Source organism: Amborella trichopoda, chromosome 1 (genome assembly GCF_054954075.1).
Source record: "Amborella trichopoda isolate Santa Cruz 75 chromosome 1, AtrichopodaSantaCruz75HAP2 v2.0, whole genome shotgun sequence".
Lineage (NCBI taxonomy): Eukaryota > Viridiplantae > Streptophyta > Magnoliopsida > Amborellales > Amborellaceae > Amborella > Amborella trichopoda.
This window is the reverse complement of record NC_142336.1, coordinates 8,337,759-8,457,548: the sequence shown is the minus strand read 5'-3', so window position 1 is coordinate 8,457,548 and position 119,790 is coordinate 8,337,759. Positions and strand designations below refer to the sequence as shown.

The following is a 119,790-nucleotide window of genomic DNA, read 5'->3' as shown; positions in this document are numbered from 1 at the left end:
AGAGTATCAATTCTCCCTCGAATTATTCTTAAGATGATCATGATTCATATCACCAATATTCATGTCATATAGTGTGAAAAATTATCAATACATGATCAAGGAGTTGATCATATTTCTTTGATACTTGCTGATCATAGAAAACAGCAGCAAGTGATTCAAGATTGAGTCATTTTTATACACATGGAACTCAAACTTGAATCAATTGACCACAAGATTCAGGACAATATATTAGATCAATTTTGATCAAATCGCTGAGTTCTAGCTGCTATAAAACTTGTGATTGAATCTCACGCAGCATCGTCTTTCTCAGGTAACTGCCACTAGTGTTGCAGCAGAGGATCATATTGAATAAGATCCTATTGTAACCAATACTCGATGCTGAACAACGCAAATTATTTATCACATCATATTTTATCTCAGCACTCGTACAATTATACAAGACTCATTTATTATACAATCAATAATCACTATTCCCATGCATTGAAAGAGATTCGAGATATTTTGATTCTCGATAGCTCACTCAGGTCCTCATACAGACTGGGCATCATAAACAGGCTGTTTCATTCATATAGTTGCAAAGAAAAAGAAACTTATTCAGCAGCTTGAACCATCAAAGAAGAAAAAGAAACCAACGAGAAACTCTTAACACTTGCTCATGAGATTGGTGGAAAGGTGGGCTAATGCATTTTTGTGGGATGGGTTACAGAGCTGAAAGGTTTCCAAAAAAGGAGAGTATCTCGTCATTCACTTGTTGGGCCTTCTCTTGCTGTATAAAGTGGTGCCCCACAATTATCACGACTTTAAGATTTGGTATGTACTCCTTGAATGTAGCTCCAATAATATAATTCTTTGTGCCCACAGATTGAAACCCAAAGTCTTCATTACCTACTATAAATTTTGTGGGGAAACTGAATTTTTACCCTTATCATGGCACCATAGGATGATAAAAGAAATGATAACGGTCATATTCAATGATCGAATCTCAAGTGATGAAACTCAAATCAAAATTACCAGGACAAGAAATTTTAAAGGTTCCCTTCCCTGAAAACTCTCAAATATATTTTTCATTAAGAGCAACCCTTCCATAAATCCTAGGAGAAATGTACTAAAAACAAATTACCTTCACTAATTTACTTTTCTCTGTCTTGCTACTAAAAGAACAAGGATCAATATCAACGAGGGTTAATATTGAGGACACTATGGGAAACATTAAACAATAAAAGAAGGGGCTGTGATATATTTTTTGGTTGAAATGTAACCATTGTTGACCCATACTCTGAAAACCATGGGCATTTATTGACAGATAAATGAATAAGCCAATCAAAATAAAATATTTCTTTACTTTCTTAAATTCAGATTAGAAAAAAAGAAACTTGGGCCAATGAACAGGGAATCTACCAATATGGATAAATTATGGGCATGACCTTTTTCACTCAAGAGTGAGAGAGCCAGTTTATAAGGGTAAGGCCAAAGGGTCAAAATTTGACGCTTGCCATGGCGCCATAGAACACTCATTGAATATGCTCATTTGATGTAACAGGAATTTGTTTAGAGAGAGAAACAGGAGAGAGTGACAATACAGGGAGACGAGCTTTCTTAGTATTATATTGATCACTATAACAGCAAAAAATTTCACTACTGTATGTACATTTTTTTTTTATCTACCCATTTCTACATATTGAAGGAACAACCATAACAGAAAGCAAGAAGAATAAGCTCATAACAACTAATTTAATAAATAATCCACAGAAAATAAAAGAAAGGAGAAAACCCATGACCATCAAAACAAAATCTTCACAGAAAAATGAAAGTAAATACCTCAAATTACACAGAGAAAAGGACTTTGTACTCAAATGGGGAGAAGCAAGTTTCACAGAGAGGTGCGAGCTTCACAGAGAGCGATCGTCACAGAGAGGTGCAAGCTTCACGGAGAGCGAGCTTGATAGACAGGTGCGAGCTTCACAGAGAGCGCTAGAGTTTTGTTCTTCAACAGCAGATGGCAGATGCCGCTAGGGTTTCGTTTTCATTCACAGATGAAAGGTCCTTAGTCGCTAGGGTTGGAGAAGCCTACAGACCTCAAAATTTTTATTCAACTGCACTTACCGCAAAGGAGTAACGGGTCTGTGAAAAAATAAGTCATTTCCATGAAATATCAATTCCACCTATTTGGGTGGAATCGAGATTTCTAAAATTTTGGCTTAAAATGAGCATTTAGGAATTCCACGGTAACATAAATGTCAATTCTAAGCAAACCAAACACAATTGTCCCCCCCTTTTCCAGGAAAAGAGACTCCTAGAAATCTGAATCCAAATAACCAAACGGGCCCTACAGAAACTTTTATACGATATAACCTGCCAAAATACTAAGATAGTGATGATTCCATGGAGTACAATTTTGTATAAAGGCCCACTTGTTAATAGTGCTTTCGGGAAAGAGAAGATACATGGTAAATCTAAAGAATTTCTACTTTTCCTATGCTGCTCCATGCAAGGATAGCAGCTCTTGTTATTGTAGGCCCTTATAGCATTATAAAAATCAGTAAAATGCCACTTTTGAACCCTCATCTACAATAGGAAATAAGGGAAAAAAAAAAAGATCCCTGTTGCAAATAAACTGTATAAACTAAATTTGTTTATACTAGATTTTACAAATAAACTGTACAAACTAAATTTGTTTATACTAGATTTGAGCAGTGAACCTATTGAGAAATGAATGGCTCAGCAAAAATTTAGATGAATCAATCGAATAAGGAGAAAAACAAAAATAGAGCTAAGAAAATTGCAAAAGTTAAAACTAAGCCATCAGGAAAATCTCAAATGCTAATTAAGGTCAAAACCAAAGAAATGAAAAGAGCCAACGACCATGAGGCAAACTGAGATAGCATCAGTATCATCAAAGGAAAAAACCGAAACTGGTATATGCAAAGTCCTAACCACTAAAACAAACAAGTTATAATCAAGGCACAGAAGCCCAAAGAAAAAGAAAAATAAAAAGAATTTGGAATCTATGAACCCAATGATCAATTGAAATGAGCTAACAGTCTATGCATTAAAATACAGGTAATTATGAGTGAAGTTTGAGTAAAAACGACCGAGAAACTACAGTACATGTCGATTGTGCTACATAAGCAAAAGCTTGACGAGTTGGGTAAAATTAAAACCAATGTTGCTTTATGAAAAATCTACACCCCAAATTGAAAATTCCCATGTTCCATAAACCACAGTACGTCATGAGAGAGAGAACACAAGAGTTATGAGCAAATAACATGAAATAGAGAGAGATAAGCAAGCATCAGGGAAGCCAAGCCACTCCTTTGAACAACTCAACATCCAAAAACCCAAGAATAAGGGAATAGAGAGAGAGAGAGAGAGAGAGAGACCAAAGCCTCAAGTAATCACCCATAGCTAAAAATCCATTCTTTACAAAACCCATATCACAAAACAGATCAATAACAGAAAAACCAATAGAATTCAAACATGAAACTCACTCATAATCAAAAATCTCAATGGGGCAAACATTTACCCTAACAATCGCGACCTGCAAAGCCCTTTTCAATTGAATAGGCCTCAAAAGCTATTGTTGCTCTAATGGTTGTTGCTCTATAGGAACACCCACCTCTGCAATTAGTGGGGTTTCCATGATGACTTCTGTCTCCATGCGTCACTCTCTTGTTCTTCTTCAACTATTGATTCTTCAATTGTAACCATCATTAGAATAGTCCAAAGAGGATTTCCTTGAATTGCAGTTGCAGAGAGAGAGAGAGAACAGTTGGGAGGAACTTGTAAGATTTGATCAATGAAACAACCAAAGAAAACTTGTAAGATTCAATAAATACTGAAAAAAATAATGGGCTGACAAAGGAGACCAAAATAATGCACAAGAGATGGCAGATCCTTTGAGGTCATTTTGCAGCTTCAATTGTTTGGCAGGGTGGAGAGGGTAAGCTTGGTTGGGCTGCAGCAATGATGGAGGGCAAGTAGGAGAGAGAGAGAGAAGAGGCTACCGAAAAAAAGGTAATGGGGCAATGGGCAGCAAGTTCCCCAAGTAAACCAAACTTCTATAAAAATAGTCACATGCAAATTCCAGCGTTTTTCTAGAATATGCATATGACAATTTTGAGGCATTATAAGGATGCGCAAAACCAGGTTATGGAGCCAGCATTTTGCACCAAACGGTTTTTCGCCCTCAAAAACTAGGATAACCAAAACCTGATTTTGCGTATATTGGGAATGGGCCGTAAATGACTATGTTATTGAACAATATATATTCAGGAGTCACTTTTTGAAATTGTGGCTCAAAATGGCAGTTGTGCTAGTACTTCTTGTCAGTGTACATCTATTTCACTGGCTTTAAATGGTTCAGGTCTGAATTCTTGTAAGTTCGTCTGTTCTGATCTTGGTATCAAAGAAAGCAATAATTGATTGTGGAATATAATGCAAGAACACTTGGGGAGGAGCAACCCCTTTCTTGCCCAGATCTTGGAGAGATCAAGGTCCAAGCCATAGTTACCGGGAGCTCCTCCCTTGCTTGGCTATCCCTTGCAGAACCTCGATTCTCTCGATCCCAGAGCGGATCTCATTTGAAACTCAATTTAGTGTTTTCGGCATCTCGCTCCATCTTATAAGGGAACAAGTTCCTTACAATTGAATTTCGCGTTCCTGAACATTACATGATCTAGTTCCCTAGTCTTATGGTTCGCACTCCAGAGTGCATTGGGATCTAGATTCCAAAATAACATAACACAAGCATCGCCATATATGGCATCCAGATCCCACCAATAGGGGATCGCTTTATAGTTTCTTATTTATTTCATAGAAGGACTAAGCCTACATGTTATTGGTTAACAACGCTGGGAGCTACATTTTAAAACCATGGATCCTTATTACCTACACGAGGAACTCGTGTTCTAAGAAAATGGAGCTCGCTCCTATAAAAGCTATTCCTTGCTCCATAATATTTTGGATCACTTACAGTAATGCATTCCTTGAGTTAAGAAACTCAAAAAAATTCCCTTGGGAACTTCGCTTCTTACGTATAGGATCTCGCACCTTTATATAATAATTCTCGATCCTATGTAATAAAGGAGCTTGATCCCCAGTACACATGGACCTCGATCCCGACCTTTGAGGCTGTACAGGCATCGAACCCTTACATAAGGATCTTCAGTATAGCTTCGATCTGCTGATCCCATAAGCATTCCAGGAACCGTACACAACAAGCACTGATAATAATAAGTAAAGAATTATATGTTCAAGTTCTGACTTTTCACTAGATATAATATCCCTTCAGGTATTAACGGTTTATGTTGGGCTTGGTGATATCATCGCACGCACGCGCACACACACACATCTACACATCCCCATACACACACACATATGGAAATTCTATAAGACTTAGAGAAATTTCAGATGAAATTCTATACGACTTAGAGAACACAAGTTAATAGAAAACCAACTCTTTAAGGAAAACTAATAGCCCCTCATAGCTATGGTGTTTTATTACTTGAACACAGTTCGACAAGTAGTGGTCATTCTATTTGAGAGTGTCAGACTTTCTAAGATAGTTCCAATCCTAACTAAAAGAACCACTTGAAGGAAATCATGACTTACTTTAATGTCCTGATGAATGCTGAAAATACAAAATGCTGCATTGGATTAATATAAGATTTAGGTTTGTGTTGGGCATAAAATCAAAGAAAGAAGAAACATCCTTCTCATCCCCATCATCAACAATGTAACTGACTTTCAAGTAGATCAGCTGAAAGAGGTAAGAAATTTCTCAATCATCAAAAACTTTTACATGTCCTCGAAGAACTATACACATGGTGAAGCTCAAATTTACATATCTCTTATTGATAGTTAACAAGCCACATGTGAGCTCGTTATAGTATATAATGAAATCAGTTCCCTTCTTTGTTCTCTTTAAAACATTATTGAGAAGAATTTCACTTTGCAGTCAAGCAACTGGTAGAACATAGTGTGTCACCAATTTTAGTTAGTAAGAAATTATTATCCTTCAACAGTTCCAACTTCAAAAGTAAAAACACCAACTTTTTTAATCTATTATTCATGAGTAGAAGAGAAGAAATAAAAAAGTAATCCACTAAGGAGGGCATTCTACAAACTTTTGGCACGACAGGGGAAAAGAACATCAATAAATTATTATTGCAAAAAGGACATCACATTTGGCATGAGCCAGACATGGTTGCTGATGCATCAGCAAATGAAGGAGTAGCAATTACTGGGTTTTATGTGACCAGGTCTCTGTCCAAAATACAAAAATTTGTGTATATTTTTGTTGCAGACCGTGGCCAGTTTTATATGGCTGGTAATTCAAGGGCTCCATGTAATTCCTTATATTACAAAGTCAACTTCAAAAAAAAAAGAAAAAGAAAGAAAGTTTGGGTGCTTCCTGTACTTTCAAAAGAAACTTGCTCTGATTGCATATGAACGGCAGAGATTTGAGGTGCGGGTCATGATCAACCACATTTGGTCTTACGATGCAACAACAAAGCCGAGAAGCCTTGCTTCATGGTATGCTTCCCTTGTAACATTGACACAAAATATTTTGTTCTAGGGTCCTTTAAAATTAACATATATCAGAAATATGGAACTCAATAACTCATCCTACCTTTTAGTGGACATAGTGATTTTGACCACGGGAGATTAGTTTTGATTTGGCGGGTGTTGAAAACGAAAGGCGCCTCTAGACACTACATCGTCTTGGTGAGAGATATGTATGATGGAACGCTAACTAGTATACGAACAAGAGAGACAAGTGAGTTTTCAGTGACAATAAGTCTACATCAAGGGTCAGTATTGAGCCCCGTACCTCTTTGTCTTAGTTATGGACGACTTAACTGCGTACCTACAGAATGAGGTACAGTGGTGCATGTTGTTCGCAAATGACATAGTTTTGGTTGATGAGACCCGAAACGGCGTTAACACAAAATTAGAACTTGGGAAGGATGCTCTAAAATCCAAAGGTTTTAAAATTAGTCGGACTAAGACAAAGTATATGGAGTGCAAGTTTAGTAATAATAGGAGTATAGACGAGGAAGTAATCAAGATTGACGGCCAACAAGTACAAAAAAGACCACACTTTCGAAATCTTGGTCGATAATCCAGAAAAATAGAGAGATCGACGAAGATGTCGCACACAGAATTAGAGCTGGGTGGGCAAAGTGGACATGTGCAACTGGATTTTTATGTGATCGCCGCATACCAATGAGGCTGAAGGGCAAATTCTATAGGACAATGTGAGACCAGCTTTGCTCTATGGGGCGGAATGTTGGGGCGAACAAAAAACAATATACCCATAGAATGAGTGTAGCGGAGATGAGGATATTGAGATGGCAAGAAGGGATAGAATTTGAAATGAATCTATTCGAGAGAATTTAGGCGTAGCACCAATAGACAATAAAATGAGAAGGAGTAGACTCAGGTGGGCTAGCCATGTGTGGCGCCGACCAAGTACAACAGTTATTAGGAGGTGCGAGTTAGTTCAAGTGGAAGGACTGAAAAGGGCAAGGGGTAGGCCTAAAAGGATGTGGTTGGAAGTAGTCCGAAAAGATATGGGGACTTATGGCCTCACAGACGATCTTTAATAAAGCAGAATGGAGAACCAGGATTCATGTAGCTGACCGCAATTAATTGGGACGGCTAAAATGATGATGATGATGATTTCTTACCAAGGATACAATGGAAATTTTTTTCCCCCAGCCACTGACCATATTGACTGCATAAGCGCAACTCTCTTTGACTGCCAAAAATACACCTCTCTTTGACTGCCAAAAATACACCAGATTTAAGACTCAACAAACACTTAAGATTCATTTTAGGTGCAACGAGAGTACAATATGCAGAGGATTTTTCTTTCTGATACATAACTACTATTACTCAGCAACCTTGTATAAATCAACAAGTGACAGTCCTCCTAGAGACCAAAGACAATCAACATGCCATTATGATTGATCAAAAAAAGAAAAGCAAGGCAAATCATGGGAACCTAAACAAAACAAGGATTTACCCATTCTTTGTGATTATCATATTGTAACCCTTGACATAATCCATGTTAGATAAGAAGGCAAACAAAAAGCACGGACATCAATATTACTGTTTACCCAAGGGCATATGTCCTATGAAATTATTATATACATTTTAGCTTAACGTTAGTCAAAGTAAAACAAGAGTACATTATCAAGTATGTGATATTGGAAACTTTTGTACCTTTCTGCTTATGCCATGCGGCTCATTAACCTCTCCATCAATCCCAGCGATCTCACAGTCTCAAAAAGGAACCACATCAAAAGTAAACCAGTAAGCATTAGTTTCCAGAGTGAGGAATATGCTTCAAATTAATCCATACAGCATCCTTCATATGAAATTATGAAAAATTGAATATAATCAGTTCAGTTTTTCACATTTCAAAGACCAACTACTAGATACAAAATGAACATTTTGACAAAGAAGAAGACTTCCAAGGCTGAAAATGACAGCCTTTGTATTGGATATAAGAATTGCAGCAGGGAATGAGAATGTGAGCAAAAAACCAACAAAAAGCTTCCCAAACATAAAGAGGAGAGAAAATTTCCCACCAACCCTCACATGAAAATCTGAAATTTATAAAGAAAAAAGAGGAAACTAAACCCAAATAAGGCCTGACAAAGAAGGCACACCTGAACCAAGAAAAGAAGATACAAATGAATAGTCCTGGTAAAGACTCATGAGATGATGTTATATTGATAAAAGATGAATTCCTTTTATTGATAATTTGGTTTTGGAGTCCTTTTTCTAGTCATGCCTTAAAAGTCTTAGAAATATGCTGAAATAGGTTTTTGGTCCATCAAAATGAAGAACAAGAAAAGGGAGTTGTCATTTCTTATAAGTAGCAAATATACATAAGACAACCACCTAAATAAGGTGTACCAAAAAGGTTTATGATCTGAAACCATTGACACATGCAGGATGAAGGGTTGTCGCAATGATACAGGCACCCAACTGCGAGAACAAGAGTAACATAACACCATTTTACAAAAAATGCAATAATTTAATAGCCATTTATGGTAGCAGAGTGAGTCTTAAGTAAAAATTCTAGGACTGGAGCCTCATTCCTCTAGACATGGATGTTTTCAGACGTATCAGTTGAAGCATATACCTCAATGAAGCATATTGGCCTGTCTGCAAGAGTAGGAAAAAACCAAGTCTAAGCATAAAAAATGCTCGATCGTTCCTTTCATATGTAAAAATAACTTCTCCCAATCTAAACCGTCTCCATTGCGCAATAGTGCACTACACAAATTATTAGCTATCTAATCTGTAGAAAGAAATCGATAAATATTTTTAACCCAATACAGCATATTTTATTAATCATATTTTTATTAATCCATTCCAACATGTCCAAAAATCAATCCATTGAATGCACAAATTAGAGCAAGCAATCAATCAAACAGAGAAAAAGAATTGAGCAAATGAACAGAAGTTGTTCCAATCCAATTTCATCATAGTGTGAAGTGTCTCAGCAGAAGCACTGATTTTCGAATAAAGAATATACATAATTCATACAATTGATGGAAGACAAATGAGCCAATGTGATTCACCAAATTGCTCACTTCCATCCAAACAAAAGAAGAATGACCAAGAAGCACAACTATGACCACATTACTTTCACAACCTAAGCCCCATGATAGGGAGCACATCTAGCCTTTGTTTTCTTACAGGTATGCACATCTACAATGATCTAGTGTTGTTTCTATCCAAGGGACACACACAGTTCATCCCAACAATTTTAACTTAGCTGGAAAAACTTAAAAGAACTCCAGTATACACATTGAGTATGTCAAGCAATGATCCTTCTGCCAATGGCACAACACCTGATTGTCTGAGGGAAGACGAAGGTTCAAACAAGCTTTGCGACTCATGAAAACCATGATAATCTGTCCAATTGCTAAGCCCTTGCAAAACAAATGTTGCCCTCAAACTTTGATGCCACGAGGATATCATATGTGGTTTCATTGGGTGTCAGGCCCTTGTCAAGCATCTCATCAAGTAATTGAAAAGCCTCTCGCAAATTCCCTTCCCCATAGCACCCCGCAATTAAAGCATTGTATATAATGACATTTGGAGAAAACCCCTTTCGACCCATCTCATCCAAGAATTGTCTCGCATTCTCCATCTCCCCTCTGCTGCAAAGGCCACGAATGAGAACTGTATAAGTGATAGCGTCAGGCATGATATATTGAGAAAGCATCTCCTTATAAAGCTCCAAAGCCAAGATAACATTTCCTTCTTTAAGTAATCCATCAATTAGTGTAGTGTACGTGGCCAAGTCACAAGGAACACCCTCTTCTTTCATCCCTTTATGCAGCTTAAGAGCTGCCTCCATATTACATTCATTTCTATATCCCCCCATTAGGGTATTGTATATGGAAGCATTTGGAGCCAGTCCAACTTCACACATTTCATTGAAAATCTCAATTGCATTATACATATCTCCTCTCTTGCAGAATCCATCAATTAGGGCATTATAAGTTACAAGATCCGATTGTAGACCTCTGCTTCTCATTACATTCCGCACCTTCAAAGCAAGAACAATATTGTCATTCTTGCAAAACCCAGCAATGAAGCTAGTGTAGGTGAAAACACTGGGGGAAACACCATTGTCACACATATGCGTATATGCCTCTAGGGCCGATTTCATGTCATCTTCTTTGATAAAGCCATCAATGATACTGTTATAAGTCAAACAACTAGGGACAAAACCCTCTTTTGCAAACTCCCTAACCATATTGCAAGCCTCTGATGGCCTACCAGACTTGCAAAGTCCATTAATCATAGAATTCCATGTATAGTCATTCGGCAAAATACCCAATCCCACCATCTGATCATACAGCTTCAATGCCCTATCCATTTTCCCTTTCTTAAAGCATCCATCTATCAAGGTGGTGTAAGTTACATCATTAGGTTTTATGCCCTCCTGCTGAGTCATTTGGTTCAAGAGATTAAGTGCCCCTTGTATGTTCCCTTCTCTACAAAGCCCAAACAACAAGGTATTGTAAGAAACAACATCTGGTATGATTCCAAAACTCACCATCTTCTCCCACAGTCCAGAAGCCTCTCTCACTCTACCCTTTTCACATAACCAAAAAATGATAATGTCAAAAGTGAAGACATTAGCTACTTTGCTTTCCACTGCCTCTTCAAAGTACTCTAATGCCTCATTGAACATACCCTTCTTTAGAAACCCCTTAATCATCGAATTGACAGTGAACACATTTGGTGACAACCCTCTCTCTTGCATTTGCCCATAAAGATTGTGAGCCTTCACCATATCTTCATTTCTATAACAACCCTCAATGAGAACTGCAAAGGTAACAATAGTGGGCTCGATTATATTGAACAACTCGAATGCCTCATCCAAATTCCCTTCATTGCAGTACCCCTTAATCAAGCTCGTAGCAGCCACCACATTGAGAGAGAAGCCACTAGAAAGCATCTCATCCTTAAGCCTCAATGCTTCTTCCAAGTTCCCCTCTTTCGAGCACGCCCCAATAGCACAAGTATACGTGATCTCAGAAGGAACCAACCCCAACTTCTTCATCTCTGTCAATAATTCACAGGCCTTCTTCGAACAGGTTTTCTTGCACAAGGCCTGAATTATGTTTGTATAACTCACAGAATCCAATTTGCAACCTCGAATTCTCATTTCTTGAAAGAGACCTTCAGCTTCCTCTAGCTTCCCGCCCTTTGAGCAGGCGTGCACCATTGCATCAAGAGTTTGACAATCCAAATCTACACCTCTCTCTACCATCTCTCTATACAAATCCCAAGCCTCATCAATAAAATTCAGCCTAACCAACTTGTTCAAAAGTAGGTTGATGCATCCAACACTAGGAAACACCCCATTGGAGACCAGTCTATGATACGTTTCTAGAGATTCTGTAACTGACCCATATCTCGTGTACCCATTTAACACCAAATCGAATACCCGAGGGTGAGAATTGCACCTTTCTGAGGTCTCTAGAAGACGATCAATAAAGGCCGACGCACCGATACTTGAATTTGCAGAGAGAGAATGTTTGATCAAGTTGCGAGCTGCTGGTAAGTCTTTGTTTCGAGCGAGAATGTGAAGAACTACGCAGAGAGGTTCAAGGCCCCGAATGAAGCCTCGCTGCCTCTCCGCCCACCTAAAATACCTAAGGGCAGCTTTCGAGTCGGTCTGGTTGCTCAAGAGGACCTCCACCACATGCTCTTGGGTCAAGACAGTGTTAGAGTGAGAAAGTGAGATTTGTCTATCAATCTGTGAGGTGTTAGAGAGAGAACGTAAGATTTCTCTATCAAACTGTGAGGTGGGTAATGGAGATTGAGTGCACCTGGAGGGTTGCGAAAGATACCCATTTGAGATTTGGGGTTGTGAAGAGATATGGTGTGAGAGAGAGAAAGATACAAGCCGCCTGGTTGGGTGGTGCTTAGAAATGGAGGGAAAGGGGGACTGAAGAGAGAGCGGGAGTTTCATTGTGTAGGTTTGTGGACTGACACAAGGGTTTTAGAGAGAGATTTTGGGTTTTGGAAGGGCTCCGAGAGAGAAGGACCGTGCCCTAGAAACGGTGCTGGAAGGGCTCCGAGAGAGAGAGGGAGTCCCAGAAACGTCCCTCTCGCGCTGCTTTCCTTTCCAGTTTTTTAAATTCTAGGGTTTACATTGTAAGCTAAAAGATTGGTATGGTTTTTGTAACTCGAAAGAATCAAAATAGGGCACCTTAAAATAGTTCCGAAATATGTTGATTTAATATTATGTCTTTACGATGGCATGAAAATTTATTTTTATTTTTAATAATAAAACTTAAAATTAAAAAAAATCTTGAATATTTAAAAATCTTGAGAATTTACGGTCTAGATAATACATTACAATATATAATATTTTTAATACTTGAATTTTGTTTTATGCCTATAAGGTTAACATGATGGAGTTAATAATTTTTTAGCATCAAAATAACTTTTTTTTAATGAATTTTTAAAGTGTGCTTTAATTTGACTGTGTAGATCCTCATTGTTTAACTTTTTCCCTAAAATATTTTATGATCGTCTGGATTTTTGGGATCCCAAAGTTTAGGAGTATAATATCTTCACCACATAGATTAATTAAAAAATTAATTTTTCTCTTTATATACTTGAAAAAGTAATATCTCAATATTGAGAAGATACCGGCCAATTTTTTCAGGGTGAAATCTACCTGTTAGAAATCTTGAAAGTCAAATTTATTATTAAAAAAATAATGAAGGTGGTTCGTAAAATTTTGGATTAAAAGAATTGTGTCCTATGTAAGTTTTAGAATAGGAGTGGCAATAGAGCCGACTAAACAAGGGACTCAAAAGTTATGCCCGACCTCGGGTTTGGGTATGGGTTCGAATTTTGGACCCGAGTACTATTCAGGTTATGATGGTAATCATATGTCTTTAAACGCGCATTAGGTGTATATATTTTCACAGTATTGATAACATTTATAGTATTATCGGTAGAAAAAAAAAAAAAAACTCATAATCATATGCTCGTTTGAATAGGAGGAAATTAGGAATCTTATATATTTGAAATCCAAAGAAATTTATGGATTTTCAATATCAACAATTTTAATCATGGACTCCTCAAATCTCTTGTTTGGATAACTATAACAAATTATTGGATTCCTTGTAATCATTTATATGTCCATTGTTTGCTAACAAAACTTGATACAATTTCTCTTTCTAAGATTTTTATATACTCTCTATCTAAAACTCAAAATTTGGGATAGTGTATCTATAAAAACTTTGAAATAGTTTCTCTCTCTAAAATTTGATATGGTTTGTCTCTCTAAAATTTAATATACTTTCTATCCAAATTTTAAAATTTGAAATTATCTATTTAAAATTTTTGAGATAATTACTCTCTATAAAAATTTTAGGTGTTTTACTCTCTCTAAAATTTAATATAGTTTCTCTTTCTAAAATTTTAAGATACTCCCTCTCTCTCAAACTTATAACTTGAGATAATTCCCCTCTTCAATAATTTTGAGATAGCTTCTCTATCTAAACATTTTTAAGTAGTTTCCCTTTCTAAAATATGAATATAGTTTTTCTCTCAAATTTTAAGATACTTTCTCTTTCTAAAAGCTAAAATTGAGATAATTTCTCTCTAAAAATTTTGCGATAGTTTATTTTTCTAAAAATTATATGAACTTTCTCTCTTTAAAATGTGATATAGTTACTTTTTTAAATTTTAAGACGCTTTCTCTCTCTAAAACTTCAAGTTTGAGATAGTTTTTCTCTCTAAAATTTTGAAATAGTTTATCTATTTAAAATTTGATACAGTATTTCTCTAAACTTTGATATAATTTCTCTCTAAAGGTTAAAATGTGAGATACTTTCTCTCTCTAAAACTTAAATTTTGAGATAGTTTCTTTCTCTAAATTTTTTTTAGATAGTTTCTTTTTCTAAATTTTTTTTAGATAGTTTCTCTCTCTAAAAAATTTATGTACTTTTTATATTTAAAATTTGATATAGTTTCTCTCGAAAATTTTAATATACTATTTCTCTCTAAAACATAAATTTTGCAATTGTTTCTTTCTCCAAAAATTTTGAGATAGTCCTTATCTCTGAAATTTTTTAAGTAGTCTCTCTCTCTAAACTTTGATATAATTTCTATTTCTAAAATTTTAATATATTTTCTCTTTCTAAAATTCAAAATTCGAGATAGTTTTTCTCTAAAACTCAAAATTCGAGATGGTGTCCCTCTCTAAAAAATGAGATATTTGTCTCCCTAAATTATTTTTAGCCCATTTCTCTTTCTAAAAGTTATAATGGTTCTGTAAAAGTTTAAGAATAATTTCTCTCTCTACAACTTTAAGAATACTTTCTCTATCTAAAACTTAAGATTTGATATAGTTTCTCTCTATAAATTTTCGAGATAATTTCTAGTTCTAAAACTTTTTAGGTACTCACTCTAAAATTTGATATAGTTTCCCTCTCTAAAAATTAAAATATGATATTGTTTCTCTCTCTAAAATTTTGAAATAGTTTCTCTCTAAAAAATTGAGATAGTTTCACTATCTAAAAAATTACATGTACTTTCTCTCTCTAAAATATTATAGTTTCTCTTTAAAACTTAAAATTTGAGATAGTTTCTCTCTCTAAAATTTTGAGATAGTTTATCTCTCTAAATTTTTTTAGCACTTTCTCTCTCTAAAAATTTAACATACTTTCTCTCTCTCAAAGTTAAAATTTGATATGGTTTCTCTCTCTGAAATTTTGGGATAGTTCGTCTCTCTAAAAAAATTGGCACTTTTTCTCTATAAAATTTTAACATACTTTCTCACTCTAAAAGTTAAAATTTGAGATAGTTTTTTTCTTTAAAAATTTTGGGATGGTTTTTCTCTTTAAAAAATTTAGGTACTTTCTCTCTCTAAAATTTTCATACTTACCAAATGCTCCCTATGTTTCGGGTTGAGGGAGCCAATGAGTGAAATCCATGAGCCTTGGATATACAAAAAAACAGGTTTTGATGTGGAAATAAAATCATAGAAAAGTATATCTTATTTCCTTGATTTTGATTTTCCTGATTTTAAGTATCCTAGTCATTAAACAATCCAAACAATGGATTTTGACAATATCCAAGATTTTAGGATTCCATGCTTTCAAATCCATGTACCCAAGCCCTATGTAGGGTATATGATGGGAATAAATAAAATATAATAAATAAAGCTTATAGTCATAGCGTGACAATGGATCCGACCATAACTAGAACCTAATGGGTAGACCTGGGATCAAGGGTCTGGGTATGGGTCCAAATTTTGGACTCGAATACTATTCGGGTCTGAGTCCAGGGTCCAGCCGAACCCGACCTATTATCCCTAATTTAAAGAGGGGTTGTTTAGCTTTACTGCGTTGGTGGGAACAAGTTCTAGAGAGAGAAAATTACAAAAAAAGGTAAGAGATGCTACTATGCCTAGTTTAAAAGATAAATTTGTAGAGAGAGAAAACAGGTGTGTAACTAGCCCATCGAGGCCAAAGATTTATAACAGTAAAAGTTCTCTTTTCGTCTTAATTTTCTTTATACGTCTGCGTTAGCAGAAGCCTTTCAATATAGATAGTGTTATCTTCAATTTATATATCACATGATTTGAAATAATATTAGTAGAGTGAGTTTTTTTAGAGCAATTTACGTACATACCTTAAAATTTTAAGTAAAATACGATATGCTCTACTTATATGTGAAAATTATAAAGAAGGTTGGTCAACCCTAATTTTTTTATTGTTTTTAAACTTTTTCCATTAGTCGGGCAGTGCCCCAAACTTTAAGGCACTTTTTCCATTTTTTTATATGTGAAAATTATAAAAAAATTTAAAATAAAAAATTAGGCTGAGCAAAGGGCAATTTTGGAAAAAAAAGAGGGTTGACCGATCTTTGTAATTTTCGTATATAAGTGAAGTATTTTGCATTTTACCTAAAATTTTAAGATCCGTACATAAAAAGCTTCTCATTGCTATGTTAGAATTCTCTTTGTTTTTCTTGGGCATATTTGAATGTCATATTTGGGCTGGTTTTGTCTTCAAATCCAACCCAAAAATGAGGATTTGCTTTCAAATCCATATTGTTAAGAAAGAGAGCCCTTTTCTTTTCTTTTTTTCTTATTAGAAAAACTTTGTGCTTTTTTGTATTTCTTATTTTTGGGCAGATTCAAAAAAATCAAACGTTTATTTTTGGCTAGTTTTGTATTCAAATCTAACCTAAAGGACCGTTTGATAACTAGAAGCAAGTTCATGAGCGATAAATTGGAAGTTCCTCATGCTGGGAAGATAGAAGTTGCTGTAAGAAGTTCTTTCGACTGGGAAGATAGAAGTTACTATATGAAGTTCCTGATTTATGTGTTTGATAATTTCTTAGGAAGTTAAAGAAGTTATTAGTTTCTGTGTTTGATAACCTCCTGGAAAGTTAAAGAAGTTCCTGGTTTCTGTGTTTGAGAATATCTTCAGAAGTTAAGAAAGTTATTGGTTTCTGTGTTCGATAACCTCTTGGGAAGTTAAAGAAGTTATGGGCATATTAGATTTAGAAGTATAGGTAACATGTAAAATGTTAAAATTGAAACCTAGATATTATTTATTTTTTATGAATTTTATATTTTTATTTTTGGAATAAATATCAATTGAAAGTAAAGTACATTGGATTGAGATAGAGAGAAAGTTTTATTAATGAGTGAGAGAAACGTCCTAGAGAGAGATATATTTTTGTACAACAATTGAAGCAGATGTTGCATGATAAACTTCATTGCATCTCAAAATTAAAGCAGTCTATAGACAATGTCAAGTACAACCTCAATTCAATATTGTGTATCAAATAACTAGTTTCCTAATTTTTAAAATTTTATTTTTTGGGATAAAATATTAATTGAAAGCAAAGTACATTGGATTGAGAGAGAGAGAGAGAGAGAGTTTTATTAATGAGAGATAATTTTATTGATAATAGAGAGAGAGAGTTTTATTAATGAGAGATAATTTTATTGATAAGAGAGAGAAACGTCCTAGAAAGAGATATATTTGTACAACAATTGAAGTAGATGTTGCATGATAAACTTCATTGCATGTCATAATTGAAACAGTCTATACACAATGTCAAGTACAACTTCAATTCAATATTGTGTGCCAAATCACTAGTTTCCTAATCGATTGTTTTAAAATAGAAATCAATATATTTTTTTGAGTATTGTGGGTATACAATTTGTTGAGTGTTTTTATAACTATGAAGTACAATAGGTGTTTAAATCTCATAAGTAGGTTGTCAATGACTTTCTTCTTAAACCAAATACAAACTCTCTCTCGCTCTCATATTATTTCTCACACACACACATGCACACTCATATCTATCAGCGATCATGGCGATTATGGATGTGGTTTCTTGTACTATGCTATAATAGCTTCAGCACACATACAAACACACATGTACAATTAATGCATCCATATGCAAACAGTAAGAATCCAACCCATTCAATAATAACATGTGATGGCTTAAACACTACTTAGACATATATTCACCACTGATGCATTCCATATCCCAACCTCAAAAATATATCTCATTCAACAATAAAACAACATTATTGTTTGTCCCTTAAAACATTTTTGATGCACATACATTTGTGTGTTATCTATCTCTATCTCTATAATGGCACACAACATTTGTGGGTTATCTCTTAAAACATTTGTGATGCATGTTAAACAACATTCACAATTCATACATCCATATATAATCCTATATAAAACCAACCCATTCAACGATAACCTGTAATAGCTTAAACATACATTTTTCTTTTACAGGTTCACCAAATGTTGCAGCAAATGAAAAAGACAAATACAACAAAAATAACATTAATTATACATAAGAGATATAAAATATGTCGTAATTGAGTCAGGTCAATAATGTCGGCATGTTGTATTATCATTGGTTCATTATTTATTTGGTCATGTTCATGTGATTCTTGTGGATAACTCCACTGTGATTCCTGAGGTGCTGAAATGCACAAACATAACTCAAATATAGTGGTAATGTGATAGTGGCAAAATGATACAAATAACCAGTAGAAAATTTGAAAATAGAATAAAATGGAAGCACATCCATGAATAATCAAAAGTAGAAGCAAAAACAAAATATTTACTCACTTATTTGGGTTTTATCAACGAGTTAATTCATTGATTTGTTGTTTATGAGCAAAAATAGCAGCAAAAAAATAAATAACTCATTGATTTGGGGTTTATCAGTAAGTAAACTCATTGATTTGGGGTTTATCAGTCAAACAAGCAGTAAAAAAAAATTGAACTCATTGATTTGGGGTTTATCAGTAAATTAACTTATCTATTTCAGGATTAACAGAAAAAATAATAATAAAAAAAAAAAAACTCACTGATTTGGGGTTTACCAATGAGTTAACTCACTGATTTGGGGTTTCTAAGCAAAAATAGCAACAAAAAAATAATATTAACTCACTGATTTGGGTTTATCGGTGAGCTAATTCACTGATTTAGGGTTTATCAGCAAAAATCGCAGCAAAAAAAAAAAAATTATCGCAATCATTTGGGGTTTATCATCAAAATAAAAATAATACTCATTGATTTGGGTTTCTTGCTACGTGATGATGGCGATCGAACAAGTGGCTACTGTGAGCGAGTTCTTCTCTCTTCGTCAACCTAGGGTTTGCAGAGGGCAGCAGCTGTGAGCGTGAGTTTTTGTAACAAGAGAAAGAGAAATGTACCAAGGGAGAAGGTGGCTTCTAGAAAGAGAGAGGGGCGAAGGGAGAAGAGAGAAAGAGAAATGTACCAAGGGAGAAGATGGCTTCTAGAAAGAGAGAGAGCAGCTGAGAGAGCTTTGCCATATAAACAAAGCTTTTACAGAGAAGAGAGAGTGCTTTGTCTTTTTTGCATCGAGAAGAGAGAGAGAGAGACATAAAAGAGAGATAGAGAGAAACATAAAAGGGAGAGCTTTATTTGGTGAGAGGAACCGAGAGTAGAGAGAGACAAAGAAGAGAGAGCTTTAATCGAACAGAGAGCTTTGTTAGGAAGAGAGTCTTGCGTTAACGGAAGACAGAGAACAGAGAGCTTTGCTTTATCAGAGAGAGAGACAAAGAAAAGAGAGCTTTTGTCAACGAGGGTCTTCACGCGAGGAGTAGGCTTTATCTCAGAGGAACAGGCTTTTGTCAGGGAGGGTCTTCACGAGAGGAACTTCCCCTTCGAAGTTCCCAATTTGAGTTCCGTCTAAATCGATGGAACTTTCTTTAAGCTTAAATGGGGGAAGATCTACAGTAACATGTAAGTTACCATTTTAACATACTTATATTTATCAAACACGGAACATCTACAGTAACATGTAATTGTCACGACCTCGCCCCCTGGCCCCATACTATACGAGCCGACGGGCGACAGAGTGCGGGACCGCAACGTGAAGTGGCGAATGCCACTCAAGTCGCGGTCCCACACTTTGTCGCCCACCGGCTTGTACGGTATGGGGCCAGGTGGCGGGGTCATGACAATACTTCTAAAGTTCTTGGAAAGCAACTTCCTGTTATCAAACATGGCCAACAAAGTGGCAAATAGTTTATGGGATTTTTCTTCATATTTCGTTATGCGAACGTATATAAAGAGACCATTTATCTTTGGTCCGATGTGGTCACAATTAATCTTGACCATTGAATGTGAAATTGGATGGTTGTATTTATTTCATTGACCAAGTTCAAAATTCAAAAGAAATTTTCTTAAACTTTGTGATATATCTAAGCTATCAGATTTTATATCGGATGGTTGTAAGTAATTGTGATCTCCTTGCATTAAATATAAATGGTCTTATTATATACGATCACTTTGATTATTACATTATTTATTTATTTTTACTGTTGGGATTTTTGTTTTTCCTTTTTTGTTTTTCTTCATTTCTAGCCACCTGAGCCGGCTCCGAATTGGCGAGTCATTGGTTCGACCCATGGGTAAACATCGGTCAAAGATCATCATCATCATCCCACTTATTCAGAGTCGGTTACATAAATCTTGTTCCTCCTTTCTTCTTTATTAATGGCCATCGTTTTTTTTTTTTTTAATATATATATCAATGGTCATCCCCTTAGTAAATCAAAAGCCAACATATACCCTAAAAAATCATACTTTTTATGGCTTATGGACGTCGTCTACTCTCTCCATCGCCGTCTTTATTGGACGGTGATGAGGAAGCATATACTACAGCTCAGTAGGTAAATATACTATTTTTTGCCCCCTAAGATTGCAAACAATATGGAATCATCTTTTCATTTAAAATATACTATTTTTTGCCCCCTAAGATTGCAAACAATATGGAATCATCTTTTCATTTAAAAATTGTCTAGAGTCGTAGTGGGTATCATTCTACTAAGATCTTAGAAAAGTCCGCGAAATCAATCATTTTGAATATTTGATTGAAGCAAAAACCACGAGGATCTCGTTCACTCCAAAAAGCTTAACTTCTTAAGCATGGTTAATGGTGGCAGTTGGGTCCCATGGACCCGAGACTCGACAGGTAGACCCGACCCCAGGTGCTGGTATAGGTCTAGGCAGGAAAAATCAGGCGGTTCAAATTTTAACTGCTTGATTAAATCAGAAATGGCCGGTTTCGGTTTCTGTCGATTTTGATGAACTGGCTGGGTATTTTATTTAAAACAAATATAAAATCCTAAAAAACAAAGGATTTTGTTTGTAATGAATTTTATTATTTTTTATTATTTTGGCAAAGATTGGAAATAATTTTTTACTATCAATAGTTCTTTTATATTTTTTTATCTTTTTAAAAATAAATAAAAAATTCCCTTGAGCCGAAATCTATTCTTTAAATTCCATTTTTTCATTAATTTTCAACTTCATGTGGATGTGTTGTGTTTAACCATCCTTTAAGTATATTTTATTATATTTCTTTTGTATGTTTTTATTTTTTAACATTTTTTGAGTGCTCGGGACTTACCGGTTAGGTCTGCAGAACTGACCAGTTTACCGGTTAGTACCAAGGAGCCGCTTCAAGCCACATGTCTAGTTAACCGTTCCGGTTCGATTTTTTGTACGCTAGGTCCAAGGCTTGGACTCAACGGTTCAGGTCCCAGTCCAATAGCTTGGACCTAATTCGAGTCTAGGTCAGGTTGTCCCTTCCAATTCGGGTGTAGGTCTGGGTCTAGGTACTCTCTCTCTTTGATTTTTTAGTTCAATATAAAATTGATTTTCAAGTCGTGTTCGGGTCAGGTTTGATTCCCCATAATCAATTCAAGTCCACGTTCGAGTCTGGGGACTTCGGACTTGATTGGGTCGGGCCCTACAATATAGTTTCAAGCTGATACAAACCCAAATCCGAATCCGATCCCGATCCGACATATTGCCGGCCCTGTCTGCATCGTGTTGAGAGAGAGAGAGAGAGAGAGAAATTGTAAAACAAAACAAAAGGAATGCTGGATGGAAGATGAGGAGCACATTTCAAAGCAAGAAATGAGAAACAAAGAAAATGGTGGAGAGAGAGAGGGGGAGAGGAATGACACTAGCTTGAACTCGGCAGGTCATCGATTTTTAATACATTAAAAATCTAAGTTATACTCGGCAGGTCATGGATTTTTAATATAATTCGGAGTTGAATCCAAGTTATACTCGCTAATTTTAATAAAAAATATTAAAAAAAAGTCATGCTTTTAAACCGGAATTGCTTCTAATCCGAAGCCAATTCAAGCGAATCTAATCACCATGCAACTCAGATGCTTCTTAGTCGGCGATCTTTGAATCCCTACTGGACGAAATTTAACGTTTACTAATGGGTGACTAAACAAACATTGAAGTGTGTAGTTTGTATAAGGCCGAGGCCCTAACCAAAGAAAGTAAGAGGTACCTTTAAATGGTGCCGAAATATGTTATTTGAGTATAAAAATCTTTGTGATGGCCTGAAAATTTAATTTCATCTATAATTTAAAAATAGTATAGGTTGAATACTTGAAAATCTTGAAAATTGACAGTTTAGATAATATAATACAATAAGCACTATTTCCAAAGGATGGCAACGGGTCAGGTCTAGGTTCAGTCGAACCCACATTCGCTAGACCTGGACCCACACCCAAATCTATAGTGTGGGACCCAAAACTGGACCCGACCCAAAAATTAACATACCTATGTATTTTAACTATATTTAAATACATTTCATATATTGAGACCCAAAAAATATTACTGGATCTGGACTCCAAATAGTATTCCGGTCCAGGATTTGGATCCAGACTTGACATACCTAGACCCGATCGGGTCTATTGCCACCACTGCTATTTCCAAGACTTGATATTCGTTTTTTTGTCATATTTATACATCTTGAGGTTGAAATGATGGAATTGGAGATTTTTCACCATTGAAATAACCTCTTCTTGTACATTCTTGGGAAAATTGTAGATACCCCCTAAAGTAGAGTTTTCTAGACAATTTCCCCCCAACAAATTTTCTTTTCACAAAATTTATCCTAAAAATTATTTTCTGGCAAATACCCCCAAGTAAAAAAGGTATAGTTATTTGGACCAAAATGCCATTGTCCTTACAAGCTTGCGTCGCATCCTCGTCGGATGCGCAACTGAACATTAACTACCGGATGGCGGTAAAAAACTATCAGACCGGTACAATAAACCCAATTGCAAAATGCGTTGTTGCCGAACCGTGGTCCCTCAACCTATTCCAGTAGTTTAAGTGCTAGATAGAGGTAGAAAAATGCCGGACAGAAGGCATATTGTGCTCGATAGAGTAAAACAACTGTCTGACCCCTTCGAACAATCGCCAGACTGCCTTTCCTTTTGCCTGACTGATAGCCTAAACAAGAGACATCTATCGGACTGAAAGTTGGATGTGCCGAACCTTCTTTCCTATTGCCGAACTGAGACCACAGTGTGGAAAGGGGTAAAGATCAAGGGAGGCTATTTTGGTCATCATCTATTTTTTTGACTCAGGAGTATTTACTAAAATGGTTAAATTTAGGGTAAAAGTTAGGGAACAATCTCCTTATCCCTTATTTTTATCTTCCATATCTCATAAGACTCTAGAATTGAAAATATTACTTGTAAACAAAATGCTTCCATCTTTTTTATCTTACAACCCCCTAAACCCCTTTGACCATAAATTTTTGATCCAAACAAACACCAAAATGACACCATATTCAAACTCCATTTCTCTCTTTTTAAAACTCCATCTTTCTTTCTTCACTTCTCGATAAGTTTACCAGCCAAGGGGTTTAGCTTGAACTCGAACACGAACACACCTTCTTATGTGTATGAGAGAGATAGAGTTTTAGAGAGAGAGAGATGGAGTTTGGGTTTTAAAAAGAGATGGAGTTTTAGAGAGAGAGAGATGGAGTTTGGGTTTTAGAAAGAGATGGAGTTTTAGAGAGAGAGAGATGGAGTTTGAGTTTTAGGGAGAGAGATGGAGTTTTGACCGAGAGAGACGATGATGTGAGAGAGAGATATGGAGTTTGAGTTTTAGAGTGAGATAGAGTTTGGGTTTTAGGGAGAGATGGAGTTTTGAGATAAAGACGATGAAGTGAGAGAAATGGAGTTTTAGAGAGATATATATATAAAGTCATTTCATAAGTTGTTGAGGTCAATAATACATAGTTAAAAGGGTTTAGGGGGTTGAAAGATAGAAAAAATACAATACTTTTGCTTACCAGTAATATTTTCAATTCTTGAAGCTGATGAGATATAAAAGTTAAAAATAAGAGATAATAAGATATTTTTTTTAAACATTATTGGAAAAAAAAAAAAAAAAACTTAGTTGGAAGAGTTTGTCTTGCTTGGGGGTTTTTACAATTTTCCCCAAATTTTCGTCGTGCGCCTTAATTTGATTATTTAGGGCCTCACCCTTACATAAACAAAGTTGAGGAACAAAATAAAGTAGCACAAGATCCAAACCTCCAAATAAAATATGAAAGCCGCCACAACTGTCACTCTCTCTAACCGTGAGACCTTTTAAAACCCCACTCCCCAATAAACAAGGGGCAATTTCAATTCCACACATCTCAAAAAATCAGCTTGCAAATCAATTGCAAGAACCCCAAATTCATTTATTACAAAGAAATCAAACAATTTTAGAGAGAGAAACCAGAGAGAGAGATATTTTCTTTCTTTTTGAGAAAGAGAGAGGTTCCTTTTCTTACTTTTTGAGAAAGAGAGAGGTGTCTCCTCCACCCATAAGATACCTGATCAACTACCCATTCATGTGAATTCATCTCTCTCTCTCTCTCTCTCTCTCTCTCTGTTTCCAATGCAAATCTCAAAACAACCTGCATCAAATTTGAATTGATTACATATTTTTCTATCAGATTTTAATTGGGTTTGTGTAATTTCTTGTTGCCCATCTAAAATGGCTTCTTCTGGTGTTAGCACTCTGCAAAAACCATTGAAGAAGGCCAAACTAACCTTCAGATTGCCATACTTTACAAACTGGGGTCAGAGCATTTTGGTCTCTGGTTCAGACCCAGCCATTGGAGCTTGGAATGTGAAGCAGGGCCTTGTTTTGAGACCATCTCATGAAGGCAGTGAGCTCATATGGCGTGGAACTATCAGTGTAAACTGTGATTTCAACTGTGCATACAGGTATTATGTCGTTGATGATAGTCGAAATGTTTTAAGATGGGAGGCGGGACAACCACACAATGTAAGCTTACCAGACAATGTGGCAGTGGGAGCCATGGTTGAGGTTTGGGATCTATGGCAGGTAATTTGCATTTGTGACTCTCCTTTTACTGGTTCAATTTGATGTTATGCTCATATTTCAATCTGTATTATGTGTTCTATTGTTTAGACTTTAGAGTGATGTGGTTATGTCTGTGTTTTCTCATTTATTGGCTCAGTATTCAGGTTGTTGCTTTATTATTATTATTATTATTATTATTATTATTATTATAGTTATTATTATTATTTTTAATTTTTTAATTATAATTTTATGTAATGGCGTTAAACTGAATTTTAGAGTTTTTTGTACAAGATTTTATTGATTATGATTATTTTGACCCTGCTATCTGTAATTGTGCTTTACACTTGATTCTCTTTAATGGTTTTGTCGTCTAGAGTAGACTCTAGAGTGATATGGGTATGTATTTATTTATTTGCTTATTAATTCATTGATTTAGTATTAATTTGTGAAGCTGGTCCTTGTATTTATATATTAAACTCAGTAAAAGCCTGGTTATATTGGATAACTGGAATATAGATTACAATAGCTTATTAAAATGTTCCTCACTTGTAACTGCTTTTTATTCCTGTCTTCCTCTTCCAGAATTGTCCCAGGTTCTTGACTATACCTTTACAACATCTCTAGGCAGTCGATTTGGGAAATTGGTTTATCTGAATCATATTTTCTCGAAACTTACGATTTAGATGGTCTTGTTTTCTTAATTTTTCATTTGGAGTGCCCTGTCTCCTGCTTTTTGCTGAGAATTTGTCGGAAGTTGTGTAAATTCTCATACTTCAGGAAGCAATCAGCACCTTCCAGAAGTGATTCTCTTGGACTTTATTTTAAGAAACTGCGGTGCCCATAAGGCCGCCTTCATAATATCTTAGCTCTATGCTTATTGTGGAATATGTCCCAATGGATTTCTAGTCTGTTTAACAAAATCCTTGTGCTATTATAGTGCATGCTTTTCATTAGACAAAGGTGAGCCTTCTGATGTTTCTTATTCTTCTCTACCAAGAAATTCTTCGAGGTTAACAAGGTTTTTCATCTCGAAGGGCTTGTGGGTCTTTCCTTGTCTGCATCAAAATTTGAGTGGTTACTTTGTTGGAACAGACTATCTGTATACATTTTTCTCGATCTACTTAAGGAGGGAGGATTTCTATCTAGATTCTACAAAAATTTGCTAGTGATATTGTGTGCCCTTCAGTTACTTTGAAGAGAAAAATGACAGGTCTTTGGATGATTCCTTCTACAATAATTTCTTAAAAGTCGTCTAACAGAGCAACAACTCTTGCTTAAAATCATGTATGGTCTTGGCAGTACATGATTTTTGGAATTTTATGCACAACGTCTAGTGTTGCTTCTCCATTCTATGGAACACCCTAGATAATTGTAAACCAGATTACGCTCTGATGTTTCTCTTTGAACCTGGAAATCTAGGAAACTGGTCAGAACTAGGTTGGACATGGCAATTGAGCTAAGTTGCAAATGCTTTCTGTCACAGGTGTTTGAAAGGAAAAGTAAACCATAGATGACCTGTTTATGGTATATGGTACACCACATGGGTGATGATGATACATAGAAAATGAATGAGATGTAACACTTCTTTTTTTTTTTTTGCCTTTTTTGATGATGGATGAGAGGTGATACTTGCTCTGGCTACATTTCAAACCAGCATCTAAGTTTTCAGGTTTCTCTCATGTCATTCATGTCTGCAGTACTTTGGTAACTTGGTAAATTTGAATCCCATGGATGCACTAATCACTTGGGGTCACGCATATATGATATTTTTTTTTTTGAGAAATGATTACTTGTTTTAAGAGTTAGGAGTGAGTATACGACCCTTTAACAGGGTCGTATGTCACCATTAAGGTGAGTCAGATACAAAAATTCTATATATTCATGTTCTGAAAAATCGAGCATTAGCTGCTTCCTCTTTCGCAAGGGCGTTGGCCAGGGGGTTAGCTTCTCACCAAATGTGGGTCCAGGAAACACAAATCTGGCTGATGATGTTGAAGATTTCGTCTAAAATGTGGTCCATCCTCCAGGGGTGAGTGTCGGAGCATGAAGTCCAAGTGACACTAGATTTAGAGTCTCCTTCAATGGCAGGTTGCCCAACTCAGAACTATATGCTCTCAGGCATTCGAGTAAAGCACTAGCCTCAGCTGTAGTACTATCATTAAAACCTATGTGTTTGGAGAGGGAGCAGATGATGTAGCCGAAATGGTCTCTGAAGAGGCCTCCGAGCTCGGCTGGTCCTGGATTTCCTAGGGAACAGCCATCAAAGTTTAATTTGATCCATAATGTTTCTGGGGGCCTCCACTGCGTGGCACAAGCAACCCTCAGAGTGGTGGATTGCCACAGCGGTTGCCAATTTAACCAGAAATCCGATGTGGAAAAAGCTTTGAATCGCTTGTGCTTCTTGGTCCAAAAGATGACCAAAGTTATAATTTTATCCTCGAGCCTCGCTGCTGAATTGCGTTCACCTCTAAATATATGATATTATAAAATTGGGTAATTATATAAAGGCCTCCTTGAAAAGAACAACTTAAAAGTCAATGTACATGCCCATAATTCATCTATGATACAACTCCTATCTACATACATTGACCAATGAATTATTCAATCCCTCAATGGTTCACCAGTGAAGGGATATAAGACTTTTCTGTTGGATTTTTGATTATATGAACGTGATTAAGTTCATTTATATAAATGCTGGTTGGGTGTCTTACACTGATAGCAATATGTTTCCAGTGATTGCTACTGCAAATGTTTGTTAAGGAGGAATTTGTTAGGGATTTGCCCTTCAAGATTTCCTCTGCTAGTCTAATACTTATGGGATGTTTAAGAAACAATTTAATTTTATGAAATAGGAAAGACATATTTTGAATCTCTTTAGTAAGAAAATTGCTGACCATGTTCTCTGAATCCAGACTGCTTCTGAAGCACTTTTTTTCAGGAGTGCATTTAAAGATGTCATTTTTCATGGGGGAAGCTTTTCTGATCCAGGAATTTCTCCAGGAAGCATTCAAAGTTCTTGTAATTATTCACATGAACAAGGTAGTTTCAGTCACTTTATGTTTGTCAGTCCAAGTTGGTTCTTTTTCTCTCTCTAGTTTATCCCTGCTCTCCTGCTACTAGTTATATTCTAGGTACTTATCAAATTTCACCATCTCTAACTCAATCTTAATTGTCATGAAACAGATTTTGTTAATGTCCAATTCAAGATAGTTTGCCCAAGAATTGAAGGTTCCACATCTGTAGGTTTTGAATAATCTGCTCCATTATTTCCTTTTTCATGTAAATGATGATGTGCTTTAAATTCCCAAATGGGAAAGTATAACATAATAATAAAGTAGGACTTGGAAAACCATAGCTCATTGAGGTCATCAAGGTTGGAAATGGATGGGTGTTGGAGAGAGCGAGGGGGACCTATTGTTGGACTTTTGTCTTGTTCATGGTGGGCTGACCATGTCCCTCACCATTCATCATTTCACAATACGGTGATGACCCCAAGGTGCTACAGTTTTACATAGTCCATAGGATTATAGTGTGGTTTTCCCCAACGAATAATGTTGTCTCTGGCTTTGGTGCATATTAGTCATCTATGCTCCACATGCTGCTGCTGGATTTGGTCCCTGGAACCAGCAGCTACTGATCTTCTTTTTGTATTATGATTTGTCATTTTAGGTTTTTGTGACTGGGAGCTCCCTGACTCTAGGGAATTGGGTGGTTAAGGATGCTGTCAAATCTGCATGTACTGGTGATTTTACATGGCAAGCAGATTGTTTGTTTCGGAGAGACGAGTTCCCCATCAAATATCCTTTCAAAATCTCTGATGGCGACGCAAAGCACTTTCCTACCGTAAACAATCTCCCAGTCACAAACAAATTTGAGTTGCATCAGAGGGAGGGAGGGAGGGGAGGAGAGGGGAGAGGGGAGGGAGGGGGAGCAGAGGGGGGAGGGAGTGAGTCTCTTGTTTACCACATGTAGTTCCAGGGAGGGAGAAGTCTCTAGTTTCCAATATGTGGTTGCCTTCAAGGATGGAGAGTATACTCTGTCATTCACGAAAGCAACAGACGTGGAGTAGGAATCTGATTACGCATCCCTCAAAAAGATGTAAAAAGATAAAACAAAGTTAGCTATAAACTGTGAGAGTACCATAAATTACACAAGTTTCAAAAAACTGGTAATTGTGGGGGCTTCTATGTTTGTTTATGTATATGTAGCATATATAACCCTTATCTTTCTTTTTTTTGTTTTTCTGTTTTTCTGTTTTTCTGTTTTTTTGCATATGACATCTTTCTCCTGGTTTGCTCCAAATTTGTCTTTCTTAACGCTAGTGGCACATACAAGTACTGCCAGAAGGATAAAGCAGGCAATCTTTTGCTAGAAGTGGGTCATAATAGGGAGCTTCCAATTGATCCCACCCCAGAAAAAAATCATGTACTGATTGTTGCTTCTGATGGCACCTTCAGGGTAAGAATTTCATTTTAGTCACTGTTTATTATTACACACATAAGAATAAAAACAAACAAGTAAATAATTAAATACACAGTATAGAGTTGTGAAATTTCTAAGGTGCTCACTATATTGTGAAGTTTGTCATTGTGTTTATTTGTTTTCAATGCTTAATATCTGGGCCCCCTAGTGCAGGGTATTTGGATGATGGCATTATGTGCCATTTGTCCTAAGGAAATAAGCAATAGACAAAGTAAATATTAACTTGCATGTGGTTTTAAATATCCCCTCGACAACTGGAATCCCTGAGTGTTATGTAGTAAATTTTCATTCTTCTTATGACCAAAGAAGTAGAATTCTCTTGTTCAATATGGCTCTGCAGAATTAGCTCTGTAAAATATGGGTATTAAGTCTCCAAAAGATCTCAACATGAAGGCAAACTTCAATATGGTGTGAGCATGTTAAAAATCCCCACGTACATACATAGCTACTTATATATATGAATATATTAGGCCTATTATGGGCACCATCTGAATTAGAATCCTAAACTCTCAAACTGGGGTGACTTGACAGTCAGATGAAATGGTTATCGACCTTTTTGGTTTTACTTTAACCTTTTTGTAGGAAATGCCATGGAGGGGTGCTGGGGCTGCTGTTCCTATGTTCTCTGTGAGGTCCAAGGATGACCTCGGAGTAGGAGAATTTCTAGATTTGAAGTTACTTGTGGATTGGGCGGTCCAATCAGGCTTTCATTTGGTACAACTTTTACCTGTTAATGATACTTCTGTGCATGGGATGTGGTGGGACTCGTATCCATACAGGTAATATTTGGTTTTAGCAGTACAATTAAAAACACCCGGACATAAAAGATTAAATGCTCATATTTCTTTTTGTAAACCATCTTATGATGTGCTATGTTCCAATAATTTTACTGCTTTTATTCTGGGAGAGATTCTAATTTCCACTTTCTTGAATGGGTAGTTCTCTTTCTGTGTTCGCATTGCATCCCTTGTATCTGAGAGTACAGGCACTTTCAAAAGACATACCACAAGAGATTCAGGTATTTTATTGGCTCTATTGTCCTGTTTTGTACTTTATGTGCACAAGGATGTACAAACCCATTATTTTTTGTTTTTTCTTGATGCACAATGCACTAGCGCATTGCCTATGCATCTGTAATTATTTATTTTTTCATTTTCTATTTATGATGTTAAAATTCCATATTCTTTGAATCCTTAAGTTTGATATTTTTCCATCATTTGCAGCAAGAGATCTTGAAAGCCAAAGAACGCCTAGATTTGAAGGTGAGTGCCTGTTTCTTTCAATGTTATGAAGACTGGACTGGCCGGTCCAACCAGCTGGACTGGTAAGCAGTCCAGTCTGATAATTGAATGGGCAATTGGTTGAAACTGGTTTAAACCTGTCAGTTCAACTAGTTGGACTGGTTAAACCTCCCGGACTGGTCGGTCCAACCAGCTGGACTGGTAAGCAGTCCAGTATGATAATTGAATGGGCAATTGGTTGAAGCTGGTTTAAACCTGCCACTTCAACTAGTTGGACTGGTGAAACCAGCCATTTGAATCAGTTTTTGACTGGTTTTGGCTAGTTCTCTCTATTTTTATATGTGGCCGATCCATCTGGTTTGGACAGTTGAAAGAAATATGCTCTATGTCAACTCTAAACAGCAACTAACTGAAGAAGAAAGAGGAATGCAGAGATGGAATAAAGAGAGACGGGAGATAGATCCGTGAGAGTAAGAGAGAGAAGATGGAGAGTTCCCCTGAGAATGAGTGATAGAGAATGATGTGATCCCTTTTCAAGGATCAGTCATATAACTTATACCATTTTTGATTCCTTTCTTACTCGTGGTGCCATTTCATATTTTCACCATGTCCTTAATTTTGATTATTAGTGATGAGAAAATTTTTTCCTGTTATATCGCCAGCATATTACTGCACTTTCAACATGGACTGGACCATTGCCCTCATTGGTTTGATGACTGGTCTTGTCCTGGTAACAATGGTTCCAAATGTCATTGGTCAGTAAATTAATAAAAAAATGGTTAATAAGTTAGTGACGTGGTAAGAAGATTGAGAACCACAATGATTGTGACCCAATTAACAGGCTTTTATAGGTTCCCACCAAGTATCATTCTCTTCTATCACATGCGATGGGGATGTTTTATAGCACCAGATCTTTTGGTCTTTTTTTTAACCTAAGGAAAATTGTTATTTTGTGGCCTTTCAATATGGTTGAGGCATTTCTGTGGATTAAGGTATTTAAGGACTCCAATGTGCATCATTAGCAGTAAGGGAATTATGCTTCAATTCATGGAATATGGAAAAAGTCGTTGTTCATTGGGCCTTCAATTACAATTGAAATGATGAACAAAGGAGGGGGAATGAGGCCCGTTAGGGGAAGACATGTCCCCAGTGATGGGCCCCAACCCCCTTCTCTCCGTCACTGTCCGTTATTTCATTATTGTGTGATGAGTGATGATTCAATAGACAATGTTTTTTCGAGTGCCCAAACTTGAATTCTTGCTAATGGAACTGCCATTTTTTTTTTCTTTCAGGATGTTGACTACGAAGCTACTATGGCCAGTAAGCTTTCACTTGCAAGGAAGATTTTCCTTTTAGAGAAGGAAACTTTTCTTGCTTCAAGTTCCTTCCAAAAATTCTTTGCTGAGAATGAGGTTATATTTATGTCTTCTTGTTAGTCCCTGTTATTGTGTTTAAAGAATACTTTCCTGGAAACTTGATCTTATTAACTTATTCAATATCTTTCTATACTTCCAATATGGTGACTTTTCACAGTTCTTGTGTTAAATTAACAGGAGTGGTTGAAACCCTATGCTGCTTTTTGTTTTCTGCGAGACTTCTTTGAGACGTCAGACCACACACAATGGGGTCGTTTTGGTCATTTTTCAAAGGAAAAGGTGATCTTCAAATTTCTTTTTGCTAAATCCTCGAGATGATATTGCCATTGGGTTGTTTATCTTGAACCACATTTTGAATATTCTTTGCATATGATTTTTCCAACACAATTGCCGAATTGATCTTGCCATATGGAACCGGTGAAATGATTTTTCTTTCTTGATCTTCAGCTGGAGAAAATCATTTCAAAGGATGCTGTGCACTATGATCTTGTTTGCTTTCAGTATTACATCCAGTTTCATCTACATCTACAAGTAAGTCATAGTGATCCTGACCCAATAGTCTCAAGCATATGAGCACAGCTTCCATCTTGTCTCTCTCTCTCTGTATGTATCTCTCTCTGTATTTATCTTTACATATGTCTATTGTCTTGACATCCACACACATACACATATGTTCATACCTGTATTTGTGGCGACACAAATCCAAACATGCATAAATGTATGACTACATAGACATGTGTGCGCATGTTTAGAGAAAAAGATATGGAGAACCATGTGTAGATTCCGTGATACCTTGCTACATAGTTTTCGTACTTATTCCATGACAGTTGTCAGAAGCAGCAGCCTACGCAAGAAAGAAAAGAGTTGTTTTAAAGGGTGATTTACCCATTGGAGTGGACAGACATAGTGTTGATACGTGGGTATACCCGAATTTGTTCAGAATGAATACCTCGACAGGAGCACCTCCTGATTATTTTGATAAGAATGGGCAGAATTGGGGGTTCCCCACTTATAATTGGGAGGAAATGTCAAAGGACAATTATGCTTGGTGGCGCTCACGTCTAACACAAGTATGCTTCTTATTTCAACTTTTGTCCATTTCATATATCAAATTATCTCACCTGATTTATATTTCATGCACGAAATTATGTTGCTTTCACCATTTATAATTTCTATTGTTTCTTGTGACGTGTGTAGTCTTAGTATGCCAGTCTTGATGTTCTCGCAGATGGCGAAGTATTTTACAGCTTACAGGATTGATCATATCTTGGGATTCTTTAGAATATGGGAGCTTCCTGAGCAGGCTATCACTGGTTTGGTTGGAAAATTCCGCCCGTCTATCCCTCTGAGCCAGGTGAAATCATGTTTTACTTTTTCCCAAGAAGATATGAGAGAGAGAGAGAGAGGTATTTGTGGGTTTGGAGAGGAACCCATGGCCATCTGGGATTGTGGGGAGAGAGGAGCCTAATGTCCATCTGGACATGTATGTGTGTGAGTACGTCTTGGGAGGATGTGCCCACATGGTTCTTCCTGTTATCTGGCTATAAAATGTGCCTGAATGCACTCATGTGTGCACATGTGTGCATCTGCATTTGCATGTTCCACAGCATCCAGCATTTGACAAGAAAGTCTCTAATTTTTAGCTTGTGGTAGGTGATTTGCGTTGGTTATATTAACTTCAAAGCGCTGCTCTTTACAGGAAGAGCTTGAACATGAAGGAATATGGGACTTTGATCGCTTGACTCGCCCTTATATCCGACAAGAAGCCCTTCAGGTCCATATTTCTTCCTATTACTAAGCATAATAACTATTCAGAGGAAATGCTCCTATTTCTTCCTATTACTCTGTCATCTGTTTGCTTGTATTGATCAGAATTGATTATTGTTTTGCATTGTTTGTTTATAAACTATTGGATGTGTCAGGATAAGTTTGGAACTTTGTGGACTGTTATTGCATCAACCTTTCTGAGCAAGTACAAAGAAAATTTCTATGAGGTGATTGAACAGATACTATTGTACTATATTTCAATCAAAAGTGTTTCATGCTTGAATTTTGATGGGTCTGTCAAATTAGATAAGTTCTTTGTAACCTTTTTAAGTTGTTTTGGCAATTGACTAGCAGTTGTAAGATCTCGTATGCATCCATCCTTGATGCATGCAGCCCTTGTTGTTCATGGAGTAGTAATTACTGATACTGTGCATGTAGTAAATATGAATGTGATTTGCCTTCTGTTTGATGGAGGCTGTTCTAGAGTGTATCATTGCTGTGATATTGACATGTGAAATGAGGGTACGACAGAGAGTTTCATGTTATATTTTAGGCCAAGTTTTCTTGTAATATACCCTTCTATCTTTTCTAAATTCAGTACATATTCTGAAAAATATTTTTGTTTTTATGTTAAAGGTCTCCATTTTTTTCTATTGTGTTTGGACTCCTAGGGATGATGTAAAGCTTGTTTTTCCAAATAGTCTTGAGTAAAAGGGAATCATACATTCCATTGTACATATTTCTTAGTATTCTCTAACCATGTTTAAACTTAGATATAGAATCATTGTTATTGAAAGGATGGAGGGCCTCGTTTATTCTTAAAACTGATATTTCTGCAATTACTTACTTCAGTTCAAGGAAGACTGTAACACAGAGAAGAAAATGGTTGCCAAATTAAAGTCAAGTGCAGAGAAGTCCATGTGGTCGGATAAAGAAGACATGATAAAGCAGGGCCTCTTTAATCTTCTAAAGGTGGATGATCTCTCTCCTATGCTTATTTTAACTGGTTGGGGTATTTAATCATCTGTTTTTCCTTTGAATGTAAAAGTGAATAGCAAGGGGGCTTGGTCTATAATATCACTGTCTCATATGGATGCGCCTTTGGAATGGATAATATAACACAGTCCAATGGATTATGATAACATTCACCATCCTTTTCTGATGATGGATAGTGGAGATTAACTGTAGTAGGGTCCACTGGAAATTCACCTAGGTACCATTACTCATTATTATCCATCATTAGAAATGGTCTTACCTTAGGTGTACTGTATACCTGAATTATGGTTTAGTTTGCAACCTGTGTTCACTGAGTGCCCCTTTATGCAAATAAATTTAATGCTGTGTGATCCTTGTCTCTATTTTGGGATTAAACTGAGTTGCTAGTTTCTTTGGGGGTACTTTGCAGGATGTTGTTCTTATTAGAGATTCAGAGGATACAAGGAAATTTTATCCTCGGTTTAATCTTGAGGATACATCTAGCTTCAAAGATTTAGATGATCACAGGTACTTGAATTTCTGAATAGTAATCATCTGATTATTTGTCGAATACTTCCATTTATGTCTTTTTTGAATTTACACTACTTGTGTCTCAATTCGAATTAATGAAAGTATACCATGATACAATGGACAAAGAGTGTATGGCGGCTATCTCTGCAGTCTGTTCTCACTGATGGATAATTGTGATTAGCTGTACCAAAGAAAGCTCTCCTACCTCTTATGGCTCCCAGTCAGTGGGAACAGATGGAGGATGTAGAGTACCGTGTAGCCATTGACTATTGCATACTTTCCCATGTATTTGTATGTCTAAATAGCTTCTGAGTGTTTGATTTTTAGGTTTGAGACTTGACACATGGATAATTTTGAATTGTGATATCTAGTGATCTATGATAAGCATACTCGTGCATTATAGCTCATTTAATTGGAGTCCTTCTATACAGTAAAAATGTTCTGAGAGGGAAATACGATGATTATTACTTTCATCGGCAAGAAAATCTTTGGCGGCAAAATGCACTGAAGACATTGCCTGTCCTCTTGAACTCATCAGATATGTTGGCTTGTGGAGAAGATCTTGGTCTCATACCTTCTTGTGTTCATCCTGTAAGATCTCTCCCAAGAATTTCCTTGCACAGTAGTAGTTTTGTGTGTGTGTGTGTGTGTGAGAGAGAGAGAGAGAGAGAGAGAGAGAGAGAGAGAGAGAGGATGTTCTTCTAATCATCTATGTGCTGATCCAGGTTATGCAAGAGTTGGGATTAATTGGTCTGCGGATACAACGAATGCCCAGTGAGCCTGATTTGGAGTTTGGCATTCCCTCGAAATATGATTATATGACTGTAAGATAATGCTATTCTGAAAAAAGGATCATTATTGCACCATTTATTATGATTCTCAAACTGTGGCTTGGCTCGTATTTTATGTTGCATTTGGGTTTACTTGGCGTGATGATCAATGATAGTTGAATCATCTTTAAAGGAAGAACTATGGTATAAATATTATTATTTGAAGAAAGAAATGTCATATAACACAAGACATTTTGCTGAGGACAAACTTATGATATTAGGTATGTGCTCCATCTTGCCATGATTGCTCCACTCTGCGTGCTTGGTGGGAAGAAGATGAGGAAAGAAGATATCGGTTTTACAAAACTTTCCTTGGCTCAGATGAAGTTCCACCCCCTCGCTGTGTTCCCAGCATTGCTTATTTCATTATACATCAGCATGTTGATGCTCCATCAATGTGGGCTATTTTCCCCCTACAGGTAAGGTTTATGTTTTGGGAAGTATAACATAGTCCAGTGGATTATGGAAAACCATGGTAAGTATGTGCTGTTTTAGTGGGTCCTACAATGTGGTTATATCCTATTCCAATGGGTCCCACAATCTTCCTCCATAACCGTCTTATCATATTATTGGACGATGATGACTCCATTGGACTAATCACTGGATAATATTATAAATAGTAGACAATTTATAGAGAGCCGAGGCTTCTAAACAATCAAATTGGAGTGCACCTCAAAAATTTCACTAGAAGAGGGTGTTTTGATGTCCAAATATCCTCAAATTGATCATCTCGACTTCAAGATGCATGGACATGAGAAAAAAATGGATTTTAAGTTTTGGAAATAGTGCATCTTGTAATGCATTTTTGGACCTTCAATTTTCAAGATTTTCAAGTTTTCATAGATCTGCTCGATATATTTTTTAAGCTTTAAATTTTATAATTAGAGATGAAAATATATTTTAAGGCTATCACAAAGATTTCCAGTATTGAAACCACATTTCTTGACACTATTTGAAGGTGCGCTCTACTTTGTTTGTATAGAGCCAAGGCTCTATAAAAACCTCACCCTTATAAATTCCCTTGTGTTTAACTTGTTAGTAATTGTGCTTTTCTCACAATTGATCAATGAGTGGTTGGATAAGGGCATTTTTCACTTTATGCAAGAATACTAATCATTTATGTCTTACGTACTCCACTGCTTCATTTATGGATCATTTGCATCAAATTGAAAGATCAAATCTTCATGGTAGGACTTGCTTGCACTAAAAGAAGAGTATACTAAGCGCCCTGCTGCAGAGGAGACAATCAATGATCCGACAAATCCAAAACATTACTGGCGATATCGTAAGCTCTCTCTCTCTCTCTTGTCAATTATGAAAGCAGTACTGATCTTTGCCATGAGCTTTGTATTAAATGTGCATGTGCATTTAGAGTTTTAGACCGTCATTGTTTGTTTTCTTTGTTAGTAGGTATTCTTGCGTTCTGTCTATCTCAGTGGATCTTTAAGAGAAACTATGAATCTGCAATGACATCAGCTGATGTACTTTCCCTACCATTAGTTGCAACAGAAAATAAATAAATAATTAAGTAGTGCATACATAAATGTGGAAAATTCCAATCGTGTTTTGACTGATTCAAGGCAGAAATTTTTATCTATAGAAGGCTGTAAAATGATTGGATCTTGCATGATAAGATCCTAAGGAGTTTATGCTTTAGAAGGATAACTTCTCTTATGAATCCAAAGCTACAAACTTATGGGACTCAACAAAGTTGGGAGGAAATATGGGTCTCTGGATAAGGAAGCTTAGGGAAGCCAATTTGGCCTGGCTTGGTAAGTGGTTGTGGAAGCCTGAGAGCCATAATCCTGCTTGTGGAAGGAGGTAATCTTGTAAATATGCGTATCAAACATCTATGTGGGTTGTAGGGCATACCCTATTTGAGAACGCTACCCACCGTTGGTAAAATTTTTGGCAAAATCTGATGTCGAGAAGTGTCATTTCTAGCATCATCTTTGGAGCACCGCAGGGGGACCACAAAGAAAAGAAAACATACCATATTGTGAAAATAGTTCATCTTCTTCAATGAGAATTACAGCAACCAACAAATTTTTTTGCAAAAAGTTGGGGGCCACATCTCCCAATCGCCATGGCCAAATGGGCCCAAAATTTAGCAGGTTATTCTTTGCTACATGAGTTTCTCATCCATATAAAGAGACGGATTTTTCTATTCCGATGGAGGTCAAATCGAGCCGAAAAGTTGGGGGTCTGCAATAAATGAATGTGTATCAGTCCCTATGACCTCACCTCACTTTCAGAGCAATATCTTGTATTCTGTGCAGCGAATCAAAGCCAAAATTTTGCGAGGAGCTTTCCAACTCAGAGATCAACACATCCATATATAAAAATCCACGATCAAAAGCCAATTCAAAGGGCAAATTTTAGTGAGAAGTTGCCTAAAGTTATGAGACTGGAGTTGCCAAAAATAGTAAAACATAAAAGAGCCATATCTCTCCAACCCGGCATCATCTTGAGTTGTAATTTTTGCCAAACATCGGTCTCAGGGTCTGCCATAAGAATTTACCGGTTGATCGTCAAATAGCGGCAAAATTTGAGCACAATGACGAGGTGGGTAAGCAATTTTTATCGGAAATAGAAAACCAAAACTCAAAATGAGTGAATTTGACAAATCATGGACGGTTTTCGCTCAAATTTGTTGCAAAATGATCGTGGTCGATTTCCCCATAATTTCACGGAAAATATTTGGTCCGAAATAGTGGACAAACAATTCGATTTGATGGGTTTTAGTGGTGGATCAAAAAGTGAAAGTGAACTTCCTCAAGGGCAAATCATTGAAAATTCCCAGGGTTAGGCATCTTTTTTTGATCATTTTCTGCCCTAGCTCGAATTTATTTTTGATAATCAACCCTCCTTTGAGCCATGCTTTTGATTTTCGAACTACCAACTTTTAATATTCTACCCATGTGTTCCCATGTCTATAAACTTAGATCTTATTTTTAGGAGTTGGAAAATGAAGCTCTAATCTAGAGAGAGAAACCCTTTCCTTAGAGAGAGAAAACTTGAACTTCCCAAATTGCCCTTGCCTCCATTCCATAATCCCCAAATTACCCCTCAGCTTTATAAAAATATAGAAAATAGAAAATCCCCAAACAAGTCCAAAAATTTTCATAAATCCTAGGGCATCAAAATTACCCAAATTACACAAAACCCCAAAAAACGTCAAGCACCCAGAGGGAGAATCAAAGCAAGAATCTGCTCGACTCTGTCACTTTTCTAGTAGAATACTCGACTAGATCTGCTAGTAGACGTTAAGGTTTGATGTGTAGTTGGTATCAAAGCTGGAAATTTGATTCGAATTGGATTGAATCCACCACTTTTTGGATCACTTGGGTTCTAGCACTAAGTCGCATTTCCCTTCTCGTTAAAAACGAGCAAGACGAAGCTAAACTCCTCGCGAGGAAAAAAATGTCGGATACACGACCTAATCTCCCAATAGACTGTTAAGCGTGGGTGGCCTCCCCTGGCATTCATATAAACTGGGTGGTCTAAGAGGGTGGGCCACACTGATTAGGGGAATTCATGAACCCACTGTTGTAAGTTCCCTCTACACCCCCCTGTATTAATTGAATGGATTTTCGCTTCTTTCGTGTGCAAGTCTCTGATTGTTGTGTTTCCTTTGGACTTGCTAAAGAACACAAGCGCACACACCACACATGCAATTTCAAGCACACGCCGAGAGCATGAGCAGGCATATCTACCTCCCGTAAATCTAGAGCCCTCGGGTGCTTGACCATTTTACATGATCCTTATGGTTGATAACATTACAAAATAGTAGAGTTCCATAGCGAACCTCTGCATTCCTCTAAAGAAGAAGCTGAGTCAGTGCCACATCTCTTGGTTCAGTGTGGGACAGCATAACATATCTATGCCTACTTCTGGATTTCAAGTTTTCTTGGTGGGTTCTAGTTAAGTAGAAAATCAGTGTGGAATAGCATAACAGATCTATGCCTACTTCTGGATTTCAAGTTTTCTTGGTGGGTTCTAGTTTAGTTGAAAATCTTTTCAAATACTGGTTCTCTCTCGCCTTTCAATGTCTAGGGAATCTGTTATGGTGCCTTTCCATGCAGTGATCGAATGGAATGAACATTCATAAAAGAAGCTCTGCAGATTCCTTTGATTGTAGTTCAAGAGGATTTGGAGGTGTTTTTTGAACCTAATTAGGTGCATCTTACTCGCTTTTTGGGTATGGCCTATTTGCCATGCTACACAAGCTGAAGCCCGGGCGCTGTCGACTGGCATCAGACTATAAAATAGCAACCAATGGTCGCTTCAGATTGAAAGTGACTCTGCTAACCATTTGTAAGCTTCCAGGAAAGCCTGTTTCCTATGGTCTTTATCGCATACTTGTGAAAATATTTCAATACGATATAAGGCAACACAGCTTTGTGTAATCCCCATCTGGGGAGAGTCAAGCCAGTTTGCGGACTCTTTCTCATGTATGACGGGCTTACAAGATCTCATATATTAGTGATCCAACCATGAATCAATATTGTAAAACATTTTTGTTTTGTCTTTTTTTTTTTCCCGTCTTTTTAATCTCGGAGGGTTCATTTGAATCCTATTTGAGCTTTGAATCATACATATAATGAACTTTTTAAATCCACAATATGATGAAATTTAAACTGATGGAACTCGGAAACTTAGGTATAACCAAAGTCTTTTGGAGAGACCTCAAGCTTGTGATGCAGCAACACTTCTTATTTATAGAGAACAAATAAATTCTGACCCAACCTTGAACTAAAGAGACAAATCCCAACAACATAATTATCCAAAGTTCTTGAAAGAAGGCATTAGAAAAAGATAGAAAATAATAATAATAAAAGAGGATGGTTTGGGGAACCAAGGGAATCCTTATACCCATACATAGGCACATGTATATTTAGACAATGCTCAAAAGGTACCATGAAAGTGTAATGCAACAAAGGCCTTAATAGCCTTAAAAATATACGCATCCTACATTATTTTGCAGCATGGGTCATGTTTTTAGTGCCCTAGTACTATATTTCCATTCATATGTGTGGAGGAGAACTTTCTACTTGAGTTTCAAATCATGGTAAGTTCATGAATCCCTATCATCTTATACCTGTGCTCAAGCTTGCTTTCTTGAACTCTTGCCCTCCATTTTTGGATATTATAGGAGGCCAAGCCTTTCATTATTAGGATTTAAACTACATAGCGGCACCAATTTCGGAAATTAAAGGCACATTGATTTCCTAGTTATCATCTGATTGAGCTTGTTGGTTTTGTACTTTGCTAATTTTATATTGGGTTCAGGATTGCATGTCACAGTGGAGACCCTGCTGGCTGATAATGAGCTCAAGACCGCTATCAGAGATCTCGTGGTCAATAGTGGGAGATCATGTCCTCCCATTGAAGGAGCTGATACAAAGCCAGATGGAAACCTAGTTTTGGGCTCAAGTGTTGAGAAGAAACCAGTTGAAAATGGTAACACAAGGGTCTCTCTCCTTGCCACAGCTTAATGGAGCTGCAGCATTGAAGATCAAGAACCATGCCTACTGATAAGCTGGCAAATATAATGGGTATTATAACCCCTACAAAGGAAAATATCCATAAATGCATGTTTCCTTTTCTTACATGCTGCAAATTTATTCTTGGTTCATGCAGAACTTGTAATCAGGCAGCAAGAGAGAGAGAGAGAGAGAGAGAGAGAGAGGCTGTTGTGCATCCCATAGTAGATCTGTGCAAAACTGGCATGCGTCTTGAATAGGTAGATAAAATTTGCAAAATCTGTGTGTTGGTATCAGTGATTAAAAAATCCTAAGAGTTAGATCCAGGAGTTTGGGTGACTCTAGATGGAGAATCTCCACAACTGCTTGACTCTTGAGGTTTCTCATTTTCCTTTAATTTCTTTATGAACATTTAGCCCGGTTCTTCTCGGGAATAGTCCGAGCCAGACCGGGATAATTGGAATCGCCCGATTCCAATATTTGAAGCACAAGGTGTTATGCTGAGAATGAGTATGTGATGGGTGATGTAAGCTGTGGCTGAATGTCAAGCTCAAAAGACACTCTTTTTTCAATAATAAGATCTGAAGGAGTTTATTGCTATATCAAATATATGCACGAAAATGGTGAACCCATTAATTTTTGGATGATGCCTCGGGGTATGCACTTTATTGAAAACTAAGATGGTCTGGATTACCAGTGAGTGAGATGAGATGAGAGAGAGAGAGAATGGGTTCACTAGCTGTTCCCAAGCTGAATCTGGGCCATTCATTTTGATGATTGTTATTTTTACCTCAAAAATCTTTTATTTTCTTCAATTTAGTCAATCTTAGGAAATATCAAAGATTTCTTTAAGGAAGTTTTAGGTTATACGAATGCTCTTTATGCGGTTTGGCACAGAGAAATGGAAGAGGAAGAATCACAGATGGTACATTTCCGAGTTCCGAGGTTACTGATAAAGAAAAAAAGATGCATATAGTTCAAAGCATTGTTGCAATACAAAAAATTTAGGTAAAAAGCTTATATAAGGCTGCAAGCTTAAAATGTAGAAACAACATGCACCTAAAAAATCCATGTAAAATGTTGTTTTAAAGTTGGAAAACCCTCTAATTGATAACCTCACACTCGAGATATATGAATGTGAGAGAAAAGATTTTGAATTCCAAAAAATTGCATTTTGCAACACATTATCTCAATTGTCAATTTTCAAGATTTTTATTTGTTTATGGATTTATTTAATTTGAATTATTTTTGGAGTCTAAATTTTATAACTAGAGAACTGGGTTATCAAGCTATGCTAAGAATTTTAGACACCGAAATTACATATTATGATGAAATTTGTTAGTGCACCTTTGATTGTTTGAGGTTGCAACCTTATGCAAACCATATCAAAAAAATTAATGGTTGTCTCACTTCTAAACATGAGCTAGATGAGTATCTTAGAAGAGCAAAAAAAATCACTAAATATGTGCCATAATTAAAGGAACCTTAAGAAAGAGCAAAATCATTGTTGAGTATTGATTTGCAATGGGCATGAAAAATTTATTTAAAAAAAAAGCAAAAATATACAATAGTACCATTTATCTTTCATACAAGGTGAGCACAATTAATCTTGACTATTGGATGTCAAATTGGGTTGTTGCATTCATTCCATTGACTAAGCTCAAAGTTCAAAAGAGATTTTCTCGAATTTGTCTTGAATTTTGTAACACATCCTAGCTATCAAATTTCACATCAAATGGCTATAAATAATCGTGACCTCTTTATACCAAAGATAAATGGGCTCATTATACGATCCCAAAAAAAATAAGGGAAAATATCTCCTTAGACTTCATTTTCAACTTTTATTTCTCCATTGACCTCAGGTTGCAAAACCTATCTTACTACATAGAAGTTCACACTATTATATCTCCTAATCCCCTTATCATATTTTATTAATTTTTTTGACCCAAACAAACCTAAAAAAGACTTGGTTTCTTAAGCCCTCCCTTTCTCTCTCCCCCATCAATCCCCCAAACCCCCCCTCTCTCTATCTCCCTCCTCACCTGCTTGCTGGAAACCATTTTTGGCCGGAATCTTGACCGGGATTTGTAGGGAGAACCCACAAATTTCAATTTTTTTGGCCGGCCACCATTTTGGCCGGAATCTTGACCGAGATTTGCAGGGAGAACCCACAAATTTCCGGTTTAGGGTTTCACATACTGAATCTTTTTGGCCGAAATCTTGACCGGATTTGCAAGGAGAATCCCACACCCTTGGCGATCTCGACAACCTTGTCCTGCCTCCTCAGCCTTGGCAAAGTGTTCCCCCTCTCGATCCCTTGAACTATCTCCAAGTGAGAGTCGGAGCCTTCGAGTATTCGCCTCTGAAAGGCCAATGGATAGGTGTAACAACTCATAGCATCGTCACAGTGAGAGAGGGCAAAGTGTATGTCACCCAAGCAGAAGAGGCCCGAAATTGAGGCATGGGCTCTTGGTCAATTCCCAAATCAACAAGAGGATTGGAGGAGGAAGTGGTTCACAACTTGATTCTTCATAGTTCCCATGCTCCATCAATTGTTGTTGTTGTGATGTTGCTTTTCTTCTTATAGCTGCCTGGGATTGATAGTACTTATCATCACTCACTATCTCCTCCTCCATTACCACGCTTGATGTTAATCTTATTAGGAGGAGAAGAGCAGCTGCAGGATGGTGATGAAGTCAAATGCTTGTGTCATAGTGTTCATTAATATAAAAAAGCGGCTAAAACGCAAGTTTTCCGCTGAGCTCCTGAACAGTCTAGAGAGAGAAACACATGAGGAAGTTTGAAACACGTGAGGAGAGAGAGTTAAAAAAATATCTTTTTCAATTTGTTTGGGTTAAAAATTGGAATAAAAATAGATAAAGTAATTAGGGGTTAGCAGATACATTTTGAATTTTTGGGTTCAAGAATAAATGCAAGTTCAAAATGGGGTCCATAGAGATATTTTCTCAAAAAAATAATAGCTATGAGAAAAACCAACATATCATAAAATCTCACAAGTGAATGAAAAAAAGAGGCAATGAGCCTGTCATGCCGTGTGGCACAAGCATAAAGATTATGATGTGAGAATGGGGTTGGGTTGTAGTGATTGCACCACTTGTGCCCTAGGCAAGGTCTAGACTTCCAGTCTCACCTAACGCACTAGAAAATTACTAATGCTGTTAAAAAACGAGCAAAAACCTATATCCTTGACCATTTTTTTGCCCACTAAAAAAAAAAGAAAAAAAAAGAAAAAGGGAGGTACTTTGGGCGACAAGTAGGGGGAGGTACTTTGGGCACTTGATAGTCAAGGGTAACGATTAAAAAGTTTGGGGCCGTTTGGCCAAGCCTTCTTATGAGTAATATATAAAACAAAATAGAGGAGGGAAAATATTATTTAAATAGTCAAACTCTTTACAAACCATTGTAGGACGTGAGGAAAAAGGCACCCAAATAGGCGTGTAAAATAATAGAAAATATTTTTAAAATTTTAAATTTTATTTTATTTATATATTAAAGATCACTATGACCTAGATTATAGATCTCTTAAAAGTGTGATCCAGAATTCATCTTTGGATGCACTTTAGAGGGGACGCACACCTACAGCATGGAGGAGGACTTATAGAAAACCCATCTTTTACAAAAGGAAAAAGTTTATATTGAGTTCAGGCTCTAAACAATCAAATTAGAGCCCGTATAAGAAGAGATTGTTTTGATGCTTAAATATCCTCAAATTCATCATGTCGATATTAAGATGTATGTGCATAGATTTCAAGTTTTGGAAATAGTGCAACTTGTAACGTATTTTGGACCGTCAATTTTTAAGATTTCAAATTTTCATGGATCTACTCGATCTACACTTTTTTTAAAGCTTTAAATTTTATAATTAAAGATGAAAATGTATTTTAAGACAATCATAAAGATTTCCAGTATTGAAACCACATTCTCGATATTTTTTGAAGGTGCGCTTTACTCTGATTGTTTAGAACCTCGGCTCTATACAAATTGAACCTTTTAAAAAATGACTGAGGTGGTCAGGTCATCTCACTTAACATTAAATGTCATTTCACTCATATGCTTAAATTTAAAAATATAATTAAGAAATGGCTGAATTGCCCACTCCAAAAATGAGAATCCTAAACAAGGGGCATCTTGGTAATTTGTTCCTACGTAAGTAGCCCGAGCCATATGACATAAATACATCATTAAGACGGTCAATCTTCTAATTTAACATCAAATTTCATTTCACTTAGATGTTTCGATAAAAATATATGGTAAAAACCGATTGAATTGCCTCTTTAAAAAAATGAGAATCCTAAACAGAGGGCATTTTGGTAATTTTCTCCTAATTAAGTGGCCCGAGCCATGTGACAAAAATACATCAAGTTGTGTAGGATTAGCAATGTGGAATAATGATTTATAGTTAAGGAAGTGAGTCATGCGTTGCTAACCCTGAATAACCATAGGTATCATCATTATTTGGGAATTCGAACAATCAAGAGTATTTTCATTATTTGGTTTGGTCCATCTAGTTAGGTAAAAAATAACAAAATCTCCTACTTGTTCAAGGTTTCAAATCTTAAGTAAAAGCGATTTTATCAAATTTTATGGTACTTTTTTTTTTTTTAAAAAAAAAGAAGTTGAATGAAATGAAATTTAAATGTAGCAATTCTATTACATGGGAAGATTTGACCAGCTTTATGATAGGTCGTAGAAAGAAATGAAATTTAAAAGTAACACTTCTTATTTTAAATAGGATGATTTGGCAATTTTCATTATTTTACAAAAATATTTGATCATTTTAAGTAAGAAAAAATTTATATAGAGTCGAGGCTCTACACAATCAACTTAGAGCCCACCTCAAAAATTTCAATAGAAGTGGTTGTTTTGATGCTCAAATATCCTCAAATTGATCATCTCCACATCAAGATGCATGGACATGAGAAAAAACATAGATTTCAAGTTTTGGAAATAGTACATCTTGTAACTTATTTTTGGATCGTCAATTTTTAAGATTTTTAAGTTTTCATAGATTTGCTCTATCTACACTATTTTTTTTTGGATAAGTTCTATCTACACTATTTTTCAAGCTTTAAATTTTATAATTAAAAATAGAAATATATTTTAAAGCTATCACAAAGATTTTCAGTATTGAAACCACATTTCTCAATACTATTTGCAGGTGTGCTTTACTTTGATTGTTTAGCGATTCTATACAAACTGCACGTAACATTTCTCCAAATAAAGTGAAAAACAATAAAAAGATGGACCCTCTCCTCCACCCTCCTTTAGAAAGAAAACAAGGGCATGAACAGAGTCCCGAACACCCATGATTTGAATCTGATTGTTGAACCCTAAGTGGGCTTCTAAAGTCCTCAAGAACCATCTAGTGCAATAGTTTTTGGGAGGTTCTCTCCTGGTTTTGGATAACATCGGACGATTCCTTGGGGTTCATTTAGGAACCAAGGACTGGCAATGTTCAAGTTGACTCGGGCTTGCTGATTTTTAGAACACTAGCATGTGAAAGGATTATTAGTATTATTATTATTATTATTATTATTATTATTATTATTATTATTATTATTATTATTATTATTATTTTTCTTTTTTTTCTCTTGTTCTCTTTTTAGGTGATGCGGTTTATACAAGGCCTAAGCCTCATGAAAAAAAAAAAAATCACATCTAAAAATCTTGGTAAAAATGCAATTCCAGCGCAAAAAACAATGAAACATGGCTTGAAACTCTATTTAAAGCCTGAAACTCTGTTTTTAGCATTGGCTATGAAATTTGAAGTTCCAAAAATAAAATTTGATGGGTTTGTGAACACTTCCACTTGAAAATTGAATGGTCTAGATTAACTTATTACAAGACTACTAATTTCAAATCTAGTTTTGAAACTCTCTAATTTTAGGATTTCTAAATAGGGTGTGGTTTGTATAAGGTTCCAACTTCTTCTTCTTTCTTTTTTTTTTGACAATATTTTGTAAGCCATTCCCAATCTCCATCACACCCAGCCAAAGCGATCGCCATCTTGATGGAGGTCTTGAAATGTTGTTGCACTAATTAATATCATTCAGAGAATCACCTTCAATAACACATGGTTGCTGAATACCCCTATATTTCAATATTTTGATCCCTTGTAAAACTGACAACATTTCTGCTTCAATTGCTATTTTGTTTTTTCCCCACAAGGGCCGGCATAACAAAGGATAATCTCTCCACTTGAATTCCTCACAACTCCCCCCACTCCAGCTGGTCTCGGATTCCCCAAAGAGCTGCCATCAAATTTTAATTTAATGATGCCTATACCTAGAGCTTCCCATCTGTCTATAGGTCTCGGTTTGATAATTCTTTGCATCATAAGATTAGATATGTTCACTTCCATGTCCACCTTTCATGCGCCAAAACCTTCCTTTGTAATTGAAGACCAACTCCACCATGTATGTTGAATCATCCTTTGTACAACCACATCTTCCATCGAAGCACCTTCAAAAGTCCGTCTGTTATGTTCCAACCACACTTCCCAAAGAACTGCTGCCCTACCAATCCGAAAAATTAAGGATCTAACTTTAGGCAACCCATCAAAATTCATTTGTTCAACAATTTGAGTATGGCTTTGGGGCAAAGGCCCTACTATACCTAAGTTTCGATATAGTCATACGTAAATGGGCAATGAAGAAACAAATGATACCCACTCTCATCATTTTCCTTACAAAGAAGGCAAATATTAGTTAGAGTTCACCCTCTTTTCATAAGATTATCAACTGTCAATGTCTTCTCTTGAAACAACAACCACAAAAAAACCTTAACTTTATGGGGGATTTTCCATGACCAAATCTTACGAAGGGAACATCTATTCCACCTAATCCTATCATGAAACAAAAGAGGGTATGTTGATTTCACCGAAAAGCTTCCATGACTCTCCACTTCCTGCACCAAATCATCTTCTATCCCTTGGAAAATGCTGACCCCTTCTAACAAATTAAGTAACTAAGAGTACTGGCTAGTGAAGTTATCATTAACTCTGTTATACCTACAGTTCACTGTCCAAGCGTCCCTTCTCCTATTTAACACTTCACCTACCTTTGCCATGGGATCAACAACAAACTTTAAATACCATAGGAAATGAGAGCTTCAATGGGTATTCACTCAACCACTTACTATGCCAAAAATGGACTTTAGACCCCTATCTGATCACCTATATGGAGTATTGTAACACAAATCCTTTATTTAACATATATCTTTCCAGATGATGGATTGAAATCTCGCTCCTCTGTCTCTGCCTATCCACTGGTTATTTCGATCCTCACCATACTTCTCCTTCAAAATACTAATCCAAAGAGCTTCCTCTCCAGGCCTCGCCCTCCACCACCACTGTACCAACAATGCCCAATTAGTATGTTTGAGTCTTCTTACACCTAGACCACCTTCTGCTATCGGAGTACATATTCTCTCCCAACTCATAAGATGGTATTTTTTCTCGAAATCCCTTGAACCCAATAAAAAGTTCCCCATGAGCTTTTCAATCAGTTTTGATATTGACAATGGCATCATCAAAAGGGACATCTGATAAATAAGCAAGTTTGACAAAGGAGATTTAATCAGAGTAGTTCTATCTCCTAAAGGCAGATGTCTTGACTTCCATAGATCCAACTTTGTATTAACCCTCTAAAGAGCTGAATCCCACACTGACTAGGGCAATCTTTGATCCGAAATTGGCAATCCAAGATACTTGATGGGAAATTCAACAACTTTACATCCCAACTGTGAGGCAAATGATAAAACAATATCTTCACGCTTCCTCAATGATTGAAGTCTTCTCAAAATTCACCTTGAGACTGAGACCAACCTCACAATAGTACAACATCCTTCTAATATTAACAATCTAGTCAATAGATGCATCACAGAAGAGAAGTGTATCATCTGCATACTGTAGGTGTGAAACTTGTTGGCATGTAGGTGAAACATTAAAACTTGTGAATCTACCTCTATTCACCACATTAGTAATTCTCTTACTAAAAGCCTCCCCCATTAATGTGAAGAGAAAAGTGATAATGGGTCACCTTGTCTCACCCCCGTGATGCCTTAAAACAACTTTTAGCACTACCAAAATAGAGAAATGACTACCGGATAAACACCCCCTTATCCACCCACACTATTTTTCCCCAAACCCCATACACTTCAATACCTCCAATAAAACATCCAAGTCTATTTGATTATCTGTGTTTTCCAAATCAAGTTTTATCAGTACCCTTGGTTCACTACTCAATGTTCTGGAATGAATCCCTGGGCTATCAATACTCCATCTGTAATTATACGTCCTTAAACAATCAAATTAAGGAGCACCTCCAAATTTTATTGTTAACATAATTTTGGTGTTTTACGATGGCTTGAGAATCTATTTTCATTTCTAATTATAAAATCGTAAGCTCCAAAAATTGTTTAAATCAAATAGATCTATAAACACTTGAAAATCTTGAAAATGGATGGTCCAAATAATATATTGCAAGATACACTATTTTTAGTGCTCAATCTTTTTTTCTTTTCATATTCATATATCTTGATGTCGAGATGATCAGTTTGAGCGTTTTCCAACAACAACCCAACCTTTTATGATGGAAGTTTATATAAAGTTGCAACTTTATATTGTTGAGTTAAGGTCCACCTTAAAAATCTTATAAAAGAAAGTATTCTGACACGTAATTGATCATCTCAACCTTGAGATGTATAGAAATGAAGGAAAAAATAGTGAAAGAATTTCAAGTCCCAAAAAAGACCGTGTAAGAAATTATCTAGTCGGTCCACTTTCAAGATTCTCCATTGTTTCTTGATCCGCTCGCTCAATACTAATTTCAAAATTTCAAATTTTAGAACTAGGGATGAAAATAGATTGTAGTTATGGCAAGATTACAGACACGAGAAGGACATCATCTCTGAGCAAATTTTAGAGGTGTGCCTTACTTCTCCAGTATAAGGATGCAACCTTATACAATCTCCATTTTAATTAAGTAGTAAACGAAGTAAATTAACAGGAAAAAGTAGAAATTGCGGTGACTTATCTTCGTGGGTTTAATCCAAGGATTCCTTTCTTTGTCCTCAACTGCTCAGATTCACATGAGCAAATGTTTTAGAGAGAGAAAGGGGGGGAGGTTTATGCTCCTAATTTTATAGAGAGAGAGGGAGAGAAGAGTATTTGTACTTCCAACAAACCGAACTTTGTGCAGATTCAATTATAATCCATGGCTTCATCCTTCAACTCCCCATTTTGCAATCATCTGTCCATTTCAACACACCAACACAAGCTCACCCAGTGTAACAAAATAACACGCCCGTCTGGAAATTCACTGTTCTACAATAATGGACTCACCCCACTTCGAAATCTAGGGCCTTACAGATTCCATTCTCTCGGAGCCATGGCCTATGGTTCCACTACTCCCAAGAAACAGATGGAGGTGAATTTTAATCGATCGCTTTAGACATTTTCATGGGTTTGAATCTCTTTGAACTTCTTCATTGGTTTTATCTTGGGGTACTGGATGGCTAGAATTTGTATGTTGCTGTAAGTCTTTTTTCCATGAACTTGAATTTTTGCTGTCATTTGACTGGAATTTTTTTTTTTTTTTTTTTTGAAGTGGTAGAGTTAAAATTGCCATTCGAATTTCTTTAAACTTCTTCATTGGTTTTCTCTTGGGGCATTAGATGGCAAGGATTTGTAATTTACTGTTATTCTTTTGAATTTCCATGAACTTGAATTTTAGCTGCCACTTGACTGCATTTTTTTATTTATTTTTAGTATTTTTTTGAAATGGTAGGGTTAAAATTGCAATAATAATGTCCTGTCCATTTGGCGTATTCCCTTTATGAAATATTTCATTATTTTGTTTGTCACTCAATTGTTTTCTTTCTTCTTCTGTGTTTTCTCTTTCGCTGGGATGGGTGGTTGGTATTTTTACTATTACTCTGTTGAATTTTTATGATTAGACTCATTGTTACTTCTAGTCTTTTTTTTTTTTGTGTTTTGGTAGAACTGAAATTACCATAACAGTGTCCATTTACTGCATTTCAAATTCAAACTTGCGTCTATCCTTTCGTGACTGTTTTCTTAGGATGGCTGAAAATTAACATTTCAATAGAGTTCATTCCTTGTACTGATGTGGACAAAATTGGTTGTTTGAATTAAATTCTTCCTGTAATTTCACTGTGTTTTAGATAGTTTATGATCCAAATGAAAGAATAGAAAGGCTAGAAGATGAGGTGGATAAGGAAGCAGGACTTCAAAGGCTGTCTCTCTTTTCTCCTTGTAAGGTAATTGCTCCTCACTGAATTATTGATTGAAAGTTGTTCTCTGTTTCTGCCATTTATTTTTTTTATTGTTAATAAAAGTGATACTTGGAAGATCATTTTTCTCTTTTTCCATTATGGATAATTCAAAGATTGCTTCTGAATTACCTCTCGGAGACCACAGTCTGGCGAGCCTGGCCACCAGATTTCCTTTAGTCTATTATTTTTTTTGATATGGCTAGGACTTCATATGAAAGAATTGTACCATAATCTTTGTTTTTCTCTTTCGTTATTAATGAAAGTTGGTAGGGACCCAAACCCCCCACTGATTTCCGAAGAAAAAAAGGATTGCTTCTGAAACTTGGGTTTAGGGTTCTGCAATCTACATAGGAGAGTATTGGTTTTTTATTCTTTTTAAGTAAGATTCTGGTTCATGAAATTTGGTTTATTTTCTATCTATGCTTTTTATGAATTTGGTGATATTGAGAATTATAAATTTCAATTGATTGCAGGGTTATTTATTCCTTGTTATGAGTTGTTGCTGACAATTGATGACTACTACAAATTTTGTCTGTTGGCGCAAAATGATAGTTGAATTAACAAACTTTTCTATTTTCTTTGCTTTCAAAATGGTTCGGGATGTTGTTCAATTCTCTATTGAGGAAAGGTTGAGGAAATTAAGTTTTCTTGTTTCCTCTTACAGGGACTATTCCCTTAAAGAATTATTAACTAGGGATAAGAATCCTTGTAAGTGAATGATATAAAACTGGGATTCTTACCTTTTCTATGTTATTGAAAAACATAAGTTTACGATTTTTGAGCTTCCAGTTTCGATGTTTATGATGACAACTGATAATTTGAAATTAAATGTTTCTTATATGTTTCTTCTTCGGACTGATCATTGATACCTGTTTGAAGTTCAGATCAATGTGTTTTTACGAATAACAAGCAGGAGGCAAGATGGATATCATGATCTGGCTTCTCTTTTCCATGTAGGTTTGTAGACATGTATATATCTTTCTTATAGTTTTGCTTTCTTTTTGGAATCATTTTACTCCATTTTTGTTTTAAGCTGAATAACTTTGTGCATCTGCAAGAATCATATATGGATAATTTGGCTGAATATCTCCATAATTTTGTATATTAGGTGATAAGTTTGGGAGATACAATAAAGTTCTCTTTGTCGCCTACAAAGAGCAAGGACCGCCTTTCGACAAATGTCCCTGGAGTCCCTCTTGATGACAAGAATTTGGTGAGATGATATGAGCATTTACTTCTGTTCTACTCACTTTGTAATGTACCTAACTTTGTGATTTTGTGGGCTTCCCATTGATTTTCTGTTTATTACCTCTTGATGGCCGAATTATCCTCTGTGTGTGTGTGTGTGTGTATGTGTGCACGCATGTATGTGTGTGTGTGTAACATGGAGACACAAACACATAGGAGTTGGAGAGATGCGGGGTGAATATTCATATTTTTGTAAGCATTTCAAGTTTCATTCCATTTTGTTAAATGCTTCTACTCGCTGCTTTAGTCATGTCTTAATGTGATCTCCTGTGGACTTTTTTGTGTCCTGCTTTCAGATAATCAAGGCGCTTAATTTGTACAGGAAAAAGACAGGAAGCGACAAGTTCTTCTGGGTAGGCTTGCTAGTTAAGCTTCCAAATATTGCCCTCATTTTACTTATTTCTTTGATGCTTCCACTGACAAAAAGTTGTATATTGATGTACCATTAGAGTGACCTCTTATTTTTTATGGTTAATACCTTTATGGAGTCACCACCAATTTGAAATGATAACAATAATAACAATAGTAATAATAACAACAATAATAGTGGTAAGTTTGCTCTGCTGGAATGAATGGTGATGGAGATAGAGTGGGACCCACAACTGGGGCATCTTCTGTTCAGGTGGGTTCCCCCTCTCCATCACCATCCATCATTTCATTGAATGGTCGTGGCCCCAATGGGCTATGGTTTTCCATAGGCTATTGTACTCGGATACTTTGTAAGAGTTAATACCATGAATGCAGTTGCATGCATTGGTGGGTCTTCATTGATAATATGATACATGCAGATCCACCTTGATAAAAAGGTGCCTACAGGTGCTGGACTTGGCGGAGGGAGCAGTAATGCTGCGACTGCACTATGGGCTGCCAACCAATTTAGTGGGTGTCTTGCTAGTGAGCAAGATCTTCAAGAATGGTCAGGTGAAATAGGTTCAGATGTTCCATTCTTCTTCTCTCATGGAGCAGCATACTGTACTGGTAGAGGTGAGGTACGTTTTGTCAAATGTAATAGTAAGTATTTGATTGTACTCCATATACGCATTGATGATTGTCATGCCCTAATCCATATGTATTCATTTTTCTTAGTCTAAGAGAACTAAGAAGGAGCAGTGTCCCATGACCCAATGGAGTAATATATGGCACTCCAAAGTTCAAAGGGGCATCCACCATGTCTTTGTGATGGACAGTGAGGATTAGTTGTGCCTCGATTTGTGTCCCACTGAGCCCGCTACTGCTAATCTCCACCATCTATCAGCAGGATATACTAAAAATACCATAGCCCGCTGTATTATGGTATTCCTTCGAATTAAGAATATCTGTTTCCTTTGTCCTCAATTTCTTGTGAAGCATTGCTGGTTCTTACACTGTCCATCAGGGATAAGACTTGGATGATGATGATACTGTTCATCAGGGAACTTGGATAGTTCTCTATGTAAATCAGTTGGACTGCTTTAACTAGTTTCTGCTATTGAATTGGGTCAGTCCAGCCTGGTGCTTATCTAAAGCTATATAAAACTGCTGGGATGTGCCAGTAGGTGGTCACACGTGCAGCATGCAAGCACGTATGCCCGCTTGCGCACACACACACACAGAGACAGATAGGCAGACAGATGGATATTTAGAAGCAAGGTAGATAAATATATAAATAGTTGATATAGGGAAGAGAGTTTTTTGTATAAGCAGAATGGTTGGAGAGTAGATACTAGTTTCTTTGCACGTGAATGCAACTTTTTGTGCTTGAGACATTGCATTGACCAATGAGAAGCACTTCATCCTCAGGCTGTTCAAGATATTCCTTCACCCATACCCCTGAACACACCAATGGTTCTTATAAAGCCACCACAGGCATGCCCAACTGCTGAAGTGTACAAGGTGATCCGGATGGCAATCCCTAAGATTTATTACTAATTCTATTGCATAAGTTACGTATTGATTAAAGCATCAGGGACCTTACAAATGGATGGTTTAATATGTTTAATTTCAGCACTTCCGACTTGAACAAGCAAGCGCAGCTGACCCTTTGATCTTGCTTGAAAAGATATCAAAATCAGGAATCTCTCAAGATGTTTGTATTAATGACTTGGGTGTGTGAAAGTTTTCTTACTTTGGGTTCACAGATATTTTGTTCCATTAATGATTGTGTTTTCCTGTATTCATGAATTTGGAAAGTATATACTACAATTCAGTGGACTATTGGGAACCACATTCATTGGGTTCATCACCGGCCAACAAAATGATGGATAATGATGTGACAAGTGGGACCCACCAGAGCAAGATACAAGATCCCTCTGTCTCTCATTGCATTCCATTATTTCATTGGATGGCAATAACTCCACCGACTACGATTCACCATACTCCATTGGATTATATTGTACTCTCTCATGAGAATTGTTATGGTTTTAGTGAATCATTGATAGTATACATGGCTGTTCTTCCAGAGCCTCCGGCATTTCAAGTCTTACCGTCCTTGAAAAAGTTGAAACAGCGAGTTCTTGCAGCTAGCCGTGGTCGGTACGAAGCTGTTTTCATGTCAGGAAGGTGAGGCTCTCCTTTAAGTTTTTCTGTTTGTTTTTTTTCCTGAATTCAACAGATGATTTTTTTTAACCATTAGGAATAGATACCACTTATTCATGAATCCGATATCTTTCTACAACAATGCTATAATACAGCCCTTTGTTAGGTTGGCATAAATCCTTCTTTTGGTTAGTGACTACTGTTTTTAATTATTCAACGTTGCTTCTTAGAATATTAGATCATCGTCCACACCCATCACAAGTGCTTTGCTTTCTTTAGAGTGGAACTGGATGGATTATCTAGTAAAGATGTTAGGAAAGAAAAAATTATGGAAGGACTAAGTCAATTTGGGAGGCTTCTTTTTAGCCATGATGTTTTAGAATACCAGGGTAAGAAGAACTCGTATTTCAACTATGCATTATGGGTTACGTGTTAACTTCAAACACAAAAGTCAAAACTATTATTAATAGGGTTGGGTAATTGTTAATTCAAAGCCCAACGTCCAAGGTGGTAGATTTATATGTAACTCAATAGCTGAAGTTTAGCTGACAACTCCAATATGATTATGGAAGTTTGAGAATAGAAAAATGTTTTTTTCTCGACAGGGTGACTTTTTTAATCAAATAAAGGTAGAGCACCCCAAATGAAGGTAGAGCAATATATGTTTGGCGACTGGAAGTTGGTATACAAAATTGTGGCATCTAAGTGTTTTGAACAAAATCATCATCATCATCATCATGGCCTTTTCTCAATTAATTGGGGTCGACTACACGAATCTTGGTCTGCCATTCTGCTCTATTAAGGGCTATACCATCAGTGAGGCCATAAGTCTCCATAGCTTTTCGCACTACTTCTAACCATGTCCTTTTAAGTCTACCCTTTTCCCTTTTTTAGCCTTCCACTTGAACTAACTCGCACCTCCTAACATGTGTTGTACTGGGTCTGCGCCACACATGGCCAACCCACCTTCTCATCTTATCACCTATTAGTGCCACACCTAAGTTTGTCTGAATGGATTCATTTCGAATTCTATCCCTTCTTGTTTTGTCACTCATCCATCTCAACATCATCATCTCCGCTACACTCATTCTATGGTTATGTTATTTTTTGTCCACGCACAATTTCGCTCCATGGAGCAAATCTGGTCTCACAACTATCCTATAGAACTTGCCCTTCAGCTTCATTGGTATGCGACGATCGCATAAAATTCTGATTGTACATCTCCACTTTGCTCGCCCAGCTCTAATTTTGTGTGCGACATCTTCTTCAATCTCTCCATTTTCTTGGATTATCAACCCAAGATATCGAAAGTGCGGTTTTTTTGGTATTTCCTGCCGTCGATCTTTACTACTTCCACGTCTCTACTCTTATTATTACTAAACTTGCATTCCATATATTCTGTCTTAGTCCGGCTAATTTTAAAACCTTTAGATTCTAGAACATCCCTCCAAAGTTCTAACTTTGTGTTGATGTTGTTTTGGGCCTCATTGAACAAAACTGTCATTTGTGAACAACATGCACCACGGTACCTCATCCTATTGGTGTCTAGTTAACTTGTCTGTAGCTAAGACAAAAGAGGTCTAGGCTCAATATTGACCCCTGATGTAGATCTATTGTCACTGAAAACTCATTCATCTTTCCACTATTTGTTTGTACATGTTTTTTACATAGTGGATATGCAAAAAATGACCAAATTCCTACTTTAGATTGGGGCCTTATGACTATGTGGTTGGTTGAGGATGCTCCAAGTTTTGCAATGGTTTCCACAGCTGAATTTGCTTCTCTCTATATGTGTTTATGGTCAAGGATGCGCAAACTTTTGCCATGGAATCCGCAGCTAAGTTTGCTTCTCTCCATATTTGTCTAACATATACTTGTATGGGCAGCATAACTCTACGAATTCTTCAAAGATGAGTTCAAGTTTCCATGGGCAAGGGGTTATTCTTGCTTGATTTATTACATTCATTGAGACTTCCTCAATCAATAGAGAGCATCCCCAGCTGCTCTCGATTAGTTTGAGGCCAGCGAGCAGAGTCTGGGCCTTGGTGAAGGTTGAGTTGGTGAGTCTAATCGGGTCTGATATCAAATATGGTCTCAGCAGAGCAGTTTTTAGGTATGCCTTGAATGCCATCCATGGCTAGGTTTCTGAGAGAACAGCCATCAAACTTTAGTTTGATGGTTCTAGGGCAGGTGGGATCCCATGAGAATATCTGAAAATGGTCATCAGTTTGGAACCGATTAGATGTTTCTAGTTCTTCTTAAAGTCTGTCACCGATATTTTGGAACAATTTGCAATTCCTCACCCAAAAGATCGTGATCTACTTGTTTGTGTGGTACTCCTTGCTATCAAACACTCTTTTGTTTGCTCTAGCCAGAATGTCGAGGTGATTTCTAGGAGCAAGGCCTGCCAAGGAAGCAGGCCCAAGGAAGAGAAAGGGGGAGAAAAGTGAGATAACAGCAGTTGTTTGACTGTTTCGGGTGTTGCCGAAAAACCAGCCAAACAGGTTTAAGATAAAATGCCAGATATCGATTGCCACTTTGCAGTGAATAAAAAGATGGTCAATGGATTCCTCGCAATCCTTACACATTGCGCATTTAGAATCCTCTATGCTGCAATTTGTCTACTGTATCCTTTTGGAGATAACAAGCCAGTTAAAGCCAGTTAGAGGTCTCAGATGTGTAGAAATTGAGGGGCTGAATCCCCACCCCCCTCCCCCTCTTCTGCCTTTTTATATAGGCCTCAAGGGGTCTGGGGAGTTCCACTTAGATTAAAATTCACCATTATCTAGAATATTTAGGTAATATGTGAGGTGAGTTAGAGAATTAATCTGAGCCCATCCATCTCTAAGATCAGGCATCATGATTAGAGAAGATATTTAGGAAACTTATCTCCTGAGATTTGACCCCATTATCCACTCCTATTTATATTTAGATGTATGATTGATTAAACCTGTCTTCTAGAGCAATCTAGAATAATCTTGAATTCCTTTTCTCTCACAAAGGGATTAGGAATTCAAATAATTAAAATTTGGTCAAAGATTATCTAGATCTAAAATAAAATATCCAACAAAATAATTTTATTTAAGAAAGTATATTTTAGGATAATCGCTACCAAAATATTTCCATAAGATATTTTCTCAATTAACATTATATTTTCAAAAGCGATCAATAACATCTTTATGTGGGGCGTGTGGCCCATGTATGCCCCACATATCCCACCCTTGTGGACCCCACATGTGTGAGAGACTGGGCCTTAGCCCCCATCCCCCCAACCAAAATGTGGGTCCCACCTAATAAAAAAAATCTTCTGAAATATGTAAATAAAATTCTAGAAATAACTTTTTAGGGGTTTTTATGCAATTAGAAGCAATTTTAAAATTCTGAAATAACGAGGGCCAACAGGACGTGCTTAGGACTCGGAACTTCTGCCTCATGTGTAAAGGGCTACACCATGTTCGAGACCTAAGAGGGATGAGCGTAAGGCACAAAGCGTGGAGTGCTTCATATGTGAAGGGCCACATTGGGCACGGGATTGCCCTAAAAGAAAAGCTCTTAATGCTCTAATAGCAGAGATGGACGACCCTAAGGGTGGGGGAGGTGTCCAAGAGACTCAAATGGGGGTCACTGCAGCTCTTCAATGGGATGAATGCTGAGACGGAGAGACCCACGGCTCCAAGTAAGAGCCTCATGTATGCGGAGGCTCAAATCAATGGGAAGACCACGAAGGCCATGATCGATACAGGGTCTACGCACAACTTCGTCTCCAAGGAAGAGGCTAACTGGCTGGGATTGCGGTTTGCCAGGTAGATGGGATGAGTTAAGGCAGTAAACTCCGAGACCAAACCTATTCATGGCATGGTTCGTGGGGTAGACATATGCCTCGGCCTATGGAGTGGCAAGGTCCACCTGTCCCTAGTACCAATGGATGACTATCAAGTTGTCCTCAGGATTGACTTCCTGAGCCGGGTGAGGGTGGCACTCATGCCCTTCGCAAACTGAGTGTGCATCATGGAGGAAGGAGCTCCATGCATGGTGCCTATGGTGCAAGGCACCAAGACCATTAGTAAGACCCTTTCGGCTATGCAGTTCACCATGGTGGGGGGAGTTGCCTCATAAGGCTAGGTTGGTTGGACTATCTTAAAGAGGGGAACATAAGGTGATGGTGCCTACCCAAGTTGAGCACAAGAAGACTAAGAAGAGGGTGCCTCCAAGGGCAGAAATGGAAGAAGATGGCTACAACGCATGACCTAGGCAGACAACCGGTCAGGAGACGCATGGATGAGGAGAGCGCAGGAAGTACTTGGCTAGGAGGAGTGTGCTGGTCAACAAGGAAAGTTAGGAACACACATAGGCATTGTGACAATTCGAGGACCAGAAGGCGTCATGGAAGAAGTGCGACAAGGGCATCGCCATATTAGGTGGGGGAGAATGTCACGCCCCAAAAATACTGCTAGGCCTTGTCCAACAATGCTTTGTACACTATGTGCATAGGCCCATATTTTTAATCAGTTGGGCCCGGGAAGTTGTAGAGAGCTCTAGGGCATTCATGAGGGTTCTAGTGGGCTTCTAGAAGAAAAGGTTTTGTAGAATGGCATAGAACATTGTAAACGCTAGAGGGCTTCTAGCCATTGGATGCGTACCATAGTCTTAATCCTGACCATCGGTTGTAAGGCCTTGAGCCTATATAAGAGGGGGGAAAGGGGGGGATTGCTCATTTGTAACCAACCTCAGAACAATGAGGAATACTGACACCTTGTAAGCTTTATTGAGATCTACTGGATTTCTAAGGCTATTCATAGCCAACTCGTGTCTCCCTCTCTTGTGGTGTGCTTGGCTTCTATTTGTGTGTAGTGCATATTTGTGCGTTAAGCTAATGTGAGTGGTGGTGCGCACTAAGTTAGGCTTGTTGGTGCACAATTGTGCGCTTGGTGGGAAGGCCGACTTTCCCTTAGCGGACCAAGGAGTGAGTGTCGCACGGTCGAAACACAGGGCTTCAACTAGGGGCCATGACAAGGGGCTCATGATTAGCGTGTCAAAGCTGGCTAATAAATAGTTGAACTATAGTCTTAATATGAAATTACAAGTTCCCCCTTAAGAGCAAGTCAAAATGCACATATCACTATCGTGCAAGGGGGCTCTCTCTACACACATGTGCACGTGTTCCTCTATATAGGATTGCTTCTTGAAATGCAGTTGCCATATGTACATGCTGTGGACAAATTTGGTTTAGGATTTGGTCCTCACTCTCACAGGTCCTTTCTTCGCACAAAGGAGATCACACAATTCTCATGACCAACAAACAATGCCCTTGGGCATTTCTCCAAACAAGGCCCACAATAAAACCTGAACGGTGGTACTTATACCCAGGGGGAAGGGTTTTGGACATGGCCTGGGCCATAAACTTCCCCACCCTAGGTCAAGTCAAACACATACACTCCCATTGAAGTGCAGATTTTACTATAATTACTTGTAGTTACATGCTCTCTAGGCCTTTAAAGGCCATAAACTTGCTAGTAATACCTTTTCCCCTAACCAAGCGCCTTTACACAAACCTGATAAGGTCCCTAGTATTGGCAGCGAAAGTATGTTGTACTTTTAAATGCCTCATATGATGTCATCGCTGGATGCTAGGGCTTTTGGGTGTCCAGATTGTCTCATCTAGTTGATACCTATGAAGGATAACATGCTTTGAAAAGTGCCCCACTTAGTGGCGAAGTACCACCACCACTTGCCCAAGAGGGTAGTTGAGGTTTTTAAGGTTTCTAATGCCTATGTCACTGTCTTTTTAGGTTTACGCACTGTTTCTCGTCTAACTAAATCGAACTTGTTTGTCTCTCAAGCACTGGCCTATATAAACTCCCTAATTAGGCATTCAATCTTTTTTACTATAGTCGCCGTTATTTGAATTAGGGATAGCTAGTACACTGGGATGTTCAAAAGGGTAGGTTTTATGAGGGTTATCCTACCACCTAGCAAAAGGAAACAACCTTTCTATACAATCAATCTGTATTCGAACCTCTATCACTCCAATCTATTGGTGCTTGGAAGGTTTGCGCAAGCAGCTTGGTTTGGACATGTTGATTTTTAGGCTATTGGCTAGTGCACTGTTTCCCATTCGACTAAATCGAACTTGTTTGTCTCTCCTGCACTGGCATGCAATCTTTTTTTACTATAGCCGCCGTCATTTGAAACAGGGATAGCTGGTACACTGGGATGTTCAAAAGGGTAGGTTTTATGAGGGTTATCCTATCACCTAGCAAAAGGAAACAACCTTTCTATACAGCCAATCTGTATTCGAACCTCTCTACCACTCCATCCTATTGGTGCTTGGAAGGTTTGTGCAAGCGGCTTTTTTCGGACATGTTAATTTTTAGCCTGTTGGCTAGGGCACTGTTTCCCATCTAACTAAATCAAACTTGTTTGTCTCTCCTGCACTGGCCTATATAAACTCCCTAATTAGGCATTTTGTCTTTTTTACTATAGCCGCCGTCATTTGAAGGAGGGATAGCTAGTACACTGGGATGTTCAAAAGGGTAGGTTTTATGATGGTTATCCTACCGCCTAGCTAAAGGAAACAACCTTTCTATACAGTCAATCTGTATTCGAACCTCTCTACCACTCCATCCTATTGGTGCTTGGAAGGTTTGCGCAAGTGGCTTGGTTCGGACATGTTGATTTTTAGGCTATTGGCTGGCTCAAGCATCTGAGAAACAGCCAAAGGTTGTCAACTTGTTGGGGTTGGGTGCCGCAAAAGATGAGAGGTGCATATCTGAATATTGAAGGTATGAAATTGTGGGACCCTTCTGAGACATGGTGTAGCGTTTGAGTAATTTTTTATGATAGAAGTTTGAGATTGAGCTACTAAAGACTTGAAACAAGTGGCAGCTCTAGTGTTTTTTCAATTAGCCTCTTGAAGCAAGAGGCAACTCTTGTTCTTTTCGTGCTTCAAACAATTTGATGATGGGCAATATTGTTTGAAGCATAGAAAGAATTAGAACTGCCTCTTGCTTCAAGAGTCTAATTGAGAGCTGCCTTTTGCTTCGCGAGGTCAATTGGGTGATCATCATCATCATCATTTTAGCCTTTTTCCAATTAATTGGAATCAGCTACATGAGTCCTGGTTCTCCATTCTACTCTACTAAAGGTTGTATCCTCAGTGAGGCCATAAGTTCCCATATCTGTTTGGACTACTTCAAACGACGTCCTTTTGGGCCTACCCCTTGGACTAATTCGCGTCTCCTAACACGTGCTGTACTTGGTCGGCGCCACACATGGACAACCCACCTAAGTCTACTCTCTCTCATTTTATCGCCTATTGTGCCACGTCTAAATTCTCTTGAATAGATTCATTACGAATTCTATCCGTTCTTGTCATGCCACTCATCCATCTCAACATCTTCATCTCCGCTACACTCATTCTATGAGTATATTATTTTTTGTCCACCCAACATTCTGCCCCAGTGTTTAAAAATTCCGTGACCCGATCCAGAATTGGGCGATCCGGATCGGGTGTCGTCCATACCGTCCCAGATCTGCTGATAAAATGGGATCTGGGTGTATTGCTATAGTAAACGTGTATCATGACGTCATGACTTGCCCATGTCATTGCTTCATGATGTCTCAACTCGGCCACATCACCGCTTCTTCAATAAATATAGGACAACATCACTAATTTTAACTGTTTTTATTTTTTTTTGAAAAATTATATGAATATGAATTTTTTTCTTTAAAAATTTGACACAGCCCACCACATCCTTCACCACCCATGTGTGCTTACTCCAACTTCCAACCAGACTTCAAACATCACCCTCGCGTCTACCACCAAACGATGGTACCATTTGGAGATATTGGATTCAATTTATATTCCTTTACGCTCCAACTCTTTGTTGATGTGGGACAATGCAGTTTCAGGCGCCATAAATTTAGACACGCCATGCATTTATAAAAGATCGTCCAAATTTTAACCTGAAAGAATGCCCAATATATCAAAATACATTTATAAAAAAGCGTCCAATATAGCTTAGGGCACCATGCAAATTACAACATATTTTTAAAACCTTCTTATTGATGCAATTTCAATAGTATTTTAAAACCTTCTTTATATTCATCAATAGACTCTCTTTACATTAGTATCACATCGAAGTATCAAACATTTATTAATTTAGTATCATATCTACTAAATGTTTGATTCCCAATCCGAATCGCCTGTTATCTTACATATTATTTATTAATATATTTATATTATAAACTATATAATGTATATTTTTTGTTATAGTTGTAAATTATATTTGTAAATTAGATGATATTATAAATTTCAAATTTATTCTTATTTGTATAGTAAAATGATTATAAAATATTAACCAATAATTTCAATTTTAATGTATAACATTATTGTTAGTTAGGTTGTGATGATTTTGGATGAGTAAAGAGAATTAATAAATGTTTGATGTGAAATTATTATTATTTATTTTGTAATATAAAAGTGCTTTCCAATTTTTTAAAATTATTTTGATGTGATATTATAATATTATATTATAATTATTGATTATACAAACATCCAGACAGGAAAACAGTGTCTCAGTATTTACCAATTTTTACAAAGTAATGAAAGTATATAATGCACCACTCCTAATTTCTTTTAGAAACTAAAATAACACAATTTTTAGAGATTTATAGTGATTTTTTGAAAAACATTTGGGACAAAAATTGTCAATTCCGCTGATTCTCCAATTCGACACAGGTATGGGTGTGACCGATTCGAGTCACTAATCCGATTTTTTAAACCTTGTTCTGCCCCATAGAGCAAACCTAGTCTCACCGCTATCCTATAGAACTTGCCCTTCAGCCTCACTGGTATGAGGTGATCACATAAAATTCCAGTTGCACATCTCTACTTTGCGGCTCTATTTTTGTGTGCGACATCTTCCTCGATCTCTCAATTTTCCTGGATTATCGACCCAAGACATCGAAAGTGCGGTTTTTTTGTACTTTCTGGCCGTCAATCTTAACTAATTCCTCGTCTCTACTCCTATTATTACTAAATTTGCACTCCATCTACTTTGTCTTAGTCCTCATAATTTTAAAACCTTTGGATTCTAGAGTGTCCCTTCAAAGTTCTAACTGTGTGTTGACATTGTTTCGAGTCTCATCAGTCAAAACTGTCATATGCGAACAACATGCACCATGGTACATCATCCTGTAGGTGTCTAGTTAAGTCGTCCATAACTAAGACAAAGATGTACAGCCTTAATGCTGACCCTTGATGTAGACCTATTATCACTGGAAACTTACTCGTCTCTCTACTAGTTGTTCGTACACTAGTTACTGCTCCATCATACATATCTCTCATCAAGTCGATGTAGTTTCTAGAGTCGATGTAGTAGGGCTCATAAGCTGGATCCCTCGATAGTTTGCACAATTTTATATGTCTCATTTGTTCTTGTTACCACAATACGTTTTCTCCATTCGTCTGACATTTTCATTGTTCTCAACACTTTGTTGAACAACTTTGTCAGCTAGTCAATTGCAATTTCCCCCATGCACTTCCAAACTTCTATCGGGATACCATCTGGTCCTAAAACCTTTCCTATCTTCATCCTTTTCAAAGCTTTTTTCACTTCCGACATCCTAAACCTACGAATGTATCTATGACCTTCGCCATCACTTGTACCAACAGTCCCTTTTACCACTATGTTCCCATTTAATAATTTTTTAAAATAGATTCTCCACCTTTCGTTGACCTCTTCATCCTTCACCAAGACCCTTTGATCCTCACTTAATACATTTAATATAGTCGATGTAGTATGACTCATAAGCTTGATCCCTCGATAGTTTGCACAATTTTGTATGTCTCATTTGTTCTTGTAAATAGGTACCACAATGCTTTGTTTCCATTCGTGTGGCATTTTCATTGTTTTCAACACTTTGTTGAACAACTTTGTCAGCCAGTCAATGCCAATTTCCCCCATGCACTTTCAAACCTCTTTATCATTTTCAAAGCTTTTTTTTACTTTCGACATCCTAATCCTACAAATGTATCTATGACCTCTACCGTCACTGGTACCAACAGTCCCTTCTACCAGTTTGTTCTCATGTTGTTTGTCATTTAATAATTTTTTAAAATAGATTATCCACCTTTCATTGACCTCTTCATCCTTCACTAAGACCCTTTGATCCTCACTCTTAATGCATTTAATATGGTTTAGATCCCTACACTTTTTTTCTCTTATTTTTGCTAATTTGAAGATTTCTTTTTCACCATCTCTTGTTTCCAGTTTATTGTATAGATTATCATATGCCTTAAATTTATCTTTACTTACTATTTGTTTAGCCTTTTTCTTGGCATTTTTATATTCTTCTAAGTTTTGATCGTTTCTATTACACTCAATAAGTTTTATAACATCATCATTCCACCACCAAGTTTCCTTATCAAAGTTTCTTTTCCCTCTAGACTCTCTTAAAACTTCTTTTGCCACTTTCTTGATACATTCAGCCATCTCATTCTATTTTACATTGACATCATGTTTAGAGTTCCATTTTCCTTCTTCAACTAATTTATCCCTAAATAAGTCTATTTTCTCATTTTTTAAATTTCACCACCTAGTTCTTGAACGCCCATTACGTTCACCCCTTCTCCTTCATGCTCAAGGGGGAGGCTAAACAAGGCTAATAGAGTGATCCTTGGAAAAAACACTTTGGAGTGATCAACAGTTCCTGCAATAATAATTGCAAAAGTGCTGGCCTCCTTCCACTTGAGCATGGTGCTCAACCAAGTGATAACTGTATTGCCGCAATCCTTTGTCCAAGGTCGGTGAATCCTTGATAAAGCTCTCATAGATCACTATTGTATCCATGTCAAACAGCGATCCAACTGAACTGTCCTTAATTCAAGCTCTCAAAAAGGCTAACAATCATCTAGATTGGGTGTTCTTGACCAAATCATGGACAAGGTAGGTTTCAGGCAAATATGGCACTAGTGATATCAGGCTGTTTATCTCTGCTTTCTTCTCACTTATTATCAATGAAATACCTGTGATTTCTTCCCGTCTTCAAGGGGCCTGGCCAAGGGGAACCCTTTCCTTTTCACTATCATGGTTGAAATCTTTACCAGGTCCCTTTTTTTTCTTCTTTGAAACGTTGGCTTTGTCTTTCTATAACTGTAACAAAATGTTTACAAAGTTTAATGAAAACCCACACAACATACTAGCTTTTGAGTTCATGTACAAAAAGGGTGTCGGGGAAAGCATGCTATGCATAAGAAAATAAACCTTAAAAGCTAGTGACATGTGAAAGAGCTCCCTCTTTTGCAAGTACGTCCGTGCTAGAGTTGGCCTCTTGCCAGGTATGTCAAAAGGAGATGTGAATATGCCTACATAGAAATAAAATATGCTCAAAGATGTGCTCGAGATGCCGTGGACAGGTGGAGGCACCTGAGGCCCATGCAATGCCATTTTTTGAGTCTCCTACAACCAAAGAGTCCCCCCAATTGTGGCTATATTTCGTGCTGCCCTCTAGGAATGCCACTGCTTCCGACATGATCTACTCAACATGGCTAATATGACCAGAGTAGGAGAGAAGAAAATTGAGTTGTGGTCTCTAAATAGGCTCCAAACTCGTGAGGCCTGGGTTTCCCATGGAGTAGGCATCTGAGGCCCATGCAATGGCGTTTTCTGAGTCTTCTACAACTAGAGAGTCCCCCCAATTGTTGCTATATTTTGTGATGCTGGTACTGAGTCCTGCTTCCTCCCTAGCAAGAGCATCTCCTGCTGCGTTGGCCTCCCTGAAAATATGACTCCCTGAGAGGTGCATAGCCTGAAATGTGTGAAATCTCATAAAAAATATGTTCAAGTTTTCAGGGGCAAGGTGCCGACCAGAAGCCCAGGAAATGATGTTCTTGGAATTGTTGGCTATGTGGCCTTTCAAGGCCTTAAAGCCAAGAGTCTTATGCTCAGTGGGAGTTAGAGAGAGAGACTGAATCTGGGTGCTTGACGCACTATGGCTTAGATTCAAATACCCCAGTTTTATGAGGTATTTAGAGCTTGCATTTTGTGAGAGTGATATTTCGGGGAGGTGTGAGGGTCACCTTCGAGTCAAGACAATATTGATTAGCATGCCTCATAGTTGATCTGATAAGCTAGGACTTGGAGAATCCAATTGAGTATAATAGAACCCAAGTATTTAAAAGAGTATTCGCCCTGTCGGTGCACATGCCATAGGGAGGCCACGTGGCACCCCTACCTCCCCACTCGTGGATGACATCATGCTGAAATCATATCCATGTGGGGACCAATTTGTCATTAGTTCTTTTGGTGGTATTGTGTTATAACATATTATCTTGTTATGTAAAGTGTTATATATTGTTATGACTTAAGTTTGATTTAAGTCATGTCTTTTTTGGCTCACATGTGCCATTTTTTAGCATGTGTGAAGTCATGGGATTTTGAGAATTAATTTGTTTTATATTATTATCTACATATGATTTTGTGGGATGTGGGTATATCTTATGTGGCACCACTTTATGGGCTTGACCCATCTGAAACTTTGAGTTGTTGAAATCGTATTGGTTGTGTCATAAGATATTTTATTCACACGTGTGGATGTGCCATATTACCTTTATGTCTATGTCCTTGTCTTTTATTGACTCTGACAAATTATTAAAAAACCATGGGCATAAGTGTAAACATAAATTTGGACTTAATGAGAAATAAAACATGGAGCTAAGGATTTTAAGGTAAAATGACTATAAACTTAGGTTTTAAGGAGTGAAGAGTGTCAAAAGTTCATCTATTGATCTTGGTGATAAGATATGGATGAGTGACTTGGATAAAAGCCTTTCAAGTGCCATTGATCTAAGGCATCAAGGATCAAGATCAAATCCACCTTTATGATCTAAGTATAAAAGTAACTTATGAGATCAATTGTAACCCTTATTTTGAATTTCACTTCAAAGAAAGAGAGAGAGCCCCCTTGAAAAAAACATGGCCAACATGGCCCTCTTGAGATTAACACCCCCATTCTTGTGTTCTTCATTTTATAGCCTTGAGCTGAAACCTTTTAATGGAGTAGTCCCTCATATGCGAGATCAAGCCCATAATATTACTTCACCAAGGTATTGTTTTTCTTCATATATTCCATTTCTTACATCATTTCCATTATCAAAGCTTGTTGTAATTGTTAATTTACAATAACTTTCTTTATCTTTTGGTCATGAAAACTTGATATTTGAAGAGTCTCAAAGTAATAGTGTAGTCCATACACATGGCATGTGTAGACTAGCTTGCTTACTCCATGATCTTGAGTCGTTTCACCTTGATTTTCTTGTTCTTATTTTTTTGGAATTTTGATTGAGAATATACAACTGATGAGAAGTTTATTTCATCATATTTGAGCATACAATATAATCCCTTGAGTTCCTTTTTGAATGTTGAAAAGTTCGTATGGTCCCTTATTTCGTGTAGTATCTCTTTCAAACTTTTAATGGTTGTTTCACCATTATATATCCCTTTCAAACTTTTGTGTAGTATCCTTTATGGATCACATGGTGTAGTTTCACCATAAATTCCTTATTTTGTGTAGTATCTCTTTCAACTTTTAATTGTTGTTTTGATACATGTCTCTCTCATGATTTGATCGCCACTAAATGAAATAAAAGTGATCATTTGCTTCCCATTGGATTGATCTCCTTGAGTCATTATTATCACCCGTGCCTTAGACAATGGGACAAAATTAAGTCCTCAACAGACCCGTTCGTGGCTCGAGCATAAGGGGTTCGAACTATGGCTTCCCCCATATATGTTTGCATGTTAATTTAATATATTTATAGTTATTTAGTGATTCATGATTGATAGAATTGAGTATGTTATTTAAATATTGAGATTGTTCTTTAATCTTGCGGTGTGAGATTTAATGCTATGCTTTATTGTTTATGTTAATTGAAAATCTTATTGGATTATTATGATCAAGTGCATGATATGTATGAGACATTGTGATACATGATGAGGATGAAGAATGAAGATGGAATTATCATGTAATTTTGACATAATGAAGAGATTTGAGTGCAAGTCATGTAATTATCGTAGAGATGTACATTGTGAGTATTTGGACATTGTATTGAGTTGAATTGTATTTTTGAGTAAAGGATTTGTGAGTATTTGGACATTGTATTATGGTTTTGTATTGAGATATTCATGCATTTAAACCCTTGAGTTTTAATACAACGGAAAATTTTAAAAGATTGCGTATCTAGCCCATTGGTCTTATACCACAAAGAGGAATCACGCTCAATTAACAATTTGGAGCTCCAGCTTGGATTGAATTTCAAAGGCCCTCTGTGACAGCGAGAGCTTCCACAGTGGTGGAATCAGCAATGCCAATAGAGAGGGGGGAGGAAAGGACGTTGTCGTTGTTGGTTCTGAATATTCCCCCTATATATCAGAAGGGCCTGGGTTGCCGAGAGCGCAATCGTCAAAATTCAGTTTTGTTTCTCCTGGGTCAGGCTGTCTCCACAGGGAAGCTCGTGAGATCCCAATGGGTCTCATGTTCAAAAGAACCTGCTAGTTATGGTGGAAATTTGGTGTAGCAGAGAATTATGAAGGATTTATGGTTTGTGCCCCAGAAGGTAATCAGAGTTCTAATCCCATCTATCAAGCCACTGGTTGTGGCTCTTTCACTCCTGAATATTCTGTTGTTCCTTTCGAGCCAAATTACCCACAACATGGTGGCCAAAGAGGCTCTCCAGAGAAGAGTGCCTGACTTGGGCCAAGGGGTGCTGAGGAAGGCAGAGAAAAGGTGGGGGACCGCACCCATGACCAGTTGAAAAGTTGAAGCATGTCACTCCAAAGGGCACCGGCTAAGTCAATGGATGAAGATGTGTGCATTTGCTTCCTCTGCCTCTAAACACAAGGGCAGTCCCATGTAAGTGGACGGCAGGTCATCAACTAAACAGCCCCCCCTGTCTGCCAAGCTACGAACAGTGCGCACACCCATCATCTTGGACTTAGCCATGTTGAACCTGAAACCAGAGGCCATTTCGAAACATTTGAGGAATAGGAGGAAGTCAACTTGCTGTGTGGAGGCATATGACAAGTCCTAGGTGACGTGTATGAAAGCCTCTGAGGATGCCGGCTTGGTACAACCTAGATATGGGTAACTTGGGATGTGGTATATGGTCTTGTATGTTGGGAACCGAGACTAGCTTGATTGCCCCTTGATGCGTTGAACCCCCCCACTACAACAAATCCAATACCTTGCAACCAATTTGCTTCCGACAAATTGATTCCTCTCATGACGTCTCTGTGTCTGTCCCTCTGCCCTCCTCTTCCCCTCTTCCTCTCCCATCCCTTCTCCTCTACCTCCTCTACATCCTCTACCTCCCCTACACCACCTGGGGGGACCCCTTCCAACCTAACGGACACCATAGCCCCGATCCCTCCTTGCCACTCATCTCTAACCACTCAAGATAGGCCCGGTTCCTTGGCTACATCAGCATACTCCACTTCAGCATCTTCCAGTTGTATCAAAGGGATTGACAGATCACTTGGAAACATATTACAAGTCCTATAAGTGTGGGGATATTACTACGACGGACCCGAGGAAGATATCAGAGCCTTTCTTAAGGCCACGCCCAGGCACGTAGCTCAGTTCACAACTCACATATTAACAAGCCTCATAACCTCCCTCTTGGAGTCAGATCCATGCGAGTGAACCTCCCGACCGTGACGAAACCTCTGCAAGCCTATCCAATGCGGCAGGCCAGCCCCACAGGAGGTCCTCCAGACTTGCCTCCCCCTCCATTCGCCTTTCATGAAGCTTTTCACATGGAATGTGATAGGTCTTGGCAGCCTCCAAAAACAGGAGGTCGTTCGTGAATTTTCCCTTAAGCACCAACTCTCGATCCTCGCAATTCTTGAAACCAAGCTTCCCTCCCGAACACTCTACCAGATCCGTCAAGTTTGGGGGAGGAGGCCTAGATAGTGGATTGGCCTGGAAGCTCAAGGGACCTTTGGTGGCATTTGGGTCATTTGGGACCCCACTCTTCTTTCCCTCTTATCCTCTACAGTAGCCTCTTACTCTGTCACAGTGGCCCTCTCTAGGGTCTCCGATGGCGTCCCTTAGCCTCAGGAACCTGCTTTGAGAGGAAGTAGAGGAGGCCGCCACCCTCAATACCACCACTTGGTACATTATTGGTGACTTTAACATCACCAGATGGTCCTTTGAAAGGAATTCCAAATCAAGGGTAACCCAGTGTATGCTTATTTTCTCAGATTTCATATCAAGGCACACTCTCTTAGACATTCCTCTCTAGGGCGCAGACTTCACCTGGTCTAACCACTCCACCCCGAAGCTCGACCCCAAAATCGAATTGGAAGAGTACCTGAGGCTTTCTACTCTCTTACAACCTGTTTTTCTTCCCACCCTTGGGGACGACCTGCTCATCTGGTCCCCTACCGCCTCCGGCCTCTTCTCAATCTCTTCCTCCTACCACAACGTTATCCCCGCCCCCTCAGCCCCCCTATCTCATCCAAGGCCTGGTTCTCTTTTGTCCCTCCCAAAATTCAGTTTTTCAGTTGAATTGCCCTAAGCCCGAAAGAGCTCTAACCAATGACCAGATCCAAAGAAGGGGGGCGCCTATATCGAATAGATGTGTAATGTGCTTAGCTGTTGAAGAGACCAATGTGCATCTTTTAATCCACTGTGGGGTGGCAATGGAACTTGGAGGTAGCCTCTTATATCTCTTCCATTGGACCTGGGTCACCCCTAGGTCAGTCCCCCACCTCTTCACTCCATCACACTCTATCCCTCGGGCCAAATCAGGCATCCTCCTTTGGAGGGCTTCGGTTGCAGCCACACTGTGGGTCATTTGGATCAAACATAAAATTAGGACATTTTTGGGTGAATTTGCATCACCTGTAACATTAAAGTCATGGATGAAGGAACTGTTGGTGGTATAAGACCAATGGGCTAGAAATGCAATCTTTTAAAAAAATTTGATTGTAGGGTTTAAATGAATGAATATCTTAATACAAAACCATGATATATATATCCCAGCCTACAAACATGGTTTATACACATTTAAATAATAAAAATTCAACCCTAGTAGGTCGCTTACAAATCTCTTACTCAAAAATACAATGTTCAAATACTTACAATGTACATCTCTACAAAATATTACACGACTTGCATTCACAATTCCTCATTTTATCAAAATTATATGATAATTTCATCGTCATTCTTTATCCTCATCATATATCACAATGTCTCATACACATCATACACTTGTTCATAATAATCCAATGAGATTTCAATTCACATAAACAATAAAGCATAGCATTAAAGTTCATACCACAAGATTAAAAAACAATCTCAATATTCACATAACATACTCAATTGTGCCCGGGCCACGAAAGGGCCATGCAAAACATACATGGGGGAAGCCATGGTTCGAACCCTTTGTGCTGGGGCCACGAAAGCGCCTTTTGAGGATTTAATTTTATCTCATTATCTAAGACACGGGTGATAATGATATAACTTAAGGAGATCAATCCAATGGGAAGCGAATGATTACTTTTATTTCACTTAATAGAGATCAAATCATGAGAGAGACATTTATCTAAATAGCCCTTCAAAGTTTGAGAGAAATACTACACAAAATAGGGGAGATATGGTAAAACTACACCATGTGAGACCACACAAACTTTTCAACATTAAAAAAAGAACTCAAAGGACTATTTCATATGCTCAAATATGATGAAATAAACCTCTCATCAGTTGTATATTTTCAGTAAAAACCTCTCATCAGTTGTATATTCTCAGTAAAAACCTCTCACCAGTTGTATATTCTCAGTAAAAACCTCTCATCAGTTGTATATTCTCAGTAAAAACCTCTCATCAGTTGTATATTCTCAGTTGTATATTCTCAGTAAAAATCAAGGTGAAACTACTCAAGATCATGGAGTAAGCAGGCTAGTCTATACATACCATGTGTATGGACTATACTCTTGCTTTGAGACTCTTCAATTATCAAGTTTTCATGACCAAAAGATGAAGAAAGCTACTATAAATTAAGAATTACAGCAAGCTTTGATAATGAAAATGAGGTAGGAATTAAAATATAAGAAAAAAAATCAGTACTTTAGTGAAGCACTAGTATGGGCTTGATCACACATACGAGGGACTACTCCATGGAAGTGTTTCAAATGAAAGCTCAAAGAATAAGATAGTCTCATGGCTGGCCATGTTTTTGTCAAAGCGGCTCTCTCTCTCTCCTTTTGAAGTGAATACTCAAGTTAGGGTTATAATTGATCCTATAAGTTACTTTTATACTTATTTCATAAAGATGGATTTGATCTTGATCTTTGATGCCTTAGATCAATGGCACATGAGAGGCTTTTATTCAAGCTTCTCATTCATATCTTATCACCAAGATCAATGGATGGGCTTTTGACATCCTTCACTCCTTAAAACCTAGGTTTATAGTTATTTTACCTTAAAGCCCTTAGCTCAATATTTTATTTTCCATTAAGTCCAAATTCATGTTTACACTTATGCCCATGGTTTTTGAATAATATTTTAGAGTCAATACAAGGCAAGGATATGGATATAAAGGTAATATGGGACTTCCACACATGTGAATAAAATATCTTATGACACCACTAATAGGATTTCAACAACACTAAAGTTTCACATGGGTCAAGCCCATAAGTTGATGCCACATAAGATATACCCACATGCTACAAAATCATATGTGGATAATAATATAAATCAAATTAATTATCAAAGAGTAATGATCCTATGAGACCCTCCCATCCATGTGTGTAGGACCTCAGAAGATCACCATTAAATTTAGCACAGATCTCTAGAAAAGTCAAATCCCACACCCATGTGATAACTTTTCTAGAGATCTATGCCAAATTTAATGGTGATCCTTTGGGGCCCTACACACATGAGTATAGGAGGGTCTCATAGGATCATTACTCATTATCAAAATCCAATGACTTCACACATGCCAAAAATGGCACATATGAGCAAAAAAAAACATATGATTTAAATCAAACTTAAGTCATAACAATATATAACACTTTGAATAACAAGATAACATGTTATAACAAATACCATCAAAAGAATTAATGGCAAATAGGTCCTCACATGGATATGACGTCAGCATGATGTCACCCGCGAGTGGGGAGGTGGGGGTGCCACGTGGCATCCCTATGGCCACTTGGGATCTATGTGGCATCCCCATAGGATGTCCTTGTTTGGTATTTAGGTCAAACAAATTTGAAAATCACATTTTTTATTGTTTAAAAATTCTGAAAAATTCCAAAAATTCTCCAAATGACTTTTCAACATTATTACACAAACTCTCATCAATATAAAATCTTTTATCATCAATTGTAGATTAATTTGGGCCAAAGGTAAATGACACTAGTCGGAGTCTTCTATTTGGCTAACCCGAATGACGTTCCATCAGTGTTTCAAGCCGACCCAACGGACCTATGCTCCACAGTCTATGGCAGGGATATATAATTGGTCACATCAAAGTCGCTGAGACAGAGCTTTCCGTCACCGGAGGTTCAATGGATTACTGGTGCACCCCTGTGGGACATGTTCCTACTCAAATATAGGGGTCCTCTCAAAGCACATGTGCACTAGCTCTTCTCAGTCGGATAATACTACAGAAGAGTGGTTTCTCCATACGATTATGGGTGCACATGCCACAAAACGGTCTTGTATCAAGATACGGGCTCGTCCCATGAGACCATTCCATACAAGGCGAATACTATTTTAAATACTCGGGTTCTATTATTCTCGATTGGATTCTTCAAGCCTTGGATTATCACATCAATTATAAGGCATTCTAATCAAGATAGTCCCGACTTGGAGGTAACTCTCACACCTCCCCGAGAGTTCACACTCTCAGATGTATACTCTCAAGGCCCCAAATACTCGGGGTATAAGAATATGGGCTCTAGTGCGCCAAACACCCAGATTCAGTCTCTCTCTAACTCCCACTGAGCGTAAGACTCTCGGCTTTAAGGCCTTGAAAGGCCACATAACCCATAGGAACTAGTGATTTTCTTGGGCTCGAACAACCTTGTCTTGAAGCACTATTCCTACTCGGACTTCCACCAGAATTGGGAGAACCTGCTGCAGGAGCCACTCTTTTCCCTTTATCCAAGTCTATCAGGATGGTGGACTCTACCACAGCTGAGACCCTCGCACTCCTTGAGGCCTTAGGAACCTAGACCCTAGTTGGGCACCTCACTTTTGGGGGCGACTCCATTAATGCCATCACCTGGGCATCTGGTGTGGCCCTTTGCCTTTGGAGACTGGCTCATTTCTTCGAAGAAATAGAGCATAGATGAAGGAGCTTTCAAGTTTCTTGGAAGCATGTTTGGCATGAGGCGAATTCTGTAGCCGATGCACTATTTAAGAGAAGGGGCAAGCCTTCACTAGTGCACCTTCCAGTACCTGTTGCACTCTTGGAGCTATTTTTTTTGAGTAAGCTGACTATTGTATTAATAATGTAAGTTAGTACATGATGTTGATAGATACAAAATTAGGTAATCCCCATTACTGGGTGCCCTATACAAAACCCTAAAGGGTTCAGTGAAGCTTTACATCAGCATCAAGAAAGGAAAGAGGAGAGGTCTCGGGAGTAGTCTAAGTCCTCTAGGGTGGGTTGAGGATGGCTCCCTCCCTAGCTAGCGCATCTGTGTTGGCGTTGGCCTCCCTATGTGTGTGTCTCCAAGAGACTTGGATAAAGGTACATAGATGAGTGATTTCGGCAAAAATGTGGTCCAATTTCCACAGAATAGGGGGAGAGCCGTATGCCCAAGGGAGTGTTTCGACTGCTAATTGGGTTCTCCAATTGTGGCCAAATCTTCTAAGACCCTCACGCAAGGCCAGGGCCTCTGCATTGGTAGAGTCTGACACTCCAATGGGCAACGCAAACAATAAGTTAATTCGACCATCAGAATTCGTAAAGAGGCCTCCAATGCCGGAGGGACCTGGGTTGCCGAGGGAGCACCCATCGAAATTTAACAGTGAATATTTTTAGGGCTTGAAATGTTGTATAGTTTTTGTGTTTTGTACTCAACAGTGTATAACCCATCCAAAGTGGGTCTCTTGCCGTGTCTAGGGGAAGAGCCATTTTTTGTACATGTATGATACAAGTAAACACATTAAAAATATAAAAAAAAGGATTATGGGGAAGAAGATCCAGTGCATAAATATATTAGAGAGCACAAATCTAGAATATGGTTCAACTTCCAGACTAATAATTTCCTCAAATCATTTTTCTTTTAACATGTTGACTTTGTATTAAGTTCAGAGAATGTACACGATACAAAAATTGGCTACCCACATCTTGGGAGGTCAAAAAATGCTATACAAGCATAATTTCCTCGAATCATTCATTTCAAATTTTCTGTTTTTCCTGATATGAGTGGCCTATTTGCTGCTCTTTGATAATAATTATATCGAGAAAGAATAAAACGCTGGCATAATCTTTTGCAAAAGAGAGAATTATCTGCTACATTTTTCGTATATTGTCTCTCCTTAAGAACATTCCAGAAATTGTTAACCATGCCAATAGCAAAAATATTTCGGCCCAGGAATAGCTTGCTAGTTTTTATACATATGATGGAAAGTTTACATCCATTTGTTCTGTACGGCCTAGCAAAGATTATTCTGATAATCTTTGATTCAGCCTCTAGTTTTAATATTTTGTTATGATCTATCCTATGTAATTCGGCATTGTTCTCCTGAATCTGGACTCAAATGGTTCTATGTTGGCATCTAATTTAGCTTCCACCCTTAGCAATACTCGACTAGTATATTATGTGTCAAGGGCAAGTTTACGAAATGCAGTTTTTGGGTAGGATGAGTGGTTTTGAATTCATGAAATCCATCCAATTATGTACTAGACCTATTTAATTTCTGATGAGATTAGCAATTGATTTAAGGAAAAAGTTTATATTAAGGATGCAACCTTATAATGTAGAACTACGGAAGCACCTAAAAAATCCATCGGAAAATGTAGTTTTAATGTTGAAAAACCCTTTGATTGATCATCTCGACATCGAAATCTATAACCATGAAAAATAAAAAGATTTTAAGTCTCATAAATAGTGCATTTTACCATATTATCTACTCCGTCCATGTTCAAGATTTTCATATGTTTATAAATCTACTTGATTTTAACCATTTTTGAAATTTAAACTTTTATAATTAGATATAAAAATAGATTTTGAGATAATCTTTAGAACATTTTACATCAAAATTGTATAACATGATAAAATTTGAAGGTGCACCTTACCTTTACAGGTACGGATGCATCTGTTTGCCAACTGCACCCTTGATTTAAAGGAGAAGGCCTATTTTGAATGGCTTTCTCAGAGGGATGGGAGGAGCTTGTTTGGTATGGATATATAAGTAGTACAATGCTAATGATAAATATAAATCATGATGCATCGATTAAGAACCAGGGGAAAGGTTTGTATGCTTCCCCTATAGCATAGAAGTTCTATTCTCCTCCTATCATCCAGCCGTTCAAGTTTGACCAAGAGAGCCCACTCACCATTTGATCTTAGATCTGAGGTCTCAAAGTATCACTTTTAGTTTTTTTTATATAGATTGTATGAATATGAAATTTGGTACGTGCCATCTTTTCATTAGGGTGCACTTATAAAAAATATTAAAAATATTTTTTCGATAAAATATAATGACCACAATACCGTTTTGAAAAACTTTTAGGGGTATTTTGGTCGTTTTATTATATTGAAAATATTTTTTTTATATTTTTCGCTAGTACGAGTTTAATAGAGAAATAGACGTCCAAAATTTGATGTCAAAATAGTTTATAGAAAAAAATTAAAAATAAAATAGTGTAGAGACGTGACATTGTGATTGGGGCAATCTTAGCTCTCCATTCAAAATGGAGGGTTGGATAAAAGGGAGGATAGAACTTCTATGCTACATGGGAAGCATAGAAAGCTTGCCGTAAGAACTGATGTAAACACTCTTGTTAGTTGAAACCAAACCCTTGACTCGCCATCAATGAGAGGTTGGTTATATAATATTTTAATGTGTAATCTGTTACATTTAACAGCATAATTTCCAAAACAATAGTTAAATAATTTTAATGACACTATGGAATTTTATGTTAACAAAAGTTAAATCCTTTTAATGACACTATGGAATTTTATGCTATATGCTACGTGGGGAAATACTTTTTTTTTGTTAGGTAGATTCTGTAGAGAAATTCTGTATGTTAATAGATTCCAATCAGTTTCTTAGTGTTATTATTCATTTATCTTCACTAACGGATTCATTAATCTTCAATGCAGTGGAAGCACAATCGTAGGAATTGGTGATCCCGAACCCCCCCAATTCATCTATGATGAAGAGGATTACCAGGACGTTTTTGTATCCGGTAAGCTCATCCGATCATGCCTTCACCCGCATCTTCCGATCAATTTGGCTGCCTAGACTTCACCCACATCTTCCTTATCTTAAGTGCTCAATGATGCCCCTGTGTGTGTGCAGAAGCACGCTTTCTTACTCGGCCAGAGAAGCATTGGTACACCAAGCCCATTTCTTATACAGACGAATGCTATCAAGAAGGCGGCGAACACAAAAGGAAGAACTGAATCCCACGTTGAAAGAATGCAACACATCATTCACTTGGAGACCTTGAACTTGATATAAAAGATCCCTTTGCATGTTAGACTTTAGCCACTTGAATGATTCTCCAGGGGCTAAAATCCTTTAGCATGTTTGGTTCATGTCTTTGCTTATAGAAAACCCTTTTAAAAGTCTCAATTTTAGACTGGAGAACCCAAACACATGCATCTTTTTGTTAGACATGCAATTCATTCGTGAAGTCTACCCATCTTACTGTTCTCTCCCTTGTAGATGATGTAAGGAATTAAACAAGCTCAAACTTAACCAAATGTTCCTTTTTTTCGGTTTGCCGAGGCACAAGTAGAACCTGGGCACATGTTGTAGAGTACAACATGACGAACCCACCATCCATTCCGAATGACTAACGGTGATGATCAAAATCTTTCCATCAAGAATTTCAATTAATCTGCACCGTACTTCATTGGGAAGGAAAGGCGGACACAGCCCCTGGTGCATGGCATGCTTACTCTCCCAAATTCCCACTAAGCCTAAGAAAACAGAATTAAAAAGATCAGGAGAGAGGGGATAAAACAACTGCTGAGACACAGATTTCCCAAACTTGCTCACTCTGGAAAACAGAAACATCAGCACCAGCACCAACAAACAATATAATTGTCTTTTCTTTTTCATCAAACACACTTTCCCTCCCCCATTCTGCTTTCTAAAGTGATGGTGAGCTCAAGAAAGGCCTAGGAAAGCTAAACAGGTCCTTTCCGGCAAAAGGATTCGTCCACTCTCTTGTGGCCTCCACCGAAGCACCTGCACTAGGGGGCCCCATGCCCCCAACTTCCTGCACCCCTGATGGCCCTAGGCCCACGCTTGCTCTGAACCCGGTCTTCGTCCAATCTGACCATGATATGTCATCACAAAGTTGGCTCCCCCAATCCGATGATGAGCGAGATCCCCTATAAAAAGGCCCTAACGAGCCCAGTGACTGGGGGAAAGAAGGTGAACCAGCCATGCTCCAATCTATGCTTGTATAGTCGCACTCACCCATCGATCCCATGCTCCAATCCCCATTCGAGTCAGGGTTTGAGCTCCCTAGAGCTGAGTTCCACCCATTGAACCCACCTTGTGAGCCCAAATCAAGACCCACCTGATCGGTAGGACCGAGCCCACTTGTCCCCCAACTGCTGGATCCTATTGGCTCAACCGGGCTAAGTGTGTACGGTTGCTGATACTGAGCTTGGTGAAACGGTCCACTCACAGGTCCTTGGTTTGCACTCAACCCGTTCAAGCTCACGCCCGAGCTCTTCTCGAGCCCAACCATACCACTTGGTGTCCATGCAGTTGCAGCTGGTGCAAGCCCACCTGACTGAGCCAAGTGGGATTTAGGGTTCGTAGGATGGGGTCGTTGCATCACGATCACTCGCTCCTTCAAAGCTAATGCCTGAGCCAAGTTGGTCTTACTAGGCTCTGTGGGCTGGAGGATCTTGGAGGGGTTAGTGGCTAAAGAGTATGGCAAAGGTGGCCCTGAGCTCACGCTAGGCCATGCACCCATGTTATTACCATTGGCGACTGGCTTCTTCTCGACTGAACCCACTTGAGCCCTAGACCACTCTTGTGGTGGCTTTACTTGAACCACCCTCCTCATGGGTTGAGGCTGAGAGCTTCTAGCACTAGGATCAGGCAATATTGTTTTGGTATAGTTGAAATCTACCCGCTCATCTCGTCTTTGAATTGACACCGCTGGCACCCTAGCTTGTTGGCTTCTTGACTGGCTTACAGCAGGTTGCACATGCCCTTGACCTGCTTGCTTTGAGGACTCCATGGTGGACTCCGGCTTTTGCGGAGGCATGGGTTCAAGTTGAGGTGTCGGCTTTTGCACCCTAAGTGTCTCAGCTGCCTTGTCAAGATCACCTTCACAAGCCACAACAGCTCGCTCTACCTCTTGCCTTGAGCACCCGAACCTCGTTTCCATATCGGACAGTCGTGCTAGCTCTTCCGATATATCAATTTTTAAGCGAGACCCATCTGCCTTTGTGGCCTCTTGACTCTCAACTTCACTACTACCCTCGAAGAGCCAAGCAACTGACTCCTCAACCCTCCCCTCATTTAGGATGAGGGCCATGGTAGCTCGCTCGTGAGAGAAGCCCATGGCCACAAGCTGCTGAGACAGGGCCTCGAGCCTCCTTGACATCAGGTAGCCAGTGCACCTCTCATGCAACTCTTGTGCCCTTCGTTCTCTCTGCCTTTGGTGCTTGCGCTCATTCTTTTGCCTTATTTTCTCTCTCTTCTCATTCGATGAACCAGGTGGTGCATCAGGCCTAGAGGGTGGACCATTGGGCTTGTTGCTGTTATCCTTTTGGTGGTCCTCTGATTCACCAGAGCAGCTGCTTGTCGAATGGTCTTCATACTCCGCTCCCGTGCACAGAGAGCTGGTGCCTGAGTGATCGTCAGGGTCTTCAATGGTTCGGAATCGGGGGTTGTGCATGGAGGAGTTGTGTGTCTGTGGAGGGGAAGAGGGGGATTCAAGGGTATGGAAGGTCCCGGAGAGGGGATTGTACGCATTGGAATGGGGGCCTACACCGCCCACAGCGGTGCTGGGGGGAACTGGCTTGGGCAAGGCCTTGTGCTCCTTGGCTACCTTTGTGGACGGCTTGTCCTTGCTCTTCGATCTTGAAGCTGGAGACATGGCTGGATGAACACTGAGTTTTCAAATTTCAAGTTATCTGTGCCTGCTGCAAATATAAAGGAGTTTGTTAGAGAACCTATGAAGTGTACTGCACACTTGTGCATGCGTATATGTATGAGAGAGAGAGAGAGAGAATGAGAGAGAGATTATCCTCGTACAATCCCTATGGGAATTTCAAGATTATGCTCATACAATCCCTATGGGAATTTCATGAGCAAGAAAGAGAGGTACTATGTTAATGCTCACACAATCACTATGGGGATCTGATACATGAGGTGTATTTACTATGCCATGCAATATCTATGGAAATCTAGATCTGGAAGGGTGCAGAGTGAGGGTAATGTTTAGAAACCCTAACTGAAGAATGTGGGTGTCAGTGTGCCTATTCAGTAGAGTGGCATGCTTGAAAGCTCGATGGAGGTCTTCCAATGGATAAGCAATGAAAGAGCAAAAACTCTCTGCCTTGTACGTGTTGAAAAGATATTACCAGTTCCAATACATCAGGATCAAACTTCAACACCCATGGACTAACATTCAATTTTCTGACCATTTGGCCAATAAATGGCTTATATAATTCCTCCACCAATTTAAACACGGACAATCAACTATTAATACCCTGTGATCCTCAACAAGTGTTCATTTCATATATAATACCAACAGGCAATTAAATCAAGGGCAAAGCAATCCCACCCAGATTCCAAGCCCCCACAACAATTGAGTAATTAATTACCTCATCAACCTCTTTTGATTTAGTCTCACTTAGCAAAAGAAAATAGCATCCACTTCTTACCAAGTGCGCTGTCAAAAATAAATAAAGTAGTTCATCCACTTCTTACCAAGTGCGCTGTCAAAAATAAATACGGTAGTTCCCTCCCATTCATGGTTGGACTCTCCTTCCAAATCCTCAAGCCTTCAGGCTGCCTTCCTTTCTCCATCACAATCTCATTTCGATCACAACACAGTTCAAACCATCTCATATATAGCTTTACAGGCCACACCATTGCAAAAAACACCAATCAGGCCTCCAGATTCACGCGATTGCTCAAATCTCTTCTTGCATGACATGTAGCATTTTCCCCAAATTTGAACTAGATGGACAAGGTCCAACACAATCATTTTACTGCTATTTTAACCAGATTCAAGCATCATGGTGGAGTCCATGTAAATCCTTCTAGAAAGCTTTCGCCATGGAGGATATCCATCACTCCACTGCTCAGTCATGGTGGTTTTGGGGTGGAAACCTGAAACCATATATGTGAATCATATATTTGAGGTAAAAGGAACATGAGATCACCTTCTACTTCATTGTAGTATCCAACAGCAATCCACTCTATTGTTCAAGAGGATCTGGTGTCCTATGGATAATGTATAGTGCCATGGCTATCACCCAATCTAGCAAACCAAGCTTGGCTTCGCATTGGTCTTTCTTATCCTTTAAAAGGCAAGCTCCCAAGCCATGGTCTAGGGTACAATCACATAGAGGCAATGATATTATTATTTAAGGCTATAGCCGGAAGACGCACCAAGTATAAGATAGTATACAAGAATCCACCATAGCTTGAGCCGCAATGCAATTGAATGTAAAAAAGCCGCAGTGCAAATGAATGTGAAAAAGTTTCACGAGTGATTGATTTACTAATTGACAACAAAGCAAACACCTTCACTAGATCCCACTTCTGAAAACTTCACATTTGTCGGATGCCTTTTAAATAATCTGAGTCCGATAGATGCAGATCACGGTTGCTCATACTTGATTCCTTTTTTCTAGGTCCACTGGGTGTCTGTTATCCCATGACAGTAGATGACGCAAGAGCTAGAGTGCTTGTTAGTAGTAGGCTTAGGCATTGATCCTTGAATTCCTTTACCACTTTCAAGACCTAATATGATTCTTCAGAAATTAACATGATAAAGCACTCCAAGGGAAGGCTCCTTGGAATGCGGCAGAAAAGATTGAGGACTTTCAGTGATTATATCATGCACCTTGACTCTCCTCATACCACATGATGGTAACAAGATGGCCGACTCACTTCGTAAGGTGTGAGGAGGTGGACTTGATGTATACTTCAGTTTTAAAACTCTCAGATGTTAACTCGATGTATTCCAATTTTTATTTCTAGGATTTGGGGTTTCATTAAAAAAATGCTTCTCGAGACAAATAATTATGTAGAAAGGACAAAACTACAAAAGGGACTGGATGTCCCTGCCAAGTGCCCCTTAAGAACATATTCATACATTTGCTTCACAAAGGGAAAATGCCAAGAAGGCCACACACAATATGGGAAAAATACACTATCCACCAGACCTCCACAGTCCAAGTCAGAAGAGAAGAGAAATTTACTGCCAAAAACCAATGAAGCTACAGTAATGAATGATGTGAGAGTCTCTTTTATTTTTATTTTTATTTTTGGAATAGTTGACTGTTTTTTTTTTTTGATGATTAAAGTGATAACATAATGTTAGAGTTGACAATTAAAGTGAAAAGAGAATGTTAAAGAGTTAAATTAACACTACAATACTATAACCACGGATGGAAGGGAAATCCCCAATAGAAATCAAGACAGTTGATGCATCTTCTCAGAACGACAGAAACATCAACAAATACACAAGGAGTAAAAGGAAACAGTAAAGGTATCTTGAAAATGGATGGCAGGAGTTAACAAAAGTTCAAGCAATCCCCATGAAGGAAAGGAAAACTCAGTTATTCTGCTTTAAAACACAGAGATGAACATAAGGCTCTCTTGAGAAGTGTTTTCAGAGAAAATTGAACACTTATATAAAGCCAACATATTACCAATATGTTTAGTTAACAACCAAGTAAAAAAAAACACATTATATAGAGAATGTCTACCATTATTCAATGGACTAAGAAAACCGTAGTTCATTAAGGTCCCCAGTCCAATGAATTGATAGAAAGCGTAAGACAAAGTGACAGATAATCAGGGTCAGGTACTATTCTAGCAGATCCTCCTTTCTCTCCATCACCACTTATCAGTTAATCGGATGGTGATGATCCAAACTGAACATAGTTTTCATAATCCAATGGAGTAAAATGTACTTTACCTTTACCAGTAATCACTTATATGAAGTAACTGCTAGCCCAAATATATTGGCACAAACCAGGAAACCATCTTCGCACCAAATAGAACTGGATTCAGCACCAATGTAATGTACTCATGCATTGTTGACCAAAACATTTTCAGAAAAAAAAAAAAAAAGGACAGATTTTGACAACTAAAAAATTGTGCAGATTGATGGAAAAAACCCATGACATGTTCGAAGGGAAATAAAAAGACAAACCAACAGAAACCAAAAATGTGTCACAGACTACAGGTAACATTAAATAGTAACCATGTCCTTCGTGGGGTATAGAAATGGATAAAATTCACTGATGACCTAGAACTTGATCATCTTGGTCGCTTATTGCCCGCTACAAAACAATACAGGACTCTTATCTCATTACATGAAATATTGCATCAAAGTAAATTTAAGCAATAACCAGAGTCAAAACATAGGTCAGATGCCAGTGAAGGAGACTTGACCAAGCCCATCCAAATACGGGCATAATGTTCTCCAAGATATTATTAACATCCTTTAAAATCTTAAACTGAAGTTTCAATTTTATCAATAGATGCAAAATTTAAGAATGCATAAATTAAAAAGACGGGCACAAAAATCTCAAATTTGAAATAAATCTGTGATTATAAAAGGTGATGGAATTGGAGACATATTGCGCATCATTTAATACAAAGAATGCCGCATCATGATAACAAATACAAATGGAATGGAAACAATGATCTTTAAACAAGATTTATCTAGCATAATGCAATAACAAGTTACTAACAAGGATTCATTAGCTTCCATTAAACTGAATCACATCAAGATATCTCACTATTTCTTGTTTCAGATGGATCTCAAAATCATAGGAGTCTAATCTGAATGTGTAACCTACGGCACAGCTGAATTGTAAGTTAATAACGCAGAGAGGTATCAATTACTCATTGAAAGCCTAAATTTACACTCAATTTAAACAGAAAACAAACAATTAAAACTATAGAAGCAGTTTATCTGTATATTCAGTTTGAAATGATAAATTATCTGTGAAAATATTCACACTACTACCCTCTGCATCTGCACGTTTTAAGCAAATTCCATCTTTCTTTTGGACTCCTAACACTATATGAGTGAAATTTTCCAAATTTCCAGAAAATAATGCCATCATCCAATCAACTAACTTCCCTTCACATCATAAAATAGCGCAATGCAAGAGTAATTCTGCAAATGGCACCTAAAACCAACAAAACTAGATCTCATTCAATGCATCCCACACCCTCCCAAAATCAGTCTCAATAAACCAACAAAACATACAGGCATCCACAAGAATCACACATTCCCCCGATACGATCATTTTGGTAACCCTTATAAACGCTCATAACAAATAAATATGCAATCCTAAATCAAAACCCCAAAAAACAACCCTAGAAAACTCTAAAAGAAACCTCGGCAAACCCCTGAAGAATTGTTCTTCTAGTATTGATAGATCAAGATTCATAAAAAACCCTAGGACGGATCAGTGGGCGCATAGAAAGACAAAGCACGGTAAACACCAAGAGGGCATCGAAACCCTAATCAAACGGGGAACAAGAAAGCTTCGAAGGAGAAAGGGACATTGAAACAGATCTGACATGGCCATGGAAGAAGGGACAACTGACCTGTTTGTTGAGAGACGACGATCTTTTTAGGGTTTCCTCGATGGCGATCCTAAACGAAGGGCTTTAATTTGCAGAAAAGATTAAAAATCGATGAATGCGTACCGTATATATATGCCCCCTTTCTCTCCTTTCCTTACATATGATGCGCCACGCCTGTCTCTTTCTCTCTCTATATCTACGCACTTTCTCTCTCTACGTGTTCCTCTCCCACTTCTTTCCCTCTCTCCTTTGCACTATCTTCGTTTTCTCTCGCTAGGCGTGACATTGGGTTATTCAGAATCGGATTTAAGAGATACTTGAGGTCCGATTATTTAAATATAAATAATAAAGGTCTTCTGAGTTCAAGAGCCCTTTTCCTACGTTGCTATTAAGACCAAAGTGGAAAAACTTCGTAATCCGGATTGGAACTCGTCGATTTAAACTAAAAATATATTGAAAAGATTCGGATTGGGTAAAATATAAGGAGTTGGCCAGTTCCGGCTTATATGTACCGATTCTTTGATAAGTTCCTGACAGACTTGGTTGATTCTGTCATAGAATTGATATGAATTGACTCCGTTTTTTTTTTATTAATTATTGAATTGGGAGTTTCTTGTCGGTTCTAGCCAGTTTTGGTCGTTTCTTTTATAGAAAGTTCTGTCAGATAACCGGTCAAATTGGTCCTATATAATTTTTTAAAACAAAAATGTATCGCTCCTCTACCGAACCCCATACTTATTTATCTATAGACCTTCATCTTTGAATTTCTAAAAATACATGCTCTCTTTAAGTTAAGCCAATCTATCACCTCTCTCCTACATAAATATCTTTTAATAAACAATATACTTTAGAACATCTATTTTCCTTTTCTCTCTTTCTAAATAAAGCATATAATACTTTTCATTATCTCTAGACTATTGTTCGCAAAATCGCCCGATCTAATCGATAACCATCCTGTTAGATCGGAAACGGTGAGTGGCTGGCTCCAGTTTGGGCGGTTAGGGTGAACAACCAATATTTTAAAAAAGTAAAATTCAAAAAAATTTATATAAATTCTCAAAAATAAGGAATTTGATTTATAATGATTTTTTTAATATTCTTTACATTATGGTAAGGATTAAAATTTATTTTGGTCATTAATGCTTACTTTTATATTTTTCCAATCTTTTTTAGAAAACTTTAAAAATAACCATTGGAAAATATAAAATAACTTAAAATTTATTTTTTCCATTAATTTTCAACTTCATTTGAATGTGCTTTGTTTTAACCATTTTTTTTATGTTTTTCATATTTTAGTAGATTTTTTTTTTTTTTTCAATATTTTTTTGACCATCCGGGACTTGTCCAGTTAAAGCGGTTAAATGTTTAGTAATGTTATGCGTATATTATTAAATGTTTAATAATAAAACTTGCTTTCTATTTATCTACACACAGACCCGACCCAACCGAACAATTCGGGTCCCTATCCAACTGGGACCCAATTGGATCAGATCCTGGTACGCGTTCAATCGAGTGTCGACCCATCCAATTTAGACCCCTACCTTAGAATCAGCAGTGTTTCAACCAAGGAACCCTGTAACCAAACAGTTCATAACATTGCTCTTATCAATTATTTTATAATGTGACATTTTTTATTCACGCAACAAGTGTCCTTTTAACTTCGTTTTTAATTGTCATTTGCCCTCTTGGTTTGGGTAGTATCATAAAATTTTTACATGTATTTAGTTTCTTTTAAAAATTTTTTTTATTAAGAACGTTTTCTCTTGAGATGTAAATCCAATTTACACATAACTATTATTTCATTATATATATATATAGAGAGAGAGAAGATCCTGTCAGCCCAACTGCTACAGTAAACACCAACAGCCCAGATCGAGCCTGGACCGATCTGATGATCCCGAATGTCTGGTAGTGTATGAATTTTAATATTTTTTTTTTATAAATCGGATTGATTTGAAATTTGGAGCGTGCGTACATAAAAAATAGATGAATCTTTGAAAAATATAAAACAAATATTTTACATGAAAAAAACTTACCAAAATACCTTTGTAAAGTTTTGGAGGTATTTTGGTCAATTTATTTTTTAAGGATTATTGTTTTTTTATTTTTATTAAGTGCGCCTTGATGAGAAGAATATACACCTAGATTTTCAAGTGATTTGAATTTATCAAAAAAAAAATTAAAATTCAAACACGAAAAGAAGTCGCGACCGTCAAATCGACCCAGATTCAATCTGAGCCATTGACGTTTACTGTAGCGATCAGCTAGTGGACGTACAAATTCCACTCTCATATATATATATATAAAAGAAAATGCTCGAGTACGCCCATTTGAGTATAGGTCTGGGGTACACCCCATGGTGTAGATTTAAAGAGGTGAAATGGATGGTTGAGAGAGCGTCCCATGGCATTCAAAAAAAAAAAAAATTTCCTAACTGACTGTCAAAAAGGTACACCTATGGGCACTGACAAAAGGGTACACCTATGGCCTATCGCTTCGTTCTCTCTCTATCTTTGTTGATGAGCCAGGGCTCTCTCTCTCTATCTTTCCTGATGAACCAGGGCTTCGCTAATGAACCAAGACTCTCTCTCTCTCTATCTGTGCTGATGGACCAGGGCTCTCTCTCTCTATCCTCTGATGAACCATGGCTCTCTCTCTGTATCTTCACTGATGAACCAGAGTTCTCTCTCTCTATTCTCGCTGATGAACTAGGGCTCTCTCTCTCTATCTTCACTGATGAACCAGGGCTCTTTTTCTCTCTCTAACTTGGCTGAAGCACCGGGGCTCTCTCTCTGTTTTTGCTGGTGAACCAGGGCTCTCTCTCTGTTTTCAGCAGCCCCGTTATCAATCTCTCTCTAATTCAAAACATAGGGAAGCTATCTCTCTACAGATGACCATTTTCCTACCTCCTCGCATCCTCTCTCTCTCTCTCTCACGCCCATTTGCGCAACGCCCTCTCAGGCATCCTCTCTCTCTCACGTGAATGCCACGGGTGGAGTGGCTCCTCCTCGCATCCTCTCTCTCACGCCATTTTCCATAGATGCAGTCCTCTCACTATCTACAGAAGACCATTCCACAAGTACATTTTCCACCTCTGTTTTAGCCATTTAGGATTCGGAGAGGACCCATTAAACATTTCACAGTTTAGGATAACCAATTTTTCTGGTTTTTTTTTGTTGAGTTTCTCTCTGAAGAGTAGGAGTACCAAATTTTTTTGGTTTTTTTCGTTGAGTTTTTCTATCCAATGTTGATTGGGGTGGTAGCATGAAGACCATTTTAACAGTCTTGTGCACGAATTCTGCCCTGTGTTAAAGACACACTAGTTCAATATGTGGTTTTAATTAGAGAACTCATTGATTCATGGCTTCTTGGTAGTGTAGTAACTCTGGGTTGCCACGACCTCTATTAGGATGAGGCAAAATCCTAAAGTAGGGTTTCTCCTTTTACTGTATTTTTATTTCCATGGTTCCACTTATTGACTGGTTTAATTATTTTGCTTGTGTAGATGAAGTCAATAAATATTTTCATATTTAGGTTTGTATTTGCAATTTGTCATGATCTTTGCATTTTTAATATACTCTGTTCATTGAGATATTTGCAATATGTTAAGATGTGCTTGAAGTACATAGTTATTTAGTCATTCACAATGTGATTCTAATGCAATTGTTGTAGGCCATACCAATGTCATCTCATTCTACAAGTAATCTAGGATATACAACTCGACAATGCCTTAAATGTAGTATAGATTGTGCTACGAAATCATCGACAAGCCAAAAAAAACCCAGTAGGATGTACTATAAGTGTCCATTATGTAGTTTCTTCCAATGGCATGATGAATATATTACCGCCGTGTAAAATGTCAATATAAGGCATCGCAATACACAACAGTGGAATCCAATGAATGAATTAGAAGAACGTGTATTGGTCAAACAAGAAAGAAGTGTTGATCATAATGCGATAATCAGTACTATAGGGTGTTTGCAAGAATTCTTACTTGGTGCCTTTGGGTGTTTGCAATAATTTTTATATTTTTTGTGTATAATAAATATGTGCTTGCTTGTGCTCATTTTTTAAAATTTTGTAGTTTTTATTGCGAAACATGTGATAATTTTTTGATATTACCTTTTTACTAAGGTAATTATTCCTATTGTAGAATTCAAGTCGTCTTAAATGCTTTGACTTTTTCAATATCCATACAAGTCTCTCTCTCTTGTGTTAGAATTTTCTTGTTGGGCAAGAACCTGAAAGGTATGCATGTAATACTTTTGACTTCATGGTGAACAAGTCTCTCTCTCTTAGTGTTGAGTTTCCTTTCTTTGAAAACATAATAATGAAACTAATAACACGAGGAAGTGTAAATTCCTAATTTGAACTACATTTTCTAACAGGGATTGCAGGTTGAATGTTTAAGGTTCATGTATCGTATAGACCTTGCCAATTATAAACTATTTGGCTTGTAATTTTGGAAGAATGCAAGTCTCAACAAGGCCATCCAAATAAAGATAAAAAGGTATGTAATATCCAAATTGGTTAAAAATAATTTACATTTAATCTTTATGTATTTTTCAGTCTATAAGCTCCTAATTCAACATGGGTCGTTCTATAGCCTTTTGGTTAAAAAAAGTTACTCCCACAAATGAATATAATAAGTGTGTGTGTAGCATGCTCTATCAAGATCATTGTACTTATACTCCGCCAAGCAAAAAACCTTGTATGAAATAAATGACTTTGATTATAATATGTTACTTATCAAAAGTAACCAGGCTGGGATGCAAATGCTGAAGTGAATATTTTGAAACGATAAAATAGAACAAATTGATTGTAAACCAAAATCCATGCATATTAACAAACAACCCTCTGACTGTTTTGAAACCTCCCGTAGCGTAAAAAACTCCAAGAAATAAAAGCAATAAAAGAATAAAAATAGAAGGAAAAAAAGAAAAAGAAAAAAACCATCAAAGAAGAAAGACAAAAAGTCAAACCTATGAGGACAAACTTAGAAATACCTCCCTGCTGCCACAACACAAATCCACAGGGATTTACATAAGTCCAAAACAAATCCAGTCAAAATAACCAGCCCCCAAACAATAACTGATAAAATGCTGCAGCACAATGTGCAAAAGCAATCCAGAAATCTCAAGGAGCATCAAACAATACCATTTTGTGCCCCCATTATTGCATCCACTAAGAGCATCACATAGAACCTAATGGCAAACAATTTCAACAAGAACTGAGCAAATACTCATAAAAGCAAGCCTCCCAAAACAAACCGAACCATACCAAGGAGAAATTACAGAAAGTCCATTTAAAATGTCGATTGCATTGTACAAAAGATCCTGCCACAATCTACTGCATCAATCCAAAAACAGAAATTCTTTTCCATAAACCCATTGTTTAGGGTGCTGAGTCCGGCACCATAAGTTACAAATTTGCATACCCTTCACCAATCAAAAGAAAGAACAAATTCTCAATGAAACATCAATTCATCAACGAATTGCATAATTGTTCGCACACGCTTGCACACACATATATATTATATAAAGTTCATTGTATATACAAGCAATTGGCCCTAAACACACATTCACTAATACTTAGAAATAATCATCGCTTTACAAGTCCTGAAAAAACAAGCTCAATGCTTGCTTGATTTAGTGAGCTGTACTTATATGTTGTATAGATATTTTCTACTCCAAAGTAGCATGGAAACCCCTGAAATAAGAAAAACAATGAAATCAGTTGTGAATAGGAAAAGAACAAAGTGAAAAAATTTTAAAAATTAACATGGATAAATGAATGAGGCCATGCTATTGTTCGCTAGATCCGGAATGATTGTCAGATTAATATAGCCTAATATCAAATTTTAGGAGATACTCACTACCCAAGTGAAGCAAGCATATATTTCCTTGGCGGCGATGGCTCAGTAATACATAGTCTAGTTAAAGGGTACAATTCCTGCACTAGATCAACAAGTGTTTGTTACCTAATTGCTACAAACTCATTAACCATGCCATCCACTATGAAAAAAACTATACTCTGGTGATGATATGAACAGCCACCAAATTGATGCAATTTCATATATAAGGAATGCTATCACAAAAGAAATAAGTGATTGCAACAAAAGAAATGCAATCTGTTGAGAGAATCATCTAATACAATATTCTTCCAAATTTTAAATAGGCTTAATTCCACCAAGAAATTAAAATATAAAATAAAAAAAGATACGCTTAAATTGATAAATAGGTTTACTGATTAGAAACCCATTGCTTAGGGTGTTGAGTATATCTCAAACACACAAGCAGGAAAATTTGAATGCAATAAAATTTCTTACAATGCAAATTCATTCCAACAAATACTTGTTTACTAATTACAATGCAAAGGACTAAAATTTCTTACCATTGCTCATCGTGTTCCACATTCTCACTTGACCCATCCGTGCATCTTATATTGACATTTAACCTAAACGAAGGAAACCCATTTCAAATATTTTTAATTAAGGAATTCATATTATCATCACAAAAAGTATGAAAGATGGAGCAATAGTTCATTCATGCTTTAAACGTGCAACAGTTGTACAATTCCTTCTGTCATGTCCACTTCCTTTGCAAACTGCGCACTTTTGGGTAACTTCATTCTCTTTCGCTTTTACTTTCGCTTTCTCTGCCTCTATCTCAGCCCGGTGTACATATCTATCATTAGCTGGTTTCCCCTTTGTTAGTGCCTGGGAGGGGCTCACGGATGTTATGGCATGCATGTCTTCCAACCTCAGCGTGGTTGTTACTGTCGGCATTCATATTCTCAGTACGACTGCTGCAAGGGGTCTTAATAGCACTAGGTGGTAATACCACACGCCCAAACTTGTATTTATCCTTTGCAACTGTACTTGCTATCTCAGACATTATAAATGCATGAACTTCTACACTTTCTAAAGCACGCTCTGCTGGTACTCTAGTGGCTTGACAAACCTCATTAAAACGAATGGAACGGGATAGATCAGAAGTACCTTGAATTTGTTTCCCTTTCGCATCAAGTACAACACCTTGCATCACATTTTTCATCCACCTCTTCATTATGTAATGCGATGGGATTGCAAAAATATTTCTCACCATCAACACCCTAATCCCATGCCTACAAATGATGTCTAGCCTCTCATATATGTGGCAGGTACAAGAAAAAGTTTGTTCGTGACTATTGAATTCTATAATGCATGCCCATGGTCCAGTTCCACGTTTTGATACCTTGAAGGTTGTAACAATGTCATTCCCTTCAATAATTAATTGACGCATTCTGCAACTTCATAACTTTGTGTATATATCTTCGAAGTGTGAGCCTCGATGTCCCATGTGGTCCTCAAAGAAGGCGTAGATATGATGTTATTTAAGTCATTTTCTCTTCTTAAGAAGTTTTTTATTATGCAATTTTAGAGTAGTTTCCAACAATGTGCACAAGCTTGTATTGAAAGTTAGATAATTTTTGAAGTGCTTATCATTTCTTCACTTCTCTGAGTCGATGACATACCGGTTGTGAATGAATCTGCCACATATGCATCAATCCACTGCTCTCGACATCTGTAAAATCTATTGAGCCATTCATTCTGTTGAAGATCATATTTCTCAATTAGAGATACCCATACTGACTCAAATTCTTCCTTAGTTTCATTCATTATACAGTTCCTGAAGCGGTCTAGAAAAGATGGACTCCTTCGCAAGATATGGCACAATTTTTCTTTGACCTTTGAAAGTATGTGCCACTTACAATAATGATATCTGGTTTTATTCATAACTTGTCTCACTACAGCGGTCATTGTAGGATCCTGATCGGTGATAATGACTCCCGGTAGATGTCTTCCCATTGCCTCAAGCCAATTTTCAAATACCCCTACAAAGGACTCCACATTCTCATCAAATATGAGTGCAAACAAAAAATGTTGCGCTAAGGTGGTGATTCACTCCAAGTATGAGAGAAAAGGGCATGCAAAAGAGTTTGTCTTATATGTCGTATCAAAAGTGACCAGATCCAAGAAGTGGTTGTAGAACACCCTTGACATGACATCTACCCATAATAGGCTGACAATATGATTTTCTTCATCAAATTTCACCTTACAGAAAAAAGATCGATTCGATCTTTTCATATCGATTAACCATTCCATAGCATGGTTCCCATCTTCCCCTTTGAATTTTCATCTCTTATTTCCTAATTGGTTTTTGATATCTTTTTGTGAGCAACGCATATTATCAATCCCTCCAGCCTGCTCTAAAAAGATATCATAGATATTCCAACACTTTACCAAAGCAAAGCTCATGAAGTTTATCATTGTCTTTGTCGCATCCGATATTGTTCGATGCGATCAGATGAGTCGAGCTTTCCTTGGAGATACAAGGTCGTGATTGTGATCCTTAGCGAACTTTGTGACATCACACTCATTGTTGGCATTTATGCTTACACACATCTTCGCTGCATATCCACACCTTGACTGAGGGATTTTTTTGTAGGTAACACTTCTTTCACCCTACGGAATCCTTCCTTGGGACATATAAATTCCCAGCAATTCTCTTTCCGTCCTTATTATTGTGAGAACTTCCCTTTCTGACACCAAACCCATGCACCAATGCAAAAGCCTAGTAAAACTCAAATGCATTATTTTTAGAACCAAATTTCATTCCTATGTATGGTTCCTCTATTTCTGCCCCCTTGGATGACAACGCATGTTCCCTGTTTTCAGGATTTGTGAACTTATTGGGGGGTGGGTTGCAACCCACGGATCTTGCTCCATGGGCTCTATAGTATCCCCCATGTTATCATCCTTTGACCATGTGGGGGATGCCACACTTTCTGAAATGGTGAGGTCCATCTCAAGTACTAAAATTACCCATTTTATTTGTCAATTAATGACTTCAACACTTCACAACTAGAGAATTAGTTGTGCCCATGAAATTGCAAAGATATGGTTAATAGCATTAGTCAATGCAAAAGTGTTGGCAAGATTAGCCTCAATCGAGGAGGTACAACATTCCTAGAAGTTAGAAGTGGTGAACCCAGACACAACTTGAGGCTTTCTTAAATCCCTTAAGCAAGTTAACATGTTCATCTGACAGAGTAAAATAAATAGGATTTCAAGAAGACGTAAAGGATAGCCAAGTAATAAGGAGGCCAATCTCGCTAGGTGCAGTCATTTAAAATTTGGCAGATTACAGGTCCACAACTATCGTGTTGCTCACTTGATACTGGATATTGAAGTTAAGAGACTTATCAAAATAACAAAAATAAACAATCTAGACATGAGGCTATAGAGAGCCTACCATAAGGCTTCCAAAGGCATGAGGTTGGAGCTTCCATTTCAGGTTCACAAAAGTGATTATCAAAGCTAGAAAACCCAATTTGAAATCTGACATACTAGAATGTTTGGGATCTTCTTTATGAAAAATAAATGGTCTCTTTTGTATACTTTTCCATATTATAATCCATATGTGAACATGGAAATCATATAGTAACAGGAGCCATCACCATCGTTCAATAAATTGGACAGTGATGGAGGGAGACTGGGTCTTAATGGCGATAACCCTTGCGATCATATTGTTGCGATGATCACATGGATCATAGTATAATTCTCTGTTTGTCCTAAAGAATTATTGACCTAAAGGATTTTGAACGACACAAATTAGGCGAATTAAGGAGATAGAGAGACAATAGGGAGAGAAAATACCTGAAATTTCAAAAAAACAAAAGAATTGAGGACCAATTTTAGAATAAGAGAGAGAGTAATCATAGTGGGCAAGACAATCGTGAGCAAGTGGAGAGAAAGGGGAAACTATTAACTATTAAGTAACTTAATAAAAGAGTGTGAAGCATGAGAGCTTAAATATTTGGGAATGAGGAGAAAGGAAACCCTTGCAGGTTAGAGAGAGAAAGTGGAAAAACAAATATCAATTATCAAAAAAATAAGAATGAAAACAATTGAATCAACACATTCATTAATAACCTATAAATATTATTCAGAAATGAGAAAATGATTTATACATGCTTTATTATTTCTCATTCATGGTAAAATACAACCCCCCCCCCGAAAAAGAATTACATATGTTTAACACAAGGCAGAATTCATGCACAAGACTCTGTTAAAAATGGCCTTGATGCTACCACCCCAATCAACATTGAATAGAAAAACTCAACAAAAAAAAACCAGAAAAATTGGGTACTCTTACTCTTCATAGAGAAACTCAACAAAAAAACCTAGAAAAATTGGTTACTCCTAACCTGTGAAATGTTTAATAGGTCATCTCTGAACCTTAAATGGCTAAAATAGAGAAGGAAAATGTACTTGTGGAATCGTCTTCTGTAGATAGCAAGAGGCCTGCATCTATGGAAAATGACGTGAGTGAGAGTATGTGAGGAGGAACCACTCCACCTGTGGAGTTCGTGTGAGAGAGAGAGGATGCGAGAGAGGGCGTTGCACGAATGGGCATGAGAGAGAGAGAGGATGCGAGGAGGTAGGAAAATGGCCTTCTGTAGAGAGAGAGCTTCCATGTGTTTTGAATTAGAGAGAGATTCATAACGGGGCTGTTGAAAACAGAGAGAGAGCCTTGGTTCACCAACGAAAAGAGAGAGAGAGAGAGAGCTCTGGCTTATCAGTGAAGTTAGAGAGAGCGAGAGAGAGAGAGCTTTGGTTCATTAGCGAAGATAGAGAGAGAGAGCCACGGTTCATCAGTGAGAAAATAGAGAGAGAGCCTTGGTTCATCAGCGAAGATAGAGAAAGAGAGTCATGGTTCATCAGTGACGATAGAGAGAGAACCCTGGTTCATCAGTGAAGCCCTGATTCATTAGCGAAGATAGAGAGAGAATGAAGACGTAGCCCATAAGTGTACCTTTTTTGCAGTGCCCATAGGTGTACCTTTTGGCAGTCATTCAAGGGAAAAAAAGAATTTTTTGAATGCCGTGGGATGCTTGCTCAACTATCCGTTTTACCTCTTTAAATCTACATCGTCGAGAGTACCGTAGACCTATACACGAATGGGCATACTCGTGCATTTTCCATATAAGCGCACCTCAGACCTATAACTATTCATTTTCGCTTATAGGCATTGGGAAAACTTTTTCTATTATTTACGATGAAAATCTGACAGATCTTCCGATGAAGATCTCTCGAATGTTAACACTTTAAACTAATAAAATAGATGTAAATAAAGTAGTAGAGAAAGTAGGACAGATTGAATTCAGATTTGAGGCCAGATTTACCAGGAAACGAGCAGATCTACTCTCAGATCTGTGGCAGAGCCAGCATGATCCAGAGCATTAAAATACGATTTTTAAGACAAGTTAACAGATCAAAAATAAATGAAAGAAGGAAAACAGTAAAAAGGAAGAAGAAAGAGATATGAAGGAATAATACCAAATCGGGCCGGATGGCCCGAGATACCCGAGCCTTCGAGGACTCGCCCATATCAGAACTGGTCCTATTTGCCTCTATAATTCGGATGTTGACCAGCAGAACTTCAAATAGGGTGTCTATCTTCCAAAGGATTTTCAATCTAGAGATTTTTCTAAAGCTATCGGTCTTTCTAGGGGCCTGGAGGAGAATTTCCTTAGTTTTATGAGGGTTTTGTGATCTCTAGAGGTTGAATATGAATTATAAAATTTTCTCTAATTTTTTGGGGATTTTCCTTAAATTTTTAGGAATTTTATAAGGGTTTTTCATATTTTTTGTATTTTTGGGTAATTTTCCTAATTTCGGGAATTTTTAAGGTTTTTTTGGTTTGTTTTTCTCTCTCTTTTTGGGTAAGGAAGAAGGGGTATTTATAAGATTCAATTGGTGATTATTCCTAATTTTTTAGAGTTTTTTTCAAAAAAATTTGGATTTATATTGAAGTTTTAGCCTTATATAATTAAAGAAAACACTCTTACTGTGTCATCAGATGTGTTGACTACATCATCAGCCCGCCTTTGGGCCTGTCGGGACCGTTACAGCTTGGCCCGCGGCACGACAGTTGGGTCTCACGGGGACTAAATTATCATTTATTATATCTTTTTATCCATAGGTCCGATTCAAGCAATTCTTGAACCGTTTGAAAGCTCTTGGGCGCTACTTCAAATTGGGATAGGATTTAGGTAGTTTTGGGGTAATGAAATTGGGTCTACTAGCATAATGTGGCCCTAAGGGTTTAGAAAATCATAGAATTTGCCAGATTTAAAATGGGGTGTCTATAGTTGCCCCTCTTGGCACTCTCTATCCTTTGAGGGACAGGTGAGTAACAAAGAAGTAGACACTTTGGCGTTATCTGTCATTTGAGGGGTAGGTGAACGTCAAAGATAAAACAGACATTTTAAATTTCTTCATGAGGTCACGTAGTCCGGGGGGCACACCAACTATCCCTCCAAGTCATTAGGCTCACCGAGCTCACCCACCTAGGGCATTTTTCCTCCTTAGGTTTTCAGCGTGAGATGTCGGTGAGTTATAAAAACTTGAAACTGGAGTTGGGATTTTCTAGCCATATCACTTAACTTCAGAGGTTTTTGTAATTTGAATTTTTAACCTTGGCATTTTCTTTGATCTCCTTAGGTTTCTTAAGGTTGTCTATAGGAAAAGGCTTTCTATAGGAAAAGTCTTGTCTGGTCGAATCCAAAGTGAGAGACGAGGCAGCAACATGGCAATCGTGGCAACGTGGTAATCATCATATACAGGTGTCCAAGCTCCTTCATTTTTTTAAGACTTTTTAGAATTTTTGAAAGTAGGTGGAGATTTGAAATAGAACCCGGAGCAAGGACAGTCTACGATTTTAACAAAGAAATTAAAGTTTTTGGAAAACACAAGACATATAGTGAAAATTTTGAAAAGAGAAAGATATTTCGAAAAACAAGGATAGGTAGCATTTTTAACTCCTACAACCATAGAGCCCTCTAAGAAGTTTAACGTCATGCAACGATGGACCATACACCCGACCCTTTTACCTCAATACGGGGATAGACGAAATCCATCAAACAAGGTGGTTGTGACCTAGATACACCCAACCTTTTTGCGTCATACGGGGCTAGACGATACATGTCTTGGCTCTTTTATGTCGTACGAGTTTGACTTTTTTTTATCGAATAGGGTCTTTGTGCCCAGGATACACCCAACCTTTTACGCCATATAGGGATAGACGGTACCTGCCTCGGCTCTTTTACGTCACATGAGTTTGACGTTTTTTCATTGAAACAGGGTGGTTTTGCCCTAGATACACCCGACCTTTCACGTTATATGGGGATAAACGTTACCTGTCTCGACTCTTTTACATCGCACGAGTTTAACTTTTTTCTTGTGAGACAAGGTAGTTGTGCCCCTGATACACCCGACCTTTCACATCATACGGGGGTAGACAATATCTGCCTCAACTCGTTTACGTCGCACGAGTTTGACGTCTTTTCTATCTCGGCTCTTTAACGTTGCACGAGTTTGAGGTTTTCGCTGTCTCGACTCTTTAACATCACACGAGTTAGACGTTTTCCTGTCTCGGCTCTTTAACATCGCATGAGTTTGACATTTTTTCATGTCTCGACTCTTTTAATGTCACACGAGTTTGATGATTTTTTTCCTGTCTCGACTCTTTGACGTCTTATTCTATCTTAGCTCTTTTACGTCGCACGAGTTTGACGTTTATCCTGTCTCGGCTCTTTTACGTCGCACGAGTTTGACGATTTTCTGAATTTGACTTTGGGACGTCATACACACACATGGGCATGAGCTTGCCTCATTTCGCCTCAGGGGATCCAGTCGAGAGAAAAATGCTCCCAAACTAGCCAATATCGTCATTAGCGAGGTTCACCCATCTCCGATATGTGGTAGTTGGTAGTTATACTCATACAACTATGGAGTGCCTGGCTAGTTTCAAATCTTCATAATAGGAGTTGGAAGTTGGCTTCAAGAATGAGGCCAGATCGACTAGCAGTTTAACCTCTAGTAGTGATGGAGGAAGTCCTTTCTAAAAGGGTTTTAAAAATGGAGGGTTTTAACAATCAGATTGAAAAAGTCTTTTTAAAAGGGACGGGCCCTACAGTTTTGCTACCTGTAGCCCCTTTGGTGGTCCCTATGTGAGCGTATCGAATCCTTGCTTGAATCTTCGGGACAAGGAATCATCAAGTATTTCTTTATCTTCCAACCTCAGCTCTTGTATTGCAATTCAATGAGACTTCTCTGGAGTTTCGAGTGAAACAAAGTCTTGAAGATACATGATATCGCCCCTAGGTGTTTAGAATCTCTTTGGATTTTCGGTTTCGTTCCTCCACCACTCACCTTTCAAAGTTTCAGACAATCTAGGTTCTTCACAATGTTCCGTCAGGCTAATGTTTATTGATTTTCTTTTAACACCATTTTGACTCAGGGGGCGGAAAAGAAGATGTTTAGAGACAAAAGACTTTGGAGAGTAGAAGGAAGGAGAAAACTTCTTCTTTTTCAACGCCCCGGGGTCCCTTTCAGGTGTTTAGCCCGATAACCTTTTTTATCAACGCTTGGGGTTCCTTTCGGATTGTCAGCCCAACGGATTTTTTTTTTTTTTTCTTTTTTTTTTATCGCTCTCGGGTCCCTTTCGAGTGTTCAGCACAATAGCCTTTTTTCCAATGCTTGGGATTTCTTTTGGATTTTCAGCCTAGCGGAATTTTTTTTTTTTTTTAAAAGAAGAAAATAATGACAAAGGCAGAGGGGGAGGAAGAAGAAGAGTCAAAAGGTACCCCCTTTTCTTTTATTTTTAACAACGCACCTTAAGATCTTATAAGAATTCGATCATCTTTCCCTCCTCCAAGTGGCAGGGACGTTCAACTATGGGTCTTCCTCTAATTTTCCTTAAGGTAGGTTGGCATCCAAAATTCTTTGACAATGGTTGCTGAGTCTCCGTTGAATTTTTCCTTTAAACTGCTCCACTAGAACCTTGATTTGGGACTACAAATCACTCTAAGTTTCCTAATCCCTCAGTCTTCTGTATGGACGGATAGGCTCATCAGGGTTTTCCCATTAATGGAGTATTCTATGTTACACATTAGGCGTTAATGCCTTTTGAAATATGAGACATGAATGCCTCATTTGGTTATTTGAAAGGGGTGAGTGATCACCCAACTCCTTTTCGATAATCTTTTTCATTGCAAATTTTGAATTGCTTTTCAGAGGTTAACTTCACAGTAGGCTCTTGCTCAGTGCTCGAGCTTAGGTGAGATTCTCGTACCTAAAGAGTAATTAAGTTGGTATTATATGGCCTTACGCATGTTGGGAGTCAATGAAGAAGGGTTCAATCTCATTAGTTGTCCCTATTGTATCCTCTTCATGAGAGGAGTTTGCCCCTATTGAATATTTTGATGGGGTTGCCCCTGCAGGGCTTTCTGTTCCATTGGAAACTTATTCTTCACATGATGAATTCTCTTGATATGGTGGTGCTCCGGTTATCAAAGTTGTGCTCATATCCATAGAGCCTACCTCTTGAGGAGGTAACATGGTCGGATTTTTTATATCCAATTCTTGATCCCAGATTGATGGATCATTCAAGAAATCCTGTGAAGGTAGTCCAGGTGGGCCCCTTAGAATTTTCAAAGGTTCAAACTCTATCAATTCTAGTAAAGATGCCAAATCTTTGGGAATAGTCAAATTTGGGCTCTTTGCTTTTCCATCATCTATAACTGGGTACACCTTGAGAGGTGACTTGGTTAAATCTTCTAAGTTTGGCACCTCATCCTACATAGGTGGGTTGGCGAAGAAGTCTGGTGAAGGTGACCCAGGTAGGGCCCTTAGAATTTCTAAAGGTTCGACTTCTTTTGATATTTGAAGTATTGGTCCCTTATTTGGAAGCATAATGGGAGACTTTGGGTTGTTGACCCCTTGTTTGGAAGATGATCCCTTCTCGTTGATCTGGATCAAATCAATTTCTAACACTTCATCCTCATCATATTGATCCATTTTAGGTGGGTCATCAAGGTTATGGGATGAAGGGCTTCTTTTTAGCACTTGCTCATTTGCCCTCTCATGAGTTATTGTCCCATAATTAAGATTTTTCTTGTCGTCATAGGCTTAGGAATCCATTGCTTCAAAACCTTGGTTGAGCTTATGCTCGAGTTCATATTGCTCTTGCAAGTTTGATTCGTTGCCACACACGTGTGAACCCTTTATTGTGTTAACTTGGAAGTACATGCTGAAGGGTTCATATGCCCTAGTGTGGCTCTCAATGATGGAGATTTCTTATGCCACTTTTGGGAGTGTATATTGGAGTGGAATTCCATATGCGATACCCATTTCTTTGCCCCATTCTTCAGGTATGGGCTTGGAGATAAGATCACCATCGCTGCTTTGATCTTTAGTCATTAACTCTTGGGTGAGGTTATGCTCGTTTTGTTTTTCATCTACTGGACTTTCCAGTCGATTTCTTCGTGTACTCCAGTCCTTTATGGATGGTCTTCAGGTTTGGGCAAAACTTGTGATTCTCCTGAGTTAATCATGTTGACATCAGATTTGTTTGTCAATGCATCTAGAGTTTCTAGTTTTTCTATGTCATCAGCCTCTTACTTTCTGACACTTATCGTGCCATTATCAATGAGGTCCTGAACTCTATATCTGAAAGCTTGACATTCCTCAGTGTTATAGGCATAGTTTTGATGCCAATCGCACCATTGAGATATATCACCTCCATGGAAATGAGGAATCTTGGCTTCTGTCGGTAATTATATGAGCCTTGCCTTAAGCAACTTCTTCATGACATCGGTCATAGGCTCATCAATGGGAGTGAATTCCCTTGGTGTAGAAGTTGCCATCTGGTAGAATGAATTTTAGTCTTTCCTTGTGAATGGTTTGCAGAAGGAATGCTTCTCTTGATAATGTTCACTTCTCCTTCTTGAGAGGGTTTTTCAGCTACGGCCTTATCTTCTTTGGCTCGCTCATACCGCGATACTCTTTCAAGAATAGCATGAAATGAGCAAGGGACTGCCCCATACTAAAAAACATGACATATTTTGGAGTCATGTTTTGTAATGTCAGGCTTACCGTCGCGGTTTCAGGGAGTGGAGTTTCAATAACACGCATAGCAGCCTCTCTGAATCTGGTTATAAATAGGGAAGGAGACTCGTCTGACTTCTATTTGGTGGAAGCTAATTCACCAAGGGTGACGGGTCTTGGTCTTCCCCCACTATAGCGGGAGGAAAATTGCTTGAACATTTCGTCAGGAGTTGCTTGAGGGTCATTCTTAATGAATCTTCGGTGCTACATCAAGGGTTCTTCTGATAAGCTATACGAAAACATGACCTTACGTTGTTTAGGTCGGTCTTGCAATGTGTGGACCATCAATAAGTAGGCGTTGATGTGTGCCTCAGGATCCTCTTTTCCTAGAAATTTGTTTCTGAACTGTGGCATCACAAATCCCACTGGTAGATCTTCTAGGTGTTCTAGAATTTCTTGTACATAAGCTTTAGGAGTTGAGAAATCTCATATTCCCATTTTCTTTAAAGAGTCTTGAAGCTGTTTCATACGAGCAAATTGAGCCGTCGTTATAGATGTGAGCTGGCTCGGTTGTATGGTCTGTTGAACCTGACTTTGTGGTATGTGACTCGTATAAACTGGCTATTGGGCCCATGTAGCAGGTTGCCCCAAGGACTGAGACTGAGGTTGAACTTGAAGTGTTGATTGTCGGCTTGTAGACTCACCCGAGCTGAGTTGGGTCAGAGCATACCCATTACTTGGAGGTTGCACAACTTGGCCACACAAGGAGGCCTGGGGGATAGGATCACCACTTAACTGGGATGGATGGCTCAAGCTGCTATGACGATTGGACCTCTGACCTCGAGTGGCTAGGTTTACTTGACTCTAACCTTGGTTGGATGATCTATCCCTAGGGTTAGGGTATTCTCTTGCCGCAGCACTGGACTGAAAGAGTGAAGGAATGTCATAACTACTGCCAGATGGAGTCTGCCCTCTAGGTAGTCTTAGGCTCGAGTGATGATTAGAACTAGACCTCTGACCCGTAGTGGATTGGATTAGCAGGCTAACAGTCTTAGGATTATCTTGGTTTGAGTCAAAATGTTGGACTTGGCCTAAGGCTTGAGCTTCTGACCTGACTTTCATGGATTGAGTGCACTGGATAGTGTATCCTCTATTGATCAGGTCTTGAAAGTAATCATGCACTTTAGGATTGTCTTTATATCGAGTTAGGTCAAAACCCTGATCTTCATTGGTGATGGGTTGCTTGGGTAGACTTTCCCTTGTTGTATGTGAACCCACTCTCCTACTAACTGGCAGATTGCCAAGACTAGAATGTTGGGCTGCTAATTGACCATCGTGGTTCACACGGTTGAGATCGGCTTACTTAGAGACTTGGGTCGGGACCTTATTCTTGTTATGCCGACTGGATTTGAGGTTAACCCCTATGTATTGGAGGATTGACCCAGCCTGACCCCTTGACTATTCAGGGTATTACAAACCTTATCAACCTGTTGGCTCGTGAGTTTTAAAGGGTGGCCTTGAAGGTGGCTTAGACGGCTAGGTTTGGTTCTATGTGGGTTGAGAGTCGGCTCACTGACACGAGTGCTATGGATGATTTGTGAGGGAAAGGTACCTCTCAGACTGACTAGGTTCTCTGGATCTAGACTGAGCTAAGACCATAGGGTTGGACCTTGCTCTGCCATGATCTTGGGTCATGATTCCTAGACTCGGTGAGATCTAGACTTGACGCCTTAGGGTAGACCTAGTTTGACTCTAGGGGCAAAAACCCTAAGTAAGACCTAGGCTAAGACTAGACTGGAACCTACACTTGCTAAACTCAATGGATTTTGGTTCAAACTCTGAACTAGGGTAAGCCTAGTCTAGCTCTAGAGGCAACTCTATGCTTAGACCTATACTAAAACCTAGACTAAGATCTAGAATAGATGGTGCACGACTCTCGGCTAGGACCAAGAGTGGGTATAGGTTTGGAGGGGTAAGCAACCCTAATGTTTTTTTTTTTTTTCTGATATTTTTAATTTTGATGAAACACAGTTAAACTAAGTATGGTGAAAGCAGGGAAAATATGATTTCAGTCAAAATTAACAAACTAAAATAAAATCAAAAGGGCAGAAATAGAACATATATATCTAAAACAAAATATTTTTTTATATTTTTAGAAATTTTATTTTAAATAAAAAATTGGTCAACAAGGAGCCAAAAGTCCTTGGAATGGTCCTGTAGCATCCCAGAATTTTTCTGGGATACTTGCAGTTGGGTGACACGAGTGGTGTTACCCAGGTGGCACTATTGGTGTCGCCCTTGCAGGGTAGGCAACACAGTCGGTGTCGCCCAAAAACATTTTTTTAATTTTTATTTTTTTGATATTTTTATCTTGTTAATATTGATGAAATAAGACTACTTTAACCTTGAAAGAAGTATTGATGAAATAAGACTACTTTAACCTTGGAAGAAGTATGAAATAAAAATATTTATGATGAAAGAAATTAAAATAATGTAAAAACAAAAGGCCTAGATTGAATTGAAAAATATTTGTTTTGTATTTTTAAAAATTTTATTTTGATATGAATTTTTTTGTGCAATCACAAAAGGGACCCTAGAACAGATCCACAAAGTTCCAGGGATTTCTGAGACCTTTGAATTTGGGTGACACTCCAAAAAAAGTAGGGTTTCGAAGCACCAAACCCCTGAATTCTGATCACAGTTGACTTTTTAGGATCTTTTGTGACTGAAAACAGTAATTAAAAATTGTATTTTGGTGCTTGGATCAAGCTCGAAATAGCCCCACGGTGGGCGCCAAATTGTTTACGATGAAAAGTTAACAGATCTTCCCGATGAAGATCTCTCAAATTTTAACACCTTAAACTAATAAAATAGATGTAAATAAAGTGGTAGAGAAAGTGAGACAGATCGAATTCAGATATGAGGCCAGATTTGCCAGGAAACGAGCATATCTACTCTCAGATATGTGGCAGGGCTAGTATGATCCAAAGCATTAATATACGATTTTTAAGACAAGTTAACAGATCAAAAATATATAAAAGAGAAAAAACAGGAAAAAAGAAGAAAAAAGAGAGAAAGAAATAATACCAAACCAGGCCGGATGGCCCGGGATTCCCGAGCCTTCGAGGGCTCACCCGTATTAGAACTGGTCCTCTTTGCTTCTCTGATTCGGATGTTGACCAGCTGATATCCAGTGTAAAAAGCTAGATCTAGGGTTGTTGTGCCCTAATTATCGTTTTGATCTAGGGTTTTTGTGCCCTAGGTTTAGGTTTTCTCAGTCTCGGGGGTTAGGACTTCAAATAGGGTTTCTATCTTCTCTAGGGTTTCCAATCTAGATATTTTTTTAAAGCTGTCGGTCTTTCTCGAGGTCTGGAGTAGAATTTCCTTAGTTTTCTAAGGGTTTTGTGATGTCTTGAGGTTGAATATGAATTCTGAAATTTTCTCTAATTTTTTGGAGATTTTTTCTTTAGAAATTTTATAAGGGTTTTTCTTATTTTTTATATTTTTTGGTAATTTTTCTAATTTCGGGAATTTTTAAGGTTTTTTTTGTCTCTTTTTCTCTATCCTTTTGGGTCAGGGAGAGAGGGTATTTATAAGATTCAATTAGTGAATTTTTAAAAAAAAATTAAAATTTTTTCGAAATTTTTTTTATTTATCTTGAAGTTTTAGCCTTGTTTAATTAAAGAAACTGCATTTACTGCATCATCAGATGCGTTGACTGCGTCACCCACGTCTAGGCCTGTCGGGCCCATAACAGCCCGGCCCGCGGCCCGACAGTTGGGTCTCACATGAATTAAATTGTTGTTTGTTATATCTTTTTATTCGTAGTCCGATTCAGGCGATTCTTGGACCGTTTGAAAGCTATTGGGCTCTACTTCAAATTGGGATAGGTTTTGGGTAGCTTTGGGGTATTAAATTGAGTCTACTAGGATAATGTGGTCTGAAGGGTTCAGAAAACCATAGAATTTGCCAGATTTAAAATGGGGTATCTACACTTATATATATATATATATATATAACTGAGGCTCTAAACAATCAAATTAGAGCCTACCTCAAAAATTTCAATAGAATGGGTTGTTTTGATTCCCAAATATCCACAAATTGATCATCTCGACATCAAGATGCATGGACATAAGAAATGGATTTCAAGTTTTGGAAATAGTTTACTTTGTAGCGCATTTTTTTACCATCAATTTTCAAGATTTTCAATTTTTCATGCATCTGTCGATCTACACTATATTTGAAGCCTTAAACTTTATAAATAAAGATGAAAATATTTTTAAGGCTATCACAAAGATTTCCAATATTTAAACCACATTTCTTAAAATTATTTGAAGGTAGATTTTAATTTGATTATTTGAAGAACACACGCCTAAAATTTTAAGTGATTTGGATTTGTAGAAAAAATTTAAAATTCAAATACTACCAAACATATGTGATCGTCAGATCGACCCAGATTCAATGTGGGCCGTTGAATTCATTTTTTTCGGTGAGCTAGTAGGTTCATCCAAGTTTTTTCTATATATATATATATATATATATATATATATATATAAGAAAAAGATGGGATTAGCTTGTTAGTGCACCAAATTGAACTGTGGTCAAAAGTTTCGAAATTGACGGTCAGGACGGCTTGGTAAAGTTCCACCCTTATTTCATTAAAAAAAAATATATTTTCCACCCTTATTTTATTAAAAAAATATATATATTTTTAATGATCCAGTGACACATCGGTACATAATAGTACTGATATGAGTAATGATAGCTTATCTCTCCTATACTCACTCCTATTCTCTCTCTCTTCCAAATCAATGCATTTTCTCTCTCTTCCTTGGTTTTCTTCCTCATCCATGTGTCCCTCTTTCCTCTGCTCAAACACAGGCCGCTCGCTCTCTCTCTGTCTCTCTTTCCCTTGCTCGTTGAGAAAAACCCAAAGGCCCCTCGTCTTCCCTATTCAAAGGCCGCTCATCTTCCATCTTCCCTGTGCCTTTCGCTCGCTTAAAAAAACCCAAAGGCCGCTCACTCGATCCCTGGTGTGGCCTCCCCACCCTCTCTCTTTTCCCCTGATGTTAAAGAATACCCCAAAGGCCACTCTCTCTCTCTCTATCTCTCTCTCTACCCATCGCTCGCTCGATCCCTGACTAGCCTCCTAACAGCAGCTCACCCCATCTCTATAGGTACTCTCTTTCTCTCTATATATATTTGACTCAGTTAAAATGAGTTTATATCACAAATCTATAGTATCCATTGGGGTTTATATCATAAACTAATTTGCATATGATTTTTTGGAATTATGTTATTATTTCTTTCAAAAAATTACCATTAATCGATGGAAATGGTTGATAATAGATTGTTGTACACACACGTCCCATAATTTTGCAGGTTAATGGTAAAACTACCTTTGGCATTCAAAAAAGGGGTTGTTATATTTCCTCATCAGTTTTGAACGATATTCCAAGTCAATTCATACTAGGAAAACGGTTATCTCAATTTGTCGATAAGATGATCAGAAATAAAAGCGGCGTGGTTGTTTTTTAATGAAATATCCAACTCCATGTTTATCCATCTCCGTGTTATAAAAACTTGTGATGTATCTATCTGTTGCAATTTTTGTATGTGGCAAGGTGGGTTGAGAAAAATACGATTGGTATTATTAAAACTGAAATAAATTGTATTTCTAATTTCAGTTAGAATGAGTTTATAGGTACTCTTCACTCTGTATTTGGCTCAGTTAAAATGAGTTTATATCACAAATCTGTAGTATCCATTAGGGTTTTTCCTGTATTTTTTTCCCATTGGGGTTTTTCGCCCCTGTTGCATTGAGTTTACATCACAATTATGTAGTATCCATCTGTTGCAATTTTTGCATTTGTTTCTATAGGTTGAGAAAAAATATGATTGGTATTATTAAAATTGAAATAAATTGAGTTTCTGATTTCAGTTCAACAGATTCTCTCTCAGCATCGATGTGTTTTTGTGCATTGGCTACAGAGAGAAAATACAATGGCTGATGCATTCCATGGATGTGATAGAGTGAGAATAGCATTTGATCGCATCTGATCATTTTAACAGAAGCATCCTTTAAAAAACAAATCAAATGAGTTCGTTGAGAACAAGTTTTTCTTTCAAAAATTTCTAAGCTTTGTTATGTTTATTTTTATACATTTTGATATAACATATATTATGTCTAAGCCCAATATCTTCATGTGGCATCTGATGCACCATATAATGAATTACTTACTCTTGGAAATTAGAATACATCTGTCGCAAATTTTTATTTATTTTTTCAATTGTGTCTTTCTCCCCCATTTTCTTTCCCTTTTTGTTTTTTTGTTTTTTTGTTGCATTTTTTTTTTTTTTGCCCATTGGGTTGTTTTGTCCCTACTGCATTGAGTTTATATTACAAGTATGTAGTATCCTTTTGTTACAATTTTTGCATGTGGCAAAGTGGGTTGAGAAAAATATGATTGGTATTCTTAAGATGAAGGTTTGAATACATGTGTTTTTGTAGTTTACAGTTTCACGTTAGGTAAGTCAAAAAACTGAGATGGATTCCACGAATTCAATGGGTGTGACATTCAGCACATACCCAAATGTAGGCAGCATTGATGAAATCCCGGAGGTGGTTGTGGCACCTCAAACATAGGCCAATAAATAGAAGAACCATATATAGGAATGATGTTTGGATCATAGGATGATGCATATGAGTTCTTTAATTCTTATGCATTGACTAAAAGTTTTGGTATTCGTATGGGGAGTACTCATAACAAGAAAGGTAAACGGATCGATAGGGTTTATATTTGCTCAAAGGAAAGCTTTAAACAAGAAAAACCTAATAAAAGTGGAAAGGTTTACCCTGAGTTAAGGTGTGGGTGCAAGGTTAGGATGTACATAAGTAGTCAAGAAGACGGCGAGTGGAAGTAACTAGCGTCATTAAAGATCATAATCACGATCTAGTTAGTCTAAGAAAAACTCGTCTAATTCACACACATCGATTATTGTCGAGTGCTACAAAGTTATTGATACATTCAATGAGCTCAGCAATGATTAAGCCTAGACATATTAATGACATATTTATAGAGCAGGCTGGACGGATCGACAATGTCCCTTATATACAAAAGGACATTCAAAATGAAATAGTAAGCGCTAGAAGAAAACTTAAAGGGGAAGATGGCAATTTAATTTTGTAATGGCTTTATAAAAACAACCAATCGAACCCATCATTTTTCTATAGATTGAGATTAGATGGTGATAATCACATTCGCAGTATCTTATGGGTAGATTATACATCTAGAGTTTCCTACAAGTGCTTTTCTGATGTGGTTACCTTTAATACCATATATATGACAAATACGTTTGGTGTGCCCTTTGCACCTATACTTGGTGTAAATCATAATTTCAGTACAACGTTTTTTGGATTTGCACTCATATTTGACGAGAAAATAGAATCATTTATATAAGTATTTGAAAACTGGTTGGAAGCCATAGGTGGACGGCAGCCATACATTATTCTCACTAATCAAGATCCTGCAATTTTATATGCAATGATGCAAGTTCTCTACCAAAGTAAACATCATTATTGTAAGTGACACATATTTACGAAGATCAAAGAAAAAATGTGTCTTGTCTTGCATATGCATCTTTCTTATTCAAATACATTTAGGAGGTGTGTGGCTAGCGCAACAATTAAAGAATTTGAATTGGGATGAAAATCAATGATTGATAATTATAAGTTGGAAGACAATGAATGGCTTAGTAGACTTTATGGTTGTCGCATGCAATGTGTTGATGCATACTTGGCTGGCACATTCATTGTGGGTATTACCTCTACTCAAATGAGTGAAGGGATGAATGCACACTTCAAAATGTACTTGACACCCACAACAAGCTTGCGTACATTATTAGAAGTTATTCCAAAAGTCCAAGATAAGAAGGTGCGAAAATAAAGGGAAAATGACTGAAAAGATATTCAAACTACTCCAATCTTGCGAACAGCCACTTTCATTGAGTCACATGCATAAAAAATTTGTACTCAAAATATTTTAAAGATATTTGGGGAAGAGGTGGCTAATTACTTTAATTTTACGAGGGAGACAATTGAAAACAATGGATAGGTTGCTACCTTTAAGGTGGCAGTCCCGAGGACCGGATCTAGACCCTACTTAATGAAATTCAATTGTCATGACAATTCCGATTCTTGCAGTTGTCACTTCTTTGAGAGGATGGGTCTTCTTTACAAGCATGTACTGAAGTTTTTTATGGTGAAAGATGTATTTGAAATCCTTTCACAATATATAATGAGGCGTTGGACCAAGGATGTAAAGAAGTGAGTTTTTCTTGATGACATTAGGGAACAAATTCAAGTAACATCTGAACTACCATGCTCTATTAGATATAATGAGGCTATGCAGGCAAGTCGATCCCTTGCCGAGCGTGCTTCACGAAGTATAGAGGCCATGGGTTTGTAATGTCCATGATACAAAATGGAATTCGTCAGTTTGATGAAAAGTTTGTGTGCAAGAGAGGTCTATAGGATAATGCCATGAGTTATCTCAATGAATATGACAATTCCGCTAGATGTAGTAACGTACCAAGTGGAAGTAACCATTGCCACAATATCCTTGAACCTGCACGTGCACGGACAAACGGACGACCGGTCACTAAAAGAATGAAAGCTTGTTCTGAGGGATGGAAGCCGAAGACTAAAAAAACAAAATGCGCAGTCTGCAATGGCAGTGGACATGACAAAAAGAATTGCTCGTCGTTCGTTGTGATAGGTACAATTACATACCTTTGTATTATTTTGATTTGCAATTGTGTTATCTTCATTATTGTTGATATATTTGATTTACAATTGTATTAGTTTAATTGAAATGCTAACATAAGAATTTATCTTCCTCTTACATGGCTAAGGACAAAACACATCGTAAGCTTCGGACCCATAAGACGGCAGCAGATGTGCATTGATGGTAAGAAACAATTGTTTGGAAGGCATGTTTGCAAGTTCATTTTGAAACATTTTTATATATGTATAAGTTCATATTTGTAATTTCATTTGGAACAATATTGTCGCTCATCGTAATGTGTTTTATGTCCCAGACAGAGAGAACAAATTCATATGGAACAACTTCAAAGGAGGGGTTATGTTGTTGGCTTCTTTTTTTCTTTTTTTTTGAAATGTTTGTTGTTAAACTATTGCCATTATTGATGGTGGTTGTATACCATTCACTCAAAAAAAAAGATTGTTGTATGCCATTGTACTCTTTTCACTTCCTTTTGGGTTATATGGTGATATGTAAGGTGATTGGGTACAAGGAACGAACCATGATGTAACAATGGGTTGGACTATTGAACTTTATATGAACAATTTTGCTATTGAATGGACTACCCCATTTGGAAGGTAGTTTATGAATTGTGTAATATTATAATTATCAATGCAATGTATTATAAGTATAGCAATAATTTGTCAGCCTATTTCTTGAAAGGATTTTAGATGAGTAGAATGTATACTAAATTGTCATCAGATGCTATATATTATCACTAGAGCCCGTCTCGTTGATTGTGAGTCTTTCAATTCGTTAAGTGTACAATCCAAGTAATGTTATACTACATGTACGGAGAGAGAGAGTAAGATGTGCAAATATGTAGTTTCAAAAAATTTGGTATCTAATTGGGGTAATGTATTCCTCTTTATTTCACACACATTTATGAAGGACACGTGCATTTATGAAGGACAGGTACAAAGCAATCATGTGGAGGTTCAACATTAATGGTATAACTAATTTTATAACCGATTCAATTATCCCTAATCTCTTGCGTTCAAATTATAAACGATTCAATTTTATTTGACACACATTTGTGGAAGAAATCACATACGCTCAAATTATGAGGTTCCAAAAATGTACAATGTTAATAGCAAATTATGAAAATATTCAAGCCACAAAACCACCATAAATTAACATCTACTCCTTTAGCTTTTATCATTCAAACCACTCAAGAATATTTGATGCAAACCGAAAAGAATATCAAATCATTCACAATGTACTATAAGCAAGTAAATTGTTCACCATTTAAACTACAAAACCATAAAAAATTCACACCTATTTATTTAGTTTTCACTTTTCAAATATACTAAATTAAACATTATTGTTCCATAAAAGATATAGAAATATAAGTGTATACAATTATAAGTATATAGATACCATAAAATATATATCCATTCTTTTTACAAAAAACGGAGGGCAGACATCAATACATAAATAAGATTATGAGAGTAATTTTTTGAACGTCTGCTTTCTTAGGGACTATAGCACCATATTTGCGCTTCTCTTTTTGCTTTCTCAAGGACTATAGCAACATATTTGCGTTTCTCTTTTTCAGATAGAGATGCATCTAGTCCATCAGCAATACAAGCATCTGGCCTCTAAGAGGTGAACCTTTTAACCACATGCTTAAGGGAAGGGCACCATCCTAACTAATAGTTCTGATTTTACAGTGACATGTTTTTATTTCGGAAAATTAAAAAAAAACCCTATGACCCAACTTTCTTTACAACCTACCCCCACTAATTTTTTTCAGGGAAAATTACATAAAACTCTCAAAAATAGATTTTTTAAGCAATTTACCCCCAACCTAACCTTTCCTAGCAACTTTTTTCTCAAAACCATGTTTCCAAGCAAATAGCCCTCCAACTCAAAAAGACGAAAAAAAAAAAAACAAGACTAAAATACCCTTCCCTTACCTCACACATTGACCATGGCGGTTTGGCATTTGTTTCTAGATTAATGAGCAGTCCGGCATTTGTGAGCTACAGTCTGGTAAAATTGGAAATTGTGTTTAGAACGGCCCGACAGTGTACAGTTCCGGTTCGACAGAATAGATGGGTTTGACAATATACAACCACGGTCCGACGTTTCCTTTTATTGGGATCCAAAAATGATTTGTTATGTATAAGAATATTTTTGTAAAAAAATAAAAAATGAACTTTTGCATTGGGGAGTATTTGCTATAAAACTTGATTTTTGAGAAAAATATGCTAAAAAAAATTAGGGTGGGGTAAAGTGCTTGGAAAGTCTATTTTTGGGAGTTTTATGCAATTTTCTCTTTTTTGTCACAATTTTTACCCCAAAACAAACTTTTCTAACAAATACCCCCAGTAAAACAAATTATGATTTTTTAAACCAAAATGCCCTCAACTACTTATCTTTTCCCATAACACACAAAAAGGCGGTCCAATAGTATAAACAAGCTATCCAGCAATATCCCAAAGAACGGTTTGGCAATAAGCCCAAAGTGCGGCCCGACAATGTCCCCACTTGATTCGGCACAATATCCACACGTGATCCGACACATTGTGGACTCAATTCAGCATTCTTTCTAATCATTGAGCATCTTACGGAGATGTAACACCATCGTGTACAGACAATGACATTTTTATCAACAAACCAATGACTTTTTTTATTCGCGGAGTACTTACCAGAAAAGTTTGCTTAAGGATCAAAGTTGCGATAAAAAAAATTAATTGGAAGGAATTCAACCCCCATTGATGAAATTTGAAGCTCAAACAGTGCAGGAAAAACAAATTTGTAAACACTTGCAATTGGACAAACAAACAAAGCGATACAAAATCCACTATACTATTGAAGTTCAGTTTCATTAAAAAAAAAAAAAAAAGTCCATAAATTTTCTAGAGTGATATGATCCAAGCTCCTTCCTATATAAGTTGTTTTTATAATAAAAATCAGAGACGTAAAATATGAGCTTAGGTGGAAAAGTGAGGCCTGGGCTTTACAATAAGAGTTGAGTAGGGGTGGCAATGAACCTAGACCCGACCCTAGGTCCAAAAATTAGACCAGACAAATCAGGTCTTGGTCCAATATTTGGACCAGAACACTATTCAATTAGGCTCGGGTCACGTCAGTTCAGAACCAGACCAGGCGCCACCCCAAGAGTTGAGCCAAACTTCAAATCCCAATACAACGCTAAAATCCCCTATAATGGCAAGGAATTGACTTTCATAAAATTCAAAACTCGAAAGTGGTGGGAATAATTGAAAACATATAATTCAAATAAGGGAATATATCATAAGACCATTTATTTTTTTGACCTAAAAAGGTTACAATCTTGACCGTTGGATTGATATAAGGGGGATGGTGTTGTGTCACTGATCGGGCACAAAATCCAAAACAAAATTTCTCAACATTTCAATTTTTTGGATTTCACATCCGCTAATAGTGTGACCTTGTATCGAAAGTAAATAGTCTTATAGTATACACTCCCTTCAAATAATGTGTTACAAACTACAATACTTGAAGACTTGGTATTCATCATTTTTCAAATCCATGATCGCCAACGTCAAGATGACCAATTTGAGAATTTTCCAGCATCGTAACAAAAATACACCGCTGGCTGAAATTTGATTTGCAGCTTCACCTTCTATTGTAAAGCTCTAATTAACAGTGAGGCATTACTTTCTATTGTAAAGGCTAGGCAAAACACCTTCCAAATATGACATAGAACTTTCACATAGAGGCGATACTCTTTAACATAGAACGAACTCAGAGAAAGCAGCAAGTTAACCGTTCCTTCACAGAACATGGAAAAGATCAAAAGATATGCGCCTCCTAATGAGAATGGTTGCATTGTTGGAAATCCCTTTTAGTGAACTGGATGGGCCAGATGTGCCAAGCTGATGGAAAGCTGCATAAGCTAGGGTTTATATAACAACTCCCATAGAAATAACATTAATGACTCTATTATCTAGGAAAAATTTGGCAATTTAAGAAGATCCAAGCAATCCAGATTTATAATACCCTAACAATCACATATCATAGGCCGAAGGCTATCAATGGGAAAGTAGATCTTCCCAACCCCACTCTTAACATCACAAATCACCATAGCTTCGAATGAAAAATCCAGAGAGCTGTACTCGCAAATTTCGGATGCATGAGTAGACATGAAAGAAAACACAAACAAAAACCCGGCAAGATGAGAGAGATCAACGCAACCTCCGGGCTTCTCTCTCAGACTCGAGCAAGGTGAGAATGTCACCTTCCCTGACAGGCCCCTTCACATTACGCATGATGAAACGATTCTGATCATCCAAAAACTTCACTCGAACCTGAGTCACTTGACCCCTTGATCCAGTTCTTCCCATAACCTTAACAACAACTGCGAGCTTCACCTGGGTATCCATTTCAGTTGCTGGAAGAAAAAAACATTGCTTAGAAAAAACTGATAAAAATGTCTTCTTATTTCCAAAGAGGAAAAGAAAAATGAACATGCCCCTCTTAATGAAATGTTGCTCCAACAAACACCACATTCTTCTAACCTATTGCTTCATAGAGGAACCCAAATCCCACGACCCAAAGGGACTGTCTCACACAATTAGAAGACAATATAATGTGATATGCCAGGATCCCATGGGCCAATTTATCGAGAAAATGAAATGAACATGTGCAACTTCTTCTGTGAAAACCAACAAAACATCATTTCCCGCTAAACAATTTTGTGAATCTCTCAGAAGAGCCAAATCCCTCTCTTTACAGATGCATGTAATTCACAACCCTGCTTCCGCCAAAAGCCAAAAGAGCTACACAATCACCTGGGAAGATGTGAAGGGGTGGACTCATCGAAAATGCAGCACAATAAAAGGGTGTGATTCTGCTTTTCAGGACAATTTCAAATAACTAACAGTATACACTTTAACAATGGATAGAAAATGTCAATAGAAATCCAGATGGTTGAGGTATTGATGGAAAATGTCAGAGCAGAAGAGAGCCAGAAACTGGATACTAAGGATATAGGGCACCAGGTCCAACAAAAGGTATCTTGAGAAGATCAAAGCAATCAGCAGGAGGAAGGAGGTTGACCTAAGCCAAGGTGATTCTGCTTAAAAAGGACGGACATGCACATAAGGCTCTGGCACAATCTTGCGAAATAAAAACCAGAACTAGCTAAAAGGCCAAGAAACCAAAATTACAAAAACCCATTAAACATGATAAAAACCAAATTTCCATAAAGGAAAGTAAACTACAACACAATGGACAAGAAAACCATAGTCCAACAGAATCATCACCATAGATGGTCATAAAGAGACATTAAGACCTAACAACATGATCACATCCCGCTCTGGTGGGTCCTAGACTCTGTCCACTGTCACTATCATTTAATTAAACGGTGATGACCTTAACTGATTCAGGTTTTCAGAGTCTGCAATCACAATATGGATTTTCTTATCACAATCTCCCCTATAGTGTCACAAAGTTTGAGAAATTTTTTTTGAACTTTGAGCTTTGTCAATGAAATAAATGCAGCCACCCAATTTCACATCCAATGGTCAAGATTAATTGTGACCACCTTGTATCAAAGATAAATGGTCTCATTATATACTTTCCCATACATATATATATATATATATATATATATATATATAGGGAGTCACTGCTGTACGCCCATACGCGAATGGACCAGATTGAATTTGGGCCATTCTGTGGCCGATCATGGATGTTCGATAGTGTTTGAATTTTAATTTTTTTCTGCAAATCCAAATCACTTGAAATTTTAGGCGTTAGATATTCTCATCAATGCGCACCTAATAAAAATATAAAAACAAAAAATTCGTGAAAAAAAAATTGAGCAAAATACCCCCTGAAACTTTTCGGGGGTATTTTGGTCAATTTATTTCATGTAAATATTTCTTTTGATATTTTTTGTAGATTCGCCTATTTTTGAAGAACACAAGCCTAAAATTTCAAGTGATTTGTATTTGTAGAAAATAAAATAAAATTCCAACACTATCGGACAGCCGTGATCGTCAGATCGGCCCAAATTCAATCTGTACGTACAGAATCTTTTCCCATATGTATATATATATATATATATATATATAGTTCAAATATGTCTTGCAATGATGGGTATGAATACTGTAAATAAATTAATGTGTCATAATGCAACAGACATTAAAAATAATAAAAGCATTGAGTTCTAAAATAGGGGCATGAAAACAATATTCTTTAATTTGGTTTCCAAACACGTTGTAGCAAATTTACAGTAATAAAAAAAAATTACAAGCTTGTATTTAGAAGTGAATCAAATCATCTAATTCCACTGGTTATTGCCTCGCACATTACTGGGTAACTAGACTGAATTAAACCTCTTGAAAAACTGAATAACTAAGTAAGGAATTAAAGCAAGCATTAATTATACAGGGATGAGATTTTTTTTCTTTTTTTCTGAAGTTGTTAACTGCAATTACATACAGTGATGAGTTGATTTGGACTTACTTTAAAAGAAAAGAACAATTACAATTACAGAAGCTGTAAATGATTCCTGCTGCTAAAAAGTCGCAAAACCTATACCTACAAGTCTTAAAACAAGTTCCATACTGTTTCACGGCAGATTGCAAAATTTCCCACTAAAATTGCATCACCCAAACAACAATATACCACCACGAGTGTAACACTATAACATGTACACAATTTTCTTTTACTGTTCCCACCCCAAGATGCTAAAGCAACATGAAACTCTAGGGGCAGCCAAAGATCAAAGGCCCCCTAAACCAAACTGGCAGTCACCATAAAGCTAATAAGGATGTAACCATATGGAACACCTGACAACCAGGTATGGCCAACCGACCCATTGTTAGCCCTAATAGAGATCTGCAGAATCAATCGTCCTGACAAAGTATCCTCTCTCTCTCTCTCTCTCTCTCTCACACACACACACACACACACACACATTCATGTTCCCTAAGTCTAACCATCAAAACTAATTGGTTTTACACTCTTTCAGCCCCCTAAGAAACTAATATGTCTTACATGGCATGTGGCAGAAATGTCTGTGGGTTTTCAGC

At 37.6% G+C, this 119,790-nt stretch overlaps 5 protein-coding genes and 2 long non-coding RNA genes across 16 annotated transcripts in view; 3 read left to right on the top strand and 4 right to left on the bottom strand.

Annotated features, from left to right (window-relative positions):
• Positions 1 to 9,462: 9,462 nt before the first annotated feature.
• On the bottom strand, positions 9,463 to 12,746 carry LOC18442846 (Pentatricopeptide repeat (PPR) superfamily protein). Its single transcript, XM_006853056.4, has one exon. The coding sequence runs from the start codon at positions 12,512 to 12,514 to the stop codon at positions 9,947 to 9,949; it is 2,568 nt and encodes an 855-aa protein (XP_006853118.2). The 5' UTR covers positions 12,515 to 12,746; the 3' UTR covers positions 9,463 to 9,946.
• Positions 12,747 to 24,760: 12,014 nt separating this feature from the next.
• Positions 24,761 to 42,521, top strand: DPE2 (disproportionating enzyme 2). 3 transcript variants are annotated; one of them, XM_088860405.1, is made up of 22 exons: positions 24,761 to 25,247; positions 28,139 to 28,265; positions 28,410 to 28,465; positions 28,896 to 29,026; positions 29,558 to 29,684; positions 30,291 to 30,487; positions 30,648 to 30,726; positions 30,932 to 30,970; positions 32,242 to 32,361; positions 32,503 to 32,604; positions 32,773 to 32,856; positions 33,153 to 33,395; positions 33,554 to 33,679; positions 34,025 to 34,099; positions 34,248 to 34,319; positions 34,945 to 35,064; positions 35,498 to 35,595; positions 36,030 to 36,189; positions 36,324 to 36,422; positions 36,650 to 36,847; positions 37,620 to 37,713; positions 41,721 to 42,521. In XM_088860405.1, the coding sequence occupies exons 1-22, from the start codon at positions 24,894 to 24,896 to the stop codon at positions 41,924 to 41,926; spliced, it is 2,907 nt and encodes a 968-aa protein (XP_088716531.1). In that variant the 5' UTR covers positions 24,761 to 24,893; the 3' UTR covers positions 41,927 to 42,521. The 3 variants fall into 3 exon arrangements, with proteins under 3 accessions (XP_088716531.1, XP_088716534.1, XP_088716536.1); XM_088860410.1 differs by having other exon boundaries at positions 25,081 to 25,247; positions 28,165 to 28,265; XM_088860408.1 differs by lacking the exon at positions 34,248 to 34,319.
• An 8,048-nt stretch (positions 42,522 to 50,569) lies between these two features.
• On the top strand, positions 50,570 to 79,897 carry CDPMEK (4-(cytidine 5'-phospho)-2-C-methyl-D-erithritol kinase). 4 transcript variants are annotated; one of them, XR_016050995.1, is made up of 12 exons: positions 50,627 to 51,363; positions 52,121 to 52,216; positions 53,116 to 53,184; positions 53,340 to 53,444; positions 53,776 to 53,832; positions 54,296 to 54,468; positions 55,259 to 55,351; positions 55,464 to 55,563; positions 55,918 to 56,017; positions 69,030 to 69,101; positions 79,342 to 79,427; positions 79,541 to 79,897. XR_016050995.1 is itself a non-coding variant. In XM_020672705.2 (12 exons), exons 1-12 carry the CDS (start codon positions 51,151 to 51,153, stop codon positions 79,642 to 79,644), a joined length of 1,296 nt encoding a protein of 431 aa, XP_020528364.2. In that variant the 5' UTR covers positions 50,627 to 51,150; the 3' UTR covers positions 79,645 to 79,897. The 4 variants fall into 4 exon arrangements, 2 of the variants coding, with proteins under 2 accessions (XP_006853120.3, XP_020528364.2); XM_020672705.2 differs by having other exon boundaries at positions 54,268 to 54,468; XM_006853058.4 differs by lacking the exon at positions 69,030 to 69,101 and having other exon boundaries at positions 50,570 to 51,363; positions 54,268 to 54,468.
• A 330-nt stretch (positions 79,898 to 80,227) lies between these two features.
• LOC18442849 (Ubiquitin-associated/translation elongation factor EF1B protein) lies at positions 80,228 to 87,242 on the bottom strand. Of its 4 annotated transcripts, none has more exons than XM_011628201.3 (2): positions 87,023 to 87,242; positions 80,228 to 82,359 (listed from the first exon to the last, which is right to left on the bottom strand). In XM_011628201.3, exon 2 carries the CDS (start codon positions 82,311 to 82,313, stop codon positions 80,340 to 80,342), a length of 1,974 nt encoding a protein of 657 aa, XP_011626503.1. In that variant the 5' UTR covers positions 82,314 to 82,359; positions 87,023 to 87,242; the 3' UTR covers positions 80,228 to 80,339. The 4 variants fall into 4 exon arrangements, with proteins under 4 accessions (XP_011626503.1, XP_006853121.1, XP_011626504.1 ...); XM_006853059.4 differs by having other exon boundaries at positions 80,228 to 82,356; XM_011628202.3 differs by having other exon boundaries at positions 87,125 to 87,242.
• A 5,113-nt stretch (positions 87,243 to 92,355) lies between these two features.
• LOC148783532 (uncharacterized) lies at positions 92,356 to 92,960 on the bottom strand. Its single transcript, XR_016050990.1, has 2 exons — positions 92,877 to 92,960; positions 92,356 to 92,710 (listed from the first exon to the last, which is right to left on the bottom strand). It is a non-coding gene; the product is annotated as an uncharacterized LOC148783532 (long non-coding RNA).
• A 15,744-nt stretch (positions 92,961 to 108,704) lies between these two features.
• Positions 108,705 to 113,396, top strand: LOC105421301 (uncharacterized). Of its 2 annotated transcripts, XR_002282389.2 has the most exons (4): positions 108,705 to 109,114; positions 112,141 to 112,714; positions 112,851 to 112,906; positions 113,037 to 113,396. It is a non-coding gene; the product is annotated as an uncharacterized LOC105421301 (long non-coding RNA). The 2 variants fall into 2 exon arrangements; XR_966943.3 differs by lacking the exon at positions 108,705 to 109,114 and having other exon boundaries at positions 109,332 to 112,714.
• A 3,275-nt stretch (positions 113,397 to 116,671) lies between these two features.
• LOC105421302 (small ribosomal subunit protein eS28) overlaps positions 116,672 to 119,790 on the bottom strand; it is an 11,313-nt gene continuing 8,194 nt past the window's right edge. Inside the window, exon 2 of the mRNA XM_011628203.3 lies at positions 116,672 to 117,140. Coding sequence (XP_011626505.1) covers positions 116,935 to 117,132 — 198 coding nt within the window. The 5' untranslated portion in view covers positions 117,133 to 117,140 and the 3' untranslated portion in view covers positions 116,672 to 116,934. The remainder of the gene's footprint in view (positions 117,141 to 119,790) is intronic.

Coding starts and splice junctions, on each gene's coding strand:
- LOC18442849 (XM_011628201.3), bottom strand. CDS start 82,313: ATGTCTCCAGCTTCAAGATCGAAGAGCAAGGACAAGCCGTCCACAAAG.
- LOC18442846 (XM_006853056.4), bottom strand. CDS start 12,514: ATGAAACTCCCGCTCTCTCTTCAGTCCCCCTTTCCCTCCATTTCTAAG.
- DPE2 (XM_088860405.1), top strand. CDS start 24,894: ATGGCTTCTTCTGGTGTTAGCACTCTGCAAAAACCATTGAAGAAGGCC. Junction 30,971..32,241: donor AAGAACGCCTAGATTTGAAG/GTGAGTGCCTGT, acceptor TTTTTCTTTCAG/GATGTTGACTACGAAGCTAC. Junction 33,396..33,553: donor GGCGCTCACGTCTAACACAA/GTATGCTTCTTA, acceptor ATGTTCTCGCAG/ATGGCGAAGTATTTTACAGC.
- CDPMEK (XM_020672705.2), top strand. CDS start 51,151: ATGGCTTCATCCTTCAACTCCCCATTTTGCAATCATCTGTCCATTTCA. Junction 51,364..52,120: donor CTCCCAAGAAACAGATGGAG/GTGAATTTTAAT, acceptor ACTGTGTTTTAG/ATAGTTTATGATCCAAATGA. Junction 69,102..79,341: donor CATAATATTACTTCACCAAG/GTATTGTTTTTC, acceptor TCTTCAATGCAG/TGGAAGCACAATCGTAGGAA.